The following is a 143625-nucleotide window of genomic DNA, read 5'->3' as shown; positions in this document are numbered from 1 at the left end:
AATAAATCTGCGTGTCCACTGTCCAGACGTGGAGAGATGATGTATCACTAAAGGCAGGTGGAGGCCGGACCTTTAATCAATTAATTCCTTCCTTGTTTCCAAAGAAGGATTTTTAATGAGGCCGAACATTCTGACCTTTAACGCACTGGAATCTACTATTTTTAAAAAGTCACACTTTCCCACTGGATAATGCCAAAATTATCACACCTTACAAACAATGATTTATGACATCGTTCTCCCACGGTGTCCATTTACATCCATCGCTCTCCCACCCCCACACACATTCAGGGTTCGAGATGCATTGACCACCCAGTCCAGAGAGGCCTCATTTATCCACTGACCAGAACCAGAACACCACAGCGGGGATGATGATTTTGGGGGGGGGCAAAGTATACCTCACTTTATACCACAGTACCCTCTGAACATCCACTAAAAATAATGGAACAAAGTCAGACTCATTCCCTAAATAGCAAATTCCAGGGTGTCCCAAATAAAAACTTCTGAAAAAAATATGTACTGTGTTTTCTTTGTTTTTATTATTTGAGGTTGAAATTAATTAATTTGTCTGTTTTTTGAAATATTTTCTTACCCAGGACAGGCTCCAGTGTTTACACAGTGCAGTAATTAGATTTACGTATACATGGTTATTAAAGAAAGCGTTACTGTTAGCAGTCGGTGGGGTGGAGGTGACAGGGACGATGAGAGAGGGTTACAGATGTGTGCTGGCTGGGTCTCACACTGGGGACTCACTGCAAAGAGCAATTCTGACACTGACAAATGCTGCTGGGTGAAAATAGGACGGGGAAAAAAAACTTTTGATAGGGAGAAGGAAGATGTTTTTGTGTCTAGGACAGATGGGTAAAATCTGTGACAGGACGACATGGTAAACTGAATGCTTGAACTGAACACTACATATTGCACATAATATTTTATTATAGATACATAATGTATTTGTAATTAAGTGTAGGTTTCTATTTATGTTGTGCATTTAGATGATGCTTTTCTCTAAAGTGACTTACAGTGTTAAGCTACTTTCAAATATTTACCTATTTATACAGCTGGGCCATTTTTACTGCAGCAACTCAGGGTAAGTGCTTTGCTCAAGTGGACTACAGCTGGAGATGGGATTCGAACCTGTGAATCTAAAAGAAGAACCTTGATCCACGACACTACCAGCCATCCCTATTAACTAGCACATTAATTCCATTGAATAAATATTCTTCTAAAATATACTTAAGTTTCAGAGCTGGTATTTTCTATTTAGGCTTCATAAGCGATGAAATTTAAAAAAAAAAAAAAAGTTTCCATTAGATAAATGGCGCGCTTTTTGTCGCTGTTTTTTCCTTGACTCGTTCGCTCCCTCTGGTGGTGACGAAAAGAGCTGTACGTTTCGCGTTCGTTCCGTGACGTCAGAATTTCCCCGTCAGTAATTACGTCGGCACACAAATATTTTGTGTTTTTTAAACTGCTTCAGTTTTTCCGTCACAGTTAATGTATGATTTCTGAAAATCTCAAGGGGCATTTTATGATTTTATCCGGTTTGTTTCACTATTTTTCTTTTAATAATGCCTCTGAGTAAGTTTAGTCGAGGAAATATTACTTAACACGCAGAGAATGTCTTTAAAAATATTTCGAAATATAGTGAGCCGAACTTCATTTTAAATAAACTTTTCATTGTAAACGGCAGCAGCGAATGGGAAATCACAGCAGCGGCCACACACAGTACCCAAAAAGTCAAAAAAATTGGAGGGACTCATTCTCATATTGTGTGCGGCACCGCAGTACTTTTTTACAGAAATAGTTCTCCGCATAAAGTATCAGTTCTTCAGAAAAAAAAAAAAAAAAAAGTTCTGGAAAGGTGGAAAATCCTGCCGTTGTCAGAATTCTTCGCTAGCCCTTTCCATTCTAACGGAAACAGTTTGAAGAGAGAAAACTACAAAACAATCATGTCCCCTTCCAGTGATGTAAGAAGGTGGCGCTTCTTGATGACGCAACGGTCACTAGGTAGATACCTCTGTTGTCGATCTTGAGATTTAACCTGCTCGGCGAAGGGGGATTTGTAAAAAATCGCGATGCTTCGACGGTGTCTGCGGTTTCCAACATGGCCGGCAATAAGTTAGTATTGGAGGGAAGAATATGTATTTTCAGCTTCTTTTTGGGACTGGGGGTTGTTTTGGTTCCTTTACTTGCGGCGGTCGGATCGCACCTCGACTGGGTTTTCGATTACTTCACTGGAATAAACGGGAAGATCGCAATCGCCATATACATTGGGAGTGTAAACGGATTATTGCTAATTATGTATAGAGGACCTCTGTATAAGGTAGGAGTGACACACTGGGCTTCTCACCTCTCCGTATTCAACTTGTCTCGTTGTTTACTTTTGAGCGCTGAAGTGACTGTTGGCCCCTGAAAACTCGTCCTTATTTGACAGTATTTGTTATTTAAGTGTTTGTGTTTGTCTTGTTGCTGGACGTAATCTGTGTTAATCCATTCAGGGAGAGTAAATCCCTTATGCTGCAAAAATCACAGTGGACCGGTCTCACTCACTGTACCAAACACTGTAATTGAAGTGGTCTGGTCTCACTGTACCAAACACAGTATATAATCACATTGTGCTGGTCTCACTGTACCAAACACAGTATATAATCACAGTGGACCGGTCTCACTCTCCCAAACACTGTATGTAATTACAGTTTACCGACTCACTGGACCAAACACTGTATATAATCACATTGTGCTGGTCTCACTGTACCAAACACAGTATATAATCACAGTGGACCGGTCTCACTCTCCCAAACACTGTATGTAATTACAGTTTACCGACTCACTGGACCAAACACTGTATATAATCACATTGTGCTGGTCTCACTGTACCAAACACAGTATATAATCACAGTGGACCGGTCTCACTCTCCCAAACACTGTATGTAATTACAGTTTACCGACTCACTGGACCAAACACTGTATATAATCACATTGTGCTGGTCTCACTGTACCAACCAGAGTATATAATCACAGTGGACCGGTCTCACTGTACCAACCAGAGTATATAATCACAGTGGACCGGTCTCACTGTACCAAACAGAGTATATAATCACAATGGACCGGTCTCACTGTACCAAACACTATGTAATTACAGTTTACTGGTCTCACTGTACCAAACACTGTATATAATCACAGTGGACCGGTCTCACTCTCCCAAACACTGTATGTAATTACAGTTTACCGTCTCACTGTACCAACCAGAGTATATAATCACAGTGGACCGGTCTCACTGTACCAAACAGAGTATATAATCACAATGGACCGGTCTCACTGTACCAAACACTGTATATAATTACAGTGGACTGCTCTCACTATACCAGACACTGTATATAATTACAGTTGACTGCTCTCACTCTCCCAAACACTGTATATAATTACAGTTGACTGCTCTCACTGTACCATACACAGCATATAATCACATTGTGCTGGTCTCACTGCACCAAACACTGTAGCCGTAAAGTGTGAATGGCACAGAGAATGAAATGAATCCGAGGATGATAAAGAAACAAGGATATCTGTAGAAATGTGTCATATACATTTGATAGTACTTTATGATGCCAAATAACTATTGATAATCTAGTTTGGCACAGTATTTTATATCAGTTTCAGAGGTAGTACTGCTTTATGTGACAGTAGGGAATTTGCAAAAATGAAAGCTGGCAAAACTAGTTAGTGAAAGAAAACTGTCAACATACATCTTAAATCCTAATTTTAAGAAAAGAACAAATAGGATAGATGTGCAGATGCAGCTTTCCTTTCCCCATGCAGACTTCACTTTTATTTTTCCAGTACAAAAAGTACACAGAAACTTTGAATATACCTTGTACCCAAATGTGAAATATAATTGATTATTCACAGTACAAAACAGTTTGTTGCAAAGTGGAAAGTCTTCAAATGGCACCTTACAGTGTCCACCTTAGCCTCGAAATCCCCCTGTAAAGATAAATAGCACCCAATGCCCTTAACTGTATAGTGCTCCGTCACAGTGCTGCCCCCGTGTGCCCTCCAGGTGGCGGTGCGAGCCTGTTTCCTCGGCTTTTCCTTCGGCTGCGGCTTGCTGATCAGCTTTGGCGAGACCACATGGACACACTTTGGCTGGTAGGTTTCCACATTAGTGTATGTTTGATGCTTACATCTTATCCTAATCACCTTGTCCCATTTGAGATTTGAACCAGCAACCTTCATCTGACAAGCCAGGCCCCAGCATGGTACCTCATTTCCTTAATGTGTTGAGTCTAATGGTCTCCTGCATCCACAGGTACATGTGCTCACTCTCTTTCTTCCACTACTCGGAGTACCTGGTGACTGCCATCATTAACCCACGCAGTCTGTCACTGGACTCCTTCCTGCTGAACCACAGTGTGGAGTATACTGTTGCAGCCCTTTCTTCCTGGGTCGAATTCACGGTGGAGAAGCTCCTCTTCCCAGGTTGGTCCACCTGCCTGTCAGCACCCCTAAGCTCTAAGTCCTTTGCTGCTGAGGTCAGCTTTGCTGTTCCATCCATCCATCCATCATCAGTGCAGTGTTGCGATGGACTTGAGCTTGTCTTGGAAGCCAAAAGCATGAAGCAGGATACACCAACATACCCATTCATTCACACACGTTAAGTGCAGTTTGGTGTCGTTAGTCCCCCTGAAAAAACACGTCTTTGAACTGTGGGAGGAAACCAGAGCATCCGGAGGAAATACACACAAATGGGGAGGACATGCAGACTCGACACATACTGAGTTGGATTCAAATCCATGTGCAAATGCACAATCCAGGAGCTGTGATACACCAGCACTAACTGCCGTTCATCTTAACAAGATTACCCGTTCTCTGTCCTGTTTCCCAGTTGGCCATTGAAATATGATTCACATCTCTTTGTAGAAATGACTCATATGCTCTAATCTGTAAGTAGGCGAATGACATGTTGAGAAGAACATTTCTCACGCTAAAATTTTTTTGAAGTTTAATCCAGATTTCCTACAGAGACACTGTGCCCTCATTGCGTTAGTGCTCTGTAGCGCATAAGCTCAGGTGTTTCTCCGTGAGTGGTTCCAAAAGACTCAGTTGGTGCACTCCGCCGTGTTGTTTGTATGTATTTGCATGTTCCTCCGTGTGTTTCTGAATGAGTGATGCTCAGCCCGCGGCACCTTGCTCTCCAGCTGAGCCCTGCACTCCTTCTTTGCAGAGTTGAAGCAGCTGAGCTGGGTGAGCCTGGTGGGTCTCATCATGGTCCTGTGCGGAGAGTGTCTGCGCAAGTCCGCCATGCTGACCGCTGGCTCCAACTTCAACCACATCGTCCAGAACGAGAAGGCCCAGAGCCATGTGCTGGTCACCAGTGGAGTGTATTCCTGCTGCAGGCACCCTTCTTACGTGGGCTGGTTCTACTGGAGCATCGGCACTCAGGTATCAATATTTGAATCAAAACTATTAACTACACTACATTAGAATATTAATATTGTAATGTAGCGTCATGGTTAGAGCTGTCACCAGTCAGTCCAAGGACTGAGGTTCGAACCCTACTCCTGCTGCACTTCCCTTGATCAAAACATTCACCATGAATTGCTTCGGCAAAAATTACTCATATCTTTGCCCTACATGACTTACGATGCTAATAATAATAATCATAAGAATCATGATGATGATAATACTTGTAATAACGTAATAATACTTTACTGTGTGTGTGTTTCTGCCCCAAGGTGATGCTGTGTAACCCCATCTGCGTGCTCGGCTACCTATTCGCTAGCTGGCGCTTCTTCCGCGAGCGCATCGAAGAGGAGGAGATTTCCCTCATCCACTTCTTCGGGGACGAATACCTGGACTACAAGCAGAGGGTCCCCACCGGTTTGCCCTTCATCCCAGGCATCCGGATGCAGAGCTAGACCTCAAGCGGGATTTTCGGAAAACTCAAGAAAAATCTGGAAAAAGACCCGTGGAACTGGCACTGCGAGGAGGCCGGCTGCGCTGGTGACCTCACGGATTGCCTCCCGGTTGCCCTGCCAACCAAGGCGGGTGCACACAGACAACGATGAAACACTGAGCACTAAGACACCCCCCCAAAACCCATGTCCCACTTGAACCCTAGTCAACTGGGATGCAGACAGGCTACCGTTTCCAAACAACCTCCAGCAGACCATGTCGATCGCATTTCCAAAAAATGTCAGCTGTGGTTTTGAGATCTTAACCAGTAGCCAGATGTGCAGCCCTACCCCAGTTCCAGATCTGCCACGCTTCAGAGATGTGGCATTTCTGGATTTTTCCATTTTGCTTCAAGCTTGAAAGCAGTAGCCGAGACATAAGCCAGTAAGCATCTGAGGGTTTCCTATCATTCCTTGCTGGCCCAGTGGGTGTCCTCACTGTGTCTCCTCCATTACCTTCGGAGTTCTTCCACAGTAAGGCACTCAGCTCTTCACAGTTTTACATGTAGTTCCACTGCGCTGATTGGCAGCTGCATCCATAACGACAAAGATCTCAACTGGAGAACGTGTTTTGAGTGGGATGTGTTTTCGTCCCACTTCTGAAAGGCAGCAGTGTACACATAATCTGCCCTATTGTGGCAAAAAGCTGTCAGCTAGAAGAGTGACAGGAGTCATAATTACCCTGAAGCTTGTATTATAGTTCAGAAGAATATACCAAAAACAAACAGTGAGTAATGTCTCATGGGTGGAAAAGGAATACGCCTGAGACTGATTATTCAGAATAAAAATATTTATTGTAGTGTTCAGAGTTTAATGTTTGACTGTGGCTTGGCTGACTGTTAAACCTGGAGGGATCTGGGATTAGAACTGATGATTGTACTTGCAGCAGCTGTGTGATCTGGGATGAGAACTGATAATTGTGCTTATGGCCCCTTTTGGTTCCGTGGAAAAGCTTGCTTGTTGAAATTTACTTGCTGGCAGTTTCTTCGTTTGCAGCATTCCTTGTCCATTTGTGTTTCATCACATTTGTAGCTTCATCCCTGCTGTCATGACACGCTGCATCCACCTTAAATTTGCCTTCGAAAACTGTGTACACAGACAATCAAACTACAAATTTTATGCCCCTGGTATTTTTTATGGAGAAGCTCCTTCAAGACTTTCTATTCGTAAGTCAAGGGGGGATTTGGAAACAGCAAAGCATCCGGTTTGAAGCGGCTCTGCACTTAGAAGGAAGGCATCGCCCTCCTCTCCTCCCTCATTCTGGAGGTGGGTGGTGGGGTTTGGAAAATGGTGCCACCACAACCAGATCCTGCTGTGATCAGGGGTTCCACTCTTTGCTCTCAAGTGTTGCAGATGTTCTGCTGTTGCCCCCAAATGCATTAGTGCTATGGAGACCTTGTCTACTGAGTCCTTTATGCTCCTTTCTTCTCACCCATATTATATGTGGACTGTTCCACAGCATGCACACAAATGAAGATGTACTGTATGATCCGGAGGAAAACAGGCGACCAGGGGAAGTGGTGTGTGTTAATTTATAATGAACCTAACACAAAAAAATGTCTATTTATAATAAATAATTATTTAAAGCCAAAGTTTACTTTTAAATATTCACATTTTTATTTTTTTTTCCCAGCCATAAAAGTTGGAAGAATGCACAGTGATGAGTATCGCTGGCAATGCATCGTATTTCAAACGCAACTGGGAGCGGAAGTCCGAAATCGGAATTGTTCGTAAAAACAAACACTACGTCATACTCGCACACAATGTCTACAGCCGCTCATCCCGAGCGGGGTCACAGCGAGCCAGAGGCTAACCCAGCAATGCAAGGTGCAAGGCTGAAGGGGGACACACCCCGAATGGGACACCAGTCCACCGCAAGGCACCCTAAGCAGGACTTGAACCCCAGACCCATCATAGAGCTGCTCCCCCCATACTCAGTAACGTCTTAATAGAGCTGCTTAGTAGCCCCTCAATTTATTCACAGTTTAGGTTTTGTTAAAAACATCAGCTAAAGCTGTAATGAATTAAGAAGTAATTGCTGATCAGGAATTAGTAAGTGATTATAAGTAATTTACTCTTATTTTCATCAACATCTCATGCAATGCAGTGCTTCCGTTACTTTTTCCTGTGCAGCGTGGACTGGGCGCCAGTTTATCCTGTTATCTTGTATTAACAACGCTCAGACAGCAGAGGTCAGAAAGGAGAGTTGGCTGCAGCCGATTGGCTGAATATAAAGTGGTTTCACCTTACATGCCAACGCCGTGTGGGATGGTAAACTTCAGAAACGTGCCCATGAGGAAGCCACCGATGCGTTAACTAAACATTTGTTAGAATCTTGTCAGTTTCTGAAAAGCATGATATGACATCTATGTGCTTCTATTTATTCGCTGGGGAGTTTCTGTAAAAGTCTCAGATAGAGCTATAATAAAACACCCCCAATGTAGTTGCTCCTGTACAGCTCTGAGATGCTGCATATTTCCCCCCTCCCCCCCAGTACCTTTTGAGTTTCTATTCTCAATGTGTTTTTCTATCTAAAGATGGCACGATTTAGAAACTAGAACGGTAAAGAAAATGCAGTTAAAAATAAATATAAAAGAACTGTTTGAAAATTTGTCACTCAGCTGTTCGTAACACAAGGTTACAAGTGTACTACTTAGAAAACAAGTGATGTCAGGTACGCATTAATACATAAAAACATTTATTCCGTTTCTTTACAATCAAAAATCGCTCAGCCGTTTGCTGATTATGGCACTCGATTATCTACAAAGCATATTTAATGCGCCATACTTCACAGATGAGAAATATGCCTTTATGACTAGAGATAGTGTAGCATTAACATGTAGAAGTTTTAAATAAAATATATATCAGACAGAACCACACTATGAACATTTCTGGAGATGTCGGTACAGATTGTCTGTGTTATGAAAGTTATACTGATACTCCAGTCCATGGTTATAGCTTGGTGTTCATGTGCTGATACTAATTCTTCATTTTACGAATGCAGAACAACACAGGAAGGGAAATCTACAACATGGAAGGGAAATCTACAACATGGAAACGATCATGTTGTTCCCTGTCGGTTGGACTGGGTGTCCCTTGAATCTCTTCCATATGATGGTTACTATGTAAGGTAACTAGTCTACCCAGAACCTCTATTGCAGTGGTGTCTCCCAAGTCATCTGGATGAATGGAGCCCACCACCTGGTTTATAAAGGCATCTCCTTGCGCGTAGGCCCTTCCGGACCGTTCTTCTGCTTCCCGGGCCAGAAGTAGTCCTTGCTCTTGAGCGAAGGGTCATCAGACAGGATGTTGAGGGAGCGGTTGTCCAGGACCTTGTCTCGGTTGTCATCCGCAGTGCAGGCCAGGTCATTTCTGCTGGAAAAGAGGACCGTGGGTGGACGCTGACTGCTGCCTCACCTGAGCTGCCACCTTCTTAATGGGGCAAAAGGACTTTAATTTTTTTTTTAAAAGCACCATGAAGCGCTGCACACGAATACTCATGTTGGCATAAGAAGGTTACCTGAGTTGTGCATCAGCAGTTATGGTGCCGTCCTCGTAGATGTTCAACATGGTCTCGGTGCGGTCGTCTTTAAGGTCCTTTGACTCCTTCAGCCTGGCAGGGAAGGATCGATTATCGCAGCATTTTCTTAGAGTATGAAAAGATACCATGAGAAGAATAAACACTGTAAACTACAGTCATTATCTGATGGGCTCATTCCAAACAGCAGTACAATCGTTTACAGATGGAGACAAAGCTGTGTCATTGTTCAGATTTATCTTCGACAGTGATAACAACAATGAAACTAGAACTAGAACAGAAATAACCCCAAAATAACAATAACTTTGATTAGTACTAATTATCCTTCTAAGGCCCAACAAAACAGTTTTTGGATGGATTTGTCATAAGTTGTCCAACCCCAACCATGGTACCAGTTAAAAGCACAGAATGACCTGCATTAGGTGCATTCAGCATCATAATGTGAACATTTTGGAAGATACGTTTAAAAACGTCCTCTAGAGTGGACACCAATCAATAACTGGGTCTCAGCCAGCAGGCTGGCTGTGTAGCTAGAACGCAGGTTGCAGGGTCGAGTCCCTGAACCGTCCTTGAACCACATGCTGTTATCTGCATGAGCAGGATGTGATTTGAGTTGTACCTGGGTTCGAGCCTCTCCTTCACCTTGGCTATGGAGCGGATGTAGGGGCCGATCTGTCTGGCAATGGTGGTCAGGTAACTGTTCTCCTGCTTCAGCTGCAGGAGGTCATGGAGCTGCGCTGGAAACCGTGGGCGCACACAGAGACACGTAGGCACGCGTCAAGTCAGGTCCCCCACACGCACAGCAGTGATCCCATCTCAGCCCAGATCTGTGTCATACCTTCATAAATCTCCTGCTCGTTGGCGACACGCTGAAACGTCTCCTCCCAAATCTGCACTGGGACACGAGATGTACAGTCACTCTGAGCTTCTTGTGATTGCGTGAGACATGACCCGACGTCACGGAACACGCACACCGCATTCATCCCTCACTGCCATGAGCCCACCTCCTCAAACATGGTCCTCATGGTCTCCACTGCAGAGTACTGGGACGTGATGCGGCCGTCCACTCGCAGGGCCCTCTCCAGGATCTCCCCTATGGTGTCAGTCTTGATGAGGGAGTGGTGCTTGGTCAGGTCCCTGTGCATCTCCTGCACCTGATCCTTCAGCTTCTGGATCTCCATCTGGAGAGTCTGTGCAGAGCCACACACACAGCACTCGGTTCATTAGCAGGCAAACTGACCAGCAGGTGGCACAATGTTTAAGGAACTGCAGTGTAAAACTGCTGTTGCACAGTGTATTAAATCTGACTAGATTCAGGAAAAGTCCGGCTGGGTCGATATGTAAAAAAGGACTAATAATATCTAAATACATAAATCTAAAACCATCTAAAAATTTTTTGGAATACGCTGAACAGACTTTAGAACTTTGAGCAGCTGCTTTTAAAGCCACTATATGAAATAAATTTATTGTTCATTATTATTTATTATTTATTATTATTTATTATTAATTTTGCTGTTTGAGTAAATAAAATTTAAAAACAGACACTTGTGGCCAAAGCAGCTAATATCATAGTAAAATTTACCTTGTTAATCACATATACAACTTGGCAGCATAAATACAGCAGTGGAAGGTAGTACTCTAAGGGTCCAGGTTTGAATCCCACCTACCGCTCTAGTGCCATTGATTAATATTCATCCTGCATTGCTGTAGCAAAAGTTACTGTGCTGTGTCAATGGGTAAATGAGTGTAAGTTGGGGGGAAAGTGTTTGCTGAATAAATAATGACCCTTTTCTTGGAAAAAAAAAAAAAAAAAAAAAAAAATTCTATTAAAAATCCAGACCTACACCCCCTGGAATGAAAGAAGGTAGTCGATACACTCACGCGGTAGCTGTTCTCATAATTGCGGCAGTGCTCGGTGAAGGGGGTCTCTCCACCTTCCGCCAGCAATACCTTGGTGCTGATGTAGCGGTGGGAGGTGGGCTTGCGGACCGCCGGGGAGCCGAGCGACATGTCGCTGATGGAGGGAGAGTGGCAGGGCACCGACAGGGAGGACTGCAGTCTGGAGAAATGCGAGGTTATACGTCTCATTCATCCTGTCTAACCCACTCTCCACAGTCAATGGACAACGAAAGAAAAGGCCAATTTCACACATGCACAGTCCCCCAACGGGGATGCAACCCGGAGCCCAGATGGCGCTTGTACAGATGCTTGCAGACCTTCCTTCCCTAAGCAGGTGCTCTAAAGATAACCAGGACAATGTCAGGAGCCAATTGTGGCACGTACGGCGGCCCACACCACAAGGTCACTGCTGAGGAGAAGGGGCTGGCCCCCCAGGGTGCTAAACTCCCTGGAAAGGGACTGATTTCCCCCCGGGTCCACTGTTGCATCTCGAGCCAGAGAGCACCGGCGGACTGTTGCTCACACTCCTACACAGGCAGCGTGTATGAATAAGCAGACTAAGGCTGCTGCTCTGCCAGAGACAAACAAATGTACTAATGCCCATATGCCACCAACAAATTACACACAACAAAATATTCCCAAGCATGAGCAGGAAACAAAGGACCGCTGACAACAATGTTGCGTTCTGTAGATGTCACGCTCGAATTGACCAGCTAAAGACTAACAAAAGCTCGCTGTGATAGACACCAAGTAACCCGAAGTCAATTAAAATTCGATTTTACCTGCGTTCAAAGGAAGCCGTGGATGGCTGTGTCGCCTGTGCTCGGGCCTCGCAGCCAGAACAAGGTACTTTGTTCCCTGAGTGAGATGGAGATGGTGTCCCGCTCACTGTCTGAACCATCTGAATTTGCCTGGTATCCCACTGCTGACACCAAGTAAAGACCCTGACACTGGGCGTTGCATCAGCGATATGGAATAAAGTGCTCCTTTGACCCTGTCCCGTGCCCAGGAGACAAATCCAAACGAGTTCTATGAAATTCTGATAAAAATAGTGAGGGGGGGTTGCCCCTCCCCCTTTGGGAGGAGCCAATAAGTAGCCAGTCAGCTGGCAGAAGACAAGCAAATGTGCCCAGGAACAGAGTTGAGCAATGTGGAAAATTAAGGGGGTGGGATGGGGCCGGGGGTGCATAGCATACAAAAGCAAGCATATTCCAAATGTGGACAAACACAAGTCTTGACAGAAAGTTCCGCACATATTAATTTAAAGTTTACAAAATTCTTCAAAAAGGCAGCACACAACACACGATCGGAATTTTGGCCGAAGGCACGGGCTGACGACGTCATTCGAAGAATGCGGTAATCAGGACCACCCAGTTGTCCTGAACAACAGGACACAATAATATCCTGGCACTTCCAAGATAAGAACATTTCCAGGAACCTCTGGGTGAGAAGAAAGACACAAAGGGAGCATATGCTCACGCTAACCATCCAGTGAGCGTACTACTACCACAGCAGTTCACCCCCTGCTCCCTGCTCCCTCTGTCTTGTCATGTATGGGATTCAAACATTTTTTGCAAGGGTATTTTTCAAGGTGGAAGGGGGCGCGGTGGCGCAGTGGGTTGGACCGGGTCCCGCTCTCTGGTGGGTCTGGGGTTCGAGTCCCACTTGGGGTGCCTTGCGATGGACTGGCATCCCGTCCCAGCTGTGTCCCCTCCCCCTCCGGCCTTATGCCCTGAGTTGCCGGGTTAGGCTCCGGTTCCCCGCGACCCCGTATGGGACAAGCGGTTCAGAAAATGTGTGTGTATTTTTCAAGGTTCCACGTGTCATGAAAACATGTGCCCAGCCGGACCACCTCTACTGAGAAATGCGATGGTCGCAACGGAGTGAAAGACCCCAGAGCTGCCGTTTCTCGGAATCCACGTCCGCGGCGGGCGGTCTGCTATCAGTGTGTTCTGGCGCAAACACTTTGCAGAGAGGATTGGGTCCCGACCAAAACAGCGATACAAACACACGGCCTGTCGAGCAGCTGACATCTGCACCGTTGAAGCAACACAGTACCTCAGTTCCACTGCCACTAACTGAAGACAGCACTCCTCTTTCTTAAGGTCCCTGAGTTGGACTGGCGTCTCCTCCAGGTTGAACCTCTCTTTACACCCTACGCTCCTCTGGATCGTCCCATCCCTCCGTGGGCCACTTGAACTGTGCAAAGCAGCGGATCGTGAGAACTTACAGCCCGCAGGCATTCCCGAGGCTCAAGCCGCAAATGCCTCCAGAGGTGGACATGGACCTCCGCTGGCCCAGGTGCAGCAGAGACTCCAGGCAGCGGGCGAACTCGGACCGGTACTCCGTGTTGATCTGTGAAAGGGCAGGAAAACAGCTGCACACACTCTCCATAGTGATGAATGGACACCAGAAATGTCAATACAAGTAATTTCACCTTGCTGCTCTGCGACGGCCTCAGTCTGTGGGGCAGTTTCACAATCTTCTTGAGCCTCTCCATCAGTTGCTGTCCAGCAAAGACACCGCACATTAGAGAGACATCTACCACTTATTTGTCTTTCTCGGCTCACTCTGAGAATATTCCGCCTCTTTCTCGCTCTCGACTGAGAATCTGAGCTTTCTTCCGCTCAACTCCAAACTCTAAATCTGAGCAGTTTTGCTGTAAGTCGAATTACTTGGGTTTTCAAGTGTCACAACAAAAAGTGTTAATTCATTTAATCACAGTCATATCTTGCGTCTGGTCCAATACTGCTACGCAGAACAACCATATATGTACTTACGTATCCCATGTCTAGGAACTCAAACTTGTTAGCTGAGCTGAGGAAGGCAGAACACGTGACAAGATGAACCTGTGCAGCACACAGACAGACATGGAACACATGCACTCATATATGTGTGTATGTGTGTATGCTGCTTTTGATAGAACTAGATTATAAATTTGGTATTTCAGGTTAATATAGGGAATATATAACAAAAAAGCTTTAGCAGTTCTGATGATAGTGTCCGTAGCTATAATTATAATTCTAAATTTTAAATGTCTTGACTTCATAATGTTTTATTTGTAAGCTCTGTTTCCATGAGAGAGAATAAAATGAAAGAGCTTAATCAGCTTTTAGTGTAGTGCTTGGAGCTGCTCCCTTTGGACCCAAAGGTTACCAGTTCAAATACCACCTCCATCTATAGTACCCTTGAGCAAGTTACTTACCCTATACTTCTCTAGCATTTACAATTCACATTTATTCACTTAGCAGACACTTTTCTCCAAAGCAGCTTACAGTAGATACTATGTACTGTTGCCAGCCCACACATCTTATTCACCGCGGTGACTTAAACTGCTAGATACACTATTTACACTGGGTCACTCAACTATACATCAGTGGAACACACTCTCTGTGTCACTCACACACTATGGGTGAACCTGAACAGCATGTCTTTGGACTGTGGGAGGAAACCAGAGCACCCGGAGGAAACCCACACAGACACAGGGAGAATATGCGAACTCTACACAGACTGAGCAGGGATCGAACGCAAGTCCTCTCGCACCACTCAGGCTCTGTGAGACAGCAGCGCTACTTGCCATGCCACCATGCCACCCCATCCAAAACTACCCAACTGTGTAAATGGACAAATAATTGTGTGTACCTTAATACTGTAAGTTGCTTTGGAGAAAAATGTCAGCTACATTAATAAAAGTAAATGTAATCACATGAGCTTCCCTTTGGATTCACCAGTAGGGTGCAGTGCTATGCATGACAATATTTACCTGCCCCATACACTGTACTCGTTGATGAGTGACTGTGGTAAATGCACAACAATAGATGCTGGTAAGGACTGAATAAAAGCAGGGTGGCTAGATAGTAGCTCACCGGTTAAGGTTAGATATTGAGATCACAGGTGTGAGACAGGATCTCACCTGCAGTGTGGGAAGGAGGGCGGCCAGGTGTGAAAGCTGCTCTTTGAAAGCCCTCTCCTTCTCCTCGTGTTGGCTGCAAAGGAAACACTCGGAATCAGTCCAGACGCAGAACATTGCACCACAGCACCCTGCACAGGTGTCCCAGGCGGTAAGACAGGTGGCCAGTCGTGTGGTCATGTGACCTGCAAACTGCTCACAATGACTGCTTTTGGGGGGCTCCATGTGAGCCTTTCACACCATTCTTTCCTGGTCAGTTTTCCTGGTCATCATCTGATACGCAGCTATAACAACCTTGAAGAGCCTTAAATTTAAACAGCTGTCATACAAATCATCCATAACATCCAATAAGTTCTAAAGATGAAAATATGATCTGGACATTGCTAATACTCAGCAAAGACTGAAAGTGAACTGATGACATAAACCTTATAATTACCAATTTTGAACTCATGCACACATGTATATTTATGCACCCATGACACCTTTAATATAACGAAGCTCTAAATTTGATACTTTGATATTTAGTTGGGGTGCGGTGATGCAGTGGGTTGGACCACAGTCCTGCTCTCTGGTGGGTCTGGGGTTCGAGTCCCGCTTGGGGTGCCTTGTGACGGACTGGCGTCCCGTCCTGGGTGTGTCCCCTTCCCCTCTGGCCTTACGCCCTGTGTTACCGGGTAGGCTCTGGTTCCCCGTGACCCCGTATGGGACAAGCGGTTCAGAAAATGTGTGTGTGTGATATTTAGTTCATTCAGAAATCACCAACAGTTTAAGCATATAAATCTTTTGAAATTTAATGTGCAACATACATCAGTGTATAACATCAGACATTTAATACCAAATTATATTAGACTGATAATGACACCCCTGTTATTTTTTAAAGTGCTTGCGAGGTTCACAATTCACCTGAGTGAAAAATAATTTCCAAAGAGGTATTAATGCATTTCACCGTGGTTTTACTGTGTTAGCAGTTAATTGGCCAAAGCGAAACAAAGCAAACACTGTTACCTTTGAGCAGCTTTTAACAGAATCTTCTTCCTCTCTGCCAGTTTCTCCTTTAAAATGAGCACAATCCTGAATTATATTTCAGTTCTAGTAATACTCCTTTTGTAAGGATTTTCTTTCATCTGCTTTGGCTTTTAGGGGAAAATATATCAATTAGGTTAACCTAGAAAGTAAAGGTAAAAGCTCCATTTGGTTGAGAAAAACCTGCCCTACAACAATGGCAAAACTGCACAGTTCTTCAAATTGCCAGTGGTGGGTTTGGGTGTGTGTATGACTGGTCTGGAATGGACTGGTGTCCTGTCCATGGGGCTCTCTGCTTTTCATGCCCTATGCTTCTGGGACAGGGTCTGGACCACCAGGACCCTGCATCGGACTAGCAGTTTCTGTAGTTCTTCAGCGATGCTCGTAACCATGGTAACCGTATCAAGCTTGCAAAGGGGTGATCAGGGGAAAGGCTACAGCTTATTATCTATGTTGTGTTTTATGACAATAAATTTTAGTCATGCCTGCTGGTGGCCTCCCGTGGTTCTGTGTGTTTTTCTTTTTATTTTTCTGGGAACGATGTTAGATCCTTTATATCTAAACTGTAGGTGTATCTTCTGAAAGGGCATCTTAAATGGCTATGTGGAGCATCCCACCTGCATGCTGTTGAAGAGTGTATTAATGGCGCTCTCCTCCTCGACCACGTTGACCCGCACCTCCCCAATCATGGCCTTGAGCAGGACGATGGCTTCGCGTGCCGAACTCTGCAGCTCCTTCACAGCCTGCACACAGTGATGGCCACAGGTCAATGGGCGACCTTGCGGGTACCGCGCTGCCGGAGTTTCATAGTCAGTCACACAGCGAAGGTGAATATTTGACAAAGTGAGACAACTCACTCTGATACCTTGTGTAACCATGCTGAGAAAAGTCTCATTTAAACAGATATCCGACGTTCACCAAAGTTAGACACCAAACTGAAGTCTCACTTTGTAAATTCACATCTTTTTAACTTTTAATTTTAATATGTCAATGTAAATACAACATAAAAATATGAAAATAAGAAATCCTACAAAGTATTTTTATTTATCAAAATCACATCCAAGGTTTTTGCATACAAAGTCAAAAATGAACACAACTGGGCAAAAAATGATTATTAATGTACACAGGATTTTGTCCAATGATTTTCACCATTACATGTAATTATATATCGCATGACTTTGAATATATTTTTTTGCTCGTCTTACTAATGCTTGCACGTGCTGTTGAGGACGTGTGGCCGAAACGCATCCGTGTCTCAGTTTCATGTTCCACGTTGTAATAAACAAATACAGTTACAGCTGTGGGTGCTGTCCTATATTTACCCTATTTCAGTGTTTTTGGGAGATTTTTTGGGGGAATTTTTCTCCAACACCTGTCCTGAGCATGGATTACATTTTCTGACATGTTCATTTCAATTTATTTTAATAGAGTGCTCTTCTCACACAGTGACTCAGAGGGCTTCAACAAAGGCATAAGAGAATGAAACAAATAAGAGAGATGACTACAGACTAGGGTAATACATCATCTATGTATTTATTAAAGCTATAAGTATGCCTACTGGCCCAGAGGAAAGGAACAAAAAATTCCCAACTGAAAGTCAAGGGAGAAAAAAAACCTCTGGGGGTCCAAGTGCCAGTGGCTACCCGCCCCACCTGGGCATTCTAGATAAAAAAAAAGACTATTAAGTAAATTTACAATTAACAATAACAATGGGATGAACTGGTCAGCAGTCAGAGCCAAATAGGAGGCTGTGGACCCTGTGTACGTGTGACTGATGTTAACTGACGTTACACAGCTAGATGAGTAATCTCACGTCGTGAAATGATCCCTGGATGTTATGAAACTCATGTACGGCCAGACATTAAAATCTGTTTCTCCTTATTATGATTACATTGAGGTTAACGACAATCCCCTCCAGATTAACAACAATAACATTAAAAAAACCACTCACTAATACGGCCTGGTCCAGTTTTTCACAGCCTTGGATATACGCCGTCTCAATATCAATGCAGTGCGCTCGGTTCTCCCTGCACACAACAACAGGAAGGAACACGGGTCCAAGGAAAGTCCGCTGCCCCACGGTGTATTCACTGTGATCGAGAACCAAAGAGGGCTGAACTCACACTTGCATGTCTCTGAAACAGTTGATGCACAGCATTGACTTCTTCTCTGTGGAGAACATAATGTAGAGTTCTTCATGCAAAGCTGTGGAAGAGAAGACGGAGGACAGAGACTCACATCATGCAGTGCCCGCTATGGGATGGCGGTTCACGTATTCTGCCGTGTCTACAGTTTCCAGCAACCAAATTACTCTGAGAGCACCATGTTATGGTAATGTTAAAATGACCTAGGTCATTTTAGAAAATAGTAAGTAAAGTTTAAAAATTTTTACAGATGGTCCTTGATTCACGGTGGGGTTCTGTTCCATTGATTTCATCTTAAGTCGACTTTGTCGTTAGCTGAAGATACCCTTATGCTGTATATACACACACATATATATATATATATATATATAATATATATATATATATATATATATATACATATAATATATACACACAGATATATAATTAACATGAATAATATCATAATTATATCATTATCATTAATTATATATATATATAATTAATATCAGATATATAATTAGCACGAATAAAGGCTATATTGTATAATAGGACTTTGATATATTTTTTCACTAATTTCACACTTTACTCCTGTTCAAATAATGCTCATGTAGAATAATAATAACATAAATACAGTAAAGTATTTTCATGCTGCATTATTTTCACTTGGATTTCTAGATCTGTTTGCTTTCGATTTTTCTTTCCTGCACCACCAGAACACTCCTGATTTCACTTGTGAGCCATTGTAAAAAAAGGGACTTGAATGGAATCATATTTGAAACATCCTGTAAATAAAATATTAAAAAAAAATAAAATGCAGCTGGAATTGCAGACAGACCCAATGTCTGAGACAGAAAGAAATATGGAGCCGTTTGGCAGCGCGGGCAATTGATGTTGTTGTACAGCAGATGAAGCAGTCAGCATTAGATATGACTGTATTACTAAATGTTAAGACTCAAAAATAATCTACAAAGGTTAAAGTGACGGCCACAATAAACCCAGGTCATCTTAAGTCACACAGGATCTAATTCCAGGCCCATCTATGAGTGGCACAGTGGATAGTGCTGCTGTCTCACAGCACCTGAGGGGTGAGAGAGGATGTGTGTTCAATCCCTGCTCAGTATGTGTGGAGTTTACATGTTCTCCCTGTCTTTGTGTAGGTGTGCTCTGGTTTCCTCCCACAGTCTAAAGCCATGCTGTTCAGACAGATTAGTGATTCTAAGTCATCCACAGTGTGTGAGTGATGTATGGATAAGTGACCCATTGTAAGTTGTGTATCTTGCAGTGTAAGTCACCTTGGTGAATAAGGGTGTGGGCTCATAACACTACATAGAGTTCATTGGAAGTTGATTTGGAGAAAAGCATCTGCTAAATGAAGTAAGGAAATCCATATATAGTGCTGTTCTGAATAATGGAGAAACTGATACTAGAAATCTTAATCCAAATTATTGGTCTGAAGAACTTTCTCATTATATACTTTATATGGTCTTCTGTCACTTCCAACATTGGACTTTGTGTTTTCGAGGTGACGATTAAAGTGTTGAGTCCTCAGTGTAGACTTTTTCTGAACCCCTCAGGATGTTGTATGCTTTGCTCCTGTCCACCTCAGTCTCCTTTGTCAAAGCTAAAAAAAAATGTAGTCCTGCTTGTATCCAGTTGTTGTATGGAAGTCCTTTAGGAGCAGGACGTTTAGGAGTGCTCGAATTCAGCAAAATCCATCCTAAGGTGTGTGCTATCTCCACCTTAACACCACACCGTCTCTCCCATTTCTACATTGGCCTAAAAAGCTTGGCTGGCCTTGACGGGAGACAAGCCAGCCAGCCAGCCACTCACAGCACTTTTTGTGGACCTCCTTGGTGCGCTTGGCCAGGGAAACGATCTCGTGGCGGGAGAACATCTTGGCCTTGTGGGTGACTTCCCTGCATTCTCGGCAAAGTGGCTGGCTGCAAGTGTTGCAATAATACATTGCATCCACATCCTGCAGCAACACAAAGACGCACAAAGACATGGCCCACGAGGGTCAAAAGGCAGCACAATGAGTAACGACAAAGACATATAGGGCCCCTACCATTGTATCCTTGGTCAAGAAAAGCCTAGACACAGAGTACAGAACACCATCACTTTATTGTGAACAAGTCTTAGCTAATTTTTCACCAAAGTATCTCTATCCTTAACTAAAAGGTTACGATGAGGGTGTCATAAGAGGATCCTGCCATGGGAGGATCAAAACCGCTCTAGCTGTTCCAGTTTAAAAAATCTAGTAAAAACTGAATAAAGGAGGTTGTTGAGGTGTTGCTGGTGTAGGCTTTGACTGAGAAAGTATGGATGGATAGATGGATAAATGAATGAGTTTGAAAACAGATTGCTGGATGGATGGATGGATGGATGGATTGATTGGAAAACAGATCAATAAATCAGAGAACGTGACTGCATCAGTTGATGGGTGAACGAATGAGAAAGATGGAGGAAAGAACACATGGTTGATGAACACATGACGGCTGGTTAGATGGATGTGCAGACACTTTACAGTACCTGCTTCTTGCACTCCAGGTCACAGTTGGCACACTGAACGGTCTCCTCACACTCAGCTGAGTTGTCCACCAGGAACTTGAGCAGACGGTCCTCCGGAGGAAGCGCGCTGATGCCTTTCACGATCGTCTGATGTCTGCAGCACAAACAGAACACGAGGTCACTGAGAGACAACACACTGAATCCCGCCACTGGATCTGAACTGTTGACATCCACCGGTAGGGGGCAGAACATTGTTTTAGCGTCCTTGTGCATGGTATTTCAACTCTGGCTGTTACAAACCAGTGGTATGTGCTTTATGTCCAGTGATACATTAATTTGAAATAGCTTTTAACAGCTAATAACACATTTTAAAAAAAATGACACAAAAGATGTAATAAAAGTAAGACGTTCCAGAAAAACTATGGTAAAACTACAGTTCATTTACTTGTTTTTTTAAATATTTCAAATCGAACAGACTGAGGCCAGACCAAAACTGTTAACCCACACAGTCCGATAAAAAGCAGAAATTACTTTAATACTAGTACTTAAAAGTGAAGAATAAAGCAATGAAATGAAACCGAGGAAGCAGGGCGAAACCTGCAGAATGTATGTGCAACTGTGATTCATCGTTCATCACGTTCTTCTTCATTTAGTATGTCGAACCTTAACAGTCACTGAACAAACAATGCAAAATCCGAAATGGCCAAAAAAAAAAAAAATCCAAAGTAATTGCTCACTGAAGGTTCAATAACTTTAAAAAAAAGCATTTTAGATTTGTAACAAAGATTTAGTTTCTTTAATATTAGAGATTTCGCTTTTATTGCCCAGCACAATGGATGTATCAGATAAACTAATATGCGACCAATCTTGAACCATTTCATAAGGAGATTTTTCATCTGTACGTTTACTGATTCATGGCATATTTTGCTATTGCAGCAGCGTAGTTGCAGTCTGGTGCTAGACAACTGGGTGGGTAAAAATTCAAATAATTCTTGCTGTGGACTCGTGTTAACCTGTCAGCCTTCCCCAAATGGAATCCCTGCTTTAGTTTATTGTCATCTATTTATGCTTGAAGAGAATGATGCACCACTCGGTGGGGCTACTTGGGGTATTTTAAGTCTGCATTTGGCCGGGTACACTTTGTTTTGATTGTACAAGCACATTCGGCTGCACCTGTTGACCGGTTGTCTAAATTTATTGGCCGTCCCTGAAGCGATATTGTGTTTATCGGGCTTTCATAGCAACAGAGCTGTCGCGCGCCACAAATAGCGCTGCCCCAAATTCCTAGATACCGTGGATCCTCCGCTGGGACATATCAGCGACCGAAATAGCCTCAAACAGCCGTACTCCCAGCCCTTTGTGGCTGCCTTTGTTGTGCCAGTGATGCCCCCCTCCTTACCACACCCAACAGGACCAAGTGAGATGCTGATCACATGTCTCAGCTCATCTGCTTTTAGCACATAGGCTGCCTTGCCATATTATTATTATTATTATTATTATTATTATTATATGGCTTAGCGGACCCTTTTATTCAGCCACACTTTAAATGTTCCTTGTTTATACATCTCGATATTTGTTCTGAAGCAATTCGGGTCACGCGCTACTTTCAAAGGTACAACAGCAGAGCCCCTCATGGGGCTTGAAATCCCAACCCTCTGGTTGCAAGTTCACGTCCCACTTCCTGCCTCCTGCCTCACTTTCAATAGGTCACCCGCCAGCACGTGGGGCTGGATTCAAATATACCACAAACATGGAACGCCAGGACTTTGAAGATTAGTTTTTTTTTTCATTCTTATTGCTTCGCTGATGTATTTATGCACAACAACCTTCAAGCTACTGTTATGTTACCCGTTTCCATGTACAGAGACAGGCGGTAGTGTCGTGGTTAGCGCTGCTGACTTTGAACCCAAAAGGCTGCAGGTTCGAATCGGACCTCTGGCTATATTACCCATGAAGGTGGTACTTACCCTAAATTGGTCCAGTAAAAAATGACCCAGCTATGTAAATGGGTAAATAATTGCATGTTACTTCAGGAAAACAGTGACAGGTAAATTTTTACAGAGCTCAGCATTTCCAATGAAATGAGGAAGCTGGGGATGTTTTCCCTGGTTAAAAAACCAATGCCTTTCCTATCGCTTGAGTCCTTTTCCTTAGATGACCTTTTGGCATATTGATTTCTTAAACATGAAAAGAATCTCCTGAGATACAACATACGTTCATATGGGCACAAATATTTCAATTAAAAACGGTCTGCGTCTTGTATAATTTACACTCTTTAAAAACATTACCTATTTTTCCCATTTCGTAACTTGCCCTAGAATTACATGCACAGATTTACAAAAACTTTCATGCTTCACGAGCATATACATCTTGAACACATTTATCTCCACCGTTCAACTATTTCACTGTTCAGCTTCAAATTCAGCTGTTCCAGCTTCACCCAGCAGTTTCACATTATCCCCCAAACTCTGAAACCTATCACGTCACAGTCTTTGCAGTAAAGGCAAAAAATAAACATGAGATGAACGGTAGGAACAAAAAAAATGCAAATGAAATACATCTAGTCCAATTTTGTCATGCCCTATTTGTAATCCATAGCCTGCCAATAAACACAAAAGATAAAGACAAGTCTTACATGTGCTCATCTACCTCTCCCAGAAGCATGCTGGACAGGAAAAGCAGAGTCCTTGTTAATCGTCTCCGTGTCCACTCCTCCACCTCCTCCTCCTCCTCCTCCTCCTCCTCCTCACTCGAGTGTCCCGGAGCTGAGCAAGACGCGTGCTACTGCCTTAGCAGGAGGACAGGGGACGCTGGAGGTGCCATGAGAGCACGGGAGCCAGTAGTGGCTACTGTGAGACCCCCAGGATATGTGAGACAATGTGGGACAAATATAGCTTGGGGCAGACAAGGCAGGGTGGCACCTGAAAGCCAGGGGTCGCCCAACGGTGGTACTGTTTCAGCGAGGTGGGGTCCCGGGGGGATCCGACTCTATCCCTCTCCAGTAAAAAGAGACCCCTGAACTTCTCGACCCTCAGCGGACCAGATGGTGCCTTTCCATCACCTGCAGATGATGGACGATGAGACTATAATAGAGGTGAGGTCATATTATGATGACCTGAGTGTGGGGTTCATCCGGCATTGAAACTTCCTCTAGAATCTAAAGACGTTGCACTTGAGGAGGGACAGGTGTATCGGACACATCCCCTGTCTGTCCCTATAAAAGAAGAAACACAATGGCTGTCCGATCTCGCGTGCGTTCATTCGTCAGGTGTCTGTGTGACGTCCACTTTGCAGCGTGAAGTTTGCTCATGACTGCTGTCCAAGGAATAACGGCACTAAATTCCCTTATGCGAGAGAAAGTGTTGAGCAAAGCGGTCAACAGATGATCAATGGGACAATTTGTGTGTTTATTTACACAAGCAAGGTGTTAGACCCACCTTAGTCAGTACGTGTGAACTCACGTTACTCGGCTCCCATCGGCCGTTTCTCAGCCTGGTGGTATTCATGGGCACCATGTGCAGCAGTAATGTTGTTGCAGTGCCGCACACATAGGAGCAGGAGATAACCCCAAATTTGAAAAAACATAACATATATTTTGATACTGTCTGTTGTATACTTATAAATAACCAAACTAGTTGGGCCAGCTGATAGTGTAATAGTTAGCATCACTGCCTTTAGATCCAAAGGTTGTAGGTTTGAGCCCCACTTCTAGCTGTCTTACCCTTGACTAAGATACTTATGCTCAATCATTCTAGTAACAAAAATTACCCAGCTAGATGACTTGGTAAATAATTGTAACATTACAAATTGCATTTGGAGAAAAGCATCAGCCAAATGAATGAATGCAATTAAATGATGTGCATTGGCAACCAACAGTTATCTTAAAATGCTCCAGTAAAAATTACCCAGCTGTATAAATGGGTGAATAACAGTAAGTCGCTTAACATTATGAGACATTTTGGAGAAAAGCATCAGACAACTGAATAAATGTAAATGTAAATGCACCAAACAGGATTGATCTGAAATTCCCCAAACACAAAGCCAGTTGTGTATTTCTGCAAATTTACTTGGGTGGGATTTCTTAGCCTCAAATCTAAAGAGCTTATATAATGTTTAATAACTACACTTAATGAAGATCTGGGCTTTTATTTTTCATTTTCAGTAGCTGTGTTGCCTCGCTGCAGGTGACGAATGACTTAGTTCATCTTAGACCATTCTTTTCAAAACAGAAAGCAGAAATTTTAAACTAGATTAAAGTATCACACACAAAAACTCAACCTTTAGATTCTAAAACTAGATTTAATGTAATTCTGGAAAACCAGCCTGAAAAATACTTTGATTCTGATAATATATTAATTGAAATGATAAACACAATATGAAAAAGGTGTCATATATCTGAAGCCTGTACATTTGATTTTTATACTGTAAAATCATTATACATAAGGACATCTTACTTATGACACTCAGACTTCTAACAGTGCATGAAATAAACCCGCAACGTGTGAAGCCCACTGGGTGAAACCAAATCTCAAAAGATCACTGTTAATACTTTGTTACAGCAGAACAACAGGTTACAAGTTATAGTACTACTATAGTTCACTCAATAGCAAGAGCACAAATTTCTACCCAAGTAATGAAAATGATAATTACGTATCCATTTTTCTCATTGGCTTAGTGAACAGCCCTTTTTTCAACTTTGTGCCCATCTTCAGAATCATAATATAATTTACATCACCAGCAGAGTATAAGCTTGGAAAATCCTCTGCTAGAATCGTAAATACTAAAAATGCCACAATTTTTTTTTTTTTTTTTTGCAATTCACATGTGAGGGTGCAAAAAAGAAAAGGGTATAAATTAAACTCTAATATTTTCACAAGACCAGCAGGGACAATGACATCCTTGGACAATCTTGTCAAGACTGAAACATTAGCCTTTACTGAACATGATATGTGCTTTGCGCTGATGTTGGATGACACACACATATACACACACACACGCACGCACTCAGCACAGTCATTTCAACACCCTGTCTGCTCCAGTGGATCAGATCGCTGGTGCTCAATGTGGCATTTCGCATTGGCCTTGTGCAAAGTCCTCACCACTTTGGTGTTCTGTGTGTGTGTGTGAAAGTGAGACTCTCCCAGGGGGACCTCGGGCATCGCTGCCACACACACTGGTCCCCAATACAGACTAACACACAGGGGGTCACATGTTAATTGCTGCGAGTTGGAATCAATGCTGCGAGCGGGAAGGTGAGGAATACTTTGCTTATTTATTGACTGTGTGATGACACTATCAGAGGGGACCAGTCCCACAGAGGATTCCGCACAGGTTAAATGAGAGCGGGACTTAACCTGCACCTGTCATGTTCCCTCCGATTAGCCCCCTTCCACCCTGCCTGTTCATACAGCTCATGCTTGAGATCAGTTTTCCTGATTTCACTTCTTCTGGGAGGCTTCATTTTTTTTTTTAACTCTTCCTCATTTTCTCACCCTGGCCGTCATACATATACAAGGTACGTGTCATGGTCGCGTCTGAGGGAAGCGGCGGACCCAAGTGCAGAGCGGTAATCGTGGTGTCTTCGGGGAAATCCAAGAGAGGAGGTCAGAGGACAGGCAAAGGGTCTTCGAGGTGCGAACGTCGTAACAGGGAGGATCCAAAAGGCGAGGTCAGTGTACAGGCAAGAGGTCGATGATCCCAAGGAGGCAGTAGATCGGGGGAACAAGGGACGGGTTCGGGGAAGGCGTTCGGGAACAGGAAATGGCTGGAGAAGGTCGCTAACGAGGAGGCAGATCAAGGTTCTGCATCAGCTGGTTGTCCGACGCAGCCTTTTATGCTGCAGTCTGCGTTACATCCCAGGTGTTCCGTGTTGGCCCGGAGGTGTGGGCGTGGCAGTACCCCCCCCGAGGATCGGTCCCGAACACTCGAGGGCGACCAGGGGGACGGCCTCGAGGCCGAGGTGCGGGCCGATCCGGATGACTCGTGTGGAAGTCGGCAATGAGGCTTGGATCAAGGATGTCTCGTGCCGCTACCCAGCACCGTTCCTCAGGTCCGTATCCTTCCCAGTCCACCAGATACTGGAGTACCCCTCCACGACGGCGGGAATCCAGGAGCGCCCGTACCGCATACGCTGGTGCACCACCGTCAGGCAGGAGAATCGGGTCTGGAGGCGTGCTTGCGGGCTGGTGTAGGGAGGTGGCCAAGGGTTTGAGGAAGGATACGTGGAACGTCGGGTGTGTGCGTAGGTGTTGGGGCAGTTGCAGGCGATATGAGACCGGGGTAACTCTGCGGATAATCTTAAAGGGTCCTATGTAGCTTGGGCTGAGTTTCTTTGACATATATGGTCCTTGGAGACCCCGGGTTGATAGCCATACCCTCTGTCCGGGTGTAAGGGAGAGGTGCCGCCGATGTCGATCGGCTTGATGTTTGATACGGGTTTGTGATTCTTGGAGATGTCGTCTGACAGCTGCCCATACCTCGCTGCTGGTTCGGTACCAAGATTCCACAGCCGGCACATCGCTGGATCCCGGTTGCCATGGGAACAATGGCGGCTGGTACCCCAAGATGCACTGAAATGGAGAGACACCTGTAGAGGTATGGGTGAGCATATTGTGGGCGTACTCTGCCCACGGAAGGTATCGAACCCAGTGAGTTGGGTGTTCAAGACAATAGCATCTGAGGTACCGACCGATGTCTTGCTGTAGCCGTTCTACCTGCCCATTGGCTTGAGGGTGGTACCCCGAGGTCATACTTACTGTGACCCCGAGTTTTTTCCAAAAGGCCCTCCACACACGCGATGTGAACTGAGGACCCCTGTCGGACACTATGTCTTCGGGTATACCATAGAGCCGGAATACATGCTGAAACAGCAACTCTGCTGTCTCCAAGGCAGAGGGGAGCTTGGGCAAAGGAATCAAGCAACAGCCCTTGGAAAAACGATCGATCACGGTCAAGATGGTGGTCTTACCATCTGACAGTGGGAGGTCCACTAAGAAATCTAACGCTAGGTGCGTCCAGGGATGGTTGGGTACCGGCAGGGGTTCCAGGAGCCCTGCTGGACTCTGATTTGAAGCCTTGGACTGAGCACAGACTGGACATGCCCGGATGTAGTCCTGTACGTCTTCCCGGAGGGACGGCCACCAGTAGAACTGCTGGATCCTAGCCTGAGTCTTCCCAAACCCCGGGTGCCCCACCGCTGGATGGTCATGGGCCCATTGTAGGAGAGTCGTCCTCAGACCTGGTGGAACATATTGTTTTCCAGAAGGTTTACCTGGTGGTTTGGGGTCCCCTTGCTGGGCTTGGGCAAGGTCCTGGGTGAAGTCCCACTGAACGGGTGCCACAAAGCAGGACCTGGGCAGGATGTAGTCTGGTTCTGTTACCTCCTGCGTTTCGTCATGCAGCCGGGAAAGGGCGTCCGCCTTGATGTTCTTTGGACCTGGTCTGTAAGTGACAGTAAAGTTGAACCGAGAAAAGAACAGCGCCCACCTGGCCTGACGCGTGTTGAGGCGCCGGGCTGTCTGCAGATATTGTAAATTCTTATGATCAGTGAGTACCAAAAAAGGGTGTTGTGCCCCTTCCAGCCAATGTCTCCACTCTTCTAGGGCTAAGTTAATTGCTAGGAGCTCTCTATTCCCTATGTTGTAGTTTTGTTCGGCCTCAGACAGTTTCCTGGTAAAAAATGCACAAGGGTATAATTTCACGGGCTTACCTTGCCTCTGAGAAAGGACAGCGCCTACCCCTGACTCAGAGGCGTCAACCTCCACCACGAATGGCAACTCAGGGTCGGGTTGATGCAGAATGGGGGCTGTAGAGAACTTGAGTTTGAGGTTCTCGAAGGCTCGTTGGGCTTCTGGGTTCCACGGGAGACGAGGGGTTTTACTCGCTGTAAGCGCTGTCAATGGTGCGACGATCATGCTGAAGTTCCTGATGAACCGGCGGTAAAAATTGGAGAACCCCAAAAATCGCTGGAGAGCCTTAGTGGTGGTTGGGCGAGGCCATTGCTGGATGGTCTGGACCTTACCTGGATCCATATCAATGCTGTCTCGGGTAAGTATGAACTCCAAGAAGGAGACCTTCTGCTTGTGGAATTCACATTTCTCCAACTTCACATATAATCTGTTTTGCAACAGCCTCTGGAGCACCTGTCGGACAGTCAGTACATGCCTGGCCAACGTATCAGAATAAATCAGGATATCGTCAAGATATACCAGGACGCCCTTGTGGATCATGTCCCCGAGCACATGATTTACAAACGCCTGGAATACACTAGGTGCATTCGCAAGACCAAAAGGCATAACCAGGTATTCGTAATGACCCAGGGTGGTACTGAAAGCAGTCTTCCATTCGTCACCCTGCCGGATACGGACTAGATTGTACGCACTTCTCAGGTCTAGCTTCGTGAACCATTGCGCCTGCTGAATGTTCTCAAGGGCAGCTGTGATCAAAGGCAGAGGATGTGGATATTTCACACAAATATTATTCAACCCCCAATAGTCAATACAGGGGCGTAACCCCCCATCTTTTTTCTCCATGAAAAAAAACCCGGCAGACGCGGGGGACTTGGATGGTCGTATAATTCCTGTCTCTAAGGCTTCGGTGATATAAGTCTGGAGTGCTGATTGTTCGGGTCTGGACAATGGGTAAATGCGACTACGCGGAGGCGTGGTACCCGGCAAGAGATCAATTGCACAGTCCCACGGGCGATGCGGTGGGAGCTCGGATGCGTGTCTTTTGCTAAAAACCTCCGCAAGATCCTGATACTCGGGAGGAACTGGCACCTGCAGTGCCGATTCTGAGCCTTCTATAGACGTAGCTCGACAGGGTAGCTTTAAGCAGGTTCTCTCACATTGGGGTCCCCAAGCCACCAACTCCCCAGTACTCCACTGAAAAACCAGGTCATGCTTGGAGAGCCAAGGGAACCCGAGAATCAGGGGCAACTCCGGAGACAAAATCAAATAAAAACTCAACATCTCCTGGTGACATACACCTACTCTCACAGTGACAGGGGCTGTCTGGTGGTCCACAAAACCCTTCCCGGGGGGCTGGCCATCTAGGGCGGTCACTTTAAGATGCCCCCCAATGGGTTTGGAAGGGATACTATGAGACCGAGCAAACCCAATGTCCATGAAGCACCCTGCTGCTCCCGAATCCACCATTGCTTGCGTCTGTACCTGTCCTGCTTCCCAGGATAACATTACGGGTACAGCGAGGCGATTACAACAGAGGGTGCCACTCACCTTGGCCTCAGGGCGGACAGGGCACTGGAGACGGAAGTGACTAGGGTCACCACAGTAAAGACAGAGGCGTTTTCGTAGTCTTCGTTGTCGTTCGGTGAGGGGCAGGCGCCCCAGCCCCAGCTGCATCGGCTTTGCTTCCTCCTGTTCGGGACCGCATCTTTCTGGGGCCGGTTCTGAGGCTGGTCCCTGGGTTCTGATCTGGTTATCTAAGGTAGCAGCGGTTTCTATGAACCGATCAAGGGTCCATCTTTCTCCTCGGAACACCATTTCACCGTGGATGCGTGGGTTTAGACCACGGTGAAAACTAGCCAACAAGGCTCTCTCTCCCCAATCGCTGCATTCGGCGAGAACACGAAATTCTATGGCGTAATCTGCCACGGGTCAGTCACCTTGCTGTAGATTCATGAGTCTTTCACTCAGCTGTTCCTCCGGGTGAGCCAGTCCGAAAATGGCGAGGAACCGGCTCTTGAACTGCGCATAAGTGCTGGGGAAGCCATTTGTCCAGACTGCTGTCGCCCACTCAAGTGCTCTGCCCGTGAGCAGAGAGAGGACGTAGGTGATTCGGCTCTGTTCTGTGCTGTAAACTAGGGGCATACTGGAAAAAACGAGCTCACATTGAAACAAGAAGCCTTCACATTGTGCTGGGGTCCCGTCAAAGCGGGTCGGGGGAGACAAGTGGAAACCGCGTGATGGAGAAGGAGTTGCGTTCGACGAGTCAGGCGCTGCAGGACCGGCTGTGTGTTTCTCAATGGGCTGTGTGGGCGCACGCGACGTATTCAGCACACTTACCACCTGCTTGTAAGAGGCGATGAGGTTGTGGAGCGTCTGTTCCATACTGGCCAAGCGTGCTTCACGCGAGTCCAACTCCGCCTGGAGATAGTTCAGCTCCGCTGGATCCGTATACGTGGCGGAACCTTCTGTCATGGTCGCGTCTGAGGGAAGCGGCGGACCCAAGTGCAGAGTGGTAATCGTGGTGTCTTCGGGGAAATCCAAGAGAGGAGGTCAGAGGACGAGCAAAGGGTCTTCGAGGTGCGAACGTCGTAACAGGGAGGATCCAAAAGGCGAGGTCAGTGTACAGGCAAGAGGTCGATGATCCGAAGGAGGCAGTAGATCGGGGGAACAAGGGACGGGTTCGGGGAAGGCGTTCGGGAACAGGAAATGGCTGGAGAAGGTCGCTAACGAGGAGGCAGATCAAGGTTCCGCATCAGCTGGTTGTCCGACGCAGCCTTTTATACTGCAGTCTGCGTTGCGTCCCAGGTGTTCCGTGTTGGCCCGGAGGTGTGGGCGTGGCAGTATGATCAAAAGGTATGGAGACTTATTTGCAGGCGTGGTGTACATTTTATGCTCTCTCCACATCCCTCCTGATATGCGCCCTGCTACTTTCAGGAACAACATTGCAGGTCTTCGCCGGTGATGCGATCAAGTTCTGCCTCCACGTTACTTAAAAAGACAACAAATCCTCCTCCTTTCAGTTCATTTTGATTTATGGGAACAAAAAAAATCGTATGGTTTCTGCATTAAAATCCCATTATAGCCACACACACATCATCTGAAACCACTAGTCCCAAGCAGGGTTTCAAGCAAGCCAGAGCCTAACCTGGCAACACAGGGTACAGGATGCCAGTCCATCACAAAGCACCCTAAGTGGGACTTGAACCCCAGACCCACCAGAGAGAAGGACCCGGTCAAGCCTGCAACCCATACACCCACTTTCTGAACCGCTTGTCCCATACGGGGGTCGCGGGGAGCCAGAGCCTAGCCCGGCAACTCAGGGCGTAAGGCTGGAGTGGGAAGGGACATACCCAGAACGGGACGCCAGGCTATCGCAAGGCACCCCATGCAGGACTCAAACCCCAGACCCCCCAGAGAAGAGGACCCAGTCCAACCCACAATGCCACAGCACCACCGTGCCCCCATGCCCCCCACCTGCTACCCCACCCGCTACCCCCCCTACTTAAAAATATTCAATTCAATTTATTTTTATAGAGCGCTCTTCTCGTGCAGTGACAGAGGGCTTTAACACAGGCATAAGGCAAGAAAAACAAATACATCAGATAAAGAAACAAAGAAGACAGCTGACTACTGACTATCATAACACTTTTATAGAGCTATATGTTTCCTACTGGTTATGGAGGAAAGGAACAAAAACTCCCAACCAAAAATCAAAGGAGAAAAACACCTCTGGGGGTCCAAGTGCCAGTGGCTGCCCACCCCTCCTGGGAATTCTAGATTACATAAGAATTCTACGCCAGTATACAAGTAATAATGATATTTGAGGATGGTATCTTGAATTCCCAGCTCAGCATGGTACGTCAATGAATTAAAAATCTATGTGAAATGTAAAGAAGGAGAAGAACTTTTGATCACACCTCATGCATATATAGATCTGCCCAGACTCAGGTGTCAATAGCAAACGCCAATTTGGACAAAAATGCAGGGCGTCCACACCCCTGATACGCACCATCCACAGCCCTGCCTTCTTTTCAGCTCTACTACGATCCATCCCAGAATACTACAAGATGGACTATAACACTCGCTCACTATCCTTAACCGCTTGTCTAAATCAGGGTCGCAGGGGTCCACTGCCTATCCCAGAAGCACAGGGCACAGGGCTACGTAGGCGTACGAGAAAGGACGGCCGCACTACACCAGTTCTTAGGTCAGTTTTAAGGCTTTGAAAGGTTTTGTCCACAGCTATTTAAAGGAATTTATTAGCCAGAAATGCTAGATGCAAAAATCAATTCCCAAGTAGGAGAGACACACCCACCCACCAGCTGAAGCCACTTGTCCCAAGCAGGAGCCTAACCCAGCAACAGAGCGCATAAGGCTGGAGGGGGAAGGGACACACCCAGGACAGGACACCAGTCCATCACACAGCACCCCAGGCAGGACTTGAACCCCACACCCACCAGGCTCTGGTCAAGCCCACTGTGCCACTGCGCTACTGCATCCCGCAAGTAAAAGCTCTCCTACTTAAAAACATAATCAAGTGTAAGTACTCACCCAAAAACCCACCTGAGAAAAAGTGAAAAAGAATCAGGTTAAAAAAAAAACTCAATAATCAAGCTTCTTTGAGATGAGATGTACTTCTATGAGATGTACGTTGTTTCGGAGAAGAGTGTCTGATAAACGAATAGCTGTAGATGTAATGTAATGTAATTCTTTGGTCCACATTAAGGGCATTTCTGAACCACTCACAATGTTGACAGCTTCGCTACAATTTTAACTCAGCGAAAATGCATTTATAAATCTTTCCGGTAAATTACATTGGCTGTTTAATAGTGAAGGGGGTGCAGTGGCGCAGTGGGTTGGACCGCAGTCCTGCTCTCCGGTGGGTCTGGGGTTCAAGTCCCGCTTGGGGTGCCTTGCGGCGGACTGGCGTCCCGTCCTGGGTGTGTCCCCTCCCCCTCCGGCCTTACGCCCTGTGTTGCCGGGTAGGCTCCGGTTCCCCGTGACCCCGTAAGGGACAAGCGGTTCTGAAAATGTGTGTGTGTGTTTAATAGTGAAAAAGTCAGGGCAATAAATCACTTGGTATAATGACTGATCAAAATCAGGGTGGTGCTGATCGGACTGTTTTCAGGCTAGGAAGAGGGATTCAAACTTCTCTCCTCTGACTGAAAGCTAACAGCCCTAACCAGTGTGCCCTAGTGTACCAAAAATAAACAACCACACAATTCAGTTCCCATTTAGAGGAGCCTTTATCCAAAGTCATTTACAGCTCTTTACCTTTTCATACAGCACCCTGAGATTCAGGGTAAAGTCAGTGCTCAAAGGCAACAAAATGGTAGCAGGAAATAGATTTGAACCAACAACCTTTAAGCTGAAAGCCATTATTTTTAACTATTACACTACTGACTGCCCCATAATATGAAAACCAAATGCAAGATAACACAAAATGACACAGGAGATAACCCCAAATTTTCAAATGAAAAGGCCAGTCACAGCATTGCTATGTTTGGAGTCATTTTTACAATATGGAAATAGACAATTCAGCAAAGTGGAAGAAAACTAACCTCCAAAAAATACTTCTGCATGCTTCCATTAGCATAATAATGAATTAAATAGGGGGTGCAGTGGGTTCGGCTGGGTCCTGATCTCTGGTGGGTCTGGGTCCCGCTTGGGGTGCCTTGTGGCAGACTGGCATCCTGTCCTGGGTGTGTCCCCTCCCCCTATGCCCTGTGTTGCCAGGTTAGGGTCCAGTTTGCCACGACCCCACTTGGGACAAGCGGTTCCAGACAATGGGTGTGTGTGTGTGCAATTAACATAATAAACTTTGTTAAGAATTTATGTTAAAAGTTTCTTGGATGTTTGTGTGAACCGCGGTGAAATAAACCTGAATCTTATCACACTCACAGAATAAATGAGTTAAAATGCCCGGAGGCACTTTGCACTTAATGCACAACTGAGATTTCCTTGGGAACATTCTATGAACGTACACTATTATTTTCGCTTTCATTTCTAAATCTGTTTTCTTTGCCTTTTTTTTTTTTATCTGCACCATCAGAATGCTCACATTTTCGCAGCTATTCTAAAAAAAGTAACTTGAACGGAATCATAAGCAAAATGTTCCATACATAAAATGACGCTTGAATAAAAAATAAAATAAAATCACTAACAGACACACCGACTGAGTCAATAAAAAATATGGTGCCTTGCACTAACCAATGGCCAACCGATGGCCAACTTGTACTACCAGTACAAGTAAAGGAGTAATAACTCATTCCTACCACCTCTCCTTATTAGTATGGACAAGCCTGTGTGCTTTCTTTATCACAGGACGTAAACATTCTTGCAATACCTTGAATAAACAGCAGTTACGCCTTCAGTTGTAACCACAAAAGTTTGCAACAATCCACCGGTGTGTTTGGGACGCAACTTCAGCCAAAGAGTCCAAATCTATACATGTCTTTTGACCATCCGTAAGAAATCCTGATTAAAGCTGTAGGTGCTACTGTGCATAATTTATATGTTGTAAATGTATTTATCTGTTCTTCCATTCAAAGCTCCCGGAGGCTAGTTGGGAAGGGTGAAACACAACAGTGAACGAAGCAGAAAATGACACGTGCCTCACTGTAGTCACACTGTCACTTTCACTGCTGACAACCGATAACAGGTGATACTGAAACCAGGAAAACCTCACTGTGCGAGGCAAAAAGTGCTACAGAGGCCAGTACTGTATTTATAATCTGGGAACTACTAAAATAAGGCGTGTGATTAAAACAAAAAAATGTGGGTGGGTCTTGGAAGAAAGAGGTGGAGCCATAACTGACAGACTAATATATTGAGGTATATGGCCTTTCATAAAAGTTGATTTCCTGTAAAATTAACTCATATGAAACACGCTTGGGAACAATACACATAAAGCTGAGGATAACGATTAATGACTATTTCCACAACAAGGTACAGGTTGGGTTTAGTGTCACACCATCATACTCACACGATAAGAGATATGGGAATGAGTTTTAAAAGACCTGATACCCCTTCTTTTACCTTGAAATATTCAAAATATTCAGAATATATATCATGCATGTTTTCTGCATAAAAAAGGGGGTGCAGTGGTGCAGTGGGTTTGACTGTGCCCTGCTCTCCGGTGGGTCTGGGGTTCAAGTCCCTCTTGGGGTGCCTTGTGATGGACTGGCGTCCCATCCTGGGTGTGTCCCCTCCCCCTCCAACCTTGTGCCCCGTGTTGCTGGGTTAGGATTTGGCTTGCTGCGACCCTGTACGGGACAAGCAGTTTCAGATGGTATGTGTGTATGTTTTCTGCATTTGGCAAATCTGTTTTATAATCCATAATAAACTTTTTATTATTATTACAATAATATTTAATAACACACCATCCGAGCACCAACAGTGACGCAAAGTAACGCTCGCTCAAAATACAACAAAAATATTACTTTAAAGAGCCAAAAACATCGCCATAATATTTTATCATCTTTGTGGCTATTTTATTATTATTTTTCCCCTGCAGCCACTTTGCGTCTTTAACACCCTGCAAAAAAAATTAAAAAAAAAAAATGAACTCTTCTTACAAATATCTCTTCCTCGAAAAATCTCATTCAACGATGATAAATCATAGGTAGGGCGTAGATCACAAAAGGGCAACAAATGACTCCATTCAAACAGTGAGTTTGACATAATAAAAAAATAGTGAACAAAACTTCTTCAACATTTATTATTATTATTATTACCATTTCGCATTTGCCACTGTTAGGCTAAAGAACTGCGCCATCTGCTGAGATAAACTTTCCCGGAAAACTTTAAAAAGGATGATGTCACAAGTCACATCCGTCATCAACACATCTTACCAACATACAACAGCACCACGTTGCAAAACACCCCACTTTCAGCTGCTGCTTAATTTCTCACAAACGGACCACTGCAAAACAGCTGTATGCCAGCAGCTGGAGTAAAGAGAGATTCTCACCCGCAGAGAGGGCAGGTCAGACGGCTGTCCACAGCTCTCCCCCGCAGACAGCTCGCACAGAACGTGTGGTAACAGTCCAGTAGACACGGCTGCTCATACTGCTCTTGGCACAGGTGGCACACCAGCGGGTGGCAATTGGCGCTGTCCGGGTCGTACAAGTTATCCAAAGGCGAGAAGATCCCTCCGGACATCTGAAAACACAAGAGGTAGTTTTTCAGACCACTGGAGGAAAATAATAATCAATACGTTCATTAACATCCACAAAATTTGTCAGCAGAGGCCTGAAGCTAGAAGAACGGAGGGATCTCACAGCTCACACACCCTGAAGTTCAACTAGAGGGCAGATTTTCCATAATTATTCTGATACGACACATGCAAACATATAGTACATACACATATAGGCTATACATATACAGTATATACATATACACACATATATGTGTATACAGTATAAATGTATATATATCTATGTATGCATGCACTGTGGATGCCATATACTGTATATATGTATGTCCAGTCATCATATGTACATGTATATACGGTGTACACAATTACACACGCAGCAATTTCGAAAGATCCTTCATTTCCGAAAACTGTCAAAACTATGCTTTTCTGAGGTATTTCTCAGAAAAAATACTGCATTTCTTTCTGGAAGTTTCTGGGCTTATCAGATGTTTACTTGAAGTTATGCATGACCAGATATTTTATATCTCATCCATATGTCATTTTTGAAAAGTGGAACGTAGAAGGAAATTGTCACTGACACACTTAACCTGCACCAAAGGCATTTCAAGGACTGTGTTTGTTGCCGTTAACAGTGACTTGGCTGGCAAGAGCGGCTGTGCCGAAGGTCCCAAATTTTCCAGGGCGATGTTTTAGTAAAGCACACGCACAGTAGGCATTGCGGATCCCTTACCTTGTCGGTGTCCTATCTGCCACCGCAGGCTGGAATGACAGCAATGCTGAAGCTCTTCGAGGCTAGTCCCAAGTCATGAGGCCGCTGACGTCAAGCACCTGACACCCCTCGAACCCAGAGCGGAAGCTCCACGGAGGTGGTGCCTGTGGTGGGAAAAAAAGCAGTCACCAGTGACAAAAGACAGAGCAGATACTCCCTCTTTGTCGGCACAGGATCAGAAATACACTCCGGCTCCGATCCCCCGCGTTCTCCCCACCGGGACGTGACATTGGAGTCTCCTGTCCTCTGGAGCCTCAAAAAGAACAGACTGACAGGAGCGCGTGCTGCCTTTTGCGCTGCCGGTAAAGCTGGGCGGCTCAAAGGATGTGCTTCGTGCAGAAAGGCTCCTCACAAGTTGCGCGACTGAGACTCGAAAGTTAACATATTTTAAAGACATTTAACATATTTTGGTTGAATGTGTTCACACAGGTAAAAAGGTGCATTGTCAACATGCCCTCATACCAATGCAGTTTTTACTGTTACTATATTTAGAACAACCTTCACCTTACCTGACACCCTTGTTTACAGCAACTTACATTAGATAATCAAGTTTACAGTGATTTATTCAGTTATACAGAAGGATATTCTTTCTGTAGCGGGGGAAGGAACCTTGACCAGGAGTACTACAGCAACAGTGGGATTAGAACTAATAACCTTCCGGCTTAAACACGATGCTAGTCGAGCTGTGGACTCACTTGCGCCACTTTATCGGCAAAACAATGTCAGTGTTGATCTGAGTTTTACCTAAACCAATATTATCCCCTCCCCCCACACACACAACAACGATTTCTTCTTAAATCATTAGTTACCTGGAAAGAAGATAGGTGATTTAGATAGGAATTAGCAAAATGAAAAATGCCAGGAATTCAGGATGAAATGGTGACATGAGTTTTTGAATGTCCCAGAAGTCCTTCACCAAATCATTGCTTAAAATATCAAATAAAAAGGAAAGACGGACACGAAAAACGAAACAGAGAACAAAGCTCCGAACATTTTCAAATTGTAAATAGAACAAATAAAAAAAATCTTACTTAAACTAAAACCTTAAAAAGTGCATAACAGATGTCAGAGGACCCTACCTCATATCTAACATCAGAAAAACCATAGGACATTAAATCCCTTAAAGAGGCTTAAAATACCAGCAAAATACTGTATAAATCATGTGTATAAAAGAAATTCCCAAAAGAACCTGAAACTAAAACATATTCAGATTGTAAAATAATTTAAATCTAATCAAAATCATTAACTGAACACTTTATTGAAGCAAAAACTGCCCAATGCAGCATACAAAAACATTTCAATTGACTCATCATGCATACAGCAGGGTAAACAAGCAGGGTAATTCAGAGTGAAGTCCCTCTGCTTAGTGGTTCTACAATAGCAGGGGGTGGAGCTTGAACCTGCAACCTTCAAGTTCCAAGGACCCGTCTTTAAATACTATGTGTTATTGTACAGCGGCCTGTCTTTTAAACTGACATCGTGACTTGCGCATATTTTGACACGCTTATACAAAATGTTACCTCTACGCTAGATAATTTACGTCCCTATATTTATAACCGACTTCCGATTCTTTGATGGGGTCGATGAGCTCGGGGATCGATTAACCAGCCTCATGACAAAGCGCATGCGCAGAGTCTGCTCTTCCTTTCTGCGAGACTGTTCGTCATGGCTCCGATGGTTAGTACGGTCGTGTCCCAAAATAAGTGCTCTATTTCGGTATGATTTAGTGCTCGGGACATGCTGTGCGCCGCCTGTGCTTAATTATTAAACAACAGAGCACAGCAGTCTGGTGACCAAGTGGTGTTTTATGCCATCCAAACATAGTTATTTTTGCTTTGTGAAGTGTAGCTTTTCAGGCGGCCTGCTTGCTTCTTCATCATGACATGAACCACGTTGTGCATCCCCAGCAGTGTATTTTCCCCAGATTCACTACCTTTTTTTACCTCCATTTATAGCCTCTTCCACGTTTTAATTCACACATAGACTGCACCACAGTCTTCTTAATGCTTTCCAGAAAAGGTAACCCCTAATACATGTAACATGGGTAGTGTCCCTATGATACTGTGCTGAGCTCACTCTGTGACTGTGATACAGTTATGTGCCTTATTTAGGTGAACATGGCGACACCTCTGGCTTCACCATTAAACACTGCGCACCAGTTATACTGAAGCGTAACCTTTTTTTTTCTCAAGAATTTTACAAAGACATTTTGTTTGTTACGAATGTCAAATCCTTGTGCGTCCCACCGTGTTCGTGGGCACTTTTTGGGCAGCGGTTCGCTTGTGTACTTGGAGCTGTCGCACGTATTAACATTGGACAAATTATTTTATCCACACTCTAGAAAAAGCAGAGCGTCAAGGGTGGCAAGAAGAAAAAGCAGGTCCTTAAATTCACCCTGGACTGCACTCACCCTGTGGAAGATGGCATCATGGATGCTGCCAATTTTGTAAGTGTCCGCATCACTTGCTGATCATACGTACGCATAAATTACATGGTTAAGGTCGGCACGGCAGCGCGGTGGACGATGGGACACGGTCTGGATCCCCCCCCAGTGTGTGTGGAGTTCACATGTTTTCCCTGTGTTTGTGTGAGTTTTAGGTGAACTGGTGACCCTAAATTACCCTTTATTATGGCTTTTATATGCCCTTTAAATTGCCCTGTACGAGTAAATGAGTATGTGTCATTTTCCTCCAGTGGACTGGGATCCCATCCAGGGTGTACCCTGCCTCACACCCTCGGCTTCTGGTATTGGCCCTGGACAAGTGGTTGTTGATGACAGTTGGATATATGTTCTGTATTTAGGCCACATTGACCCTTAAGCCATTTTGGTTTATGGCTGTGTACCTACCTAAAAATTTTTGCCTGGATACACAGCTATCTGCAACTTTTTTTAAAAACCTTTTTATTTGTTCAGCAAACCGTTTTGTAAAAAAAAAAAAAAAAACTTCAGTAAATGTTTTCAAGTAATCTTCATATTGCTTACATACATTTAACATGTCAGCGCTTTACTCGAGGCTGTGAAAAACAGTTAATTTTCTTTAAAAACACCTTTAGTTGAAGCTTTTTTTAGGCACCAAGAGAGTCACTTTGTATCCTCAAGATGCCTGTTTTTTATATGCTGTCAGAAGATTGTTCTGTGTCAGCAGCCAATAGGTTTAGATGATGAATGAACTTCCCATGTGTGCGGTAATCTTCTGTAACCAAGCGACTGCAGGAATGTGGGGTGTCCCTCCCCATTTGAGGGATGTATCAGAACATCATCTGATAGCCCCACCTCTACTTTTAACTGGGTGACTCCTGCTAGGTGATGCCTTGTGGGCTCCAGAGGTCCAGAGTTCTCTTACAGACTGTGTTTTTTTTTTTTAATTATTTTTTTAAATACTTCACTCTGAGCACATCCACAGCTTCTTTTGTCTCTCCCAGTGATCGCTGTTCAGTCTGTCACACTTAAAAAACGACAAGAAGGCAAGGAGAGCATGTGTGTCCCATACTACTGGTGATGTATGTGCACCAGCACCTTCACCACCGCCCTCCCACTCTAATTTCTCGCTTGCTTTGAAAGGTCATTGCTGGAGCTGCTGACACTGACAGTAACCGATATTTTCACAACCTGAGCTCTCACGCACAGATTTTGGGCATGATCACACCGGTTGTCTTGTTGGATGCTTCCCTCAGGCCTCAGAGGGGCAGCTGGTTGCGAAACAGCTTCAGTTATGCCTTTTTCTCCATCTTCCCAGTTCACACACATCCAGCTCTCCATTATCCCTTCGACTCCAGTCATTGGTCTCTCCATCATACTGTCTGATTTGTTATTGTCAACTCTAAATAGCCTGTAGTGTGTGTGTACTGTGTGATTGTGTGGTTAACATGTGGTGGATTATAGAGTGTGGACCCTGCCTCACACTCTTGACCTGCAGAATAGGCTGCAGTAGTCTTGCTTCATGCTTGTCAGTGCCAGTCCATTAATATTATCAAAAGCAACAAGAAATGATTGTTAAAGCTTGTTTAAGGTCTTGGTAGGAGTGGCTATAGATGATGGTGATGAACGACCTCTTCACACACGCTGTAATCTTTGGCTAGGCTACTGCAGATAGAAAGGCCAAGAAAGAAAAGACAGTCATGCAGAGTTTTCACTGAAGACCCAAGACCTTTGAGAGAGAGAGAGAGAGAGAAGTCAGTAGACATGACAGTTTACTATATTATAAACCGTTTCACTCTGTGCCTGTGGAAACGTGCCAAGGGCAGGAGATACAAAGCTGGTTAATAAGGCATCTGATTAGTTGAAGCGTAAAGGATTTGACCCTCTGCTGTGAATACTGAGTATTTGAACTGATAAAATTCTGGTCTCCACCCTGAACCACTTTTGAAGCTGGCAGTATGTGACTGGGTTCATGCTGTACCTTCCACAGGAGCAGTTCCTCCAGGAACGCATCAAGGTGAATGGCAAGGCCGGGAACCTGGGCGGCGGCGCGGTGACCATCGAGAGAAGCAAGAGCAAGATCACAGTGACTTCCGAGGTGCCCTTCTCCAAGAGGTACTGTGTCCTCCTCTGGTGTGTCATGGGGGTTTGACTTGTTAAGTGGGACAGCAGGTGGTGCAGTAGTTAAGGCTGCTGCCTTCCAATCTAAGGTTCCTGGTTAAAATCCCACCTCCTGCTGTAGTAGCCTCCTTCAAGGTAATATTAACACTCCGAGTCACTTTGGAGAAAGGCCCCAGCTAAAAAAAGAAGGAATGAAAAGGCACCATTTGGCAGTTAACAGATGTTTAATACTGGTTTTAAAAAAAAAAAAAAATTTCAGACATTTTTGTGCATAAACACTATTCTAAGCTGCGTGAACATGCCTCTCAGTAGTCTCTGGTAAACGTTTAAAATCCAAAATGTCTCCTGCAGCCCAAGATGAATTAAGAGCCTGTGCTTATTAAAGATTTTTGGATCGATTCACCATTTGTATTTGTTAAATTGGAAGAATTGGACTGTTGCCATGAAATTACTTAAATGAAAGTGCTTGCTAGGTGCTAGTGATGACACATTTATTATGTGCCCGTAATATTAATGTTAAAAGAGCATCTGAGTGTTGTACATGATTATTTTTCTTATGCCTGCTTGCAAGTTTGAAAAGCAAAAAAAGCAGCATAAGCTTTTTGACATTGCTGTGTTTTAAAGGTCAGTTTACAGTGTGTAATCTATTATCCTAATAATTTAAGATACTGAATTGAACAAGCAGCTACATGTGACTGTTACTAGTTACATTTACTGTGCTTTAATTACTAATGTTACTTGTTACAGTAATTTTATATTATAGGTTTTAGTTGTGTCTGTTGATCCATAGCGAAAATCAGTAAAATCACTCCAATTTCAAATCTTCTTTATTGTAAAATGGAAGCATAGAGACCCGGTACTGTACTCGCATTTTTTGCGCCACAGGCATTGCATTTGAATATCAGTTAGGTGTATTGATCTGTGCTCCACCAGTGGCATTCAGAGTTTTGTTTGTGGTTTGGCCTTCTATTCATTTCTCAAATCAGAGGTTCTTGTTAACTGTCATGTCGACTCCTAGAAAAGTGCAAAAAGATGGTGGTTTGTTAGAGCGTGTCGTTCATGTGTCTGAATGCATTGCTAGTCACAGTCATCTGCCTGCCTGCTGCTCGTTTTTTTGCAATGAACTTTTCTTGTGTGAGTAAATATAAGATTTCCATCCTTCCCTTTCAGAAGAAGTGGAAAATGTTTGTGTCTGTTTATTGATGGGAATGAAACGGTTGGGTGTACATCTTTTGGACAGCGGTAGCACAGTGGTTGGGACTGTTGGTTTACGATCTCAGCAAAAAAAAAAAAAAAAAATATGTAGAACCACAACTGCAGTTCTGAAGGCAATCCTTTCATGAGATAAGGTAATTAACTCAAACTGAGTGTAAAAACTAAAATATACTGCAATTCATAGTAAGTGCTTGAAAGTCTGTACTTACTGTTAATTGTAACAGACTACTAACTGTACTGATGTTGTGGAAAATGTGAGACATTTACATGCTGAATGAATTCTGCCTAGTAAGATGTTTGTACTGCTATTGAGTGGGTGTGCGTATATATGAGTGAAAATGGAGTATTTGCTTCTAGGACAGGGTGCATGTTTCCACTATGTGTTGTATTTGTAAAATTGCTGTAATGTCTGGGACATATGAGTAATAGTCACTGTGTTACCCAACTTTACCATCACCATAAGGCTTGGGATTTTCCATTGCAATTTACATTCCTCTTTAATTTTTCATTCAACTTGCATAATTTCACCTTACAACACAAATGTTGTATGTTAGCTGCAAATTGCCAGCATTACCCCATTTGCCATAATTATAGTATCGTTATCCTTCATATTTATAACATATGTTATAGTGTGTTATTCCAGGTAATCCCTGAATCTTTCAGCTCTTTGAATTTTAAGAACTACATCTGTCAATTTAGAATTTTTTTTATTAAAAATGCAGCACTTTGCATTATTTTTGTTGTACAGTAGAGCTCTATTGTTTACATTTTAAGTTTAATAAACCATTTTTCTCATTACTGGGGATCAACCTCTAATTATAGTATGTGCAGTTTTACATCTTTAGCAAATGCATTGTTTTTATTAAATTTTTTTTGAATAAGTCTTTTTCTGTGTTGACCGGACACACGTCTGGTCTACAGGTACCTGAAATACCTGACGAAGAAGTATCTGAAGAAGAACAACCTGAGAGACTGGTTGCGCGTGGTGGCCAACACCAAGGAGAGCTATGAACTGCGCTACTTCCAGATCAACCAGGATGAGGAGGAGGAGGAGGATGAAGACTAAACTGTGTCTGCCTCCGTTTTGTACATTCAATAAAATCTGACCATACATAACTAATCAGATTTTTGCTTTCTCAGCATAGTCATTCTGTCTTGGAACTCTTGGGTATTATATGTAAATGAAATCAGTTTCAAAAACTTACAGCACCCTGTCTATAGAGATGTAGTTTTAGCATATGCGTATACATCCTTTTATTTCTTATCCAACAGTGAAAAACCACTACAAAGGCTTATGGCAATACCTGTGAAAAGTATTGACCTCTTTGTACTTTTTTTCGAGTTTTACAACATTGAATCACAATTGGATTTAATTGGGCTTTTTTGACAATGATCAACAATCAAAATTCTCTTTAATATCAAAAGCAAAAATGCTTCTAAAGTCCAATTTTCAGTGAATTGTAGATATAAAACACAAAAGAATAGTGCACTGTTATTCCATTCTTGGCGGTGGTGCAGTGGGTTGGACCACAGTCCTGCTCTCTGGTGGGTCTGGGGTTCGAGTCCCGCTTGGGGTGCCTTGAGATGGACTGGCGTCCTGTCCTGGGTGTGTCCCCTCCCCCTCCGACCTTACGCCCTGTGTTGCCGGGTAGGCTCCGGTTCCCTGTGACCCTGTATGGGACAAGCGGTTCTGAAAGTGTGTGTGTGTATTCCATTCTCGTAAATAGAGGCGCCTTTGGCAGTCTATCAGCTTTGATCATCTTGACACTGCAATTTTTTACCAATCCCTTTGTTGTCCTGTCAGAAACATTTTGCAGGCTGCAGCAGGTTTTCCTTCTGGATTTATGTTTTTTGCTGCATTCATTTTACCCTCTTTTCTAACAACTTCAAAGGTAATGCTGAAGAGAAATATATCCACAGCATTATGCTGCCACCACCACCATTCATCACAATAGGGATGGTTTGTTTTTGGTGATGTGCAGTTTTTCCCCTTATGAAAAATGTAGCTTTTAGTTTGAGGGTTAAAAAAAAAGCTTTTTTCTCCACTTGCCCAAAAAGCTCAGAGTGGTGAAGCACCTGGACAACTGTTGCAGTACATGCAGTCTCTGGAATCCGACTCCTTCAGAGTTGATGTCAACCTCTGGGGGCCTCCCTGACCAGTGCCCTTAAGTGTCCATGTACTTTGTTTTTGAGTGACCCCTGCTTAGGCAGGTTCACAGCTGTGCCATTTTCCTTCCATTTTTGTGATCAGTTGGAGGTATTCAGTGCCTTGGAAAGTGACATATCCTTCCCCTGATTGATAAAATACCCAGCTTTTGAAATGGGTATAACATTGTAAGTAGCTTTGAAGAAAAGCATCCAATATGCACTTGTTACTTGTCAAAAAACCTTGTCATACATTTACTTAGACTGTTCTTGTTTTCAATTATGTAATTTTTCCTAGGAAATTGAGTAACTGGCCATTGGACTTTCTAGATCCAGGTGTTTATATGTTGAGGTCATGGCAATCACCTTAATTGTACACAGGTGATCTCTATTCATTTTAAGTGATTTCTAAAAACAATTAGTTATAACAGCAAAGGGGGTGAATACTTGTGCATTTGTTTATTTTGTCTTGTTAAAGGACATCTCAAGCCATATAATTTTCAACTGGGAAAACTGAAATTCTTAAAGGTTTTCTTAGCTACACAGCCTTTTCCTGATATTTCACTTAATAATCTGTTGTGCATCTGTTACAACGACATCTTTCACCGCATGAGGAGCCCAAAGATTTGTAAATAAATAATTATGGTGGTTCAGTGGAAATAACAGCATGAGTCATTAGAGGCTTTTCTACTTATTACTCTCTCAGTTGCTATGGCAACAGTTATACAATGCTGCAGATGCACCAAACAGAAACTAATGGAAAAGGTCCATACCATGGCATTAAAAGGCCAGCTATGCCTCACTAAGAGTAAATAAAAGCCTTCTAGTACAGTACTTCATTTACAGTGGATGCAAGATCTTCTAGATCTTACTTCTAGTTTCAGGAGTGGAGACCTGATGTACAGCTTAGATTGTCCATCCAGCTTCAAAACCACTTATCCTAGCAAGGGTTATAGTGACACCAGCCCAAGGCATGTAGATCATACTTCATCTCCCATGGGAACATGTCCAACTCTTCCATCCAGTGAGCTACCTCTGTGTAGTATAGACTAAATCCTGGCCACACCCAGTCAACAAGAGCAGCTTTTTAAAGAGACAACACAGCCCAGGTACAGCCTATCATCTAGTAAAGCTCACCATAACAGTTTAAGTAAAGGCTGGCTTCTATTCTCCGATCTGCTTAGACTTTGCTTTCTAGAGTTTGGTTTTAGCTGAATTAATGGCAGTCCTTATCATCAGTTTGCAACAATAGAGAGAGCCATAAATCCACCCACCACTGCTCCTTGCCTGGTCACTCTTCAAACCCAGCACACCTGGAGTGTCATGCTCAAGCAGACATCCTGTAGGAGGTACCCCACTGCCTAGATAGGTACTCACCTGCTTGTTTACTTGTTCCTCTCTCAGTGAAGGATGTGAGGAAAACCTTTTTTCCCCTTGTTTTACTACAATGTGGTTGACACTGGTCCCCAAGGGCTGCAGTGCTTTCATTTAACCTGATAGACACCTACCACAGGTGTGCTGAGGTGACTTGCTGCCCTTATAGTGAACCCTACAGAGCGATCGACAGCTCAGTCCGAGTTAAAACCTGTCCCTCAAGCACCAGGGTTCTCTGTGTAGGAAGCCTGCAGATAGTGAATCCTTAAGCTTGGCAGATTTTGTCGCATGACCTCTTCACTTCAATATGTCCATTATGTAAATTCTAGTGGGTTACAAATATGACTGTTTTGCATGCCAGACACATTACTAATCTTTCTGCAGAACCTCTGTCTTGGTTTCTTTGCTCATCTTGTGTCAGGGAGAGATGGCCCTTAAACTTCATGAGCTCCAAAGCTTCAAGTTGTGATCAGCATCGGTTATCTTTGCTTCCCACAACTTTTTGGTTATCTGAAATCCTAATTGGATTGGTGGTTGATGAAGATGGATGGATACCCATGTAAAATTAACTAAACACTTCATTTCTAACCACTAAAGATCTCCCTCTGATCCTGTGAGAGGACTATGTGTCCTGATGCTGGAGTACAGCCCACCTTCACACCTCAGTGTGGTCACTGGGTGTTAAGTCCACTCAGTGTTTTACTACATGTATAAGGGTGTAACTGTTTTTTTTAAACTCTCCTTCAACCACACCCGGCACCCTTTAGATGACAGTTTTACTCAAGGCATTATTAGTATGCAATAAAGGGATAAATACAATGAAATTTTATCCTGGAACTTCTTGGGGGTGGCTCTTTGTGTTGCCACAGATGGGAATTGAATTTCCTCTCCGTGGGGATTGCTTGAATGGATCTTTTGAAAATAAATCAGTGTAGCCCAGTAAGAAGTCACTATCATTTCTGTTAATAGTATAGACTATGTCTTTATTAAGTAGCTGCTAGTTTGTGCAATTTTGCTTTATGAAATTGCACCTCATTCTGCTACAGATTCATACTATGGCTGTATTTAGGAGGGAAGAGCACATGGTGTAAATGGTAAGAGCTGCTGTCTCAACTCAGAGGACCTGGGTTTGAATCCCACATCCTACTGTAATACCCATAATCAAGGTACTTGACACTTCAATGCTTTACTCCTAGAGGGCAGAACCAGCACCGTGAGGCATTCAGTGTAAAAGTCCAGCAGTGTTCCGCCGCCTCACAGAAATACAAAAATTCTGCTTCCATGACCAGCAAGAGGTAGGTAGAGCAGTCAAAAATACTGAAGCAGAAGTTAAAGTACTTGTCAGAAAGTATACTTTTGATTTAAATGAGGATTTTAAACAAACATGTTTTCACTCAGGAATAATTTGTTGCCCCATCAGTTATTCCTGATGTGCAAATCAGTTACTGTAAATTCCTCAGTACTCTTTATTAATCCCTTGTCTACATCAGGGCTGCAGTGGTTCACAGTCCATTAAGGAATTTAATTACAAGTAATTTTGTGAATATAGCTCATTACTACCCACCTCAGATGACCAGTTTTCCAATAGACCTTTCAGAATAGGGCAGATGTTCCAAACCACATCCCATGAACAGTAGTAAGGACAGAGACAGTTCTTTCCCTCAATCTTGCCTTAGAAAGTCAAACTAGAGGTATTCAGTACGGTGCAGCTGTGTGGAACATGTTCCCTCATGTTTTGTTGGTTGTTAATGGTGCCAAGTTATTACTAAATCATAGTCTATGCACAGATGGGGTGGTTGTTGGAAAAAAAATGTTTTTGGTCTTATAATAAAAGTACAGTAAAATATAACACTCAAGATACATTAGAAAAGGAAACCAGATTTTAAATGTGGCTGAAATGCAATTCCTCATTTCCAATTCTTAGGTTTTAATATACGTATTTCTAGACAATAGAAGTCACATAGAAAAAATAATCACATACTGGAGGGGGAAGGAAAAAAAATTACACACAGGAGGTTTAGTCCCTGTTGCAGATTCCACTGTAATATTGTGTTCCACTATGTTACGTAGTGTAGCACGGAGGGCTGGCACTTAAGTAAAATGGGTAAATCAATATGATACTGCTTACCTACCAGGTTGTGTCAGAAACAATTAAGTAAGATCCATATTAGAACTCTACTCCCAGTGAAAAATTTAACCTGGTTAGTTTGCCAGCAGTTCCATTGTTAACCATGTATGCCCCCATCCTTTCTTTTGCAGCAGACAAGCAGTTTCAGGTGTGCAGTCACTTTTCGGTAAAGTGCATTTCCCCATTTCAGGCAGTTCTTCAGAAATACACACGTTTAGAGGACATACCTGCAAACGCAAACAACTTACCTTGTACTGTTCCCCCCCAACCCTGACTTTTCATGCATTTCTATTCAACATGTACTTCTTATATCAGCAGCAAATATTAGAGTTTTGACAAAAGTGAGAAAGGGTGCTGTAAAGGAAGCCTTCCACCCCCACATTCTTCCATTTTAGTTCGAGGGGGAGGAAAAAAAAAAAAAAAAAAAAAAAAAAAAAAAAAACCACCATCAAGTTACACAAACCTTTAATATTTCAGTTGAAAAAAGTCCATAAACCCAAAATAAGAAAAGGCTAACTGACCCCACTGGACATACAACGGCAAAACAAACTAATAAGATTTAGGGAGAACATTTCAAACTGGTGCACTCGGTAACAAAACATTAAGATTCTGCTGCCATTTATATTTTGGTCTTGAGAGTCTGTGCTCTTTGTTCTCCAGAAACCTACCATAAAGACTGCACCTGCAGCCTGTATGCAGACAAATTCACTATACAGGGGGAAAAAGAAGTTTAAAAGCCATGGGAATGTAACGACAAGGTGACACTGCCACTTCAACTTCCTGTTTAACCAACAGTGAAATGACAACGGGGAACGGTCAAGCAATGCAACCATTGCAACAGTACAAATTTACACAAAGAAGATTGACAAGGGGGGGAGGAGGGGGTGGCCTTATCCTGAAGTATATCACTTAAAAAGGCACAAATATGGAGTGTTGGTCTTTGAGAGATCCCTGTCCGGTCATTATTTGCATCAAGACATTGTAGCACCCGTTGTTTGGCAAGAGCAGACATGGATCCCGTCGCACGGCCAACATTTAAAAACAAGTATTTAGAATGAACAAAATAAAGGGGAGGAGGTGTGTGTGTGTGTGTGTGTGTGTGTGTGTGAGTGAGAGAGCGAGAGAGAGAGAGAATAAAAAATAAAAACCCATGGGACCCTTCAGTGGAATTCTTCCCAAATGGAATCACAGGAACCTGCAATCCAGTGAGGGTTAAGTGCCTTGGAGGGTCCTGTTACAGGAGATCCCTCCCCAGAGCTTCACGTGCCGGAAGTGGTCAGACACCAGACGTAAGGGGTGAAGGAGAAAGCCCGTTTGCAGGGTTTCATGTTGTCCAGCCCCGGCAACAGGCCTTGCTTTCACAGGTGATGTGGTCCAATCTGAGGTGTTTGTGGATTTGTTTCTCCCCCATTTCTTAGGGTGTATGTTCAAGTCCCAATTGTATGCTATCTCTGCCCTCTCCCCCCCACCCATCCTACCCCTCACCATAACTGGTGACACATGGGCGAGGGCCTTCTTTGATGGAATCAGTTGCCTCCAGGGAACCAGGTGAGAACCTAAGGGTTGTAGGCCAATCAGAGCGTACGGGGGTTGTACTCTGGCAGCTTCTTCAACTTCTCCCGCTCTGCCTCCGTCTCCTGCCTGGCAATCGCCAGGGAGTGAGAATATCCCATCACCACCTGTAACAACAGCGCTTACATGTCAGCCAGAAACCCAAACATGGCATGATGTCCAAAGACCAGTGAGGTAACCACAACAGAGCACTATGAGCACTTTGCTAGTGGGACTATGGGGTCAGTCTCACCTGCTCAATGTAAATCCCATCCAGGGTCTTCACCTCTTGTGCTGTGGTGGATGACTTGGGCTTGTTATCACCATACCCCTGCAGGGCAAATAAACATTTTTTCAGGAACCAAAGGCTGCATAGTTCTCCAAGTCTCATTGGCATTGCTAGTAGTAGACTGAAGGTGTTAAGAACTTATGCAGAAATAATCTGGCAAACTTTGTGACTTTAGACAGAAGGCATTTGTGTATAAGATGAAATAACTGACCAATGTGCAAGAATTAGAGCTAAATGATCCCTGTATCAAGTCTCATTTTGTTTACTTTGAGCCTTAGCACTTGAAGTAAACCACTGCATTCAAAGGAAAGCATTTAAAGGTTTACTCTCTATTTGCAAATGCCAGAAGCAGTTGTAATAGTAATTTGTTCAAGTAAACAAATTAATTTTACTGCCAGGATTTACATGTGAACATTTTGATGTTTAGTATATCCTTTCAGTCACATAAAACTCTTCATGCACAATGTGCCAATTTTCTTGGGGGGGTTTCAAGCTGATAAGAGTTCAACATTTTTACACTGCTTCTCAGAGAAAGAAGAATTTCCTCTCAGATAATCAGCGCTAAAAGTTTGCCTAATTCAGTCAAATAAGATTCTTTTCTGGAACTGAGCGTTTTGCCATTCCTCAAATGTCTTACAGCACTAGGAGGACTTACGAGCTCGCCAAACGTTGGGGATGGACCCCAGCTGATGGTGCTCTCATCTGCAGCAATGATGATGCTGCTTTTCCTGAGGGGAAGATATGTTTTCAGGTCCCTGACTTGTACTGCACACATCAAAACAGCAGAACACTCCAAAATACTGGTCAAATGCACAAGAGCAGTTTCACACCAGCTTATAGCTTTTGAGGCACAGAATAAACCCAAAAACCTATAGGTCAGTTGCAATAGCAGTAACACTCACCCACAGGCCAGGCTCCGGATCTTCCATCCGCAGAGGTCTTGCACTGCTTTGGGGTACATGGTGGACTCCCGAGAGGTGTTAGTAACCCCCCAGAAGAACAAGCCTCCTGCAAATAGCATAAGGATTAGACTACCAGTTGCAATTTTACCTGGACTGTTGGATCATTATTTTGAAGGAAAAGCATATATTCAAGACAGATTCTAGCTATGTACACGGTTTCCAAAGTAGTTCCCTACACCACCCATCTCTGGCTGCATTAAATGAGCTCCCGCAGAGCTGCTGTATCCCTTTTAACACTCAAAGGTCTCGAAATGCACACACTTCTTTCCTGATAACTAAATTTGCATCTCACCATTTCTGCATTTTTAAAACAATTAAGGAGGCAGCTTGTGAACAGTCAACAAAGATGGCACTGATAATTTTCTCTGTATAGGAAGCTCTGTTGTGAAACGCATGTTTACTCTGTTGTACGTCACTTTGGAGAAAAGCATCTGCTAAACCACAAAATGTATTATTTCCCCAATAAAAGTAATTCAGTCTTTCTCAGTATGGCGGTGACTCTCCTGGACCAGGATTAGGGACCGCTTCAGTGTTCCATTTCCTGACACATTGGTAAAATCCAGTACGTGAGTACAAACAGCATGTTATTTTAACTGCTGTACTTCTGCAATGGGATACTGAAGATCAGTATACCTGCATACTGGCAGAAAAGCTCCTCAACAGGAGCTATTGGGAGTTCACTCACCCATCTCGCTGACGGCAAATGAGCACTGGTAGCCACAGTAGATCTGGGAGGCCCCTCGACCAGGAAAGTCAAACAGCTTCACCAAACGTGGCACCATCTCATCTTTCTGCTCTGTGTGGCCCAGGCGCCCATATCCTCCAAAACCCCAGGAGAAAACGCGTTTCTGGGAGTCCAGCACCAGCTGCACAAAGGGATCATAACCATGAAGAATTATTAGACACTCCATTGTGAATGGCAGCAACTACCCAGGTTTTTTTTAATCATAGTGTTAAATCACTATTTCAATCCAAAACTCTTGGCAGGTTGCTCCTGGGAACTTGTGGTTATTTCTAAGACGAGGGGAGTTTCTTCATGCTGCTTCTGATAAAACATGCAAATCAAAACCTCCAATATTGTGAACTTTCACAAATGTGAATACAAAAGTATTTCAACAGTAGTTACAAAAAATTTAAAAAATTGTACACCAAAGATAAAAGCTTCAGTTTAAACAACCCCCCATACACTTTGCATCAAGGTTGTACCAAAATGCTTGTGGTGTGTACACTATAGACAATGCAGTTATAGAACTGTTTATTCTACGAATGCTTAACTGCTGGCACAAACACATGACTGACATTGAAATTTTAAATCATTAACCATAAGGTCAAAAGCAAAATATTCTTTAGACTACATATTTAGAATCATTAGTCAATGACTAGACACCAGAGTCAGGAAATTGTACAAATAATAAAACATTTTTAAAAAGTTGATAGTGAAGGAAGACATATACACAAACACTACGTATGTTTGCGGTAACCTTACAAAGGGACCTTTTCCTGCGAACTCACCGTATGATTTCCTCCACAAGCCACATCCCTTACAACCACATTGGGCACAGGCATGACTTGCCCGTCCTTGGTCTTTTCAATGAAGATGGCCACACGCCGTGGGATCAGCTCGCAGTCAAACTCAATACGCTGGGCCCTGGCAATGAACTTCCCATCCGAGTTGTGCCCTGCACAAAGGAGGTGAGGGAGAGCACTCATGACATCTGCCCAGTGAGTCCAGAGCCCATGAGTCACTGGAGTGCTCAGACCCTTACCCAGCTGGCCATATTCCGGACAGCCAAAAGAATATAAGTTTCCCTTGCAGTCAACCACCATGCTGAACTCTGCCCCACATGCCACCTTGACCAGCGGCTGCCCATTGTACTGGATCTGGAAGAAGACAGAGAGATGCCAGATGTCTGGATCAGTCTAAGAGCTGCATGTCAGGCTTTCACTTGCTACCGGGGGGGGGGGAAGCTTGTCATGTTGAATACTTATGTTTAACAGGGATTCATGACAATTTTCAACACTGACATAAAATGAGTAGCAGCTCTGAGAAAGACACTTGAACAGATTTTGAGCAGCTATCAAGAAGACACCAGAATGCACACAGCTGGTAATGGAATCGTCATGCTAGTAGGCAAACGTGAACGCCGAGGGGATGACTTACTGTGGCTGGGGTCGGCACTGCGTCAGTCTGGTTGCCGTGACCCAACTGCCCAAGTTTGTTCTCGCCGAAGGAGTATACAGTGCCGTTCTCTAAAAGAGGGAACATTGCTAAGCAACGGAAAGTCACGCAGCAGGTTTCAAAAAACACACCACGGAGAACATCCAGAAAAATCATATCTTCACATTTCTGCAGTTTCACATGAACACATTCTTCAAGTAGTGTCATCTACAACCTCCCGATAGATGCAGTATTTGGTTAAATTACATCTACAGTTACTCTGCACCAAGACATTACTGACGCAATCAGCTCTGCAGCCATTATGACTGAAAGTGCTCACCTGTCAGTGCCAGCGTGTGGTTGCGTCCACATGCTGCTGCCACAATCACCTCTTCACCCAGAGCTTCCACCAGCTTGGGAGCCTCAATGCGCTTGGTGTCACCATGTCCCAGCTGCCCTTTATCGTTGCGGCCTGGTGAAGAACAAGGCCAAGGTTTCAGGTAACAGACAAACCCAACAAAAGGCAAATAAACTCAAGTTGGCCCAACAGACTGAACTGATGTAGTAGACATAGATTAAGTTCAGTTACGGACTAATGTACGTTCAGTGGAGAAACGTTACTAAAGTGTAATATGGATCAAGACGAGGCTTTCCAAGTTCTCCAAAGTCCTCTAATGCAACATTATGATAATTATACCCAGACTGTCCATAAGCATTTCTTCAGGTTATTTCCCTGTTACATAGAGAGTATTACCTTACACAGCCTAAGAAGTTAGAGAATCCCACATATATCCAATTTTTGTGTAAACAATACAATGTTGGGTTTCAACTGCATGCAGTTATTCTGTAGGACTCAACTGCTTAGAACAAAAGCAAATTTGAGTAATCCATGTTATTACATAAAATTTCTTTCAACATAGGTTGTACTGCGAGCCAACCAGCTGGTCATTTTATGGGTGAAGTACAGAAGCCACAACAGTGCAAAAGAACCTACCCCAGCTCCAGAGTTTGCCCTCGGTGGTGATGAGCAGGCTGTGGGCAGCACAGGGTCCTGACACCACACAGCTGACCTGCACACCACTCAGACAGCCATAGCGGTGTGGTCCCCACAGGTTCTGGCCCAGGTTCCTGTAGGCAGCTATGAAACAGACAAGCATGCTGTGTTACAAGTACAGAAGGCCACATGCTATTCCACAAAAATATTGAGACACTGAATTATCTAGGTAGTTTATGCCTAACAATAGCAGCTTGCCCTTTTTTAATTTTAAAAAAAAAAAAAAAAAAAAAAAAAAAAAAAAAACTTATACAAGGAACTCTTACTGCAAGAAGTCTTCCACCGCATAACATATTACAACTTAAAAGCCAGTGCAATTTGTACCATAAAATTCAAATCACCTCACAATTATGGGAACAAATTTAATTTCAAAAGGCAAACTGGCAACATCAAGCTCCACATGAGGTGAACAACCTCTCCCTGCAGCATGTGCAGTGGCTTCTGTGCATTTCAGTTGCTTCATAACTATATGGCTGCTCTCAAACACACACACACACACACACACTTTCTGAGCCGCTGTCCCAAACACTTCTCAGAAATCATCTGGCATTTATTATAGTGTAAAACCTACCATATAATCACAATAAAAGTGACAATAGTTCAAAAAGCAAAGTAAAGCCTTGCCCAGCAGTTTAACACCAACGTATTAAAACACAATAAATTCTACTGAAAGGAAATATCTGATATGGTCGGATTCAATTCGGCAACTTTGAGACTGCAGAGCAACTGTCCTAATACCACACAAGCCGCAGTATCTGTAGTGCCAGCCATTACAACAACAGTTGTGATACATACAGCACTGCGATTAAGTGGCACAGTAAACAGAGCCATCAACAGACCCTCCAGCTGACCGCCTGCCAGCTCTCCCACCAACACAATCAATAGGTTTGCCAGACATTTAGCAGCCACACATTTACATTTCCTTACTCGCGACATCATTTACAAATCACTCAAGTGACACTTGCCATAAACCTGTAACGCAATTCGCAATCCTCTGGAGTCACTCGATGATGTAAATCGAGGTGTCAATATTCCTGCGGCTAAACCTTGATCTGTTGTGGCCGTGATCACAAGGGCACGGGTCTGGATTGATGTCGCAGCTTGTTAAACCGCATCTGCCATTAAGTCTGACAATAATGTTTTAGAATCAATTTGTTGCAGCTACAAGAAAAATGGAATTCTTACATGGAGATATTCAGTATTCATATGGTCCTCCTTCCACAAGAAGTCTGTGGGGGAGGGAGGAAACAGCTACAATACTCAATTCTGACACTTGAAAACCTAGACATCAAGAAGCTTTCAGCATTCAGTGGCACCATTGGCCTTGGACTTGACAGTACTTCAAAATTTCCAAAAGCACAAGTTTCTAAAACATCAAGGTCAAAATTAAGATGGATTTTAAATAAACCTTTCCTGTTGAAAGAGAGGCTAATCAAATGGACTTTAAAAAAAAACTGAAAGTGCTCTTTGTAATTTGGACCAATGAAAAACATAGATGTGACTCGAAAAGAGCATCCTGCAAGAACAGACATGTTGGAGAGAACTGTGGGTTTTAATGTAGGTATGGGCCTTAGCTGATGCTACCAAAGCTAGTCTGTGACATAGTATGTTCCTACAAAGGAGGAAAACATCTTCCCTTCATGCCCCCACCGAAGCCCCAGGCTTTTTTTTTTTTTTTTTTTTTTTTTAAAAAAACTTGAACCAGAAGGCTGCTGAAGGGAACGAAGCTGAGCAACTGAGTGCCGACACCTCTGTATTGTGGTATACCTGGATTTCCCCTTCAGTAACCGTATACTCTGTCACCACAAAAGTATATAAACAGAAGTGATCAAGAGTTACAAAATTGAAGTTAGATTAAAAATACTTTCTCTTACCATCGCCTACACCCGATACAAAAGACCACCACTCACTTGCAACTGGACATGACATCTTTATAAAGTGAATTAAACATACCTTGCTGTTTTGGCACTTCTTTGCGTCCAATCAGGTCCCAGTTGGTCGCTCCAAAAATCAGCAGCTGACCTTTCGCCTTGCTACCTTCAAGTTTCTGTATGAAATATTGGAAGGAAGTTGTTGCATTGGGGAAGGCGACATTAGATCACAAGCTTGTGGAGGAGGACATTTTCTCATCGTGATCCCCTGTGTTCCAGTGAAAGCCTTCAACCTTTATTTAAACAGAAATTTAAAGAACCAGGCTTACAGTGAAAAATATCAAATGTGAACAGACAAGGATACTAAAATAAATCACATTCTGCAGGGACTTAAGACTTGGCCAAGGCAAAAATATCTCTCTATAATCACTGTTGTACTGTGACTCAACTCTTTGGAATGCCAGACAAATATTAAGAATTCCATTTCACATTTCCAGACTGCAGCCTGTTTAAAATCACATTTCTGCAGTACTCTTAAACTTAAGGAGGACACCTTTGTGTGCCACCAAACTGAGTGACAACAGTGTGACATAGAGTACTAGGTGGTTCTGCATGACACGATTACTCTTACTTTAGCTACAAAAATAACATGTTATAACCTGCACCCAGTGCTTATTTTCAGACACCAGGATATCTGAAACATTAACCTGTGCCAAGAGCACAGCTGCCAGTATAATCACAAGATACATATATTGTCATCAACCAAGTGCATAAGGTGTTGGAAAAGCAATGATTTGCCCCCATTTTCATACTGCATATTTATGATTACTTTAAAGTGATTACTGGCATCAAGCTAAGCGATACAAGACAATGAAAGTCTAAGCAAAATGAAACTAATGCAATGTGAATGATAATGAAAAGGGAGGGGGGAATCATCCAGCTGACAAGTCTTTACAATTCCATCTGGATGCCTATGGCACAGCAGGACACCCATTGTATGGGATTTAATGACTGGGTCCCCGCCAAGGGACACGCGGTCCCCTAGCACATTTATGTTGAGTGTGTAATTGAGTTGGCTGGGATCCGCAGACGGAATCCAGAATTCTATATTGTTAATGGCACCGAAAAACATGCCAAAACATGCTAAATAATGAGAAGCTATTTACAGACTCCATGCACATTATACTTAAAGCAGATAATCTTGGGTAAGCATTAGGTAAGCTCAAAACCTAAACAGTAAATATCACCGTGTAAGGTATAATTTTTGTTCACTTTTAATTCTGACTGCCCCTGTGTAATTTAAGCACATTGCACTGTCAAGCCATATTATTTGTGCTTAATTGTGCATCTAAGATTAGTAATGTGCAGAATGACTGCCCAAAAAGTTGCCCTAAAACCAATACAGGGCCTGGAATTGAGCGGTGTAGTATCAGTCTATACACCTAAGTTGCTTACAATCTTCTCTTTGACGTCGTCGGCCACGGTGACGGGCTGCAGCCCCGACTTGGAGGCTGGTTTCCCAGGTTTCTTTGTGTTCTCCTGCTCAAAGTCGTAGAATTCATCATCGCTGCTGAAGTCACGGTCCTTCTTCCTGCCTCCTCCCCGCTTTCTTTTCACGCCGCCATTCCCCGAAACGTCTGTCACCTTCTTGCGTGGCATTTTGCTGAAAAAAGAAATTTCTCCAGTGCACCATATATTATCTCAAGGTTATTCATCCAAAAATCAGTACTATGCGGATGAACGGTTCAAATGGTGCGCAAAGTAGTAACAGGTGACCGACTGGGTTTATCATACTCCCCCCTCCCCCACGCTATTCTTCAAGTAGCAGCACACCAGAGCAGAGAGAATCATCGATTTGCAAGAAATGGAAATAAAACATGTTGAAATGAAGCTTTATCAGCTGAATACTTTGGAGAGTTCAAACACAACTTTCCACAAAAATCCTATGAATATGCGGTGCCAACACCAATACCGCCATACACACCAAGACCAACCTCTGGGCTGCTACGAAAGAGATCATCATTCTCTAAACATGTCATTCTTCTGCACAAACAAACTACTCTCGCTCCAATTCTGTGTAAGCTATGGATGTCCACTGACATGACCATTTCCCCACACAAACTTACTCACTCTCCTGCTTTGCACTGTAAGACTCAACGTTCAACCTGCAGGAGGTGGTTGGTTTGAATCCCGCGCCCCATCCTGCTGCAGAGTAGCCTCGATCGAGGCACTCGCGGTCACTCACAACTCCTCCAGCAAGTTGTTCGGCTGTAACAATGGTTCCGACCCTGAAAGTTCGCCTATGGTATGGAAGGGAGTTGAGCGGAGACGGGAACAATGAAATCGTGGCGAAACAAAAGCGAGATCCGATCTGCTCTGCGCAGGTACCCCAAAGATGAGTGAAGGAAGTTGGAGCGGAGAGAACCGGCGGGACGGGAGCGGAGGCGCACGACGACGGAACTCAGCCGAAGAGCGCTGGGGCACGAGGGCAGCGCAAGCGCGTTGAATGATTCCGTCACCGCCGGCGTTACTGTTAGTACTACTATTATATTATTCAACAGAGAGAAGCCCGGACCGAGGAACTCGCTAACAAAAACCCGTTACTTGAAGTCAAAAAGCCGTACTGGGGGCGAACAAAGCGGTCTCTGGTGCGGGGGAAGGAGGAGGCTGCAGTTCGGACTGGGGAAAGGAGGCGCTGCAGTCGGATCGGGGACCCGGCGGGAGGCGCGGGGCTGCGGCGGAGGTCTCTCTCACACACACACACACACACACACACACAGCCGCCTCAGCCAGGTGTCCGACTCGAGAGGGACGCGTTCTACTCCGAATAGCAGCTCAAACACTTATTATACAAGTTGCGAGAGCCACGTCCTGGAGACCCAGTCACTCAGTGCCAGAGTGGGACAGGTACCGGCGCGGCGGCTCAGGGGAAATTTTCTCAACCAGGAGCCCCCAGCCAGCCGAGGGGAACCCGTCCGTCCGTCCGTCCGGCCACCCGCCCGCGGTCGCCCCCTTTGTCTCTCCGCTCCGTCACATCCACGACACAGAGTCCCCCTAAGCTGAAGCAGCTGACTAAACAACCGGTTTAAAAAAGGCCGGGGAGCCCCGGGTAACCGCTCGCCGCCGATAGGTCGTCAAAGCCGCGCCACAAACTCGAGAAAATGTCGGTTTTTAAAACGCACAAGTTGGCGAACCAAGTGGCGATTAACGTAGCTACCGCGGCTAGCTAGCTAAAGTGCTAACGAGCGCGCGGAACAAAACCGCCGTTTACAAACCTCGAGCTCGCGGCGGCGGCGGCGACGACGACGACAAACTTTTGCTTCTTTTTTGCTCTTTCTCGACAAGCGAAGCCGGGGAAAGTTGAAGAAAACGATAAAAACGAGGTAGGAAGGGGCTCAAGGGCTCGGCGGCGCCGTCTCGGCTGCCTGGTGGGCTGCTCGACGGAGGGATTTCCTGGTTTTGATGCTCTTCTCCTACCCGTCCGTCTTCCTCCTTTTTTTTTGATTGATTTTGAACAAAAGAATCTGCAGCGTCCGCGAGCCTCCCGCGAGCGCACCACGTGGGCGCGCGCAGCCCTCGCGCATCCATTCAATCGCACCCGGGGTTTCTGAGCAGCAGCAGGAGAGGGGGGAGGAGATGAGCGGGGGAAGACGCAAGGTTTCCCGGTTAAAAAAAAAAAAAACATCAATAAAAATATACATACATATCGAACACATAACCGTCCTTAGTTTGAGGATTAAATACGTCTCCACGGCTCACGTCCAACAAAATAAAAAATAACATTTCGAGATGTTTACCTGTGTATTCTGGAAACGGCCGTGAACGCGGTTCGCCGAGGACCGCGAGCTTTGACGGAGGGCCGGTACGCGCGCACGAGCCCTCCCCCCTCCCCTTTTTCTACCCTTTCCGCCGTCCGTCTTTGTGTAAAAATGTAAATATGAGCCGAGATGTGACATAGTGACAAAACAGAAACACATGGGGGAGTCGAGGCAAGAAGAGACGCGAACTAAAAAAAGTAATTCCGGAAAAATTCGATTGCGCGAAATGTCGCCATCTAGTGGGTGGGAGGATTGAAGGGAAGCGGCGCAGTTGAATTTACCAATAGACGCGCGACAGAACAAATGCAGCAAATGTCCTTACAAGCGGCAATATAAACGCGGCAATATAAACGCGGGGGGGGGCGTCAATTGAATGACATTATGGGATAGAGAGCTGGAATCGTGTTCTTATTCTTTGCAGGTAAATATAAAAATGCGTTACGATGCATCTCTCGCACACGCCGAAATGTTTCGGGGGGGGGGGCGTCGGTCGCTGATGCGAGTGAAATGATTTGCATGGGAATTGCTCTCCTCCTCCTCCTCCTCCTCACAGCTTTTGCCAGCGTTGCAGTTTCACTGATTTCTTTTCCCTACGACGTACGTAGCCTCTAAAGGCTGAATTCACGTTCGTAATAATTTAAGGATAACCGGTTATTCTTGGAGAACTTGTCTGGGAAGTCCGTTTTTCCATTTCTTTTTTCTAACACACACATATTATATATATATATATATATATATATATATATATATATATATATATATGTGTGTGTGTTAGATATATATATTATAAGAGGAGAAGCACTTGATACACTGGTTAAGAATCAAAATGTGTTAAGATCCCCTCTTGGATATTTTCCCCAAAGTGACTTATGATGTTAATGTTACCATGATTTGTACTTACTTTTTTATCTGACACTTTTCTTCAAATTGACTCACAGGATTAAGCACCATGCAACCTTTACCCATATATACAGAAGGGTAATTTTACTGTTACCGATTAAGGGTGTAAGTACTTTGATCAGTGATACTACAGCAGGAACATATGAATCCAGTGTCATTGTAAGTAGCATATAATATTTAATACGTTGTATGTGTTTCTTGGTGGACTAGTGGTTAGGATTCTGTGCTCTTGAATAATTTGCCACCCTCAAAAATTCATTATTTTAATAACAGTTTTTGCAAATTAAGTGCAGGAGGTTCACCAGTGGGGGAAAAATAAACACATAAATTTACAGAGAAATGCCAAATTGGCCTTGTCCGGTTTTCCAGTGAAGTTCAGGGGTTGAATCTGTTCAGTCTGTCAGTTTGTGCTATTGAAATAGTTCTGTAGCAATATTGTTAATATATGGTAAGTTGCTATGTTTATGAGAAGTTAAACCATCCAGGAACTACCCCTTGACTGTTGTATCACTACCCATTAAACTTATTAAAGTTACTTTTTCACCACATTTCACAGGTTATGATGTTCAAGGAACTGTCAAGGTCTCCTGAGCATTTCAGATTGTAATTACTCTTGTTTACCGCTGTTTACCTTCGCGTATGTATAAGTGTAGCGTTTGCGGAAGTGGAGACAAGCACAACTGAACTGCGGCTTGTTGATAAAGAGGAGCTAAGAATGAGAAACCGGATGTGTTAATGCTAATTTGGTATATTAGACCAACAGAGGGGTTTGCTATGCAAAGGTTTTGGAAAACGACAAAGGCGTTTCCTGTGACGTTTACGGTGTTTCCAAGGGTGCGTGGAATTACCTTGAACGCACATCCGCTCTTCTGTTCAAGCAGAATGTGAGTCTTGTTGTATAAATGGAAGTGAGACAAACTCTGATTTAAGTGTGTTCAGCCCAGCATGTGTAGCTGAAAAAGCTCCTGTTGGTGGAAGTCCTAGTCTCACACTGAAGGCTGTGTTTTCATCCACAATTCCTTGGTGCTGTGACCCCCCGCACACTCTAGGTGCAGTAATGTCCCAGTAAGGTTTACACCATGGTTTTGGTAGCTGGTAGTGTAGGGATTACAGCTGCTGACTTTGGACCCAAAGGTTATTGGAGTCAGGTAAGAGACCGTTTCAAATCCCTGTTGGCAGCTTCCTGGCTTGAGTACCATCCCAGACAGCTTTATACTATGTTTTTGGGTCTGAGTTTGCTAAAACTCCAAATCTCAAAGTGAAGACTTTTTTTTTTTTTTTTTTTTTACCACAATTACTTGGCGCCATTTGCGACACTATCGTCCACAGTGCTGGAGGACCTTGGTGGACTCAGCTCCAGGTACCAGGTTCCGTTAGGCAAAGGTAAGGGACCTTGTGAAATCCTCACCAGTAGCATCTTGGCTTGAGTACCATCGCCATTAGGTTAGTAATATGTTTTTGGATCTGAGTTTCCTAAAAGTCCGAATCACAGAGTTAAGACTATGTCATCTTCCACAAGTCCTAGGTGCCGTGACCTGGATTTAAACAACACTGGTCCAGGGTGCCAGGGAACCTGGACTTTTATTTATTGTATGATCAAAAAACAGATCTTTAGCAGCATAGGGGAAGCTTTAAAACATGGACCTGGGACCTGGACTAGTCAAAGCTGATGAACCTGCTGAACCTTCGAAATCTCTCAGAAGAACCTCTTCTTATGTTGCGCTGTGTGTGATCTGCTGTACTTAGGAGAGTGACCTCCTGTTGTTCCTTGCACACCTGAGCTCTAAATCTCAGCATCATTTTGACCTTTTCATATCCTGAATATTTTAAAGGTTCTTTAGAAAAGAGGGCAGGATATGATCGGTACTTTGTTAATCCCCGCAAAGAAATTTGGCTTCCTATAGCTGCCTGGATCAAATTCAAGACCCTGGTCATTGTCTACAAATCCATCAATAGAACTGCTCCCAGCTATTTTCACAAGACTCGATCAACCGCTACACCCCAACCAGACCCCTTCGCTCGTCTACTTCTGCTCGCTTGGTGGTCCCGCGCACGAAAAGTAAAGCACGGAGGTTCTCGGTTCTGGCTCCATTATGGGGGAATGACCTTCCCCTCTCACTCAGAACTGCAGAAACTCTGTCTACAATCAAGAAGGGTCACCTTTTCCGGACTCACTTCGCCCAAGATTTCTCCAGCCCATGTATGGTGTAAATGTTCATGCACCGTAACTTTATGATCATCCCCAAATAAGCCTTTGCACAGCATTGTATGTGAATGTTTGTTCGTGTACCTTATTATAAAAGAAAATTGTAGGAGGTTATCAGGATTCATCTATCCTGCATTTTATGCAGGAGCGATGAACATTAGTTCATCAAGTGGAAGGTAACAAACTAGGTTTGCTTAAGAATCACATGTCTGCAGCCTTGTCTCTTTCTCTTAATGTAATGCACTAATTGTATTTTTGCTGAGATGTACGTCACTTTGGAAAACAGCATCTGCTAAATGAACAAATGTAAACATAAATTTGGAAACAGAGCAGCTTGTAACAATAGGTAACAGGAAGGTGCATAGTTACCCCAAAGTAAATAAATAAAAAATTTACAAACAAAATAACAAAAATAGAAATTGCTAATTACAGTTATACTAGACAATTAAACAAGTGCAACGATCCTAAGGTCTCAAGGCAGTTCCCTTGACTGGCATTATGGAGGCGGGTGGCTGTGGGTAAGGAGGACCGCCAAAAGGGATTTGTTCCACACCATAGTGGAATAATCTGAGAGGTAAAGGAGCTCGTGGCGATAGATTAACGTATGGCAAATGAACCATTCCCCTGAATGGACACCAGCTTCCTCCATTACTATACCTTCCATTATAAGGTGTACAGTAGGTCATGACAGCAGTTCGTCTCTCATCCATATTTCATGCATAACTTTAGACATTATTATTATTTTTATTATTTTTAACCTATATTTAGCTGTGGTCACTTACAGTGTTTGGCTTGGACTGCAAAACTCTCCTCACACATACTGCCCAGTTTACCCAGCAGGATATTCTTACTGTATTAATTCAGCAGAAGTATTTTGCTTAGGGGTTACAGACATAAGGAGGGAGGTCCGAGGTAAGGGCTTGCAGATTGTCATTTCCACCAACCTTGGAGATGAATTAATGAATTTTTCCTCTCTGATTAATAGTCAGTGCTTCGGAATGCCGCAAGCCTGTCCCCTTCTTTTATTCCCCTTCTCTCTCCTCCCCCCCTTTTCCTTCCATGGCTGTGCCTCCACTTGCCTTAAATCTGAAGTCCCACGCTCCAGACGGCTGCTGTGATTGGAGGAGGCACGACAGCCCAAAGCTTTTGTGCCTTTGCTGGGGGCCGGGCCTGCTGATGATCGGCAGCGAGCGGAGGGAGGAGCGAGGGGCAGGCCAGGAGCGAGCGAGTGAGCGAGAGAGAGAGAGAGAGGGTGCGGGAGAGAGGAGTTCCTTCATCTAGGGAGCGGTGCATTCCGTGTGCACCGGGAACTTTGTTTCTGCGGGAAAGTAAACAGCACGGGGGGGGGGGGGTGGGTGCTTCCGAGCCTGCGGACGGTGGCCGGGACCAGGGACAAGCGGAGCCTCCGGGCTGGTGCTTCGCTGCCATGCGGATCTTTCCGTAGGCTCATCCCCTACCAGCGCACGAGTGCGTGGGGGATTCCTGGGATTAAAATCTGAAAGAGGCGCTTTGGCTCGCTGGTGGTGATTCTACTCAGGAGCGGGAGGTGAGTACCCCCCCTCAATCCCCTCCCCTCCCCTCTGCTCCTTGTCGCTCTGCATCACTCCCTTCTAACAAAGGCTGGAGCTCTCCCATGGGGAGGTGGGAGATGGGGGTGGGGGAGCGTATTGCCTCGATCTGCCTTTCTGCGCTCAGCAGCTCCTTGGAGACTGTGGAAGGGTACCACGGCGGATGGAGGGGAGAGGATCACGCGAGGTGGAGAATGGAAAGGATGGTTGAGGGACTCTGGTTTTTGCAAGCCTCTAACAGGGTGGTTCAATGAGCAGCGCTTCTCCGGGGCACCGCACACATTCCGTTGGGATTTTCTATTTCGGCCTTTTCTACACTGATTTTACCTGAAATCTACTGCACGCGAAATGTCTTGGTCTGTTTTATTTTTATTTTTTAAATTGAAATATAGTTCATGCTCCTTCTTCGTGGTCAGCACGGTGGGAGACATTACTCATAGCAGGGGTTCGAGCGTTTTGTGTTGCAGGTCCAAGCAGAGTTACGAAAGGGTGTTTCCAGGCAAACGTGTGAGGGTCTGTGCATGTGACACTTGACAGAGGGAATGATGGAGGGTGTGTGTGTGTGTGTCGGCGCTGACGGCATTGCAGCTCACACGTCCCCCGTGAAGTTTTACCGCACTCTTAAGCTCTGTTTCCATTCACCATCTGTCCTTTTCTCTACCTCGTGAGGGTGCGTTCAGATAAAACTCGAACCTAGAGACATGTGACCGACCGGTAAATCATGGCAAGGGAATAAAATGTCTCCTGGGAACGACATGGGAATGACAGAACTTGTGGGTAATTTTAGTCTTGCCCTGTTAGAGCCGGACTGTGTGCTCTGAAGCAAAGTGAGACCCTTTTTTTTTTTCTTTTTTTAGTTTATTTTTAGTTTGGTTCAGTTTTTGTTCACAGGGAGGCTCATTTTTTGGATTAAAAACCTTAGTTAAACTTGAGGAGACAATTCATTATGTGCCAGCGCATAGTCCCGCAGACATTTTTGTTTTCTTGCCTGGATACTATTTTTATGAAAGTTTTGCCCATTTATAGAGCTGGATATTTTAACTAGAGGAATGGAGGTTATATTGGGCAGCAGGTGGCATAGTGGTTACTGGCGCCGTCTTTGGACGCGAAGGATCTTGGTTCAGATCCTACCTCCTGCTATAGTACCCTTACTGAAAGTACTTAACATGAACCGATACAGTAAAAATGACCCATTGCACTTCAACCTGCCCAGCAGGTCACACTGACCGTATGATTTGTGTTCTTTGTTGTCAAAGGGCATGTTGCCCATAAGTGATTTCTATTATATTATTTCCGTCATCACTAATCTATACATTTAGCAGCATAATTAATATATATTTCCCTCTTACTTATTCCCTCCCTCATTATTTATTCAATCCCTTGTTATTTATTCCTTCCCATCTCTGCACTGTTGTATGTATGTATGTGTGTTTTTTTTTTTCGTCTACTCTACACTATGAGCCATTGGGAACCGAAGCCAAATTGCCTGTATGTGTGTGCATACTTGGCCAAATAAATCAGATTCTGATTCTGATTCTGATTTTGAATGTGCGCTCACGTCACTTTAACGTTTGTGTGTTTTGTTCACGTGGAAACGCCACCTTTCGTAAAACACAGTTACTCTACACATGCGGCTTAGGATCACGCGAGAAAAGCGAAAGCGAGCGTCTGAAAGGGGAATTTAAAGGTCGCGAATTCGTACCATGTAGGCACTTCGCTCCTGGTTAAAGGGCTGAATGCGGCAGCCGCGCACACAGTGAAACCGGCGGTGTTCAGTCAGCTCGGGGGAGTTTAGAGCATTGATTTACCGCTGTGCAGTGTCACCGTGTGGGGGCTGTGCGAATCCCTGCGTCGGGGCTCCCTGGGCGGACGCAGGGGAACGAAGGGACGAGTAGGCGAAAGCGAAGCGGAGTTTGTGTGTAAGGCCTCGCAGATGTTGCAGCGAGTGTGTTTGCTGTGTCCAAGGCCCCGCCTGTGTTATTTCTGTGAGTGGGAAAGAGTCCATCTCCATGGCGATAGCCATTCCAAACACTTGACTCCTTTACGGGGGTCTTTCCTTCTTTCTCCCGCCTTTTTGCTCTTTCTTTCTCGCTCTTTCACTCTTTGGGCAGTGGAGCTTGGCTTTGTACTAGTGCTCTGTGAGACCTGGGTCCCAGATGTAAAATTTCAGACTAAATGCCTAGACAGACCAACAGAAAAACAGACATATCCATCCATCCATCCATCCATCCATTGTGTGTGTGTGTATATCTATATACACACACATATATATGTATGCACGTATGTATCAAGATACATGGATAGATAGATGGATAGGTGACACGATTAATCTCGGTGGAAGCTGAGCAATAGGCAGTAAAGGACTGTTTGTAAGGAAATTACAGTATGTCTGAGAAAACAGGAATTAGTGTTTTCCTACTGCTCCCTCCCTTTTTCACATTAAACCAATACGCGACACAGCAAAATAATCTGGCACTGAAAAATACCCTTTGTTTCATTTCAATAAAATGCGGAGGATTTGATGTCATAAAGAAGTTCGCCAGAAACCGTGTTGGTGCTTTGCCAGCAGGGAAGCACTCGGCCGGCTGGCCGATAGCATGGGCTGAGGCACCGGGCGTGCGGAGGGGGTTATTATCGGCGGGTCACGGAGGAGCCCCAATGCGACCCTGACACGGCGCTCCCCTATAGGAGCGAAGGAGCGGACTCCCACTGCACTGTGTCCCAACAATCCCGCTCCTGTTCTTCACACACATCCACCGCAGCTGCTTTCTGGCTATTGTCTATTGAGGCCCAGCGGGACCCCCCTCGGCATAGCCGGCAGTGGGCTGGGAATTATTCATACGGTCTGACCCCCTGGGCACTGGGTGAGAGATGGAGGTCGCAGGGAATAGCGGCGTTAACCCTCATGCGCCATGGAGGTCCTGTCAAACGAGGCTTGTTGCGGATGATGGCACATAATTCCAAAGGAGAGCACTGAACATTGTACGTTCACACAGGGACCTGTTGACTATGTGGTACTGGGACCCATACTTGGACCCATAAAATTTCTCCTGCAGTACTCTGCCGTAACATCGGAAGCTCCTTTGGACAATAGCATAAGGTAAATGATGACAAAAAAATCAGGAGTGATAGTATGCGATGCTGTGGTTGGAACCACCTTGAAATCGGAAGGTGGCAGGTTCAAATCCCCATTCCTGCTGTAGTACTCTTAGTCAAGGTACTTACCCTGAATTGCTCGGGTAGAAATTACCCAGCTGTGTAAACTGGCAAATAACAGTAAGTAGCTTAGTATACAAACCTTTAACTTTAAGTTGCCTTTCCTTAATAATTAATATTGATTGATAATTAATAATTATTAATCAGTTCAACTGATGATAATGCTGATTTATGACTGAGAACAAAAGAATTTTCAGTAGCATTTGTTCCTACACATCTTGCAATACAGACTGAGGCACTTGAACATATCATACACTGTCCACTAAAAGCACTGGCAGCAGCACACACACACACACACACACACACACACACACAGAGACACAGAGAGACACAGAGAGTCTGAGACCGCTTCTCCTGAGCAGGGTCACGACGACCCGGAGCATAACCCGGCATCGCAGGGCGCAATGGCCACACCCCAGACTGAACGTCAGTCCATTGCAGGGCACCCCAAGCAGGACTCGAACCCCAGACCCACCAGAGAGTGGGACCCAGCCAAGCCTGCTGTGCTGCCGCACCCCCACCAGCAGCAGCAGTAAACCAAATTTAACTAGGAAAAGGTTTTTTTTTTTTTTTTTTATTTTTTCCCCTTTCTTTTTTTTAAAAAAAGTGTGAAAATTGTATTTGAAATTTGCCTTACTTTATTTTCAGGTGCATTGATCCAAAGCAACTTACAAATCACGGGACATTACACAAATACAGAATCAAAATGTTTTTTGAAATATAGTGTGGCATTTGTTTCGTATTAAATTGTACAGGATGCTCATAATATTGGTTTGATGAAATATAATGAGCCTCTAGTTTGGATTCCCAGGTTCCTCTGGAAGATGAGCGTATGTGAGCTGTCACGTCCGCCTGGAAAGCCGGGCACTTGTCCCGGTGGCCCGCGTGGTGCACGCAGACCCGCTGCACACACCCGAGGAATCTGACGGCCTGGCTCGCGGTCCCGAGCTCCAGTTCTATCCCCCACCGCTGCGGAGGAGCCGAGAGCCAGGCGAGAAGCGGGTGCGAGCGCTGCTGCGCCTGCTTTCTTGTCGAAAGTCCGGGCCAGAAAACAAAGCAGCCCGTTGTGCCGTGGTGATCGTTTTCACGGGTGTTTTAGGGTGCGAGCGCCAGGGAGTGTTAACATAGGTGTGTGTGTGTGTGTGTGTGTGTCAAATTCTTAGTTCTGCAAACTTTTTTTTGGCCTGGTATCAGTCGTTGGCATTTGGTTGCAGATGAGGCCAGCAGGGGGCATAGTGGTTACAGCTGCTGCCTTGCACTTGAAGGGCGCAGGTTTGAAACCCACTTTCCTGCTGTAATACCCTTGATCAAGGTACTAACCCTGAAGTGACGCAGTACAAATTGCTCAGCTGTATGAATGGGCAAATCATTATAATTAGCTTTGTATGCAAAACTAACATTCTAAGTTACTTTGAAGAAAGTGACCACTGAATGAGCACATGTCATGTTAAGGGGTAATACTTGAGATTCAATTCTAATTGTGAATTCCAAAGTCTTTTAGAATTGGGGTTCTTAACAAGGAGCCCAGGTACTCCTTTCAGGTCCAAGGATTGCATTCGGGGGTCTGTGAAGTGCAGGCTTGCTTGGAAATGATCACAGTGTAACTAAATAAACTGCAAATAAGATTAAAAATGTAACTATGCATGAGATGATTTAATATGAGGGTACTCAGATTTCAGGGCAATAAATTGAGTGCAATGTTTTTTTCCAAATTTAATTATGGGAATTTTTCTTGGAGGGCTCCTTGGGATTCATCAGGTTCTTAAAGTGATCCTTGGCCTGAAAAAAGGTTAAAAACCTCTGCTTTAAAGATGAGGAATAAATCAGGATACTCAAAATATATAAAAAGAGTGAACTGAGAGAAAGCAGAGCAGAGCACATAGCCCAGCATATCCTGTATAATTTATTTTATCATCTCATGTTATGCATCAGTATAATTTATGTCTCTGAACAATAGGAGGATAAATACTAGACTTGAGTTTTTAAAAAAAAAAATACACATTAAGAAACCGTGCAAGCGAAAACGGTGCTCCGTTTGTCATGTCCTCTGTTCCGAAGGCCAAAAACTGGCTCGCGCGACAATTTAATGCGTAACTTGGCCTTTTGAATGACAAATGCAGCAACAATGTTTTTGGGTCTGCACCAAGGCCGCTCTTACAGACTCGTCATTGTTTATGCCGTGGCATCATGGGAATTCAGGCTGGGATCCATTGAACGTGTCCTTGGCCCAACGGCTCCGTATCGACACGGGAAACTGCCATTGGGGCTCAACTTGATGTTGTCCCATCGAAGTACAGTGACCAGAGGTGTAGGGGCACGTTGTACAGTCGTCAGTACACGTTCTACGCAGCATCCGTCCTTCTCGCTTTACCACGACTCTCCAATAGAGCTTTGCAGCATTACAACAATACATAATAATTAAGATAGTGGAATCCTTTCTCCGGTGTAATTTATAATATTATGTTTGTACACTGAGCTACTTACAGTGATTTACCTATTTATACACTTGAGTAATTTTTACTGTAGTGATTCAGGTTAAATACCTCCATCAAGGGTATTACAGCAGGTGGGGGGATTTGAACCCAGATCCCTCAGATGCAAGGCAGTGGCTTAAGCCACCATGGTACATATTGCATGGAACACAAAGCTGACCTTAAGGCACCCCAAGCGGGGCTCAAACCCCTGACCCGCCACATAGCGCATTGCATTTGAACTTTTTAATACTGGAAAATTGATGTGGTATATTGGTGTCTTGGGGAAAGGTTTCACAATTAAATATATTGTACGTTCAAACGGCATTTCTCCACTGAATCGCGAGAACATCTTTAAAAAGATAGGTTCTAAGAATTGTTCGCTCAAAGCTGACTCAAAACCACAGACTAACCGAATACAGACATTTTACTGCATTACATGGTGCTTTTTTGTTTGACTAACATAGTTTTGTTTGACCAGCGTGACTTTGAGCGCGTTTCTCTGCTCACCACAGGAGGATGTGTGCATTCATGTCATGGTCATAGGAATTTATTAACCCTTCCTTAAACCCCATGGAATTCAAGTGCATTTCGTTGTGATGGGCAGCAGGTGGCGTAGTGGTTAAAGCTGCTGCCCTTCAGTCAGAAGACCCAGGTTTGATGCTGCTGTAGTGCCCTTGAGCAAGGTACTTACCTTGAATCGACACAGTAAAATTTCCCAGTTGTATAAGTGGATAAATCACTGCAAGTAGCTTAACGTTCCAAGTTGCTTTGGAGATAAGAGTCAACAAAAGAATAAATGTTAATGTAATAAAGGTGCTTGTGTTCTATGACCCGCTCAAAACACACATTCTCCCCTTAACAGGAAGACGCATGTGATCGCAGACAAACTCGATGGCATCCTCACATGACCCCATCCCACCTGCTACAGGTGAGTTTCCGCTCACCTTGAACACAGCCAGGGCAGCCACTGGCGGAAATGCACAACGGCGCAAACGCGTGGAAGCCAGCTCGTGTAAGTGCAGCGTGTCGTTTTAGTTTAAACGAAACGAGCGACGGTGCCTTCGCCCGTTCCTTCTCCGAGATGCTCCCCTCGAGAGGCCCGATGCCGTGCGATCTCCACGCGCGATTACTCACCGCGTACCGCACCCCTGTTTGTAACTCGCACTGGTTTCTGTTAACTCGGCTCCTTTTGCCGCTCCTCTCCATTACACATGCCTCACAGCAGCCCCTCCCCCCCGCCTCCCAGGGGGGTGTGAACCGGCCAATCCCACATTGGAGTTTTTCCTGCACAGGAAATAGTTTGGCCATAATTACAATATAAAGCAGATGTCAGGTTTTCAGAAACATGAGTGCAGGCCTGTTTGCCCTCTAACTGCGATAACTGTGATAACAGTGAGCCAGGTATGGTGTCTGGGTTGCGTATTCTGTCTATTAATATGTATATTATTTATTTATATATTATTATATAATTATAGTGCATTGTAGGGGGGCGTGGTGGCACAGTGGGTTGGACCGGGTCCTGCTCTCTGGTGGGTCTGGGGTTCGAGTCCCTCTTGGGGTGCCTTGCGATGGATTGTCCCGTCCTGGGTGTGTCCCTTCCCCCTCCAGCCTTATGCCTTGTGTTGCTGGGTTAGGCTCCGGTTCCCCGTGACCCCGTATGGGACAAGCGATTCGGAAAGTGTGTGTGTGTGTGTATTGCATTGTATGCATGCATATATATATATATATATATATATATATATATATATATATATAAGGAAGGTAATCAGTAATCTATATATAATTATTACAGATTACCTTAATATATAAGGGAAGTATATATAATGAATTCTGCTCCTGCCTTTTTCAGGCATTACATATAGTTTATTATTATAATTAATGTCTTGTTATTTTATCAACGGTGTATTATGGGCATCTATTATTTTTCACATATGGAGGAAGCTTTTCTTTAACAAATACTAATAATAAGTGTTCTTGGTGTTATTCATCAGTTAAAATCAGTCAACTTTATTGACTAGGAGCGAAATAGCATTTTTGAGACATTTCTCTCTTGTTTTCTTCTCTCTATAAACCCTGTAGGAGACTATTATTATTATTATTATTATTATTATTATTATTATTTAAACTGTTTTAAAAAATGTATATGGAGCACTGGTGTCTCACAGCTCCTGCGTCGTGAGTTCAGACAAGGGTTCGAGTAAATTAGTGTGTGAGTGACGGAGCGTGTGATTACCTGGAGATGGGCCTTCATCCTGTCTGGGGGGTACGCTGACTCGCAGCGCATGCCTCCGGGATGCTCTGAACCACCGCGAACCCGCACTGGGCAAGCGGTTATTGATAATGGAAGGACACTTTTTTGCTGAAGAGTTTCAGTTTTTGTACCTCGAGGAACAATAGCAAAACTCTCTATGAAACTCGAACCTGCTACCGGTTTGGTCACAACTGCAGTTGGTTTGCCTGCGCGCTACCTGTGGCTACTGCACGGCAGCATCCAAAAACCAAAGCTCCTGGGACTTAGAGATTAAGTACCTCTCATCTCATCACGGTCCCGGAGAAGCCGCATTAACCCCTGGGCCCGAGGCACGATAGGAGAGCAGGGCCCACGGCGTCCGAGGTTGAACTTCTGCCAGCTGGCCATCTGCTGCATCAGGAACACCTCGGTGCCGCACCATCTGCCACGTGCCCTTGACCAGCATCCAGGCAGGAGGGTAACACAGTCATCCCGTGAATTGAAACAGCCAGCACAGGTAGGGAGGCGGTTAAGGACAGGGACTCATAAGTGGATCAAGTCCCAGAAGGGGCCTAACCCGTAATGAACTAATAAAACATCCAGCTAAACAAATACGAGGAATTCTGAATCACAGTGCCTAGCACCCAATCCGGGGTGTACCCTCTCACACCTTGTGCATCCAGGATAGGCTCTGGACAACCATGACCCTGAACTGGATAAAGTGGTTATTGACGATGGATGGATGGATGGATGGACTTTGCATTAACACAGAAAATAGCAGTAATAAAATAATAAAGGCTAAGGGTTATGACACGGGAACATTTACGGTTCGAGCCTGCTTCCCTTAGTGGTTTATTGGCCGAGATGAGGATCTGAAGAGCGGCAGAAGAGGAGTTCCAGGCAGACCGTACCTCCGCTGGTGAGCCATTAGAGAAGCAACAAACCTTTTAGTAGCCATATGTTCGCATGTCCGTGGGTGTAATCCCCGCAACAGATGCCGAACCGTTGCGTTGGCATGTTGGCGCGGAATTAAATTGTGCAAAAAAATGTTTGCGCCATTGTGTGCTAATCAGTTTCCCCAAAACACGTGACTCTTTTCGCTGACCAATTATGCTTTCCGCCCCACCTCGCTGTCCTCTCATAGTCCATAAATCAGGGGACGTCCTACCTGTTTTTCCACAGCGGAGCCCTCGACCAAACCACACGTTCTTGCCGGCCTTTGTCATATTTGTTGACTCAGAAGATCTCGCACTTTTTGATGTTCGTTAAAGTCCTGACTCAGCAGTCGGCCGTCCGCTAAAAATAGACCCCTGGCTGTCATTTATGGGTTGTATACAAAGGACACCCAATAACTCACTCATCTCTTCATACAAATTATCGCCCGTGACACGAAAAAAATCGGAGATCGCTGTGTCGGCCAACCAGGTTCCCAGTTTCCTCAGTTTTCCCCAGTCGCACGGTTTCGTTCCATCAGTACTTTGTGTCTCAGATTACTTTCGTTTTTTTTTTGTTTCCGCTACACTTTAAACGATATTTTCAGTACTGTCATGGCAATGATACATTTATGGCAGTTTATTTCAGTTTTCATCTTGACATCGATGTGACCGATATCCGTTTTAGGGCAAGGAGAACCTCATATGTGAATGTTTTTCGGTTCTGGGGAAAATGTAATTCATCCTACATTACACACACACACACACACACACACACACACACACACACACACACACACACCATCTGAAACCGCTTGTCCCATGCGGGGTCGCGGGGAGCCGGAGCCTAACCCGGCAACACAGGGCGTAGGGCTGGAGGGGGAGGGGATACACCCAGGACAGGATGCCAGTCCTTTGCAGGGCACCCCAAGGGGGACTCAAACCCCAGACCCACCGGCAAGTAGGACCGGGTCAAACCCACTGCGCCACCGCACCCTCCCCTCCTACGTTATTGTATCTTAATTATAAGCGCAGTATTTCTAGCAGGTGAATCTGCGGTAAAGAGGGAACAAGTGCGAAAAGTGTGGTATTCTAAGTGCCGCATAGAATCGGTGGGAAAAGTAATTTAGCTGTAAAAATTTTAGGTTCGTAACATATATTTGTATAATGATATTTTTAGGTTGGTAACGTATCTTTATGTTATGAACGTGACCATCAGTTTCAGCACAGCTGCGCTCTTAACGTGCATTTTATTGCAAAAGTTTGAATCGTCTTTGGCAGCAGAGAAAAATGTCGGTATGTGGGAGTTTACGACAATGAGCAGCAAATTACTGCAGCCAGATATTTAGGCAAGAGTGTTTTGGTTTTGTGAATTGAGACACTAAAGGCTTCATTGTGAGGAGCTGGTAATTAATTCCTGTTATTTGCATTCGTTCATATGCTGACCATCTGCCCGTGAAGCCTTATAATAAAAAAAAAAACTAGGGGGTCTGGCATGTTCAGAAACTGGATCTGCAGCCACTTACTGTTGAGGCAGAGGTCAAATTATACAGTGTGACTAATAAATATGTGCAATGAGCCGCTTGCTCCACTGTGGCTCCGGGTTCTATGAGCTCTGCGCCTCTGTTTCAGAGCCCTTGACCGCAGGAGGTTCCCAGGAAGCGCAGCAGGAGGAGGAAGAGGGGGAGGATGACGAACAAGGGGAGGAGTTTGAGTTCGAGGACAGCGAGGAAGAGCGCTCTGCTGTGACCCCTAAGTGCGAGGATACTAGGGGGGGCTTGGTGGTGGAGGGAGACATGCCTGCGATGGATGGACTGCCGTCTAGTAGAAGCACCGTGGCAGCGGACCCCCTCTCGGAAGAGGTGTCAAAATCGCAGACGAAAAACACTCGAGCGGGCATCAACGGAGCGCCCCCCGGGGGCTCGGAGGACGAACCGCGCCTCGCAGACGGATCAGGTGAACGCAGCCGTGCAGGTTTAATCCTCCGATGATGCGTCGCGCTCGTTTGCCATAATCGGCGTGCACGTTTGAGCCGTTTTCGAATTTGTGCGAGCGACGTGTAACGGAGCGCTGTCATCAGACCTGAGAGAAGAACAACGTCAAATAATCATGCTTTTTGCCATGAGCGCACCCGTGGGAGTACATGTGTGCATGGCGTTCGGGGGGATATTTTCAGTTATTATTACACTCAAGTATCATTGAACGCACATCTTTGTCCGAAGCACTTTATGCGTATTGAGCTTCTCAAAGTCAACGCAATAATAAAATTGAGTTCGTGTTGTAAATTGCCAGTGTTATGCAGACTTTTTTGTCAGTTTCGGTGCTGTTTCTCAACCTGCTCCCTCGCATTTTCATTGCAGATTTGTTGCATTTGTCTCCAGTTGCTACGTTTTTGTCAGGTGGAGGAAAAACAATCGATATTACTGTAAACTTCTGCTGTTTTTCTTTTTTGTTTTTGCGTTCATATTTTAACGACAAAACTGTTTGTCTCTCTCAGGCAAATGTCTCTCTGCCCGTAGTGTTGGCCGAGCCGAAGTTAAAACTCTGCACTTTATAATAATACAGCGCGGTTGTGGTCGATTTCAAACAAAAAAAAAAAATCAATGAGAACCCATTCTAACCCTCCCTTCTTTTTTTTTTTTTCTTTCCCCCCACAGACGTGGCAGTCAGTGAGACTTCAGCAGGGTGAGTTATTTTTGGACATTTTATTGAACATCCAGGCACATTTGAAACAAAGGTCCTTAGCAGGACATTGTGGAGGATACCGAGGATGAAAACTATGCTGTATATATATTTAGACCTCAGCGATGTTTTGCCTTTTTTGCACTTCTTTGCTTTATCACACTTTACACATATATCTTTTACTGCCACCCATGGTGAACAGTTTGGGGAAAAACTGTTGGAGAATTTAAATATACATCCTAGTTATGCCCCCCCCCCCCCCCCCCCCCACACACACACACACACACACACACCATTTGAAGCATGAAAAAGTAATACAGAAGTAAAAATATTGATTTTATTGATAGATATTGAAATATTGAAAAATGAAACACCATAAGAGAGCAGTATGATTGTCGTATTTGAGATGATCAAAATCGCTGGTAGTGCTCAGAGCTTCATGATCAAAGTTCCAAACATGACCCCCCCCCCCCCCCCAGCACAGAAGGCTTTGAGATGACAATTATTAGATGTGGAAACATTTAAATTTAAACACCAAAGGTCGGAGAAAAACAAAAAAAAAAAAAGTCCTGGATGCAGCCAAGGCCACCATGCGCGGGAGGTTGCGGGGGGCCGTTCCTGTGGGTTTTCCTGTGCCCAGCATTCCTCCCCGGCCTCCAGCATTTCTGCTGAGCTTTCGTCAAGATCTCCCCACCCCCCCCACCGCCTCCTGCCATCCATTCACATACACAAAAGACCAAACGTGTTCGGAGAATGCGAGTGGCTCTGACGGAATTGCTTTTACCCACAATGCACTGCGGCACTGGGTCTATGCCAGCTCCGGGTCGCTTCACACACTTTCTTCAGTGTGAGGGAGGCCCAGCAAAATGTCAGCTCACCAGACTTGTTCTCCTCTACGTTGAAGGTTTCCGTTGTCGAATGATGTTTGTCAGCTCATCGGTCACTTGAGATAAACGCTGGAAAATTATTGTACCGGTCAGGAGCGGGTTCTCAGAAGTCGTTCAAGGGCCTCGTCACACGTCCTCTGAACCCGTTTCTCTCCCAAGGCTCCTGAGAATTACAAAGAATGTTTCCAACAACATCGGCATTGAATATCATGATATCTGTGCGTTTGCTGTTTGCTCCTCGCTTCTATAGGTAGCTGCTTGAGTGTATAAGACAAACAGCGGATCTAGACAAACAAGTTATGCGGTAGGACATGAGAAGGTAAAATCGGAGCTGAAGGACCGTGAATATTCTTGCTGGACCAGCTGGTTCAAATACACACACACATTTTCTGAACTGCTTGTCCCATACGCGGTCGCAGGGAGCCAGAGTCTAACCCGGCAACACAAGGCGTAAGGCTGGAGGGAGAGGGGAAACACCCAGGACGGGACGCCAGTCCATCGCAAGGCACCCCAAGCGGGACTCGAACCCCAGACCCACCGGAGAGCAGGACCCGGTCCAAACCACTGCGCCACCATGCCCCTGTCTGGTTAAAATAGTTGCTCCACATTTCTTTCCTTAACACATGTACATTTTTGAAAAAGGAGCAAAGTAAAATATAGTGGTTATGGTCCCGGTTTCCTCCTGAATACACAGTCCCGGAGGCAGGCCATGGTCTTTAATATCATATTTTCAAACATATTCTGTTTGGTCTGAAAATATTTCTGGATTTTTGAAAAATATTCATTTTTGTTGTTTGCTGTTGAATTTTGATATGACATACTAGTAAGCAAACCCAGGACTTGATATGCTTTTCATTACAATAAACAGTACACATTTTTGGAAAGTAATACAGTAAGGATCAAAAGTTCAAATTTAATGTTTAAAACACACTGGAACTTGAGAAAATTAGAAAAAGTCAAATGCGTAATAAATACCAGCTCTGAAAATCAGTACTGAGTAACACACACACACTTTCAGAGCCGCTCGTCCCGTACAGGGTCACAGGGAACCGGAGCCTAACCCAGTAACACAAGGCGTAAGGCTAGAGAGGGAGGGGACACACCCAGGACGGGACACCAGTCCGTTGCAAGGCACCCCAAGCGGGACTCGAACCCCAGACCCACCGGAGAGGAGGACTGTGGTCCAACCCACTGCGCCACCGCACCCCTACTGAGTAACACATACAGTGAAATCTTGTGATACTGAGTTACACCATAACTCAAATTTGGTTATAACACGAACAGCTTCGGCCCTCTGTTCCAAAAGTTTCTCCTAGTGCCATTATTATTATTATTATTATTATTATTATTATTATTATTATTATTATTATTAGTAAATTAGTTTAGTTCAGTTTCTTTTTCTACTTGTCCAGGTGAGGGTGGCACTGTGTTCTATAAGTATTAGTATTTAAATTTTAAATTTATGTACACGTTTTGTTTGTAATAATTGGTCTATTTCTACACGTCTAATAAATTCAGAGAAATAAATGAAAATATTTTTAGCCTTTTTTACACACAGCAACTGGAAGAGAGTATTTTCTCATTATCATCACAGTAACACGAGCCCACATTTTGCGGAATTGAATTTTTTGAACCCCGCTGATCACATAATAACGGGGTTCCGCTGCACTTCAACATTTCAAGACATTGTTCAGTGTCACCTATGGGTGTATCTGCTGGAGTTGTCATCTTTGGACGTACCTGGTGCCAAGTGACCAAATATTCCAGTTAGTCAGGCTGCTGTATTGACTGGTTTGACTGGTTACTATGGTAACCATGTACACATGTTTTTTGAAAGCAATCAAAAGTGAGCAAATCACAGCAAGATATGTGGAAGGAACCCTTATGAAACCTGGTGCTCTGTAAAATCAAAGTAAACAAATGAATAGTTCTCTTATTTCAGCAGAGAGTATGCGATAGGTGTAAGGTGAGCAGTAAATAATCTCTCTTGTGATATTTTACACCCAGGAATGAAACGAACCAACCTGCCTGAGGATGATCCACTACCACAAACAAGCACATACTTGTTGTCTCGTAGTTTAAACCGGGAGGCGTTCTGTTGAGCTGTTTTTTTTTTTTTTTGCTTTTGCATTTATATGTGACAGGTCATTAAATGGGGGGTGCAGCGGTGCAGTGAGTTTGACCAGATCCTGCTCTCCGGTGGGTCTGGGGTTCGAGTCCTGCTTGGGGTGCCTTGCGACGGACTGGTGTCCCGTCTCGGGGTGTGTCCCTTGCGCCCTGTGTTGCCGGGTTAGGCTTCGGTTCGCCGCGACCCTGCTTGGGACGAGCGGTTTCAGACAACGTGTGTGGGGGTCATTAAATGGACCCCACCAAACTTTGCTCTTGTTGTGCAATAGGTGTAATTATTTAAAGCGTAAATGAGTTCCCGTTTGGGTGGCGTAGCGGGTAACACTGCTTCTTCACAGCACCTTTGCTGTGTGGGTGACGGTTCAACTCTGGCTGTCTCTCTCAAGAGTTATGTGTTCTCCCTGTATCTGTATGGATTTCCTCTGGGTGCTCTGGTTTCCTCCCACATTCAAAAAACATACAGTTCAGGACAAGTGGCAACCCTAAAAATTCTGTGGTGTGTGTGGGTGTTATGAGCGTATGTCATTGCCCTGGTGTCCTCTCCTGGTTGTACCATGCGTCACACCCTGTACTTCCTGGGGTAGGTGGCGGACCACCGTGACCCTGCATTGTACAAGTGGTCACAGATAATACGCAAAGGAAATAGAACAAACATGCACATGTCTCTGAAATAATAAAAAATATGAATGGATTAGTCACAATAAAAATAATACTTGGAATTCTATCAGCTTTTGTAAAGAAAGGTCAATATATTCTACACAATTTTTATTAATTTTACATTTTGTCATTCATGGGGTGTCAGTAAGATTTTGGGCCCTATTGGAACTTATGATGCTTATGATAATATATAAATAATACTTATATAAATGACATTTATACACAGTACCTCTTTCTGTGTGTGTGTATGTGAAGGGGAATTAGAAATGAAAGTCTTTTACTCATTTTCACTTATGGTTGTCCTGGTCAGGGTCGTGGAGCCTGTCCCAGAGTCACTGGGTGCAAGGTGTGGGGACGGGGGGGTACATCTGGGATGGGCTGCCTATCTATTGCAGGGTAGCCACACACACACACACACACACACACACACACACACACACACTAAAGTCCATTTAGAGTGACCAGTCCACCTGAAACACATGGCTTTGGATTGTGAGAGGAAACCAGAGCACCTGAAGGACACCCATGAAAATGCTGCGAGGAAGTGCATACTCCACAAAACACCAGCACAGCTCCTTCGTGAAAACACTAAAAAACACACTCACACGTCCCTTTATATAATCCCCATTTTACCCCGTTTTCCGGGACCGAAGCAAATTATTTTTTTTTACTTTCCCACTATGGGGGGCGCGGTGGCGCAGTGGGTTGGACCGGGTCTTGCTCTCCAGCGGGTCTGGGGTTCGAGTCCTGCTTGGGGTGCCTTGCGATGGACTGGCGTCCCATCCTGGGTGTGTCCCTTCCCCCTCTGGCCTTACGCCCTGTGTTACCGGGTTGGCTCCGGTTCCCCGCGACCCCGTTTGGGACAAGCGGTTCTGAAAATGTGTGTGTGTGTATGTACTTTCCCACTGTCCATTAGACAAATTTATTGACATGAACAAATTAGATTGGCTTGATTTTAAAAAAAAGAAAAAAGGGGGGCGTGTCTGGAATGTTTCGAATTTCTATTTTACGCTTCGGTGACGGAGCGGGTGTGTCGAGAGCAGAATGAACGAACAGGTTTTACTGCGTTTACCGCAGTCAGAATCCTAGCATTGAGCGAATGGTCTTCAATCAAAGACACACCTCACAATTTATTGTCCTTCCCAAATTATGCTGCAGCCTCAGCTCCTGTTTCCTCTGTTGTGGTTAAGGTGCCGAAAGAAGGACTCCCAGCAGACAGTCGCTTCCAAACACAGAGAGCAAAATGTCAAGTGGGAGTCTATTCGGATCGTTCACCAATGTTTAACGTTTCAAATAACTACAGTTGTGGCCCAGTTGCCAAAGTCCGCACTTGACTGCACAAATAAAGTTTTATATTCGTTTCCAGTACTTGGGAGGTTCTGGAACTTTCCGCATCATCATATCTGAGTTATGACTGACCTTTGATTTTGGATGATCTGCGCGTGAAAGCAGATTTGGTTTTGTTTTCGTTGCAGGGGGGTGTCCTGCACGGTGTCAGGGCCCTCGAGCGATGCCTGGAGGGAGAACATCCTGTATGAAGGTAAAACCCCTTCCGTCCCATGAATCTCTGGTCTGGTAGCATGACTTGAAAGGTATTTTCAAGGTATTTTTCAAGGGGAGACCATGCAGGCTTGATTTACCCTCAACCTCAAATCTGGTTTGTCTTCTTCTCCCTGTTTTCGCTCATCTTCATGCACGCGAAGTCACGTCTCCATTCGCCTTCCTGCCGTCAAAGGAGCCACTTGGCTTTTTTTGTGGGGGCGCCATAGGACCGCCGCGGTCGCTGGTGCGCCTCACCTTTAGAGACACGGTTCTCGCTGGCCGGGCGCCGCCTCACCGCTTTCAAGAAGGTCGACCCCACCTGACTCATGGTTCACGTGCGCTTGGGCTGCGGTCGCGGTTCCGCCCCTGTGTCACGCAGCTCTTGAGCGTCTCAGATGACGCGGGTGCGCATCTGGCCGGTGGTGGCAAATCAAACTGCATGTGGCTTTGCATCATTCAGGGCACAGAAGAACTGTGCTTCCCTTGCTTTAGATCCAGTCTCACATGTGTGAGATGGGCTTCAAACCTGTCACCTGTTGTACTCTAGCCTGTCAAAATAACAGTTTGCCCCGTTGTAGGTTGTCGGTTCGAATCCCCCTTCCGATCTCGTACCCTTGAGTGAGGTACCTCCCATAACAGTGCTCCAGTAAAAATGATCCTGGTCTGTAAATGGGTAAAATCGTGGTAAGCTGCTTCGGAGCAAGAGAACTTGTAAGAAAAACGCTGCTACGGGATATAACGGTTATTACGGCGACTGTAATTCATATGGAAATTTTTTAAGATGCGTTTCTAGGAAGATGAAGATCCACTTATGAAAAAGCACAGAATATCCTCTTATGTCTTAGGAGTCAACATTGTACAACCATGTACAGTTTGGGAGGTGCGTTTGAAAACACGTGGAGTGGATCCAAAGACCACGTTTGATCCCCACCTCTTGCTGTAGTACCCTTGAGCAAGGTACTTACCTTGAATTGCTCCAGTACAAAAAAAAAATTAACCAGCCGCATAAATGAGTAAATAATTGTAACCTTAACATTGTAAGTTCCTTTGGAAAAAAGCATCAGCTGAATGAATAAATGCAAAGCCGTGGTTCTCACTCCACAGATTAAACATTGAATTACTGCTCTGTGATGAACACTTTTTTTTTAAAAATGAATAATCGTCTATATTTTATTTTCACACTGAGCACAAACCTTAATAAAACCGCGCTCAAACTTCTGTGAAATCCCCAACTTTTCTTTAATCTTACTGACCTGTTCTTTGGTTAAAACAATCATCTCAAATTAATTATGTCCTTTTGGACTATAAACTCCGGGCCCGTCTAAAGACCCAAGATTTATGCAGATTAAACGTGCGAACGGCTTTAGAATGAGGAAGAGAAATGATGTGAACCACAAAGGGTGACGACCAAAGTGCAACACGGGGAAGCTGTATATAAGGATGTTCATCGAACCCTCTGCCCCGGTACGGTCACAGTCTCAGCGCTGCATGTGTCTGTTCAGCCCATCCCCCGACTCCAGCCAAGGACTGGTTCGACGTGGTGTCGGAACTCACCCTTCGCCTGCACAAAGGTACACTGTCCGGTGCTCTCGTGTGGTAGCCATGGCAACAGCAGTAGGACTCCCCCCTCCTCCCGCAGCCCTTGCTTCTGATCTTCGGCTCATCCCTGCTCGGAAAAATCAATTCTGAGAAGGGTTCACGCTCCACATTGTTACTTTAAACCCTGCCGGTCTTATAATGAGTTTTAAGTGTGGGGTTCTATGGTCGGACTTGATTTTACTCTGATTTTACAACCCTCCCCACCCACACAGACATCCCTAATGGTCCGTGTGACTATAGCCAAACAGGGGATGCTTGACGCAGATAAAAAGAAACAAACTCCCTGCAGAGCCCGGCCTGCAGAGCCCGGCTACTGCGCTAAGATCGGCCTCAAGGTGACATATTTATTAAATGGGGACGGCGAGCGCCGCCTCTCCAGACGACCCGGCAGATCCATCCTTATATGGGATCTCGGCGACCTTGAGGAGCACGGTACCGCGGTGCGTCACCCTGATCAGGTTAGGGTTCCTGGGATAAAAGATGTTCAAGTTCATCCTGATCAGTCAGCAGATATTCCAGCAGCAGGATCCTCCCCCCGTCGGCAGTTATGGATCGTGCTGCGGTAAACTGTACGTCGCACACCTGGCCTGGACGTCTCCTTACGGCGGCGGTGTGTATGGCGCAGTGGGCAGTGGAAGCAGAGGCAGCGCAAACAGGAAACGGTCGCAGAATCGATCGCTTCGAAAGCAGAGATCAGGGCTGTTTTCTGATTTGGAAAACACATCCTGTCGAGGCTCAGCTTGACATTTTTATAATATTTTTATTATATTTAATTTTTTCCATATTTGCACCACCCTCTTTTCTCGTTTAGCTATTCCCTGTGAGATATTATAAAAATATATTTCTGTTCATGTTGATAATGTACCATTCCTGATGGAATATTTTTTCTTATGTTTTCTTAAATTATGGATTTTTTTTAACCTTTTGGATTTGATTCGGTTCTGATTTCTTCCAACGTTACTCAGTGCTGTACTAGTCCGTACAGCGGGATATTTAACTAGAACAGTTTAAGTATTACAGCAGGGCTCCTCTCAGGAGTGAACTGTAAACCTTCTGGCTGATCATAACTGTGCAGCCTTTTAATCTTAAATGATCTTCTTTTTTGCAAAATCCAGGGCTTAGGCATAATTTTATAAAAGCATCTTCTTTAATTCGTTATCAAGCACCAGTCTCAGTGGTGCAAAAAAAATATGATCAATAGCGCTCAGTGGAGTTACACACAAATGTTGGGGGGGTTGAAAAATTTCTTAACACCTCCCCTTCCGCACACTTTACACCCCCCATGATCCCATTCAGATGCATCTCCTGTATGGTTGATGAAGGCACACGTACCTTCCCCCAGCGCACTAGTCATGCTTGGCCGACGCGACCCAGCGCTGTTGCACCTGCTAGAGCGACGCAGATGCCCTGACTCGCCTTCACCTGCTCTCGTCCGCAGTGGAAAAACCCGCTCGGCGATTCAAGTCCTCGGCTAATTTTCTACTCCGCTTATTTGTTTCATAATGTATGACTGTATGTACTGGAGTGGCACAGCGGGTAGCGCTGGAGCTGCGCGGCTCCTCGGCCCTGGTTCAGCGGAGGGTTCAAATCAAATTCTGCCGGGAGCTTGCACGTTCTCCATGCGTTCGTGTGGGTGCTCTGGTTTCCTCTCGCAGTCACGTTGGCGACTCTAAATTGCCCTTAATTGTATGAATTAGCGTGTGAGTGTGTTTGTGTGCGATACCCCGCAATAGGCTGGCATCCTATCCATGGTGTACCCTGCCTACTGCCCTGTGCTTCCAGGGTAGACTCTGGACATGACATTTTTTTTCCGCTTTTACGATTTAGTAGCTACCACAGAATTTAAATGATGAAAACAACCTACTTAACTGAACAAATACGGTAGGATGAAGAATTCTCGTAGAAGCTGTGCTTCATCTCAGAGAACAAAAACACACTTTGGCCACTGAGAAGATAATTTTCTGGATTTCTCAATCCATCTTATCCACTTAGACTTTTCATAATTTGACCGGGAGGTAAAAACAAATTGCACATGTCATTATGGCCCAGTGGGGGCAGCCACTGTTACCATGGAGAGATTGAGTTAAAGCATCACACACACAGCCCCAACATTTCGCATCGATTAAGTTATCATTATGTCACTTCTCCCTCACGGGGACAAAAAGAAAAAAAAATAATTTAATATTCTGTATCAGTGTGAAGTACTGTGTTTTTTTTTTGCTTTATTTTGCTGGCTTCAAGGAAAGTTCTGTGCTGGAATGTATTTATATTGATATTTATATATTTCTATTTTCAAAATAGGGGGTGTTTCTGGGTGTGTATATGTGTGTGACTGAGCAAAACAAAAGCCCACAAAAGGATAATGTAGTCATTAGAGCTGCTGCCTTTGGACCCAAACGTTGCAGGTTCGATTCACACCTCTGGGTGTAGTACCGTTGAGCAAGGTAATTATTGTAAATGACTCCAGTAAAACTACCCACTTGTGTAAATGGGTAAATAATTTAAGTACCTTAACAATGTAAGTTGCTTTGGAGAAAAGTGACAGCTAAATGAATACATGTAAAATGATAACATGACATCCTCCCTTTTTAAGGGCAATTGTTTTCAAACCTTGTTTTCAAGTGCCTAAAGTTTTACTGCGTTCAACTTTTATCGCTGTTTTCCATTCATTAGGATTTCATTTTTTTATGAGGATTCTATGAGATTAAGATTTATTACACCATTGAAGTGGTAGTCAAGGTGAAATCCCTATAATAACAGACTGTATTCAAATAGTATATGTGAAACAACAAGGGTTGTTTAGTCTGGACATTGTTAGCCTAGTTTTATGTTAAGCTCATTAGCGCAACGACAATCGTGCTGTTTTACAATTATATTGTGAAATTGGAAATTTTTGAGAAAAGTTGCATTTACACATTTGGGAAGCTGTATTTCAAATGGGACAGCTGAGACACCGATGACAACGATGAGTATTGCCAGGAAACCCAAGAACCACCGCAGACCTCTCTTTAACTGTGCAAAACCAGACATTCGTATTTCACTTTCCCAGATTACGTCCATTCGAATAAATCGAGGCCTGGGAGGTGAGGACCAAATAGTTCACGCTGTACTTCCTTCGAAATTCCGAGCTTGACACAAAAAAAAGAAGTTTCTGTCTGATGGGGCATTTTTGAGCTTAAAATTGAGGAGGAGTAGAGCAGTGATTCAAACAGCATTGGTTGACTTTGCAAGTGTTACTGTGGATAGGACCCCCAGAACCCCATCCCTGAAAAGGCCGTTGAGCCTGTGGGCAGCAGTACTTCCCTGTAGTTGGGCTGCGTGTCCATCCCCTGCTGTCCAGTCACTCCAGATGTTCTCTCCCAGGAAAACCAGACCCTGAGCCAGAGACGGACGGCCCCGAGGTGATATACGACGATGTGCCTGACGAGAGCCTCCTGTCTCCCGATGAAGGTCAGTAGACATTTATCATCCACTTGTTGCTGACAGAGGGAGTGTGTGGTGACAGAAGGGGAGGTGGAGGGGTATTTTGAGGCCTTTTCCTTTTGGATGCAAAATTATCCTTTTGCGTCATGCACTCATGGGTGAGTGTCCCATCTGCCAGATGACATGGTCTACGAGGACGTGCAGAGAAGCGAGGGCCCCTTGGGGACGGGTGAGGCCTGGAGCTCCAGCGAGTTCGAGAGCTACGACGAGCACTCGGACAGCGAGAGCAAGCCGCCCACCCGGAGCAAGGTAGGAAAGTTCACGTGCTGGGCTGCAGGGGCGTCGGGATCGGCCAAAAACTGGACTATGTGCGCCTTTCTCCTGGTAGTTTAAGAAGCGACATGTCTAATTAACAATAATACCAGGCTTTTATAGTTTTACGCTGTTGAAAAAAATGAAATATTGGCAGGATACAAATTGCTGATAATTTTGCCTTCACATCATATTTGTCATAGCTTATACATTTTAACGAAACCGTATGAAAATGAAACTCAAAAACAATAATTGTATTTAGTAAAATGATCGCACGTTGTGGGCCGTTTGATAGTAAGTAGCTATGCAACCGATTTTTCTCCAGCCTGCCCCTGTTGCCCCAGCCTTATCCACAAGGGGGCAGTGTTGACTAAAATTCTTTGGCCTGCTTCTTTGAGAGACTAATGTGCTAAATACAGTACAACAATCGTTCTGAAATAGTGTCTTTTGTAGCAGCTTTGAAGCTAGTCTCACGACAGCCGTGTTTATTTGGCCCCACCTGTGAGCTTGCCTTGGCCAACCTACCGCTAGTTTCTGAGCTGTGCTCTGCGGAGGCCGCGCGTTGCCGTCGTCCGTCGTGGCCGTTGCCTGTTGTCGCGGCCGACGCGTCGGGCCTGAGCGCGTCACATTTCCGACACAGAAAATGTGTCAGCAAGCCGGTCCATCGCTCTCACTTCTCCTTCCTCCGTGGGTTTCCCCTGCGGCTCACGTGCCATTGTCGGTGCTCTGTCGGTGGTGAGGCCCTCGCCGCCAGAGGTGCAGCAGCTTGCGCTACGGCGCAACAGAGGCCGCTAAGCGTCATGCTCTCTACCTGGCCAGTTACGGCTTTCCGAGGCCAGGAGGAGTCGCCCTGATGTACAACTCTGCGAGCATCTCTACGGAACATCGTGCACCCATTTCTGGCATTGCGTTAACCGCCAGCTCTGCCGACACACTCGCGCTCGGAATCTGAAACGTAAGTTTATTGCTCGTTTTTATATTTACGCCTTAATAAAGAATTTTTTTTTTCTGCAAAAGACCAGGTATGAAGTTTTTTTTCGCTTCATACGGATCAGAATGGATCACCACCAGGTACGAAGATTATTGAGGAAAGCAGTTTAAATGGTTCAGTGGCAAGTCAGTTTAGACCATGTTTGCGGACCAGCTCTGCTGTGAACGCTATTCTCGTTCGCGGTTGAAGACAAAGAATTGGTGTAATTTTTCAGATGTACTCGATTGCTTACTAATGACAATAATCCGAAGCTTTGCGCGCTCAGAGGCAAACCTTTCCTGTGTATGTTGTGTGGGCGCAGGAAAAGAAGAGAAAAGAAGGGTTTTGTTGGGGCACAGAGGGGGTTCATGGGAAGAGGTGCAAATTCAGATGTGCTGCATGAGACACAGAGAGCTGCTCTTGTGCTAATTGTGTAAGGAGCGCAGCACGCATGAGACGTTCAGCTGAACTTCCTGCGAGAACACCGTGTGACTCCCCCTCAAATATTCATCTGTCTGCACTGCCTGCAGCTGACACCTCATTGTTAGCCCGGTCACTATTCACTATGATTTTACCACGTTAAAATAATCGCGAATGCAGCCTTGCCTGCCTCACCTTGACTCTTTCCTCTGTTTCTCTTCTGTCTTCCTCTCTCTCCTTCTTCCTCTCCTCCCTTCTTCTCACACACCACCCCCTCCACCCAACCCCGATGCACTTCCCTTTCTCCCCTCCGCACCCTGTCTGGTGGGTGGGGGGGTGTTGCCACGGCGATGGCGCCAGATCTCTCCGGACGTGCGGCGACTGAAGGAGCGCTGCGCCAAGACGAGGCGCGAGTTGGCGGCACGGCTTGCTGGCCGAGACGTTGCCCACATCAAGCAGAGCTATGACATCAAGGTAGCGCTCCTGAGGGTGCGTGGTGGCGGTTACAGGGGCGGGGCTAATGAAAGGCCGGCTTGGATCAGGGCCGGATACCACGTTTTGACTACCGCACAGTTCCTTGCACGAGGCTTCATTTCTGCGAGGCCCTTCCAGGCTTTTCCTGCACCGAGAGCTGGTCCATAAATAACACATAAATAACCGGAGAAACGATACAGGAGGGAAATTGCCAGGAGCTCCTAATTAATAACCCCAGTTGTTGGAGCACGCTATTAAAAGGCTTTCTGTCTTATTACTTCGGTGTGTAACCTTTCAGACATCCTATGCCGAAGCGCTAGAGCAGAGGGCGTGCAGTCCGTTCAGCGGGGTTTGGTGATCTACACGGGGAGATTGGCTGTCTGAAACTGCCTGGGGCCACTGGGGTGGAGTGTGGTGGTGGTGGGGGCGGGGACAGGGGTGGTCTGACCCTTTCGCAACAGCCCTTCCCGCTTCAAACCCCACAGGTCCAGCAGCTGATGAAAGCGGCCCGGAACGGGACCAAGGATGGGCTGGAGAAGACCCGGCTGGCAATGATGCGCAAAGTCTCATTCCTGCACAAGAAGGAGAGCTCAGGTGCGCAGTTGGGGGAGGGAGTGCAGAGCTCACCCCTGTTTGGGGGGGGAGGATGGGTCACGCCTTCTCAAATAAATCACAGCAGCCCGTGGTGCATTCGGTGACACTGACCTCTGTAGTCATGTAGAGGTGTATCATGTATCATTCGTTCATCATGTCAGTTAAGTTGCGCTTTAAATGCAAAAATCTAGTGTTCTTATCAAATGGTACAATATTAAAATCAGTTTAATTCCGAAGTGATAAAATCACTCTTTTTTTTTTTTTTTTTTTTTTTTTGCAAGTGCTTTTGCAGGAATTTGGATGAATGGTGCGTTCTCATTCAAACACGTTTAAGACAACAAAACAGGTTTAGAGAAAGAGAGTGTCTATTTCTGTGTAAAGATTTAAAAGTATTTTGCTTATTTACGCTAAAAAGCAACATGTTAAAGATAAAATATGTAAATGCAATATGTGTGAATTTTAAATTCCTTGTGTTACCTTTATAGGGCCTTTGGGGTAGATGCTGTATTGATGCTTTAAACAATTTTTTTCTGCACTCAAGTGTATATGTATGTGTATGTGTGTATATATACATATATATAATAACATTTGCATGTATTAAAAGATGCAGTTTCTATGTCTTAATATGTAAAAAAAAAATCTGAATTTACTATCAGAAGCTTTATCTACTAAGATTATGAAATTTTGGCTTAAATATTTACAGGGACGGGGCAGCAGTTGTATGTCATTCCAGTTTATTAACCATTGGACTGGTTGGCATATTTAGAACTTTATATAATATTTAGTGACTTTAATATAGGGACTGTGCTTCATATTTATTAAAGATAAACAGCGTTATTTGCAATGAAAGTGCCTAAGTTTGGCATGCAATACAAACTTCAAATTCAAGCTCAGCACTTAGCTTATTTTACAGAAACAAAAAGAAATTACCATATAATAAATGATAAATATTGGCCACGGGCCAGTGGACTTGAAAAGTGTTGCTGGAAGGTTCTCAGCTGTCAGGAAACAGCAGAGCAAGCTGCTGTAACCAAGGCGACGACGTGAACTGCTGCGTTCGTGAGCCTCCTTGCTCATATTCCTGCAGTGGAGGCGGAGGACGATGCGGGGTACCTGGACGTGGCCGTGTCGGAGGTGAAGCACCCGCCTGCCGAGCTGGGCCCCATGCCCGAGGGGCTGAGCAACCAGCAGGTGCGTGTGAGCCCAGAGCCCTCGGCCACGCCCGCAGGCCACGCCCGCTGTCACACTGCCGGTCATCGTGCTGTCGTAGAGCATCACACACACTCCCGCGACTGTCCAACGACACTTGCCGCGTTAATATCCTCCTCAGATTGTCAGACGCCACATACTGGGCTCCATCCTCCAGAGTGAGCGGAGCTACCTGGACTCTCTCAAGAGGATCCTGCAGGTTGGTCACCAGGGCCCTCGGGTGGGGGGCAGCAGACAACCACACGGCCATCAATGGACAGTCACTTGGTTGTCAGTGGACAGTCACACGGCCGTAAGAGGACACTCACCTGGCTGTCAATGGACGGTAATATGGCTGTCACTGAACAGTTAAGTAGTCATCAATGGACAGTCACACAGCTGTCAGTGGACAAATTGGTTGTCAATGGCCAGTGGCATGGCGGCCAATGGACAGCGCTAACCGCTTTGCCCTCGAGCTGCTCAGTTCTTCTAATCCTTGTGCTTTTTTGGTTGCTTTCTACCAACTGGAAAGTTCACTCAAGTCACCTGGATAAAAACACACATGTACTTAGAGCCTGTCCCCTACGTACATCAATGTAAACATAATCTTTTAATTCCCCCCGCCCTCAGGAGTACCAGAGGCCTCTACTGGAAGCGGAGCCTCGTATCCTGAGCCCCAAGAAGACCCGGCTCATCTTCCACCGGCTGCCGGAGATCCTGCAATGCCACTCCATGTTCCAGATTGCGCTGGCCTCACGCGTCGCCGAGTGGGACAGCAACGAGATGATCGGAGACCTCTTTGTGGCCTCAGTGAGTGTGGAGGGCACGTCTGGTTAAATAAGGGCTGAAGAATTGATTTTGGGCTATTCTTTATGTTGGACCGACTGTTGGATACTCTTTTGTCAATACATATTGGTTCCTGTCAGTAAAGGTAAACGAGAAAATCCTTCCACATACATTACAGGTGGTCCTCAACTTACGGCGGGGTTCCACTCCGAGGACTTTGTCCAAAGTCAATTTCGTTGTTATCCACAAACCCCCTTATACTCTATTAAATGAACCATAAGGACAAATAAACAGTTAACATCCATGTATGCTACGTTGTATAACGTGGCTTTGTTATTTTTCATTGATTTCACACACACACACACACACACACACACACACACACAGAGTCTACAAGCACTTGTCCTGGCAAACCAGAGCCTACCCCAGCAACGCAGGGCTGGGGGGAGGGACACACCCCAGATGGGACAACCAGTCCACCGCAAAGCACCCCAATCAGGACTCGAACCTCAGACCCACCGCAGAGCAGGCCCCGGCCAACCCCGCTGTGCCGCCGCACCACCGCACCCCCCTGATTTCACACGCTGTTAACATAATACCAATATGGAATGATCATAATATAAATACAGGACAGTATTATAATTATATTGGTATGTTGCACTATTATTTTCACTTTCATTTCTAAATTTTTTTTTTCTGTTTCTTTTGTGCGCCACCAGAGCATTCAGATTTTTGCTTACAATCGCAAACTAAACGTTCTGTAACTAAAATGATTTTGTAGAAATAACACAGTTTGCTGATAGATACAAAGATTGAGTTAATAAGAAATACGCGGCCTCCCAGTGTTGTCGTACAGCAGATGGAGCGCTCGGCGTTACACGTTACGACCAAATGTCGGGACTTAATATATGGAAAATAATATAGTAAGGTTGACGGGTCGTCGTGAGTCCCGTATACCGTAAGTCGCCGACTGCCTGGAGTATGAGCAGCGGAGGGCATAGCGGTTAGAGCTGTCACCTTACTCGCGGCAGGTCCACGGTTTGAATCTCTACCCCTGCTGAAGTGCCCTTGAGCCACATACTTTCTCTCAACTGGTACAGCAAAAATTACCCAGCTGTATAGAAATGGTTAAAAAATGTTAAGCAGCTTAATATACAAAAGTAACACTGTCAGTTGCTTTGGACAAATACGTGAATATGTTTTTTTTTTAAGAATTACACATTCCTTTATTTAATTCAGCCAGTATGTATAAGAGGCAGTCTTGGCCTCATTGATCTCCTCAGTTCTGAGGCTGATTTAAGCTCCTTGCCGTCTCCTTGAACCCCCCCCAGTCAAATGGGATCGGGGAGAAACTGAGGTCCTCATTGGTCGACCCTCGATGGATTTATATCCGTTAGTGTTTTCTCATGACGCTCAGAGCCGATGCTCGTAGTACCGCTACTCATTTATTGTCCTTGTGTTCCAGGCTCTACTGCAGTCACATGACACCTGAGATGTGTGTGTGTGTGTGTGTGTGTGTGTGTGTGTGTGTGTGTGTGTGTGTGTGTGTGTGTGTGTGTGTGTTTCATAAGGGAATATTCAGAGCCTGTGCTTTATGGTCCCCATTAATAAGGGTCTCTTTAACAGCTTCATGGTTAATTATGTTGAAATTATAGGCTCAAGTAAGCTCCGATTTGCCTAAATTCAAATTTTATTCTCTACAAGGTTACTGTGGTCAAGGTCAGAGCCTGTAGATGGACATTTTATTTATTTATTTCTCTTCAAGAGTTTCCAGGTAAATAATTAATTCACTTACCTCGACAAGGTCAGAGCCTCTGCACTCGGGGTGAATCTCAATGATAAATTCATGATGCGATGCAAATTCGGGCGATTCCGCTCCAGCGGAATTCCGTTCGGCTCATTTGGCGCGTTCCTTCCCGCCGCAGTTCTCCAAGTCCATGGTCCTCGACGTGTACAGCGATTACGTCAACAACTTCACCAACGCCATGGCGCTCATAAAGAAGGCTTGCATGTCCAAACCCGCGTTCCTGGAGTTCCTCAAGGTGAGTCGCCCCATCCGTGTCCCTCAGCTCTTTCTCCCCAACAGGTTTCAGCAAACTCCTTCTTCACGCCAGTGTCCATTCTGGACATTCTCTCATTCCATGAGTAATCATCTACTCGTCTTCTGTCCATTTCACCTCAGTCAGTTACATTTATTCATTTAGTTGATGCTTTTCTCCAAAGCAACCAACGATGATTTACCCATTTATCCCGCTGGGTAAATCAGTTGAGCAGTTGAGAGTAAGTACCGTGCTTGTGGATATTACAGCAGCCTACCTGCAACCTCTCAGTCCTAAGGGAACATCTCTAACCACTACGCCACCTAGTTGCCAGAGAGAAGTTGACCAGCACATACCTTGATTTCTTTTTTTTTTTTTGACAGTCTAGTTTGCAAAGACAAATGATCAGTCTTGCTGAAGTGGTACCAGATCAGTTTGATTATTATTCACTATTAATTGCTGACTTACACCGTTGGTACTGTAAATGGGACACAGCGATACAATACTAAGATTTTTCCCAGATTATGTACTTTTTAAAATGACGTATTAATCACCTCGACTTCTAACTGTTGCGGAGCAAGAGAAACCGGTGTTTCTGAGGCCGACTTACTTAGCAGGAAATTGCATTCAAACAGAGTGGACGACTGGCACCACCTTGATTCAACTCACTTTCACAGTGTTTACAACTCCTTTCTGGTGTTTCTGAGAATCTGTGTTAAATTGCAAACTGAGGAGTGTTGCATATGTTTATGGGATCAGTCAACAACCGGCATTAAATAAGAGTTTGCGGAGGGATGCTTTTATTTTCATTTTACATTAGCTTTAATATGAATCTGTTTTGAAGTTTTCAATAATGTTAAAATAAGAAGCATTTTTTAATACATTATACCTTTATAAGACATTTCTACAGAACCTAACACAAGCATAAATAAAGGGATGTCTGTATTATTAATCCTGTATTGATTGTAGATCAGTGGTTAAACTGACCTTGGAGTTACAAACAAATCGAGTTATGAACAGATTTGCAGTCCCAGCTGCCTTTGTAAGTTTACAAGAGCAAGTTTACATGTCCATATCTGCTACAGCCCTTGATAACCCCAGTTGTAATGGCATTAGGGCATTAGCTAACGAAGCATTTTGGATATCAATCCACATCTTCTAATAACTAGAGATTAAATGAAGATTAGGTACCGATAATGTCTACTGCCAACTTGAAATACAGAGTGTTGCAAATGTGCTTGCAAAGATGAACAAAAACCCTGTCGTTAATCTTGCTCATGCTGTCTCTCTGCTGACGTGGATGTGTGGTCGGACTGGCAGAGGAAGCAGGCTTCCAGCACGGACCGAATCACTCTGTACGGCCTCATGGTGAAGCCCATCCAGCGGTTCCCCCAGTTCATCCTTCTGCTGCAGGTGAGCACCCGAACCACGAGTCCAAACAAAGACTTGTTCAGTTAAAGTATGTGTCTGGTAGCGTTCGCTTCCCAGGAATGAGGACTGTTATTACATTTATATTTACGTTTACATTTATTTATTTAGCAGACGCTTTTCTCCAAAGCAACTGTCCAATGAACTCTATGTAGTGTTATCAGTCCACACACCTTATTCACCGTGGTGACTTACACTGCTAGATACACAACTTACACTGGCTCACTCATCCATACATCAGTGGAACACACACTCTCTGTCACTCACACACTATGGGGGAACCTGAACAGCATGTCTTTTGACTGTGGGAGGAAACCAGAGCGCAGAGACGGGGAGAATATGCAAACTCCACACAGACTGAGCGGGAATCGAACACTTATTATTATTATTAACCCTTCTTTTGCTGATGCCTTTTGTCTAAGGAAACATACAGTTTTAGCATCAACAATGATTTACCCATTTATACAGCAAGGTCATTTTTACTATATCAATTCAGGGTAAGTATGTTGATCAAGTGCGCTACATTTCTTCATTTAGCTGATGTATTTCTCCAGAGTGACATATAATGTTAAGGTACTTAGAATTATTTACACACTTATACAGCTGAGTAATTGTACTGGAGCAAATTTTGGGGTAAGTACCTTGCTCAAGGGTAATACAGCTATGATTCAACCCCGGGTCAGTCGATTGTGGGCTCCAACCACTACACCACCTCCTGCCTTACATACAGGTGTAAAAGTAGTCCTCAAGTTACGACATATGTGGCTTTCACTGACCTGGGCTTGGTTGTAAGGTGTAACAAAGACCACTCCGTCCAGAGCCGTATTTGTTATTGCCTGGATCTCTCGCTCGCTGTTTAGACATCCGACAGCAACTATGTTTGTCACTTGTGATTCCCTTCAAGTTACTTTTTATTTCAAATGGCCAGCAAGTGGAAAAAGTGAATCTGCCGGTGCTGCTGGAAAGAGAAAGCGGAAGACAATAAACCGTGAAGTGAAAGTAAAAATAGTGGTGAAAATGTAATAATACTGAAAATATACCACAGTGTTGTATTTATATTGGTATTATTATATAGTAGTATTATTTTAACATAAGCAATGTGTGGGGGGCACGGTGATGCAGTGGGTGGGACCAGGTCCTGCTCTCCGGTGGGTCTGGGGTTCGAGTCCCGCTTGGGGTGCCTTGCGATGGACTGGCGTCCCGTCTGGGGTGTGTCCCCTCCCCCTCCGGCCTTACGCCCTGTGTTGCCGGGTTAGGCTCCAGCTCCCCGCGACCCTATATGGGACTAGCGGTTCAGACAATGTATTTATGCTTATGGTTCATAGAATATAAGGGGATTTTCGGCTTTCGGCAAAGGCAACTTCAATGGGGCTGTTGGAATGAACACCATGGTAAACTGAAGTCCACCTGTATATACAGTACATATAGACGACTGTATCTGTTCAGAGTGAAACATTTCCACCACTGTGATTTCCCGAAGTAGGGAATGTCAGGGGAAAACTGGTTTATGACCTTCTCCCCTATTGAGGAACACGATGATGTTTTAGGTCCACAAGCTCGTGATCAGACCCCAAACCCTGAGCCCTGTTGAAGAGAGACACCCTAGAGAGTCCAAGATGTACTCACCACCAGACTAACCAAACCATTGTGTAATCGTGGGGAAGCCAAGCGGTGCCCTGACCACAATCCCAGCTTTTGCGCTGCAGATACCCATGAGTACTTGCAAAGATGAAGTGAAAGTCAACATGACGGCCGTTGCTGTTTCGCGCTCTGTGAGTGTCATAGATTCCCAGAGTGGAAACCTGGTATCCTCCAGCACCCCAGAGGGATATTCCAAGGTTTTACACCCCAGCTTCTAGATGCTGTTAGCAGAGCCTGTGACAGAAACACGCTTCCAGTGTATTGGAGTTAATAAAGACCTGTTATGTAAATGATGGGTAAAGTAGGCAGATCAAGGCTCTTGAAGCCGTCAGTCATGAGCCATTTGGACAGACGCTGGTTGACAGCTGGTTGACGACTGGTTGGCGGCTGACCGTGGGCCTCCTGCTTCCCAGGACATGCTGAAGAACACCCCCCGGGGTCACCGCGACCGCCTGCCCCTGCAGCTGGCACTCACCGAGCTCGAGACTCTGGCCGAGAAACTGAACGAGCAGAAGCGCGTCGCCGACCAGGTGTGCGAGATGCAGCAGCTCGCCCGCAGCATCAGCGACCGTGCCCTCAGCAAGGTGGGTCTACCCTGCCCCCGGTCCCTCCGTGGTGGGCAGGTTTGGGGATGAAAAATTAGGCTTGCTACGTGCGATGGGTCTCGGCGCTCATCTACCATCTGCGGTGTCAAGTCGTCACTCGTGAGCGGCACGGCGATTATTTCGACGAGTTTATCGCAGCTCGGATTACAAATAGAGATAAACAACGGCTCACGGTGTGCTTGCGTATCCGCCGAGCCTATACTTAACACCCACCATCCAAGCTCTCCACCGCGAATTAAGTACCTCCTCTCAAGTGCCCCTGTCATTACGGCAGGTTTTTCCTACGCTAAAATTTTAGGAATGTGAAGCCGAAAGTGGTCTAATTGGAGGGGATTGCGTTCTTTCAAGAAGACACGCGTTTGTTTGCAAAATAATTTGAAACTGGGACAAGAATACTTATGTCTGAAATGTTATAGTCTCCATAATTGCAGGATGGATGAAGGCTGCAAGGGACCGGCGTTGTTTGCTTTTTTTTTTTTTTTTTTGTTATTTCGCCAGCGATTTTGCCACCGATAACCCCTCCGTTAATCCACAGGGGGCGCTCTGATCACACAGCAGCGCGAGCGGCTTCTCATGGGTTCAGCATCTGTGCATTTTATTTGTGCCGTTCACAGATGATTGTCCTGAACTTTATTTACGTGGGAGATCTGATACTTTGTCGGTACAGTGAGAGGAGAAGACGGGGCGTTAAATATACACTCGACTAAAAATGTACTTACAACATTAGGATCGTGTGAAATTACGCACAAGCGTGGACCGTATCCAACCTTTTGAAGCCGAACACAATATTTCTCTGGTTTCATCACTCTGTGTCTTAAAGAGATTTATTCCTGACTTCACTCACAATAAATTACAACGATAACTATGGATTTGCTGTATTTGTGTGTATTGTTCAGCAGTCATATGATGTGGTGTGTGTGTGTGTATTTTGTTGCTGGGACTTTTTTTGGGGTGAGGTCAAAAGTCATTACATATGAATGCGAAGTCCCCGTGGCAATCGGCAAGCGAAGCCATGCGCGTCTTTTCTTCTTATGTGCTTCTCTGTCCCCCAGCTGCTGAACTCAGGTGAGCGACAGCTGGTCCGGTGTGAGACGCTCATCGAGACGGTGTACGGAGAGAAGGGGCAGATCCTGAAGTCCAAGGAGCGCAAAGTGTTCCTCCTCAATGACACACTCATCTGCGCCAACATCAACATCAAGTGAGCGTTCGTTGTGCTGCTTTCGTTTCCGTACGTGGGCCTAAAATTGGCTCTTGGGACAAAATGTGTCTGTGACATTTAGAAAGGTACATATGTAGTGTACCAGGTGTATAGTGCATTAATATTAATGATTCTAATAATAGTAACTGATCAATAATCATTCATATTATGTATGGATATAATAATAATATATGTAATACAGTGTATACTGTGATGTTGGAACGCATTGATATTAATGATTATACTAATAGTAATTATTAAAAAATCATTCATATGTATGGATATAATAATAATAATAATATATGTAATACAGTGTATACTGTGATGTTGGAACGCATTGATATTAATGATTATACTAATAGTAATTATTAAAAAATCATTCATATGTATGGATATAATAATAATAATAATATATGTAATACAGTGTATACTGTGATGTTAGAACGCATTAATATTAATGATTATACTAATAGTAATTAATAAAAAATCATTCATATTATGTATGGATATTATAATAATAATATTAATAATAATATATGTAATACAGTGTATACTGTTAGAACTTTAATTTCTTCTTGTTAAAATCTTATTTCCTTTAGAATCTATGCTATTACTTCACTGAAACCTCATCATCATGAAGCACAACATTGATCAGTATTTCTTATGTTTATTCCAGCATTTTTTCATCGTTTAACCGTTTGCTTTTGTTCTTTTCATCTTAGTCGCATTGATTGTAGAACGCCTCTCGTAAATACGTGCGGTCCGTGATGGATTGTGTTTTTTTTAATCTCTCACCTTGTGAAAGCACTCTGTCTTGAGGATAGAGCACTCTAAGGGTAAATTATACTGCATTCTACTGCATTATCCTAAGCTATGCAGCTATTCCATATATGGTATGGCCTGTTTTATGTTCTTTAATTATTTTTCTTAATAACAGCAGCTTTTTTTCTCCTTCAACGTTGTTAGCAGCGAGAATAGCTCTGTTCTCATCATAGATGAGCCAAGGTAAAGTTCTCAGTTCTGTAAACTTTATCTGCGCTAAATGATTTAACAGCTCCAATCTCCCAAAAGTGGTCCGATTACGGCGCGAAACCAATTATCTTCCGGCGCTTTGCCCGACGCCAAGATTTCCCCGATTGTGACTTTGCTTGGCCTTTCAATCCCGGAGAAATGATGACGAAGCTGATTGTGTGTGATTACCCGAATGCATGAATAGCAACGCCGGCTACCAATATTGCAACAGGATCTCTCTCTTATGAATATCATTGCTCATACATATTCTAATTCCGTACGCCAAGGCCTGCTTTCATGATCATCCCAAGGAGCTCTCGGTTCTTCTTCCCCGGATTCCATTTGGAACGTGTGCCGTTAAGATCTTTGATTAAGACGGGAATTTGAAATCACAGTACTTGCGAGGTCTTCGGCTTCTCGCCGCACCTCAGATCCTGACGTTTCAGGTGTACATCAGCGGGTAATAGAGAGGTGACTTTCAACGCTCTAGGCCTCTGCCCCATTCTGGGCTGGGATCGCGCACCTCTTCATTAGAGAGTAAGGCACCTTACTTCGCTCCTGGTCTTCGCGGACCGCAGGCGGTTCTCATCTTTGTTCTGGATGAGGTCTTAGTCGCTAAACCTTGACGGGGATTTTGATTTAATGCGTCGTAGGATTCACATCAAATGGGTGGAACGTTCCGGATGAGAGCTTGCTGCTCGTCTTGTGACACCAGTCTTCATTTCCTAAGACTGCTACCTGTGTCACTGCACTAATGAAATGTGCTTCTGCTATTTGCTAATTTGATTTATTTGGAAACTCAACAGAATTGTTTCAGTTTACAACCCCTCACATGCTCTGCTTTTTTTTTTTGTGAGCAAAGTATTTATTAGTTTAGCAGATGCTTTTCTCCAAAGTGACTTATATGAGGTTAGTACACCAAGCTCCTTACACTGATTTACCGTTATATTCAGCTGGGTAATTTATACTGTATCAATTCAGGGCGAGTACTTTGGTTATGGCTATTGCAGCAGGAACAGGGATTTGAACCTGTGTTCATTAATTGCAAAGTGGTGGATCTAACCACTACCTGCTGTCCTATGGCTGCCCACCACAACAGTCAATGAATATTCAGAATAAAATTAATGTAATTATTCATTCTGAGTTGAATTTGCATGTTCTTCCCGTCGTGGCATAGATTTCCTCCAGGTGCCCTGGTTTCCTCCCACAGTTGAATTAGTGACTCTGCATTGCCCTTAGTGTGTGTGTGTGTGTGTGTGTGTGTGTGTGTGTGTGTGTGTGTGTGTGTGTGTGTGTGTGTGTGTGTGTGTGTTGAGTATCTAGTGCTGTAAGTCACTTTGGATAAAGGTGTCATCTACATAGCAGTTAATAATCATTTTCTGTTGCTTTTGAAGAAAGTGTCTGTGTGCTCATTGAATAAATTTAAATGTGTTAACTTTAAATGCCGAAAAATATATTTTTGTCATTTAAAAATAACCAGTACAATTATCTCCATGTACACCTTTACCTCTAGGCTCTGACTGCGTTTAACACTATTAAGAAAAAATCCTGAAATAACAAATGCACTATACAGTAATGTAGTGTGAAATGTGCGATGCTCTCATTTGAAACCCCTGTCAAAGGCGTCTAATTAAGAGTTCAGCTATAATAAACACGCAGGATAGCCTGTGGCTGGTGAGGAACGGGAGGGAAGACGTATCGAGCTGGGGCTCCCAAGTTAATGTCTCTTTCCTCCATCAGGGGGCCTCCTGACATCATCAGTCTAGTTCCAGTGGGACCCAAGTACACCGTCAAGTGGACTGCCCCTCTCCTGCAGGTGAAGGTGGTGGAGGTGGGCCAGGAGACCTCGCAGAGCAAGGAGAAGCTCTACCAGCACTGCGGGTCCAAGCAGGCTGGTAACGCTGGTGTCTCAGGTGAACGCGGAGGGCAGGGGGGTGCACTGGAATAGCTTCGTGACTCACACGCCTCACACTTTTTACCTCCGTTTACACCGATCAATATTTTAAGGAAAGAGATGAGATTGTTTATCTCATTTAATGCAAAACAACAGAGTTCATCTTGGGACCTCAGCTGGAAACCCCTTGGTTAGAAGTTCATGACTTTAATCACCGCACCACCTTTCTGTGGTTGAGAATTAAAAGGGCTGCGACTTTGCACGGGTGGACAAAAGCGAGGTATTAATCTGAATTAAAGTATTAATCAGAATTGTTGCGGTAAAAATATATCTTAAATTATTAATATGGGTGGGGCGTGTCGTGGCGCAGCAGGTTTGGCCGGGTCCTGCTCTCCGGTGGGTCTGGGGTTCGAGTCCCGCTTGGGGTGCCTTGTGGCTGTCTGGCGTTCCGTCCTGGGTGTGTCCCCTCCCCCTCCAGCCTTGTGGCTTGTGTTGCTGGGTTAGGCTCCAGTTCGCCGCGACCCTCCTTGGGACAGAAAGTCTCAGACAGTGTGTGTGTGTGTGTGTGTGTTATTAATATGGTAAAATAGTGGCGTAAGCTGCTGTGGACCAAAGCTTGTGCTTCACAATGAAAACGAAGAAAAGAAAAATAATTCCCCACGCAGAGCCCTGGAGTCTCATCGGTTCCTGTTGCACAAGCAGCCCTGGGTGTGAAAAACGTTACCTGGTTTTCATTGCCTTTACACGTCTCATTTTACAACACCGCCGCGCTGGCGATGTTTAATCTCCCCGCATCTTCATAATATGGAGGTGGCAGAAAGCGGCGATTTTAAATGCTGAATCACTATCACAATCTCATTTCATGCTTTGATAAACCATGCATTTATTTGGAGTGTTGCCCTCAATCTGGAGAGATGATTCAGATTACATTTAATAAGGAATTCTGAGCCTGGGAGTTAAGCGTTGTAAACTAGGGTATGTGTGTTAGAGAGCCCCGTGGTACCATGCGTTATCAGCCAGCGACAGCGCGCGCTTCTAAAACCAAGGAGATCTCGTTGAAATATTGATGAGGCCATTACGGGTTCGCCTGCGGAGAATGTGCGAGAGAATTCCTGGAAAATCTTCGGACTCCGGCAAAAACACGATCCGAGCTCGGTCGTACCGGCCCGCCCGTCCTGGCCTGGCCTCGGCGTCATCGGTATCTGCTTTAATTGCGAGTCGTCTGCGGCACCTCCTCAGCGGCCCTATTTGCTGCACAAGTGAGCGTCCCTAATGGGGTAGCAGGCCATCTCTGTCATCACCCCCATCCTCCCAACTCCGCTTTCGCCTCAAATGGACTCATTTTTCATCTCCAGGTCTATAACTTTCTGACGAAACGGCCTGCCCTCCTCGCTGCCCTCCGGAGAGCGCCGGCGATCCCTCGCCCAACTTTGTCCCAAAATCTGAGCCAGGAGGAAGAACAAATGCAGGGCTCGGTTTCCTCCTTTAGCCGTCTCGCAACGGAGACCCGTGTTATAAGCTCCACGTGATTTGCGAGCCTCGGTGGAGCTTTGGGGTTTGACGCAATCCACAGGAAGCGTGACAGATTTGCGTTTGGTCCTGTCTGAAATTAGGACTTTCGCCTCCTCCTGGCCTTCAGTTTTAACTGGGCCATTCGGAAATGTAGGGTGAGGCAGGACGGAACCTACGACAGTCGCCTTTTGGAGCTGGCACCCACCGCGAGGCTGGCTGGCGAGCGAGGGCCTGCTTCCATCATAGCAGGATTAGGCCGGATCATCCCACTTCTGCCACCTTTAGCTGATCAAGACGCAAAGCTCTGCTGGAAAGCTCTGTGCGGCTCAGATGCAACCGCGACTGATCAGACTTGATTCGGGGCTGATAATGGCCATCGGGGAAATAGCAGATCTGAAAAGTTCGAGGTCTGCTTCGACGACGTGTCCACCCGCCGTTTCACCCTCAAAGGAGACGTGACTCTAAAGCCAACAGGTGTCCCGTCCTCCCTCCCGTTCCAGGGTGGTGCTGTACCTGGGAGTCGGTCCAGCACGATCCCGCAAGCCAGGCCACGAGTCGCATCTCGACGCAAAACTTCATTGGCATAGTCGCATTGAGACGCGCTTCGAGATGTGGTGCGTGCGAACCTGCGGAATGAAACTCACCTATCGATCTCCCAAGAAGAAGCCCGAGTTATACATGGGGGGCCACACCGGGGCTGCGACTCAAATTGATTGAGCGTTTGGTGTTTAATGAGCCAACTGTGCCTCTTCGCTAGGCGATGGGGCGTTCGTATTTGAAATGGCCAGCGTGTTTTGTTATTGGATTGAGCTTCTCTGGCTGAAAAAAAATGAGGACAAATTAATCACACGTCAATCTGCACGCATAATAGGGCGAGGCTTTTTTTTTTTTTTTTTTTTTTTTTTGACAAACTGCAGCTCCGTCCTTGGATGGAATTTGTGCTTGTAAAGTTCCACTGTGCAAACGCGCTGTGGCTCACACTTTTGCAGATATTCTGCTATCGCGCATTCTGCTTTTGGCTTTCGTTTATTATTATTATTTTGTTATTATTTTATTTATATTTCTTCTCATTATTCTCTATTTTTTTGTATTTATTTTATATGTCATTATTTATGTTATTGTCATAATTTCTTTATTTTTATTGAATTATTTAATTTATTATTTAGCTGATGCTTTTCTGTGAAGCGACTTACAATTATTTACCCATTTACACAGCTGGGTAATTTTTACTTACAATAATTCAGAGTAGGTTCCTTGCTCAATAGGTAGCAGGAGGTGGGATTCAAACCTGGGTCCTTGAGTCCAAAGGCAGCACATCTAACTATTACGCCACCTGCTGCTCCAGAATAAATGCTGTGTCGTCAGAGCACAGTGCTGTCCTTCATTCAAATGCAACATATTCCTGCAAAAGTACAGCCTTTGTGCTTTAAAATATGAGCGTGGTGGGTGATATGATGGGAAAAAGTGCGGCCAGGTGCCAGCAAGGCTGATCGGGCATTTCTTCTTCCAGGAAAGGCGTTCCTGGGCCCCCCCCGCCTCTTCCAGGACCTGCAGGAGCTGCGGCATGACCTGACTGTGGTAGAGGAGATCACGCTGCTCGCAGGCACCCTGCAGGGGACATACCAGGTGAGCCACCTGCACCGCTCCTTGCCGCACTTTCCCGCCGCTGCTGCGCTGTCTGCTCAACAAACATAGGGTGGAGCCAGAGAGGGCGCTAGTGGTTAAAGAACACGTGTGGAGGCCAGCAGGAGATTAAAAAAAAATCAAAAGGGCAATTGTTGAACCATCAAGCAGGGAATTTATGGCAAATTACTTTAATCAATATCCAGCTGTTGATATTCCTCAAAGTGTGAATAATGTAAATTGCTCTTTATTATGATAAATATTTCAGGGCACTGGGTTCCAGCTGACTGAGTTCTGTGTTCCGTTCACTTCCTGGTGTTACAGTGCTGTTTGAGTAGAACAGTGCCATTATTGCCGCCTTCATACTTTGCTCTCGACGAGAGAGGAAGGCCACATTTTTTGACGGGCTCCCTGTCGTTTCCTGCATGCAGAACCTGAACACAACCGTGGGCCAGGACTGGTGTTTGGCCCTGCAGAGACTCATCCGCCTCAAGGAGGAGGAGATCCAGAACGCCAACAGGTGCCGTCTCCGTCTGCTGGTCCCAGGGAAGCCTGACAGGTGAGCGCACCAAAGGCGAGGTTAGGAAGGTACGTACGCTGGTTGGCAGAAAGATAGGTAGGTACGCAGGAAGGTACAGAGGTTGGTTGGTAGATAGGTAGGTGAGTGCGTAGGTAAGTAGGTAGGTAGGTAGGTAGGCAGTCAGACTGGTATGTCGGTAGGTAGGATGACTGGTAAGAATGAAGTAATGAAATTAAGTAATGTAGCAAGATAGGTAAGAAGGAATATAGATTTTTACATAGGTAGGTAGGTAGATACATGCAGTAGGTTGGTGGTCGGCATGTAGGAAGGTAGGTTGTTAGGTTGGTAGGTAGATACATGATCTGGTGGTTGGTAGGTAGGTAGGTAGGTAGTGAGATTGGTAGATTGGTAGGTAAGTATATATGTGCATAGTTTAGCAGGTTGATAGGTAAGTAAGCACGTTTGATGTAGAAAGGGATGTAGGTACAAAGGTTAGTAACAGGTAGGTACGTATGTTGATAGGTACTATAGGTATGTAGGTACATAGGTGCATAGGTTAGTAGTAGGTAGGCAGCTATGTTGATAGGTAGGTAGGTATGTAAATTGGTAGTTTTGTTATAGGTGGGGGGCGGTGGCACAGTGGGTTGGACCAGGTCCTACTCTCCAGCGTGTCTGGGGTTCGAGTTCCGCTTGGGGTGCTTTGCGATGGACTGGCGTCCCGTCCTGGGTGTGTCCCCTCCCCCTCCGGCCTTACGCCCTGTGTTGCCGGGTTAGGCTCCGGTCCCCTGCGACCCTGTATGGGACAAGCGGTTCAGAAAATGTGTGTGTGTGTGTGTTATAGGTGGGTGCATAGGTAGGCAGATAGGTGTGTAGATTGGTAGACAGGTAGGTCGATAACCAGGATTGCTATTCCTCTCAATACCGCCAATGTACTACCAAAGCACTATAATGCAGGCTTAATGCGCTGTACCGTGTAATAAATTAAATTAAAGTGGTCTACATGACAGAGATGCGTAAGATGAAATACTCATGGTGAAATACTCAAGTGTGCCATCGGATTTGTTTATTAATGATTACTAACATTATGGTGTCGGAAGAATTGACATTAGGATTCACTCTCAGTTTTGAAGATGATGTTAAGGGTCGAACGACCAACAATGGCGATATTTAAGAAATGGTGGCCCTGCGTGACTCTTCGTATAAGAGCACGAGGTGGTAGCGGCTGATGTGCATGTGAATGGTGCTGTGGGGGCTTTCTGACCGCGGGAGGCAGATATTCCGGAAAGCTCTGCCGAGAGAGCGCATTCCGAATTAGAGACGGCAGCATTTGCAGCTCGTTCCAGCTGCCGTTTAGGAGGGCTGCCCCGTGAATAATACTCATGACGACTGCCGGAGCCTCGATGTGCCGAGATTTACACACACGCTCGCCATTTTTTCCCTCTCTTGAAAATGACAGCTAAAGAATGAGCTCCATTAGCCGCAGTGGCCCCAGGGCATGGTGATTTCGCAAAATTGGGCTTTTTAGAAGATCCCAATTTATATGGCACACTTTGACCAGATTATTATAATTTACGCCACTAGCGGTTCCTATCATAAGAGCATCATGAACAGCATTATATGTCCCTGAAATTCTCAAATGATACTTTTCAGCGGCGTATTCGTGTGCCTAATGAAAATACAAAATATTTCTCACAGCGGACCGCTCTTCAAATTGCATCATGTCGCTTCCACGAGACTGAGGGGAGAGGACAATTACGGCCGACACAAAGGGAGGTTATGGGAGATAGTGGAGCTTCATCTGGCGACATCAAGCCGTTGAGCTGTTTGGGCGGCAGATGTGCACCGTGTCTACGGAACTCGGAGCTCCACGTGCTGAAGTGGTGTCAGCTGAATATTCTAGAATGCTTCCCTGAACATTCTGGAAAACTATTGACTGGACATCTTGGAGCAGCATCTGCTGAGCATTCTGACTCAGTACTGACAGAACATTTTGGTACTATATATACACACACACACACACACACACACACACACACACACACACTGTCTGAACAGCTTGTCCCATACAGGGTCGCAGGGAGCCGTAGCCTAACCCAGCAACACAGGGCGCAAGGCTGGAGGGGACACACCCAGGACGGGATGCCAATCCGCCACAAGGCAGCCCAAGCGGGACTCAAACCCCAGACCCACCATACAGAAGACCCTGGCTAAGCCCACCATGCCCCCCCCCCCCCTCATATATAGAGTAATAATATGAAATAATATTATTGTATTATATTATTTATTGGGGTGCGGTGCCACAGCGGGTTTGGCCGGGTCCTGCTCTTTGGCGAGTCTGGGGTCTGAGTCGCCTCGCCCTCCAGCCTTGCATCCCAGACAGTGTGTGTGTGTGTGTGTGTGTGTGTGTGTGTGTGTGATATTTATATAAAAGAATGATTTATATAAATAATATAATATAATTTTGGGGGGGACATTCGAATACAGTATTGGCTGAACACTCTGGTTCAGTATTGGATGAAAATTTTGGTTGTCTGAAAATTCTGGTTCGGTGTTGGATGAACATCCTGATTCTGTATTGGCTGGACATTTTGGATGCCTGAAAATTCTGGATTATTATTGGCTGAACACTGGTTCAGTACTGGATGAACATTCTGGTTGGCTGAAAATCCTGGTTCGGTATTGGATGAACGTTCTGGTTGGCTGAAAATTCTGGATTATTACTGGCTGAACACTCTGGTTCATCGTTGGATAAACATTCTTGAAAATTATTCTTGAAATGTTCTGAAGCAGTGTTGGTGGCTTCTTCTGCTAAAATCTTCTTCTTCTGCTAAAATCCTCTTCTGCTAAGTTTGCTAAAATCTTCAGATCTCAACCTCTGCTTAGTCTCTGTTCTTTTGACAGAAGGACTCCTGGATGGGGCCCTTCTGTTGGACTCTTGAAAATGTGAAAGCCCAAAGCCGCTACACAGATGGCTGTATTCTCAAGTTGCAGGGCTTCCCCTACCATTTTATAAGCTTTTCGAAGCATGGACTTCCATACTAAGACACTCGCTGCCATGCTATTATAATCCAGTTATCGCAATTTCAGTGGAATCCATACGTAATTTTTTTTCATTTTAGCAGCATCCGGAGCCATCCGTATGGTCTCCTCTATGTGTTTTTAAACGAAAATAATGAACATTGTTGTTTAACCACTGAAGAGTTTATATTCCCTCATTATGTTCACAAGTACTCATTGTGCACCACGATTTTAATGAATTCCACAGAGGTAAACCTTAGTCTGAGCTACAGGTATGTGTTTGAAGTGTAATGAGTATGAATAAGAACAATAGCTGATGTGAGAAGAGCACTGCTGAAGGTCCTGGCAGCCCCTCCTTGTGCTCCCCTTGCATTCGGTTCATTCAGTAGACCGTCCCGTTTACTCTGTCCCTTTTCATCAGTTGCCAGAAGGGCAGCATAAGGAAATGTTTGACTGAAAACATCCTTTTCAGCATATTATGCAGTGGCAGAAAAGCTGCGTGAATCATAGCGGGTGGACAGATGACAGAGCACCATCTGGGGAGACCTGACAGAGGACCGGTGGAGGCAGGGAGGCGCCCTGGAGCTGCTCCCGGTTCGGGCACCGCTCGGCGGCCAGCCGCAGGGGGTTGGGCTGGGGAAAGCAGGTGGAGGTGGCAGGTGGCGCTCCTCTCTGGCGCGTCGTCAGGCGCAAGGCGTCGGGCACACGGCCGCATGTGTGCGGAGCGCCGTGGTCAGCCTGTCAACGGCTCCGGTCCTGGAACCTGCTGCAGGACTGCGGAGCATCGCTAATGCAAATGTCACCCGCCCCAGGTGCCGACATAACAGCCTTAAATATGGCACAGTCCGTGTTTGACGAGTCCGCACAAAATAGATGGCATTATCATATAGTGCGATTATAGCACAGTTCAGCACATTTATTGAAAGCAACTTGCGCACTGCTTTCCATTTATAAAACTAGACTACACTAAAGCTAAAGCACCACAGTGGAAAGTGCCACAATAAGAGCAGCGCAGAGCTTCAAACCTGCAACCTGCTGGTCACGTGCAGTTCAGTTTATTAAATGGCAACCTGCATGCTGTGACCAGCTCACTGGATTAAGACCTGTCTTAAGAGTCAGCAAAGGGCAGCTGGACAGGTAGACCCTGGACTCCTTCTCTTTGCGTTTAACCTTTTACGCCAAAGGTTCCTCCTTGTGCCACAATCCCCCGGAAATCTCACAACGGTCGACCTCCCTCTTGACCCATCCTTAGACGTCCTGATCTCGGTACACGTTTGTTTTCCTGTGGCTCAGGTTAGGGTAGGAGCATAATATACTACCAGGGATTTAAAATCAGAATCACACTGACAGAAAGAGTAAATTTGTTATCGCTCACTTTCCAGTTTTCTCACATTTTCACGGGGATTTAGAAACGCATCTAATATCATTATCAGTCTCTTTTAACCAGCATATGCAGCGTATTGGCATAATTCTTTTGATATCTTTTCAGTCTTTTAACTTTCACCAAGAAAATACTTTCTAAGATCTATTGATTCGCCTCCTGTATAGGTCTGCTTCAAGACGTGGCGGGGTGCTGGTGCAAGTGTACACGGAATAGGAGCGTTACATAAAATAGCAAAAGGAGTGAAATCCAAGTAAAACAGCACCCCTCGGTGTTCCCCGTTTGCTAATGGGATACACCCCCTGCGGCTCATTCTGGAGAACATTACTCATAGCCCCTCGGGGTGAACCTCAATTCGAAATCCATAAATTCTTCGGGCTGACTTATTGTGCGTTGCAGCAGAAGGGCTCAGAATACAGGCCTGGATGCAGCAGGATTACGCGCCGTGACTCACTCAGTTTTACCATGATTTAGGTTTGACTCATCCAAACGCAGTTGCATCGGTGTGACGGAAACGTACCCACCGGTGACACCTGTAACAGGAATGAAGCACACGGGGAGGTGTAAATGAACACGGATTGCTGCTGTCTTGCACCAGACACATGTAGGGTGCAGCAGGAGGCGTGGGGTGACATGTACACGCACGCTAAGGGCATGTTTCAGAGGCGCCGCTTCACCTGAAACACGTGTTTGGACTGTGGGAAGAAACCAGAGCACCAGGAGGACAACCCATGCAAACATGGGAGAGCATGCAAACTCCACACAGAGTGGGGATCAGACCCACATCCAGTTGCATAGGCCTGGGGGTGCTGTGTAGCAGCAGCTGTATCCATTACAGTTGGACAGAGCTGCTGGCTTGCAGTCTAAGGTCACTGGTTTGAATCCCACCTCCTGAAATACTACCCTTGGTCAAGGTACTAACCCTGAATTGATACAGCAAAAATTACCCAGCTGTTTTAATTGGTAAATCAGTGTAAGTCACTTTAGAGAAAAGCATCAGCTAAATGAGTAACTAAGGGTCTTGCCAAAATGAAAGCAATTTTGTTTTAATTTCAGTGATGGCACAATTGTCAAGGGATGCAATACCAGTTATAAAGCTGCAGTTTAGCTATAGTGTTCAGCGTTTCGGTGCTCTTTGTGAGCTGTGCTGCTTTTATCCGCAGTGCTTTGACTTTGCCTTCACCGTACCGACATGGTAACACCGAAGATTCCTCTATATATAATAATCGACCGTTAAACCTTTTCCGCTGCTGCATTTCCTCATACTGCGGAGGAGCACGATTCGGTTGCATCCTTTATGTCAGAACTCACTGCATGTGTGTGTGTGTGTGTGTGTGTGTGTGTGTTTGTGGCTCTTCAGGTCAGGTCGCCCCGTGAGCTTCATGGTGGTCTTCAATACACCCAACCCCCTCAGCAAGATCTCCTGGGTGAATCGCCTTCATCTGGCCAAGATTGCTCAGCGTGAGTGCTCCTTACTGCCCTGTGTTCTTGGGGTGGGATTTGGGGACAGGTGGTGCCCCTTTGCAACCCGTTCCAGAGACCCTCTGGAGATAGCTGCCCGATGCACCTTTGTGCTCATGTCCCGATGAGCTGCTCCTGCTCACAATGGCGCATGCAGGGGAATAATGTCAGCGGCCTCACTAATCAGCATTGGCCGGCGGCGGAGAGCCACTGCGCTGCGCGAAAATTCGTTAAGCTCCATTCACTCGTTAGCGATGGCGTCCAGGTGTGGAGGGCCCGCGAATCAATCAGGCGTCAATCAGGCCAGCTTCACGGAGCCCAGATCGCCGCTCGCTCCGGCGCCGCCAACCCAGTCATCCTTCATCAGCTCACGTTCGCGGTCCAGGATCCCCGAGCGGCTGTTCTCCGCGTCAAGCCTTACGCCTCGCCGTCGCGGTGGGTTAGCGCTATTTCCCATCATGCCTCTGGTGCAATCAACCATAGCTGTTCAAATCAATGGCACAAATAGTCTCACACACAGTGACTGTGTTTTTTAAACAATTACATTAAAGGAGTATGTAAGGTATGAGGTGCTAATGAATACAGCGTACTCCTTCACCCCCAGGGGATGATGACTGACAACTTTGCTCTAATTATGGAATTTTTACAATGATTCACTGCATTGAGTCGAGAAGCAGAGGAGTTTAGTCATTACAGACACCTTCGACAGACAGATAATGGAGCCCCGCATGGAAATGTGAATTACAAGTTAAAAGGCAGCGGGAGCTTGTAGGAATTAGAGGCGCAACACTGTGCATTGTGACATATTTTTACATGTTCAAATATCACAAAAAAAAAATGTTATTGATGGAAAACAGGCTCATAAGGAGCTTAGATAAATGGCACCGAATGTCTTTTAGGAGCCGGTAAGGGCTGTTGTTATCACGATGTAGGGATTCATTGTGATTATCAGCCAGTAATGTTTTATTAGATGCAAGGCGTTTTTACAACATTGCCACAAAAGTTTACTCAGTGCAGTAGTTTTAACAGATGATAAAATAACATATTGCTCACAGTGGGAAGGTCTCGAAATTATTCCCTTAATCTTTATTCCCTTAATTACTCTTTTTCGTTTGCGTTAAAGTGATACGGATAAAGCCGTAAAAAGGGTACCAGTAAAATCTGAGCGCGCGCGCACACACGCGCACACGGAGAGTCCGAAACCGCTTGTCCCATCGCTTCTAATACCACACAGCAGCCCCGTTCGCGTATGCACCGTTGCTGTGCTGCTTGTAATGAAATATATTTTCTGATAAATTAGTAAAGGTGGAATTGATCTAATTGTCAGGATGAAACGGTGATTTCAGATTTTGGGGAATGAGGTAAAGCAAAACACTCGCAGAGGCTCAGGTGATTGGGTAAAGCATCAGTGTTGCAGGGAAAAAGAAATGACTTGGCTGCGGAAGAAGACAATATATTGTTCCCGTCTATTGCACAGATCCGGTAAAGGAATGATTATGATTTGAATAAATCAGAGAGGGTGGAGTAGAAATCCCCATGATGCTCTTTAGGGCCTTGGTCTCGTCGTCAGTGCAGACGTGAGAATGGTCACCAATTATTGTTTTGTCTGTCTTCACAATGGCATAAAAAAATAAATAAAATGATCAAACCTACATTTGACCCTGTGCAAATTTTCCGCAATAACAGTGTGTATCTGATTTTTAAAGAGTAATTACATGCATGTTGACAGCAATGAAAAAGGTGATTTTTTTTTTAAAAGGGTATTTGGTTTTTAATGGTGATTGCATACAAGTTGACTGATTTTTAAAAAGTATTTGATTTTTAAAGAGTACTTGCATACATATTGACTGCTTTTCAGATATTTTTATTAAACCAGCACATACTATATTTAACGTCTTGCCCCTGTGGACTTTTGAAAAAAAAACAAAGCCATGCAATCCCCTGGGTTGTTATGATAAGAACTCAATCCATACATGGTCTCCTCAGTGAGGACTGGCCCAAGACTCAGGGACACAAGGGTACGAACGTGATGCAGTCTATACCGTGTCTTTTCACACAGTGCTCACGTATCTCCTTCCACCCATTCTGCGTTCTAGGGGAGGAGAACACCCCAGGGTGGGTGTGCGCCGAAGACGACGGGAAGACCAAGGCGCCCTTCTGGTGCCCGCTCCTGGCGTGCCGGGTGCCAGTTTTCTCCATGAAATCCCAAGAGCAGAAGGTGAGCAGCATTGAGCTGTTTTTGGCTCTTGCTTCATGTGAGCTCTGTGGTGTTTCATGGGGCAACACAGCAAGTAGTTTTATTACTACTTCTCTCTTTATCTACATTTTTACCCAAAACAACTTACAGCTTTTCCATTTACACCGCAGGGTGTTTACTGTGATTTAAACCAAGCCCCTGTGACCTCACAATCCAGCTCCTTAACCGGTATGCCATCTGCTGGCCCGGCGTAGTACTAGAAAACGTGCCTTGTTGTCCTATACGGGACATGGCAACACCAGTTGCCAGTATTCGTTAATCTAGAGGCGGTGAAGTGCGAATAAGAGGATTTTGGTCTGTTTTTAATGGAATCTTTGTTGTCAGACTTTGTGGTAAATGTTCTACCGGAGAGAATAATCTCCTGTTGTCGCAAATATAAACATTGCTGATTACAAAACTGTACCGGTTCTATCGGTATTCCACGCAGCTTGTGGAATTCCATTAAAAGGTGAAATTGAATCTCCTCGGTCAAGTTGGCTGTAAAACAAACATTTACAAACGCGTCTTTTTTTTCTCTCCGCAGCATAAAAAAAGACAAACTTTGAGACGGTGTCGCGAAGGCATGCGGAAGCCGGGCTAAATTGGGATGAGAAGGAATTCAAGTGGCTGGGAAACGTTATGAAGTGAATGTTGGGGGGGGGATGAAAGGTTGCTGCGGCACCTGCTGCGTACCGTAGGGATGGATGCCAAATTAGAACAGCCACGAGGGGACTGTGGTAAGAAGTGATTATGCAATTACCTAAGAGATGGAGGGACGCCCACTCGTAAATCGATACTCCAGCGCTGGGCTGTGTCACGCAGCCGGGTTTGATAGAGCTGCGTCCATGTGGGCAGATGATGTAAGAGGTTTATCCCAGACGTGCCTTTAAATGTGGGTTCCCCCGTAGAATCTAGAACTCAATCCAAGACCGCAGCCTGTTTACATTTGCATGCTTTTTCATTTAGCCGATGCCCTCATCTGGTGCGTCATTATTTATTTTGCTGAGCAGATGCCGTCGTTTGAAACCTCTTGCGCTCCTTACGTTTCTTTATTCATTACGCTCCTGAATACAGGTGGTCCTCGAGTTACGACGGGGTTCCGCTTGTGCCTCACAAATCCTACTGCCCACTGTACTGTATTATATGAAGCATAAGGATATATAAACCATTAAGATCCACAAATATTTTTTATTTAATGCTTTGTTATGTTTTCTCCTAATTTCAGACATTATCCATGTTAAAATAGCACTGATTTATAATGATTAAAAATATAAATACAGTACAATATGGGAAAGCTGATACCATAGTGGTTAAAGTTGCTGCCTTTGGACCCAAAGGTTGCAGGTTTGATTCCCACTCCTGGCTGTAGTACCCCTAAGTAAGGTACTTACCCTAAATTGCTCTAGTAACCTTACCCAGCTGTATAAATAGGTAAATAATTGTAGACTGATTAACAGTGTAAGTTGTTTTAGGGAAAAGTCTCACCTAAATGAATTAATGTAGAGTATCTTAATTATATTTTGACACGACACTATTATTATTCCTTTCATTTCTAAATCTGTCGCCCTCTTTTTCTTTTCAGCAGCACCATAATATTCACTTTATCACTTGCTGGCCATTTCACATGAAAAGTAACCATGAGAATCGCAAACAAAAAATGTTGCCAACAAACAAAGTCGCTGCTAGACGCCCAGACACTGACTGAGACCCAGCTGTGGACGTTGTAAACCCGGGTGGTTCTAAGCCACTTATGTAAGTTGCTTAAGGACCACCTGTAGTTTGTTCACTCCTCTGAAGTTAGATAGTTAGATGAAGTTAGATGCTTTTCTCAAGGAAATAACAACAAGGGACCCTCCCCCAGAGTCCTGAACCTGATTCAGTGGTTGAGTTCCTTAACTACTAGAGCATCTTGCTGTCCCTATTGGCACATCGTCACATGCCTCGCTTCCTACGCTATTTTCTGTCCTCCTTCGAGCTCGTGCTCTCCAGGGGACGGCGCTCTGCTGCTAATGAGTTTTGCACCGGTACATTCCAGGGCGTACATGAGCCGAATTCCCTCGGCACCTGGAATCGATGGGTTAAACGCGTGAAGGGAGAAAGGACGCATTAAAAGCAACGATGAAGGAAGAGTCCGTGCCCTTTAGAGACACGGCGAGGAGAGCGGCAGTCGGAAAAGTGCCTACCAAGAACGTGTTCTCCAAACCTAGTCCGCAGTATAATTATGTCTTTTTTTTTTTTTTTTTTTTTTTTGTCTCATAACCAAGTGTAGAGGCAGAATTAAGTGTGAAGAAAGTTTATCCACAAGAGAAGGGAGCTTTAAGAGGAGGCCAGTTTGAAAGTGAGCGACTTAATATAGAACGAGCTGTGATTAACAGCTTAGAGGAGCTCCGCGCTATCCGGTGCCAAGTCTGCCCGCATCTGGGCACGGCGGCGCAGCGCGGCAAATGAGTCAACGTGAGGAAAATGTGCGGAGGAGCGGGAGCGTGTCTCGCAGCCAGGGGGCCGCTCCGTAGCGGCAGCGGATCGCTGACGAGGCTCCGGGTGAGTAACGTCCCCTGCGGCCCGATCCAGATCCGCAAGGGGGATGTGCCGGGGGCGCGGCCACAAGGGGGATGTGTCGGGGGGGCGTCGCCAGGCTCCCAGGGCTGGGGTTGGGTTGGGGTGGGGGTTTGGGGAGGGCTCTCGAGCGTTAAGGCATCACAGCGTTGGCAACACACCTTCAGGATGTCCTGCCACCAGGTGGTGGTGGAGAAACTTCCAGAATTCCAAGAGGAGCCCGAGGGAAGATGGAAGCAAAGCACCCGTAGACTAAACCGCTAACAGAAATGAGGATCCGCGCACATATTTCACTTGCTTTTTTATGTATTTATTAGACGTTTATTTTTGAAATTTAATTGATTCTTTTATACACGGTCGTCTTGACAGTTTGTCCTCGTGACTCACAGATCCTGGGTTCCGGGTTCACGTGTGGGTTTGAATCCAGCTCCGTCCATGTGGGGTTTGCGTGTTCTCTCCGTGTTTGCGTGGGTTTCCGCCCACAGTCCGAAGGCATGTGGACGCGAGCGTTGGAGGTTGCTGACTGTTTTGTGCAAAGGAACTATTTTAGATTCTTTGTACATGCGTGGAGTTTTAATAGTAAAGGTGAAGCGGGGGCACGGAGCAGCGTAAAAACTCATTAAACAGTCTCTCGCAGGCCGGTGGGGTAGTTGTTTTTGGTCGGGGTCCAAAAGAGACGTAAATCGATGTCCTTCGTCCAGCGGTTGGCGGAAATCGCCCGTTCTGTGGTGCCTCGGCGCACAATGCCGCAAGTCGGGATCCTAAACGGCGGTTTAATTACGTGCGATAGCGGTGAAGGAACAGACCTTCGTGGTGTGTCGATGGCACCGACCGACCCCGGCACGCTTTTCGCACGTCGGGGGCTGCCGATATAAGTCGGCACTATTGCGAAACACGGACCGCTCGATTTTAAGTAAGAGCCACGATGACTCCGCTTCGGCCTATTGTGAGAAACACGGGCGCTTTTGTCTGTGTTCTGCCAGCCGAAACGGGGCGATTTTAAGCACCCCCCAATTTAGCAGCGCGGCTGTCAGGAGGCCGTTATCGCGGGGCACGTCGCGGAGGCGCCAGCAGCCAGCGCGGCCCTTTCCTGTCACCATTCCATTTGGAGGCGGCTCGCCCGGCGCCGCGAGACGCGCCGGTGGGGGATCTGACGCCGAAAAGGGCTGTTGGCTTCCGCGGCGCCGCTAACCCGATGCTCCCGAACACGCCAGATTGTGATGGGATGCATCAGATCAGCATCGCTCCGGCTGGAAGCACGTCGGTCGCAAAGTCGGCCGGAAGGAAAGCGAGGGAAAAGCAGACATCGTTTTTATACCCCTCGTGGGAGGAACGCGCTTGATGTGCGCAGCATATGCGGGCGAAAATGCACACGTCTTGGCGTGTCCCAATGAGGAAGCAGCCCCCCGATCCGTTTGAACATAACTGTAGTAAAGCTGGCCAGTTTCGGAGGGAGCCGTACCTAATTATTAATCGTACGCTCCGCGCATAGCTAATGCCTCAGCGCTAATACGCACGTACTGAAATGTGACAGGTGTATTTTAATTGCGACCACGCGGACCAATTTAGGGTCGAGCGCGCTGAAAACCACAAAGCTGAAGCACACTACAAATGTACCGCTTTTTGTTGAAGTGTGGCTTCACCCTTTTGTGGCACGGCACGCGTTTTACGGCGTGGAGCTGTTTTCCCTCCTTTCTGCCTCCGCTGGTGTTTCTTCCGACCGCTCTGGTTTCCTCCCGCAGTCCGAAGGCTGGTGAATCGGTGGCTCTAAACGCGTGCGTGAGTGAATGAGCGTGTGACCGGCCTGTGCTGGACCCGTGTCCCATCCAGGGTGTACCCTGCCTCGCACCCTGTGCTTCCCGGATAGACTCTGGACCGGCAGAGATAACGCGTGGCTGCCAAGTACGTTCCAGGCCATTTCACATGGGCACCGACCCACAAGGCCACAAAGGGTTAATATGAAATTTTTCATCAAAGGCCAGTTTTTTCGTATCATACCTATATATTCCACATGTTGAAAGTGATCATTAGGCAAAGCTGGACTTCAAATATTAGTCGCCTCTTTGATCTTGACCTGGGGGTGTCCTGCCATTCTTACACACAATGACCAGATAATGACATTATTGGCAGCTCGCTTCGTCTCTCATCCTGTTGTTATTTTTATGCGACATCTGGGGTTTACCTAAGGCTGTCGTAATGGATGTGAAATATAAGCCAAGCTCTACTGCACGACGACGACCGTTTCCATTCCGGTCCAGTCGGCGTGCTGTGATACGGAGGGAGGACGGCTCCGATGTCCTACCTGCATTTATTGAATTTTTACCAGATAATCCACTCCTATTTTTCCAGCTGGGTCCCGCAAACTCAGGAATATTGGGTGCAATCCCATCACGCCTGTCTTTTCTTTATTTAGCACACTGGTCTCCTCCTCCTCCTCCTCCTGCTCCTGCTCCTTTACCCAGTTTAGATTAACGACTGAATGGAGGAAACGGCTTCGCCGCCAACTGTAAAAATGTCCTCCGTGAAAAATGTGGAAAAAGTCACGCTGCGGTTTATTTCAGCCGAGCTTTCGGTTTCCTATCCGCCGTACCCCGGGATTGTTTCGCAGCCAGGAAAAAAAAGTGGCAGTCGTGGGAAATGCGGCCGGCAAACATTACAGCGACGGCGGGGCGATGGGAATGCGGGGAGCGAAGTTGCGAAGAATATGGACGCACGAGCGGCACGTTTGCAGCTGACGTTGCACCCTTGAGCGGGACACCGCGGCGCTCCAGTAGGAGCATCCAGCTGCACAAAGAAGCCGCGTTCGTGGGTTCAATAATATCTGCGAAGCAGTGGATGAAATCTCCAGCTCTCTGTCCTCAAACTGTCATCACTTTGTCAAATAATCCTACATAATGAAAAACATTGGTAAAAGGGTGTCACTGGTGGAGACCCAGTACGCTTGCCCTTTTCCCAAAGTATTTCCGTTTATGACATTTTTGTCACATCATTACGGGTCTCTTTTTTTTTTTTTTCGCTCAAGGTCACGTTATTTCGGAGGCCGGTCCTTCGCAGGACGTTCACTCCAGACGCACATTAAGGGTAATTTCACGAGCTGGAAGAATTAGTTTGTGTGAATTGCTCAGCGTGCTTTCCATCTGGGCTCCGACTCTGCCGGGAAGGGATTCGAACCTGCGTCCGAGCGAGGTTGTTGAGCCTCCCCGAGGGGTCGCTTTCGGATAGGCGGAGGGGGAGTTTTCTGAAAACGGCATGAAGGTTAAAGGGCGTTGAAATACGCTTCGTGTCATTGACAGCTGGCATGTGACGGCCATACCGAGAACACCCTCGAGGGAGGGCCTGCTTAGAACCCACAACCTTAGAGCTGTGAGGACTCAACACTACCACGCAACCCACAGCACTGCTCTTCACCGAGCCCTCTGAATCATAATAATCCGCATCTAGCTTCCTCCCTTGTTTTCGGAAGCCAAGTCATTTTGGAAAGGCTTTGCAGAAGGTCCATCTTGGTCACGGGCCTCCTTGCCGGTTTCCGTCTTCCTGTCCTCCAAAGAGACGGGCCCAGATGTGCACGCAGATTATCTCCGCGAATCCCGTAAAGCGCCATCCGCCACTGCCCTGCGGGAGCTCCGATCGATGGGCGTCCACCCCCCTCCGCGAGCACGACCCCGCTTATCTTTAAATGTATTTATAGTGGAGGCTGTTATCCACGGCAACCGCGGCGCAGGGAGCGCGCGAACACAAAGGCTCACAAAAAAGGCCGTACAAGCAATTTACATGTTAGTCGTTCTTCCAGCGGAGTGATGGCTGCTAGAGTAGGAGGACAACAATATTACACGGTGGAAGCGCGGGACGCTGGCGCGCACCGTAGTAAGCGCCGCGTTCGGAATGCGACGCTCGCCTAGGACGGCGTGGTCTATATGTTGCGTGGGTGTGCTGACGTGTGGCGCCTTACAGGTGTCCCTGGTTCGCCGGGGGAACTCGAATCCCCAGCTAAAGCAAGTAAAAGAGCACCCTTTGAACGCGCCGGACGTTTTGATGTAGGAGGCCGCGTTCGACTTCACATCCTTCAAATGCCGCGTCTTCACCGCGAGCTGTTTGAACCGCTATGGAAATAGCAGACGGGGGGGGAGCTCAACCTTGCCGGAATACATAAGTCTGCGTATTAAACCGAGCGGCAGCGGAGAATGATGAAAAAAAAATACATTAACATAATTTCATTACCTTGTGCGGTGCGGAAATAATCTTCAATTTAAGGCGCGGATCGCAGTCGGGAGAACTCCTGTTTTTTTTTTTTTTTTTGTTCCCGAAATGATTATCCGGTGATGTATTGTTATGAGTGGTAGTAAATGAAAAGAGTCACAACCCAGAGAGGCACAAAAACAAGGCGCTGAACCAACAACTTAGCTGGAGACAGAAAAGTCACCACCGTACCGTGTAGAAACCTGGTCCTGGACCTCGGTGCCATGGTATAAAGGGTGGGTAATGTGTTTTTTTTTTTTTTTGTTTTTTTACCTTGCTCACACTTGACCCCGACCGTACTACACTAGTATTGTTTTTATTTCTGTCTATACTACATATCTGCTAAGCACTCACTATACTGTATATATTATTTTCAATAATTAATAATGTCCCTCAAAGATCATTGCTGTTCTTATTTGTTATATTATCCTTTTTGTATGTATAGTACACATCTGCATTCATATGTGTGAACTATGTTTATGTTTCCTCATTTAGCTGAGGCTTTTCCCCCCAAGTGACTTACAATGTTAAGCTACTTTAGAAATATTTGTCTGTTTATACAGCTGGGTAATTTTTCTGGAGCAATTTTTAGGGTAAATACGTTGCTTAAGGAGATGGGATGTGAACCTGCGACCTTTGGGGTCTAAAGGCAGCAGCCTTAACCACTGTACTCCTAGCTGCCACAGCTGTTTACTGTGTGTTGTGGCTCTAAGACGCACACGCCGTACTTCCTTTCTGCTGTACACCTGTGTATAGCGAAATGACAGTAAACCTTAAACTCTTGAAAAGGTTGTTGGTTTGAATACCTGGAGCGTTCCTATTGTATCACTGCTGAGAAAGGTAATTGATCTGAATGACTCCACTGAAACATCCAGCTGTATAAATGGAAAACTGTGATTTGCTTTGCATGAAATTTCACTTAAGAAACAAAATGACGGTAATGACGACAGGTAAAATACCCTGCCAGCACATTGCAGCTGTTGGAGCTGCTTCTGCTGCTGCTGCTGCTGCTGCTGCTGCTGCTGCCACTTGACGTATTGTACGTTGCCATGGCGAAAGCCCTTCAAGGTTAATGGACCATTTTTTTTTTTGTCTCATTTAGCTGGAAGCTGCCCTTCACAACCCGGTCCAGTGCGCCTTGCTGGGCTTCTCCGCGGCCAGCACCTCCCTACCCCAGGGATACCTCTGGGTACGTCCGCCCGTCTCCCCAAAAAACCCTGGCTCGCCATGTGCCTCTAACACGCTGCATCAGTGCAGCATGAAATGCTGTGAGTGGAAAAAAAAAAATATCTGGACTTGTGGCCAGAAGGACATAGGTTCAAGTCCCACAGAGAGGAGGCTGCTGCTCTACCTGTGAGAAAGATGCTCCACAAATGTTTCCAGAGACCATCCAGCTGCATGTCCAGATGTATAAACGGAGGTGATGCACAGCCATATGCTGTGCTACTTGTATGGAATGAAAACGTCTCGCTAACCAGCTAAATTATATAATGCGATGCGGACTCCCGTGGGCCTACTTGACGCAGCCTGCTGCCGCTGCTGCTTCTTGACTTGAAAATGTATTACATGCCAGCGGGTAGAAGAATATCCCTACATGCGCCCGGGTTCGTGATAAGCGGAGGAAATTGTTCTGGCAGGCAAGTACAAGACCATCCATAAACTTGCTGGAATTCTGATGGATCTAAAAAACGCTGGAAACGGGAGGGCGTTTTGCATCTCGGGACAAGTCCAAAAGCCCGGGGTTCCGTCTTAATATCCCGCCATTGAATGAAGTAATCCGCGGGCGTCGTGTCAGGTGAAGACGCTCGGAGAAGACGCTCACTTGTGATTTTATTAGGCGTTTTCAACGAGGGCTGCGAGTGCTGAGGGATGTCGCCGGATTTGAAAGATGTGTTAGAGATTACTAGGAAAGCACTGTCTGGGGGATTAAAGTTGTGTCACGCTAACCTTCTTCTTTTTTTTTTTTTTTTTTTTTACAAATTCCGTCAGCCACGTACCGCAATATTCAATTAAACACAGACTCTCGGCAAAATAAATCTGCCTCTCGTTATTGCTACGTGAAATACTGTAAATTCCCCTGACCGTGTTGTGGATTTCCGTTTCGCATTAATGGGATTTATTGTTTAACCATTTAAAAAAAAAAAAAAAAAAAAAAAAACTGTCATTTTTATATTTGAAACCAGGACCTTTGGATAAGAGCTGATCCCGTGTTACATGATGTTTGAAGTCCCATTCAGAAAATTCAGAGATGCGGTGCATTACGGCCGGTTTACTTGATACGCAGCTAAAGCTCTCTTATGGTGGAATAAATAGTGGAATTTGCATGACCTCCGTGTTACTCAACCCTGCCATCAGGGATATTTTAAATTTGCTTTAAACTTCAGCGTAGTGGTTGCCGTAGCTGTCGTCTTACAATCAAGGGACCCGGGTTCAAGTCCCGCCTCCCGCTGCAGTACCCTTGATCACAGTACTTACCCTGAATTGCGACAATAAAAATGTCCCAGCTGTATAAACGGGTAAATTATTGCAAGTACTTCATCGTACAAAGCCGGTATTGTGCCTTACCTTGCACTAAGGTGTCAGATGGATAAATAAGGGTAAGTTTTAAGCAGCTTCCAGTACAATAAAGCAAGAGAGGAAGTTCAGAGGTAGGAGAAGAGATGGTGCTGTCGAAACCAGGCGTCTCGAGCGGTGAGTTTATTCTCTATCACCTCTGCCTCCCACGTTCAGGCGTGTCTTTCAAATATCGACAACGTGCCTACGAGAAGTTGCGAGCTATTTTCAGCATCTCTGTGTCGCATATCTTAATGTTCTCCGTGGTGCTGAGTAAGAAAACAACTGGGGCCCGTTGCATTCCAAATGGCATCGCCATTGTTTGGGCTCCTCTGTGTTGCCGAGAGGGGGGGGCTTGGCCGGGTCCTGCTCTCCGGTGGGTCTGGGGTTCGAGTCCCGCTTGGGGTGTCTTGCGACGGACTGGCGTCCCATCCTGGGTGTATCCCCTCCCCCTCCGGCCTTGCGCCCTGTGCTGCCGGGTTAGGCTCCGGTTCACCGCGACCCCGTTTGGGACAAGCAGTTTCAGTCAGTGTGTGTGTGTGTGTTGCTGAGAGCAGAGGAAGAACGGCAAGCTGGTCATGAATGCGCTCTTTACAGTGCAGCGATTTCAGAAGTCTGCTGCTCATGTCAAGCATCATAAAAACAAAGCTCAGTATGTATGAAAGCCACCGTTAGTATGCTTTCAACGAGAGGTGTTTAGTCAGCTAGACAGAAATCATGTGGTTTCTCTGTATTTATTTATGTTCTAATGGTCATGCAGCTGGCCAGTTTATTGCGATTCACTGAATTCCAGAATCAGTCCAAATATTTGGATATGGAAGCCTTGGCATCTTATTATTATTAACTGGGTGCCATAGTGGTGCAGTGGGTAATGCTGCTGCCTCACAGCACCTGGGCTGTTGTGGTGGAGGTTTGGATCCAGCTCAGTCTGTGTGGGGTTTGCATGTTCTTCCCATATCCGCATGGGTTTCCTCCCGCAGTCCAAAGACAAGCAGATGAGGTGGATTGGTGATGCAAAATTGCTCATATTGTGTGAGTGTGTGTTTATCCTGTGATGGACTGATGTCCCGTTCTGGGTGTACCCCCCTCTTAGCTCTGTGCCCAGTGATTCCAGGATAGCCTCTGAACTGCTGCGACCCAGACCAGGGCAATCGAAAGTTATTTAGATGATGGATGTCTTTGTCCTGGGCTACTGACAATGTTAAATAATAAACTTTACAGTAATTTGCCCGCATACACACCAGGGTATTTTTATGGTTTAAATTCAGGATAAATACCTTGATCAAGGGTACTACAGTAGTAGAGGGATTCGTACCATCATACTTTCATTCCAAAACTACATTCTTAACCAGGACGCTACCTGTTGGCCCCGTTTCGGCAACCCGGTTAAGCAGTCGCAGCGCCCCGTGCCTTGACTCACGCCCGTCTGTTGTTCACGTGGATTGACTGTCAGATCATAATTCTTATCTTAAACCGCAGCTTCAAAAAGGCAAATTTTGTACCGACAACGTGCTATTAAAATATTTAACTCCTGTCTCTTTTGTAATGAAAAGATCTCGTAGTTTAAAAAGTAGGAAGCCAGAAGTGCCATTGTACATCTATTATTAAGAGTAGGTTTTTAATCTGGCGCACGTTTGCCATTTCCAGGAGGATGGATTCTGTTGGAGGGGATACTTAAACTCTTTATTCTGTTCTGATATGTAAATTTCTTACGAGACAAAACCCAAGTGAAAGCTGAGAGGAGTCAATGAAAGCGAATGAAATGGGTCGTTTTTGCCGGCGATGAAGGCGTGGCCTCACATGCCTAGACGGCCAATGGGAGCAGCGGGTTGCCAGCATCTCTCTAGCGATTGGCTCATGTCACGTCCCTGTTTTTTTGTACCTCCCAGGTGGCAAGCGGGGGGGGCACTACCCACGGCCAGGTGGAGATTTTCTCTCTGAACAGACCCACCCCTCGGGCTGTGAAGTCCTTCCAGCTGGGGGCACCGGTGCTGTGTCTGGAGTACGTGTCGGAGCCCGGGCCCCCGGAGGAGGGGGAGGTTGGCGTGGGTGTCGACGAGGGCCCCGCCCCCATCGGCAGCACCATATGTGTGGGGCTGTATGACGGCAGGTGAGGGACAAGGGGATGTGGATCTCGGCGTGACGCCGCCTGTTAGCCGCAGGTAGCGACCTGGTTCAGGCTGTTACCTTGCAGTCTGAGGGTCTGTGGTTTGAATCCCCGTTGTGCTGCTGCTAAAGTGATGAAGGTACTTACCCTCAATTGATAGAGTAATACCCTGCTGTATAAATGGGTTAATCAATGTAAAATTGATTGTCTACCATAGTAAGTCACCTTGGACAAATGATAACAACTAAGAGTTATAGCTCCCCTTTATATTCTCGAAGTTTATCGGCTACAAGAACAATTAATACGTAACTTTTAATAACCATCTAACTTTGTCTTAATAAATTCCAGACATTCTGGTTTGCTGTTTAAGCCGAACAGGAGAAATTTTTACAGCTCTTGCCCTTTTCCCAGAATCCTCGTGTACGGCAGTGTGGACACCGCTGCCCAGTGCCTGATGACATTCAGAAACCCCGAGGGGTCGTCGGTCCTGTGCCTCAAACATTTGTCCAACCTCCTGTTCGCCGGGCTGACGGACGGGAGGGTGTTGGTTTACAGCCGAAAGAACGGAGGTGAGACCCTTTGGACACCCACAAAGACGACATTACTATTAAAGGCCCTGCATAGCTTAGAATTCAAATGATTCATCTTCAAGGTTTTGCTGAATAAAATATGAGGAGAGACTTTGTGGTTTTGTCTTTGGACTCTTCAGATGAAGTTTGTGGGTTCAAATCCCCTTCAGGCTCTTATCCCTGCGCTAAAAGCCCAGGTGTTCATAACTGTTACTAAATATACCGCACTGTTACCGTGTTTTGGTGCATGCATGATTTCATTCTGTCAAAGTGTTTAAAGTTAATTTATTATTTAAACCAAAAATGTTCATTAATGTTTCACCGTCTCATTTTTAAGTAATCAGGCTTATTATCTCTCTTGCTCACGAATGCAGTGACGAAGTGTGGTATCATCTGAACCGTACAAGTTTCATAATAGAAATGGTTACAATATATGACACACAAATGTTGGGTATGAAAAGAGGTAAATGAGACCTGCCGTGGTCTCAATACATTTAAGGTCTGTTTTGACAGTCCGTGGGTTTATGTTCTGTATTTAAATGATGAAGGAGCCACAGCCCCTGTTATTATTGTTTTTTTAATTGGTCTTCAGCTTTGAACAGCTGTGGCTGAGCACATCTAGTCCGTGCTACCTTCAAAACTGCGTAATAGCTTTCATTTTTATTTAAAAAAAAAAAAATTAAAAATTGAAGTATGAGTTTCACAGGAAGAAGATATAATAAAAAAAAAGCACATTAAATGGGGTAATTAACATAGCCCACCAATTAACAATTAAAAATTTCACAGGGCAAAGTAAAAAAAGATTTATGTTTCAACAGGAGGAGTAAACAACTGAAAATATTAATTAAGAGCTCTGTGAATTTTCTTTTCAAATTTGAATAATTAACGGGATGCTGAAATTAGGATTTTGGCGTGTTTCTGAATATCTTCCACGGTCACAGCCATGGGTGGACTTCGCTAATTGAAATGGACCGTAGGAAAGGAGACGTATAGTAGCAACGTGGCTGTTCTGGAATTGGTGAATATTTTTACCTGTACTCTGGGAAAGCTTTCTTCCATCCATCCATCCATCCATCCATCCATCCACAACTGCTTGTCCAAAGCAGAGTTCTGGTGGACCAGAGTCTATCCTGGAAGCGCAGGTTGTAAGGGCACACACTGGATGGGATGCCAGTCCATCATGGGACAGTCAAACACACTCATTCACTCACTGGCAATTTAGAGTTACCATTTCACCTGAAACATGCGTTCAGACTGAAGAAGGAAACCAGAGCACCCAGCACTATCCACCTCAGCGATAGAAAATTCGGGGCTTTAAAGGAACGGCTGAGCTGCTGATTGAGATGACTTGCTCTGTCTTTCAGATGAACTCTGGGATGCAGAATCTTGCAGGCACGTGTCTGTGGGTTCAGAACCCATCCGCACGTTGCTAGCACTAGAGGATTGCGTATGGGCAAGCTGCGCAAACCGGGTCGTCGTCATCGAGCCCTCAAACCTGGGTACTCAGGTGAGCTTTATCATGGAAAACAATCATCCCTCCACACACACACTGGATCTCCCTCATGAAGAAGAGTGCAGCAGCAGGTTGTGTCATTGCTGCATTTCCTCATTAGGCTGAAAGTTACAATGTTAAGCTGTTTACGCTGATTTACCCATCTATACATCCAGATCATTTAACTGGAGTAAGTACCTTGATGGGGGGCCGCGGTGGGTTCGACCGGTGCCTTGCTGTGTGGCGGGTCTGGGGTTCGAGTCCTGCTTGGGGCGTGCAACGGCCCTGTCTTTCTCCCTGTGTTTGCCTCCCCCACCATGCAGAGGAAGGACCTGGCAACCCACCTCTGTTCCTCCCTTGACTTGCCTTGGAAACCACGCGAGTGGTCGCTATGGGTCGGCTCCGACTCGGCGCCTTGCGTGCAAGTACCTTGATAAGGGGTATTACAGCAGTACATGGGATGTGACCCTGCAAACTTCAGATCCGGTTGCAGCAGTTGTAACCACTACGCAACCAGCGTAATTAAAACATTGTTGGTTTAACATCCACTTGGGACCCTGGCGTTGTACCCTGGAGAAAAGTGCAAATGAGCAAAGTTTTACTCTTTCTGCATTCTTTGTCCTGCAAACCTGCTTGTTAAATGTCCCGCCATTCGGAATTCGCCGGTTTTCCTACAACAGCGCCAGTGAATACGTGTATTTCTCAGTGTGTCGGAGGACCGATTTTGTCTGCGTTATGTTTCCGAGGAAGCCTGAACCTCCCGATCGCTGCCGATCCGCTCGCTGTGTCTCTCCTCCTCCCCCCAGATAGATTCACATCTGAGAGCTGACCTATAATCCCCTGCTCCTGATGTCACTGAGTTTGGAACATCTAATCACTGGCACGCATCTGTCTCTCATTTCTTGCGATGTATGACAACCGCAGTAGGGATCCTCCACCCCGAGACCTGCAGCCACCCTTGGCGTGATTGTAATGACGCTTTGACAGCAGAAGTCGTCTCAGATGTGGAAATGCGCCTCCGCACTTTTGTCCTGCTGTGCGGTAAAGAGAGGCTGCGCGGCATCTCATCGGGGTTTGAATGGCTTTTATTTTTTGAGGCACGTTTTCTCCTGCGGTCCTTTCAGGGAGAGCGGTTAGAGCCGCTTACCGGGCTGGCAGCGCCAAATGCAACGGCACGCCGTTCATTTCCAGTCCCCCGGCTGCCAGATTTCACGGGAATGGGCGAACCGGGGGACTCGGGCTCTGCCGCTGTGCTGCATTATGACAGAGTGGCTCGAGGAGGACGTCGGCACACAAAAGGCATCCCGGCTGCTCTTTCAGAGCCGAGTGCGTCAAGATGTCAGTGGGCCGTGCCTTTTGATAGGGCCCCATAGCCGCCCGGTGCTCCTCTATGCCGGGGTCTCTTCTTCTGCCTCCACCTGAATGCGGCGCCGGTGGGTGTCGTGCATTTGGAAGCGAGGAGGTACTACGAGGTCACTGGCCGGTGTTACTGCGATTGCTGCGGATGACTTGGGGGCCAACGGAGAGGCCCTGCAGTGCCAGTCACTGCTTTTCTACGCGGATATGCGGCTCCGGGGTGGAGTTTCCAACTAAGAGAAAATTTACAGCAGTGTCTGCAATGATGTTCTTATATGGAATACTGTGATTTTACTTTATTATTATGGGTATTATTATTATTAGTATTATTCATTATTTATTCATTTCACTTTCCTCCTAAGCAACTTCCAGTGTCAGGTTTGTCCACAGAGCTAGAGACTGAGCCGTTTACCTTGATCAAGGGAACTACAGCAGGAGGTGTGATTCAAACTCAAGTCCTTCGATTACAAAGTGAGGCTCTAACGGCTACGCCACCTGCTGCCCCCACTCCTTGTTTTTTGCTAATTTTTACTTTTACTGTTATTTTATTAATAGAAAAGGAAATGACTTACAGAAAACCATGTGAGCCGAAAATGCTTACAGTTTACAAAAAACCATGTAATGAGGTAAAACCAAAAGGAGCGGTGAACACAAAAATTCATACATTTCGTGCTGAAATATTAACGCAGCTTTGTTCTGTCGTTATTCCCCGCAAAGATGGAATTTCTGAAAGCAGTGTGTAAATTATCCATGTGCGCTTTTCTCGGCAGCCGCGTCGCCCGTTTCTCGATTACCTTATCTGAGCCAAGTGTTTCACTCTCGATTCCTTTATCTGATTGTTACACATCTCTCTCCCCCTCTCTCCTTCCCTCTCTGCGCTCAGAGTTTCGAGGCACACCCGGACCCGCGGGTGAGCGTGGCGCACATGTCACGCGCGGGGGGTGGAGTGTGGATGGCGTTTTCGGAAGGCTCCTCCATCCGTCTGTTCCACACGGAGACGCAGGAGCACCTGCAGGAGATCAACATCTCGGTGCGCTCCGCCTTCCTTAATCCAGGCAAGTGTCCCCGCGGGGAGAAGTGCGGGCCACTCGAACGGGCCCCCCGCTCCGCAAAACAAACTCCGCAGACAACAAGTAATGTAAGAAACACAGAGCTCCGCCCACTCTGCCTTCTGGGAAGGTTACATTTGCCCAAACCTCAGAACAAGTACAGTTTGGGATTACACAGTTGGAGAAGTGGCCGGAGCTACAAGAGAGGTATACATGGTACTGCAGTACAGCGGCACAGCGGGTAGCACTGGTGCCTCGCTGCTCTAGAGCTGTGGTTGCAGATCCGAATCCAGCTCATTCTGTGTGGACTTTGCATGTTCTCCCTGTGCTCCTGCGGGTTTCCAAAGACGTGCAGATGAAGGTGACAGTAAACCACTTCCGCACACCCCCACTCCCCCGTACCGTGGTTACTGCGAGTCCACTTCAACTAGACGGCTTGTTCTCAGTGCAGAGGAAAAAGCGGCTCGGAAACTGAATCATGTGACGCAACTTAAACACCATCGTTGAAGTGCGTCAGAGGTTTTCTGCTCTATTTGGGACGCAATGTTATTTTTGTGGCATCGGGACCCTGGTCATTTCGTACTCAGGCCTGAATAAGCATTAATATCACGAGCCACTGAAGTGGGGACAGAAGTGTCGAGTGTTAGTTAGAGGGAGAAAATAATAAAGGAAGCAAATCTCCAAGGAGCCGCACGTCGTCGGAAACAAAGTTTTTTAGACAGGGGGTTATTAGAAGTGGTTTCCATGGAAACGCCTCTCTCCCGACTGGAGCCCGGATTCTAGCCTTGCCCCTTTGCTTGCATCTCTCGCTCGCTCGTTTTTTCCACCCGCGAATCAACGTTACAGACATATCCGCATTCTTAAAACTCCCCGCTCTCCCGGCTGATAAAATATTCATCAGCAAACCTGTTTCTTCTGCCTGTTGACTCACCTAAGTAAATGCATTAAAAACAGAAATATTGATGAGTTTTTTTTTTTTTTATCCACGATAGCCATGCCCTTAACGTGTTAACCTCAGCAAATTGTTTCCTCTGTAAAAGTTCTGCTGTGGAAGGACTGTAATGGGAGATCTCTTAAGGTAAATGTTTTTAAAGGAGGGAAATATGGTCATAGTGCAGCTCCCAGGTTGCCAGGACCGTCTTGGTGGAGTTTGCTTGTCCTGCTTGTGTTTGGGCTCCCCCCCAAGGTGTGTTTAATTCCGCTACAACAGTCGGACACTCCACCATACCATTCCCTGCTCTACACCCTACTATGACCCATGGATCTGATCATTATCCATAACCGCTTGATCTGTGGAGTAAGACAGGATCAGGGCGTAAGACAGGGTACACTCTGGCTCACACACACTTATTGACTCACACACAGGCATCCGATGACAGCAACCCATATTTTCAGTGGGTTGGACCGGGTCCTGCTCTTCAGTGGGTCTGGGGTTCGAGTCCCGCTTGGGGTGTCTTGTGACGGACTGGTGTCGCGTCCTGGGTGTGTCCCCTCCCCCTCTGGCCTTACGCCCTGTGTTGCCGGGTAGGCTCCGGTTCCCCGCGACCCCGTATGGGACAAGCGGTTTAGAAAATGTGTACTGATAAAGGGTTGATTGAAGGAATAAGTCGATGCCATGGCTTAGCGTGGCAGTCAACGGCTGATACCGGTATTGGAAAATAATGGCACAGCAATTTGACAAAACAAATTGAATCTTTCCCCGATGTTCACCTCCATTACTCCAGGCCAAATGTGATTTCCTCACAATAAAAGTGGCCACAGTTACATATGCATGAACGCAGATGTACAATTATCAAAAGATCCCTTCATCTCCAATAATGCAGAGCGGCATCCTGTGCTATGCTTGGCAGCTCTTCTCAGGAATATGACATTGTGCTGTAAATAAACTGACGTGTACCACATCTCACCCTCTGTGACCTTCCGCTCCACCTCCCCAGGTCAAGAGATGGTCCGTGTCACCAGCCTGCTTGTCTGCCAGGGGATGCTGTGGGTGGGCACCGCCCAGGGGGTCATCGTTGCACTGCCCGTGCCCAAGCTGGAGGGGATCCCCAAGATAACTGGTGAGATGCACGAGTGCAGCTCAAACATCTTACTGTCCAGACTGTCCTCAGGTGTCCCTCTCAGGGGGTTCATTCGAAATTTGCTTCACGTAGATATGCTTACTTACAATAGAGTTTGGGGTTACTGGGAAGCTATCCACATGTTCTAGAATGTCTTCAAGTGCCTAACCCTGACCCTAAGCTGAAACCCTAACCCTGACACTAAGCCTAAGCCTGACCCTAAACCTAACCACAAACCCTAACCCTCAACTTGATACTAACCCTGATCCTAACCCTAAACCTGATGCTAACCTTAACCCTAAATCACTGAAACAATGCCATATTGCTTAATTTAAAATAACCTTAAGCATTTACACGTATTTATTTAGCTGATGCCTTTGTCCGATGTGACTCACAATGTTAAGCTCTAGGAAGAAACTTCAAGCTCATTCACAGAATCTACTTCACTCCACTGCACCTTGTAGGACATTTCTGGGGACATCTGTGTTTGAGATCTAGAGGTGTCCTGAGCACTTTGATAAATCTACTCTGGGAATGTGAGGGAATATAGGCTCTGTGGAATGAGGTTCACGCAACCATTCAAGAAACCTTTAGCAAAAATTTGTCTGTCTCCATCTACTTTCTGACTCTCCCACAACCCAAATTCTTGTTTTGATGAAGAAACAGAACATGTAGGACTTTTCATCTTCATACCTGGCAAGAAAAAGCACTTTAATGCTTTGGTCGATACCCCGACTCCCCACTGGGACCGGAATAGGGTGATGACCAAAGTGCTTAAGTTTCTCCCATTTCAAAAATTAACATTTGATTTGCAGGATGATTGAGATGATTTCCTCAGTGGTCCACACACCCTTTTGGAACCTCTCAGCTAGTGCTACATGATCAGTCCTTTGGAATATTGTACCCTTTTGTCCTTCAGCCCTTGTTTCATGCATGCGGATGTATTTGCAATCTCTCGCTGTACTGCATGTGCCTCTACGTTGCTGTGACCCTGTATCATTTATAAAAAGCTAGTTATTTACCCATTTACACAGTAGGGTAATATTTACTGTATGAGCGGGATTTGAACGTGGGTGTTAATGGGTGTTACTGTTTTACTGGGAATTAAACGATGGCATTATTGCTCCGTCAGGGAAAGGGATGACCTCCCTGAATGCACACGGAGGCCCGGTGGATTTCCTTGTGGCCACGTCGAGCCTCCTGTCCCCCAGTCTGCTGAAAAGGGACTCCGTGGTGGACGGGCAGGACTCTGCCAGCTGCGGCGAGGAGCGGACAGACTCCTCGTCGCAGGAGTCCCTGCAGCAGGGCAGCGGCTCTCCACAGCAGGAGGGAAAGGCCAAGGGCGTCCTGCTACAGTACCGGCTGCGCTCCACCTCCCAGCTCCCCGGGAAGGTGCTATCAGCGCAACCTGAGGGTTCGTCCGGCTCCTCACTGGAGTCCCTCGAGCACAGCCTGGAGGACGGCTCTATATACGAGCTCAGCGATGACCCCGAGGTGTGGGTCCGTGGGCGAAGCACCTCCCGGGACGCCTCCCGGAGGGACAAGGTCACGTCAGCTGCAGTCATCTCCGGGGGTCGGGGTTTCCGGAGGTTGGGGTCAAGGAGCTCGGTGGACGGCGGGGCTGCGGACGACAGCGTGTTGATGGTATGGCAGCTCCCCATCACAGCCTGAAGGGGAAAATGGACCAGCGGCCCATCGTCCGTCATCCGGTTGGGGCGCGGTGGCTTTTCTGGCTGACCTGTGGCAACATTCAAACCAACCACGCCCCACTGGATCGTCCTCACAACCTGTCTTCTGCTCACAGAATACTGCACTCGCAGGGACGCCCGGGGTTTCCGCCTTTGTCCCACACTGTGTATATATTTAAAGGACCCTCTCGAAAACTCCATAAACACTCAATTTCCAGTGTTTCAGGAAAGCTCAAGGCGCCGCCATCAATAACCTCTCGGCAGTGGCGCCGAGGAAACGGTACCGCGGTGCTGCAGTCAGGACGATATTACCTCGAGTCTCTGTTTCGGAGGACCCGCCGCAAAAGGCAACGAACGCTGCTGTCTGTCGAACTGATGAATAATATCACCTGACTCGCAGGGGCAGGGAAAATCTGTTTAAGTATTCCACGTCTTGGCTTCTTCCTTTAAGACAAAGAAGCAGACGATACCTGAAGAATGTTCCGGAATGAATTAAACGAGGATAATGGTAATGGGAAATTGAAGTACAGCCCGGGGTTTCCCGGTTTGTCACAGGTACTTGATGCTAATGGTTTCACTTCCACTGAGTCACTTTGGTGTAAAATAAAGAGAACAAGCCCAACACGGATTCGCTATCTCTGTCAGTGCGCAAACGCCTCTGAAGGGGTCTCGGAAGCGCGAAAAGGTGGGAAACGATCCTTTTTTCCATATTCCTCACAATCAGTGCCGTAACGTATTTCACCGTTTTGCCCCCTCACAGTACCATATGAGCCAGCTAAAAAAAATAATTGCCCCAGGTACAAACGGCACCCGAAGCACTGCTAAAGAAGTGTCACCAAAATCGTTTTGCCATAAATATAAACAGGAATATTTGCCGGAGGAATCAGGCAGCCGGCTGCAGCGCTGCTCGTCAGACTCAGAGGAACCGCGCAAAGTGCCGTTTGCGTCCGCTTAATCCCGCCGTTTTTAATCGCGCGTCGCGTGCACCGCCGTCGTAGTTAGCGCGCCCATTACGTGTTACAGAAATCAGCGGCTTCTGCTTAGAGCCAATTAGCAAGCGACTCGAAGACGCGAAGCACTCTGTGCTAAACTAAGGGGGGCGCGAGCCGCCATCACTGCGACAGCCCCGCGTTCCCGCCGTCGGCGCGCGAGTGGCTACGGCAGCAGGAAACGATCAGTCGTGACTGTTTTAAAGAGCAATTAATGCGAACGGTGTCCTAACAGAGAGCGACAGGACAAGAGTCACTCCAGGAGTAACTCGGCGAGTCCCGTGTCGTGAAATTTTGGTGAAAATATCGCAGCGGCAAAAGGAAACGACTTCCCATCATGCAGCATTGCGCGTGCCATTCACTTCCTCTGTTTTACTGCAGAAAAGCACCCTGTTTGTGGATATCTGACCTGTCTGACCTGATCGGTTTCATGTTCGAAGACCCCCACACCGCCTCGCCCCCTAGCTTTTCTGATCACACATTTAATTAGTATATTTTGTTTATTAATGCATTGCTGAAGTGTTGACAAACTGTTCGCCTCCAGTGGTTCGGTGAAATTAAATGTCCTCTTGCATGCAAAGGAAAGGAGGCAGCGGCAGAAGACGATCTCAATCTAAATGAAAAGAGGAGATGGGCTCCACGCCGCGACGCTGCGGACGGAGGACTGCCGGCACACGGCACAATCGTTGTGCGTCTGACAATGAGATCCCAACAAAAGATAAATGAAAATGAGACAAAAATCCGCTCGCTCGCTCAATGAGCTCCTAGCTGTCAAGTGTCATAGTGGATGCATTTAGCCATTATCTCATTGTTCTGAAAAAAGTGTAATTCGTACACTAATAAAAAAAGATAAATAGGCATAATAATTCATTATGCTCTTTCTGAAACAGGATTTGTAAGCAATCATCACTTGTCATTCATTCACTGTCAGCAGAAGACATGTGCCCAGGTTCTCCCACACACACACTGCAGTCACCAGTTCACCATTCATGGATTGTGGGATGAAACCAGAGCTCCTGGAGGAAACCCATGCAAACACTGCACAGACCAAGTCAGGTTTGAACCCCCAGCCCAGGTAATCTATGAGGCATCAGGGCTACCCTCCGTGCCACCCTGACAGGCCTATAACATACAAAATCACTACACAGTGACATATGCGCTGCACTCAGAGGGAACTGGATTTTCTCATTTCCCTCTCTTAAGAAAAACTTTTTGACCTTTGAACCCTTTAAATTATTTCCGAGAGGCCTGGTGCTTCCACACCACATTCCTTCAACGTTCTCATCGGATCTCAAAGTAATACTTCCAAATGTTGGAAGTGAAATCTTGCACGTGCGCAGTATACTTTCCTCCCCCATCCAGACGTACTCCAGCCGGCACTTGCAGACCTCATAACTGCAGGTAGCTCAACTGAAACAAATTTTAAGGCCTACTTGAAAAGTAAATTAATTTCGTCGGACGACGTGTCCTAGCGGTGTAATAGCGCGGCACATTTGTGAAAGGAAGCAACAGTTGCATAAACAGTGGAGGCACTTCAATGAGCAGCTTCCTATTGAAATGCAATCGTTGCATGTACACGGCGCATGAATTCAGAGCTGAACGAACCTCATCCATTTGTTCCCCTTCCTGCACCGGACTCCAGCGTCTCCTCGGGGGCCGGGACTAACTGATGCATTTCTTCTGTTTTGATTCACCACGGGTCACATCATGCAGTCGCCAGAGCGGAGGAGTGACGCCTCCCTCGCCCAGAAGTGGCGCGTCCATCGGCCGCGCCACTCGAGACGCCCCGAGAACGTTTATTTGGCGGCACGGAATTTGAAGAAAGCTTGCCTTGTCAGCTAAATGGAGCTTGAAATGCCCTTGGAATTAAACCATCATGCACTGTGTATATAATGGCAGGAGTTTCAAAATAAAGAAATATTCCGCATTGTCGAAGCACCTCATCCCAGTGGTTCCGAACTTTCTCTGCTCAGCGTTGGTATGAGGCTTGGCTGTAGCCTGGGGAGCCCATATCTTCCATCCCCCCCTTTTAAAACAAATGGATGCTCTACACTATTGCCTGCCCAGCCTTAGATGTGAGAAGTGGAGTGTGTCGCTACAAACACCGCGCCCCAGGGGAGCTTTTACCGTATTCCGTACAGGCCCAGGGTGCATTTCAGCGCTCAGAATACGGTTTACCCCAAGGATGTTGTTCGCTCCACTTCCTTTATGTCCCCCAGGCTCGGAACGACTTCCCTGTTCTCTTACAAAAATCAATTAGCTCAATTAGTCCAAACGACTTGTACCCCCCAACATTAATGGCACGCGCGTGGGGGCAAGCGCGTGGGGGCAAGCGCTGCTCTCCGAGGATAGCGAAGTTCAGCCGAACCGTTTGAGCTTCCCAAGAGCGAGCCGTACGCGACGAGGTCATTCCTCTGGGGCTGCACTTTGGATGCCTGGATGTACAATTTTTTTTTTTTTTGTTGTTGTTTTGGAGAAGTCATCTAATGAAATTATGAGTGATCTTCTTTTCAAACAGGTTAATCTGCTAGTCAGCACAATTGCCTCATGCTTCCTTCGGCAGAGAAAGTAATTTAATTTGGAGTTAGTCGTTGCTGAGTGGCATGTTAATTAAATTTTTGTGCACATTACACCCCCCCATACACACACACACACACACCCCAACTTGCCCCCCCGCCCAAACCTTGTTGGATCAATCGGGAACACGCCGAGAAACATGGTACAAGTCCATGGCAGGGGAACGGACGATATCGGAGGACAAGGTGCCCAAGCAAATGCGAGCGCTTCAAAGCGAGAGGAAAATCAGTTAGACGATAACAAGCACCGGTAAGGTAAAGTATTAAAAGAACTCATTTAATAGTTGTCTCAGTGCAAGAAAGAGTCTTAATGGGTGTCTGAATGTGAGCTAATGAGAATTAAGATTATATTTGGACTAGAAAAAAAAACATCAGAGATTAGCAATGGATTTGAGACAGGTAGGTAATAACCATGGGTTATTCAAAATAAAATACACATGGATAAGTAAAATTACGCTCTTCATTTATTTGTTATTAATTTGCAGCATAGCTGATGCTTAAATGCAAAACACTTGAGAACATCTGATCCAGTTATACAGCTCAGTGTTTCACTGGAGTGATTCAGGGTAAGTACCTCGCTCTAGGGTGTTGCTGCAGGAGCAGGGGGACTTGAACCAGCACCCACATGTTTACTGTGAGCATTGTGTTACTTGCTATTCCTGTGTATGTATTTATATATGCGCCCTTATTCCTCGTGTTATGAGCATTTCAGAATTTGAGATATGAATCAACAATCAGCATCTAACAGGAGTTTGTGGAGAGAAGGTTTCTGTATTATCCTTTGTTTTAACTGAGTTTTAGGTCAAAATTAATAAAAACGTTTTAAAGAAGTCTGCATATCCAAGATTTTTACAGGACCTAACAAGTAAATTAACCCGGGGAATCATCCGCATTATTAAGGTTTTATTGACTGCGTAGCGAATAAAGTTTAAAGGGGACACAAGCTGATAAACAATGAACATGCTAATGGGATGAATTGTTCAGAAATCGGCATTAATTAGGAATTTGTATTTTGTATCTATCTGTAATACTAAATTAGATATAGTTTTTATGTAAAGTTTACAAAAAAATTCTAAAGTAAATTTGCTATATCAATTTTTTCAAATTTTTTTATAGCTTTATCTGGGGTTTTTACAGAACTTAATTCCTGAATAAATATACAGATATTTATGTTGTCCAGCTTTTACTGATTGCAACATAGTGGTAAAAGCAGTTTGGAGTTAAACTCAAATTAAGTTACTTTCAGACTTCTGATCCCAGTTTTGTTCGTAAGTCGAGCAGCCAGTGTGTTATAAGTCAGCACAGATGAATGAAAAAGTGTTGTTTTCAACATGTTTCATATATCACCCTTGGCACAAAGCTTTTTGTCATATGCAGACTGCACGCTCATATATGGCAGTGAAATATGTTTTGATGACAGCATATATTCACAGACACAACAAAGATTTTGAAATGCTGAAATAATAGCATTTATTATTGAACTGGCATCCAAAGTACCGTCCATAATAATAGATAATAACAGGGCTTCTAAATCGTAGTAATTACAGTACCTCAGGGCATCTTTCTTTAAATACAGTATAATCAACCTTCTCACAAGATTGAGCTCTGTGAAAAGGAGCAGTGAAAAGGAACAGGTTTCAGAGAGTCTTTTTGGTTTCCATGCTTAATCTTCCAAAACTTAAGATCATTTTTGCAAAGGTTTACATTTTTGTTAATCTCATTTTATTAATTCTTCAGTTAAAGATTTTGATTTGTGCTAATTATTTGTATAACTTTCTTACTTTGTTGACACTTTTATCGAAAACATCTAATGCAGCTGTATTAGTAGTGGTTCCAAAGTACAGTAATAAAAAAAAAAAAATCTGTGTCCTCATCCACCACACCCCCCTGGCCACATCTTGGTAATGGTACAGGGACATTTTTCAGGCCCTGCAAGTCACCGGTGACCGATGACTCTGGTTTGATGTAAAAAAAAAGGCAAAAAGAAAGGAAAGCAGTAATGACAGCATTATTATAATAAGGTCTAGTGTACGATTGATTACTAACTCTCCAAGCAGTCAAAACCTGAAGCGACTGTCAACTTTACTTCTCATTTCAGAGCTGCTGTAGACAATACTATTAACAGCAGTTTCACGTCTTTGTCTTCTGGATCCACCCATTAAGCCATGGGGTGTGTTTTACACATTGTCTGTGTTTTTTACGCAATATACGAAATTACGAAAAATAATTTGTGAGTGAAACTAAGGTTGCAGAAATAATTAAAACTTCAGGAGCAAGGTTAAAATTTTCATATAATTTTATTTTACTTTACATATTGGATATTCAAAAGCTTTCTAAACCAGGGCCATGGTGTTTATTAGCGTCCATCGTTTTGTCTAATTAGGGCTTAATGAGTATTGAAAGTCATGCTGGGCAGTGAAATGCTTTGGTGGATGCAGTTAACACTGGGATTGATCATTACAGGAACAGATCATTAATCCGGTTTCCTCTCGGCTTTAATACGGGTAACAGTGAAGGAAATAATCCCCCCGACAGGTCAATACCCTGAGCCGTGTTAAGGAGTGAGAGAAGGGAGCCTCTTTTTTCCAATATGAAATAAGGCCATTTTGCAGTATCGCCGATTGCGGCTGACGTCGCTTGATTGAACATGTCAGATGAGGTCGAATAAATTTTGCCGTCCAGCCGAAGCAGCGTTTTTACGATAACGTGCTCATTCACAAGGGCCGGCGATCGCATACGGTATTGCCAGTGATCAATAGCAAACCTCTGTCACTGTCCCTTTGTGTTTAATGCCTCATTTGTCAGAGACGTTCGCCACATTGCTGTCTGGGACAGAGAGAGACGAGAGAAACAAGAGACAACAAATCAGAAATTCTCGACTTTTTTTCGAGCGCGGGCCGCTCCATCATAGTGGCCGTCTGGGGAAGGAAACGACTTCCTTTGCTCTTTAATAAGGACCAACTGCACTTGCTTTAACATTTTGATCTCATCTAGTCTTCCCCCCACCAGTCAGGCTTGTGTGCGCCCAGTCAGATTTTTATCCCTGCTGTTTTAATAACTTCTCCTCTGGGTTGACTTTCAAATCCCCCGTCTTCAATAGAGAGCGCGGGCCAATTTTAGAAATGAAACGAGCAAAGGAAATCTCCAGATTTCCCAAGCGATGGCTCTTATCTGTCCTTCTGGGGACACATTTGCAAGTGATGGCAAATTGGATTACACTGAGGACTGCTGTGGAAGATGAGGCTTGCATCAGAAAGGGACTAAACCCGACAAGACCGGCGTTATACGGTTCGTAGCTCCCCCGAAAAACGGAAAAGTGAAGACATTGTCAAAGTGAGCGAGTACATTGACTGTACTTTAGAATCACGAGTCTGCATCCGAATCGCCCCTTCTGTTGGTGTGATGCACTTTTCCGTATCGTTCTCCGAGAAGTTCATCGCTTTGGAGGAAAGCGTCTGCTAAATGAACAAACGTAAATGTAAAATGAAACTCAGACCTAAGATGGGTAAGAAGGGAATCAATGAAGCGCAGTGATTAAAGCGCTGTTACCTTATGTTTGCTGGTTCCAGTCCCAGGAGTGGTCCTGCTGGAGAGTGAGGCACTTCAGCAGAATGGCTTCAGTTCAATTTTGAGCTTTTTGAATGAGCAAAATTGTAAGTTTCTTTGCGTGAAAGTGCTGGCGAAGGCACAAAATGATATTAATGGAGTGTAATTAACAGAACGAGTGTGCAATAATCACACTGTTGCAGACTGTTGAAACACTCCACGGTGATACAGTTTCCAGGCCCTAGTTGATCACTGGTTATTTGACCTTGAGGAAAAAAAAAAAAAAAAAGACTGCAGCATAACAACCCATCTGTATAGTGAAATTAAATGACATCCAGATTATATAAACACTGTATTGGTCATAGTGTACAAGCCAATAACACGGAGATCTGTTTATGTTGTGCAAAATAACATATCTGACAAACAAAAATGAATTACATTACTTTCTGCAAAAAGCCACAACTGACATTTGCAGTCGCTGGAGTACAAAACAGCAATAATTCTTGAACTATTCATTTAATAATAATCATCTGTAGTCTATTACCTGGGGAATTTAAGGTCCATTGTGCAGTTTCTAAGAGTTGGCAGTTAAACCATATTTGACCGAACCCTCATTTACTGACAGCACCAGAGGAAAGGAAATAATTTGTATAAAACTGTCATCATGATATATCTGACTCTCAGTTTGAGTTCTTAGGGGAGGAATACTATTTTTTGCAGAAAAAGGCTTTTACTTCCAGAACATAAATAACAGCCTATATACATAGACCATGAGCATATGGTTGGTAATTTGCCTAAATTTTCCAAGTATTTTATGTAAGTCTAGCTTTACCTAACTTACAAACTATACAAAACTCATTTTACATATTCATTAAAATGAATATTCATTACGAAAAAAGCTGATCTTATCTGCAGTACACCTACCTGCCTCCTTAAGAATTGGAATAAATCTTGAGCTCTACATACATAATGCTCATGATAAGATGTAAATCTCCCCGTACCGTGTTACTACATGTGTTTACCGCAACAGATGCGGATTTGATTAATTTTTGGCATTTATTTATCTATTTATCTGTTTATGTGCTGTCTATTTATTTATTTACTGGTGGCTGTTATGCCATCGCTGTTGTTCTGCACCATTTGGCCATTAAGAAGGCATTATGCAAGAGTGGGGAACAGTCGCTGAGACAATTAGAAGCCATCAGCTTTTACTGCTGTTGTTTCTTGTGCTGTTGCCAGTTACTCTAGATTAATTTTTGTCAGTTGGATCCCACAGAAACACGGGGAGGTGCTGCAGTAACAAAAGAAAATCGTGTAAACTAAATGGGCAAATTAGAGGAGGAAGAAGCTACGCTGTAAAGTGCAAAGGGATGCTATACATTTTAGGCAACACAAATCTCCCCGCAAAGTCTCCTGATGTTCCAAGCATCATTTCTTTTCCCCCCACCGTTTTCTTATTTCCCACTCTTTCAGCAGCGTTCCCGCCGTAAAGACTGTCATTTGTTTTGTGTCTTACGCAAAATCACGAAAGACAGCTGAGAAAGCCGTCCCCGGCTAATTTTTCACGGTAGGAGGTGATCTGACAGCGGTGCAAACTTTCAGAGAAAACAGGAGCTCAACCTTGAAAATTCACCGCTTTGCAGAAAGAAATATCTCACGCCAGAGTTGTCTGCCGCTTCACGCGAAGATATCAGTTCAAAGCCGAGACGGCTAGTCTTCACAAATGTACCACCTCTAACCTGCAGCATGCTGTACTTCCACGTCAACATGAAAGGCACAAGAACTTCATGGTAAATATCTTTGCATTACCACGGCATTGTCTTTCCCCTGCATTCAAGAAATCCCCGACAAAGTCACAGAAGAAAAAATCGACAAGGATGGAGACATATATATTTATTCTAGATTGGCTTGATGAGTTCATAGAATGTTCATGGATACAATAACATCTACATAGAGTATCAGTCTGCAAAATTTTAAGTGCAAGCGACAACCTGGTCAACACCTGCATGACACAAACTGGATGAAAGAGTGAAAACGGAGACATACAAATGCCCTACATGATGGGAAGACTGAGTGTCTCTTTTTTCAGATGAAAACTGTTAACCGAAGGCCTTGTCAGGAAGAATAGGAGGTAAAAAAGGAAAAGTAATCTCCAGGGAGTGTACTCAAACTTTTGACTGGTACCGTCCCTGTAAGCTAATAAGCACTTTCGCGCGGAATCAATGTCAGTCAGTGGAGATGAGATCAGCTGTCATTGCACAGAAGGACAAGAAATTATTATGTAAAATTAGATGTTCAATGATGGGGAGGAAAGGATTGCAGAAACAGTTATTGACAGAGACAGGAAATGTACAGGTACAGGTACAGGTACAGGTAGAGCAGAGAAGCCATACCAGGTGCAACTCAAGTCTTTCGGAAACTGTGACAACCAATTTGGTCACTAGAACCTGGTCATGCTTTGCTCCGTGGTCCCGGTGATGATCGACTACGATTGATGAACGTGCTGCCATGCAGCGGCCGCTGGAAAGAGGGCGGAGCTGGAAGTGCTGCTGGACTGTACATGTCGCTGTTCCGTACAGGTCTACAACGGGCAGATATGCACTGCAATCCAGTTAAAAGTAGCACTAGCTGAGCATCGCAGTGTCACAGTTATGGCTTTCAAGTGACCAAAGTCTTATGCACAGGACACGTAGCTGAAATAACAGAATCTCCATTCTGTTATGAATATTGCATACTGCAGTGCCCATGTGAAATTATCTGTATGGTGGCAAAATGGCATTTCAATAGTTCTCTGTATCTGATACAGCATTTTAAAAATGGGACCCCTTTGAAAGTTAAATTTGGTGCTGATATTATTCCTTTGTTTCTGACAAACGCTTATTTGAGGGGAAAATGTTGTATCGGATATGTTAATGCCGTATCACAAATGTTAATTTATGCATATATGTAGAGGTGTTTTGTTAAAAATTTGGCTGAACCACAAGATCATTTACGTGTTTAGACTGCAGTTGTCCAAAGCAGCTTATTCCGTATATTTCAACATATCAAAACAGGATTTTTACTGGAGCAAGGGCTCAACAGCAGGGCCCCTATTAGGACTTTTAAACTGCAACCCTAAGGTTGCAAGATTTTGCTTTTAGCAACTACACCACCTACTGGTCAATGTGCAGTGAGAAAGTGGATCATATTTGTTTGTTTGTCTTTATTAATGAATTTGGTTGTTTATTATGGTACTGTAAATCTGGTTGTATTTCTAATTTTCTGTCCTGAGTGCTCATGGGAAATTCAGTCTTATCACTGTAGGTAGTATTTGTCAGCAATACCAGTGCTCCCAGCTCACCCAGCATTCCCAGCCAAGCTGCCACCATTGCTGCTCAAGTTCATTATCACTGTGGGTTGTTTCTTTATCTTTATTCTGTGTT

The 143625-nt window shown here is 45.3% G+C and overlaps 5 protein-coding genes across 7 annotated transcripts; 3 read left to right on the top strand and 2 right to left on the bottom strand.

Annotated features, from left to right (window-relative positions):
* Positions 1-2027: 2027 nt before the first annotated feature.
* Positions 2028-7529, top strand: icmt (isoprenylcysteine carboxyl methyltransferase). Its single transcript, XM_018750592.1, has 5 exons — positions 2028-2320; positions 4055-4143; positions 4304-4473; positions 5219-5436; positions 5730-7529. Exons 1-5 carry the CDS (start codon positions 2102-2104, stop codon positions 5910-5912), a joined length of 879 nt encoding a protein of 292 aa, XP_018606108.1. The 5' UTR covers positions 2028-2101; the 3' UTR covers positions 5913-7529.
* Positions 7530-8657: 1128 nt separating this feature from the next.
* rnf207b (ring finger protein 207b) lies at positions 8658-38510 on the bottom strand. Its single transcript, XM_029249884.1, has 19 exons — positions 38377-38510; positions 37529-37671; positions 36613-36803; positions 20974-21106; positions 20275-20419; positions 18442-18523; positions 18270-18345; positions 16936-17061; positions 16301-16347; positions 15299-15371; positions 14166-14234; positions 13823-13891; positions 13616-13740; positions 11368-11545; positions 10491-10676; positions 10325-10376; positions 10106-10223; positions 9469-9561; positions 8658-9320 (listed from the first exon to the last, which is right to left on the bottom strand). The coding sequence occupies exons 3-19, from the start codon at positions 36801-36803 to the stop codon at positions 9155-9157; spliced, it is 1929 nt and encodes a 642-aa protein (XP_029105717.1). The 5' UTR covers positions 37529-37671; positions 38377-38510; the 3' UTR covers positions 8658-9154.
* A 690-nt stretch (positions 38511-39200) lies between these two features.
* On the top strand, positions 39201-44447 carry LOC108933481 (60S ribosomal protein L22). Its single transcript, XM_018750576.1, has 4 exons — positions 39201-39244; positions 39909-40013; positions 41977-42101; positions 44244-44447. The coding sequence occupies exons 1-4, from the start codon at positions 39233-39235 to the stop codon at positions 44386-44388; spliced, it is 387 nt and encodes a 128-aa protein (XP_018606092.1). The 5' UTR covers positions 39201-39232; the 3' UTR covers positions 44389-44447.
* Positions 44448-49403: 4956 nt separating this feature from the next.
* On the bottom strand, positions 49404-60852 carry rcc2 (regulator of chromosome condensation 2). Of its 3 annotated transcripts, XM_018750638.1 has the most exons (14): positions 60652-60852; positions 60130-60461; positions 58310-58517; positions 56937-57030; positions 54924-55067; positions 54270-54401; positions 53933-54021; positions 53538-53652; positions 53284-53450; positions 52457-52637; positions 51712-51817; positions 51465-51537; positions 50774-50851; positions 49404-50648 (listed from the first exon to the last, which is right to left on the bottom strand). In XM_018750638.1, exons 1-14 carry the CDS (start codon positions 60829-60831, stop codon positions 50544-50546), a joined length of 2004 nt encoding a protein of 667 aa, XP_018606154.1. In that variant the 5' UTR covers positions 60832-60852; the 3' UTR covers positions 49404-50543. The 3 variants fall into 3 exon arrangements, with proteins under 3 accessions (XP_018606154.1, XP_018606155.1, XP_018606156.1); XM_018750639.1 differs by lacking the exon at positions 60130-60461; XM_018750640.2 differs by lacking the exons at positions 60130-60461; positions 60652-60852 and adding an exon at positions 58981-60120.
* Positions 60853-65124: 4272 nt separating this feature from the next.
* On the top strand, positions 65125-133713 carry arhgef10lb (Rho guanine nucleotide exchange factor (GEF) 10-like b). The gene is made up of 28 exons (XM_018750630.2): positions 65125-65324; positions 71899-71964; positions 75831-76154; positions 76856-76883; positions 82027-82091; positions 87056-87142; positions 87294-87424; positions 89178-89291; positions 89777-89885; positions 90973-91076; positions 91216-91293; positions 91704-91883; positions 93785-93901; positions 95219-95311; positions 97381-97551; positions 98625-98770; positions 101522-101694; positions 104698-104813; positions 105242-105369; positions 111090-111190; positions 113287-113408; positions 121321-121407; positions 124661-124881; positions 125290-125447; positions 126812-126954; positions 129179-129350; positions 131282-131404; positions 132537-133713. Exons 2-28 carry the CDS (start codon positions 71928-71930, stop codon positions 133073-133075), a joined length of 3867 nt encoding a protein of 1288 aa, XP_018606146.2. The 5' UTR covers positions 65125-65324; positions 71899-71927; the 3' UTR covers positions 133076-133713.
* The last annotated feature ends 9912 nt before the right edge of the window (positions 133714-143625 follow it).

The sequence above is a fragment of the Scleropages formosus genome, chromosome 2 (genome assembly GCF_900964775.1).
Source record: "Scleropages formosus chromosome 2, fSclFor1.1, whole genome shotgun sequence".
Classification (NCBI taxonomy): Eukaryota; Metazoa; Chordata; class Actinopteri; order Osteoglossiformes; family Osteoglossidae; genus Scleropages; species Scleropages formosus.
Note: the sequence above shows the minus strand (reverse complement) of the source record. Positions and strands in the feature narration are given on the sequence as shown.

Excerpts from the sequence above, each read along its gene's own strand:
- rcc2 (XM_018750638.1), bottom strand. The coding sequence starts at position 60,831 with ATGTGTTTCTGTTTTGTCACTATGTCACATCTCGGCTCATATTTACAT. Across the intron at positions 57,031-58,309 it reads ACGACGTCAAAGAGAAGATT|AAACTTGAAGGTAGCAAGGC; the intron begins GTAAGCAACTTA and ends TATTTCATACAG. Across the intron at positions 54,022-54,269 it reads CCACACGCTGGCACTGACAG|AGAACGGCACTGTATACTCC; the intron begins GTGAGCACTTTC and ends TCCCTCTTTTAG.
- icmt (XM_018750592.1), top strand. The coding sequence starts at position 2,102 with ATGGCCGGCAATAAGTTAGTATTGGAGGGAAGAATATGTATTTTCAGC. Across the intron at positions 2,321-4,054 it reads ATAGAGGACCTCTGTATAAG|GTGGCGGTGCGAGCCTGTTT; the intron begins GTAGGAGTGACA and ends TGTGCCCTCCAG. Across the intron at positions 4,144-4,303 it reads ACATGGACACACTTTGGCTG|GTACATGTGCTCACTCTCTT; the intron begins GTAGGTTTCCAC and ends CTGCATCCACAG.
- rnf207b (XM_029249884.1), bottom strand. The coding sequence starts at position 36,803 with ATGTCCGGAGGGATCTTCTCGCCTTTGGATAACTTGTACGACCCGGAC. Across the intron at positions 18,524-20,274 it reads GGAGGTCCACAAAAAGTGCT|CTTTGCATGAAGAACTCTAC; the intron begins GTGAGTGGCTGG and ends TCTCTTCCACAG. Across the intron at positions 11,546-13,615 it reads CTCGGGAATGCCTGCGGGCT|ACTGCAGTCCTCCCTGTCGG; the intron begins GTAAGTTCTCAC and ends GCATTTCTCCAG.
- LOC108933481 (XM_018750576.1), top strand. Across the intron at positions 40,014-41,976 it reads TCATGGATGCTGCCAATTTT|GAGCAGTTCCTCCAGGAACG; the intron begins GTAAGTGTCCGC and ends TACCTTCCACAG. Across the intron at positions 42,102-44,243 it reads GAGGTGCCCTTCTCCAAGAG|GTACCTGAAATACCTGACGA; the intron begins GTACTGTGTCCT and ends TCTGGTCTACAG.
- arhgef10lb (XM_018750630.2), top strand. The coding sequence starts at position 71,928 with ATGGCATCCTCACATGACCCCATCCCACCTGCTACAG. Across the intron at positions 87,143-87,293 it reads CCTCCTGTCTCCCGATGAAG|ATGACATGGTCTACGAGGAC; the intron begins GTCAGTAGACAT and ends CCCATCTGCCAG. Across the intron at positions 91,884-93,784 it reads GAGACCTCTTTGTGGCCTCA|TTCTCCAAGTCCATGGTCCT; the intron begins GTGAGTGTGGAG and ends TTCCCGCCGCAG.